Consider the following 128,530-nt stretch of genomic DNA (forward strand, 5'->3'; position numbering starts at 1 on the left):
GCTACGCTAACAACTAGATCTAGGCAGAACAGAAATCATGCATGAAAACTGGAAAACGAGACAATCACTAGATCTAAGAAACTATTTCTAAATTACCTAGACCTGGGAAATAAACTGACGGTGGGGACCATTGCTGAAAAGGTAAAGTACGGATGAAAAGCTGGAAAACAACTAACTAAAGTACTAACTAACAGCGACATCATCTTCTCCAATCGATTTGCAAAAAAATTCAGTAAAAACAGAGATGGAACGTGAATTGGCAACGAAGCAGACTAAATTTAATGAAGAACAATTAAAAACTAAGCAGATCTACGGCTACTAGACGGAGTAAATTGAAAAGAGAGCAAAAAAGTTCAAAATCCATGCACAACTTGATTCCCCTGTTCAGATCCAACCTCGGATGCTAAATCCACTCCGGATCCAAGCATCCCACACAAACTCCGACCAAAAGTATATCCATAGCTTCAGCAACAAACAACCACCGATCAACAACAACAATTCAGATCCACAACCTCTTTCCCAGATCAAGCACAGAATTATCCAAAACAGAGATTAACATCCAACTGCCAAAATAAAACTTCAAACAAAAAAACCAGAATCATAAATCAACACAAGATAACACCAACATAACAAAAACTAAATGCATAGATAACCGATAAGTAGCAACAACCAAATCGACTTCCAAAACAATGAAGTTCGACGGAATAAAAGTAAGAAAAACTGAATGAAAAGCAGATTGTTTCTTTGCCCTCCGAGAGGACGGTGTTACACTGACTTTCGCTGAAGATGAACCCCTTAGAAACCCTAAACTATCCCAGAATTTCCATTTACCAAGTGTGTGTGTGTGAGTGTGTGAGCTAAGAGCAAAAATCATAAAACGTGTGTGCTGCATGCTCCTTTATTTATAGGCGTTGAAGTGGGTCCAGCGAGTTATGAATAGTCTTTGTTGCCCTTAGCTATTGACTTCCTTCTTCTAGCCATTCTTTTCTCTTCAATTCTACTCACTTTCTTTCATTTTCCTTTGCTAGTCCATCGCCTCCAGTTGTTCCTGGATCTAGCATCTCTGATAAGGCTCGTTTCATGCATTGGTTTAGGGTTAAAATTCTGTGCATTTGGGGCGCTAATGTGTGTTATTGAGTTCAGGTGCAAAGTAAATCTTGCGGACCCAGGAGTTGCTGTTACCTGACCTGGCAGATGCAAAAGAGATGAAATTGAAGCAAAAATCAGAAGTCGTCATTCGGACTGGGAGAATCAAAAGTAGGCGACAGGAGCAGAATGGAGTGAGAGCAGATTATTTTAAAGAGTCTTACTCAAGGGCAACGAGCGTCAAATCACCAGAGGGATACCCTAGGGATCAGAGCCTCGCATATATAAGGAGCTCAACCTTGAAGAACAAGGCAGACCGTGAACAGCCACTCCTACGCTCTCCTAGCTCTAGTTCTAGTTCCATACTTCAAATTTTCATTCCGTGTTGCTGCGCACTTGGACATGGAGGATTCTGGTCACCGTGGTTCTCATCGTTATCATCATTATTTTGCTGTGTAACACCGCCTTGTGAAGGCGAAGAAACAATTTCATTTGCTTTCGTTTAGTACTTTGTGGTTTTTAAGTTTCGCAACTCTAGTTTCTTGCTTTGATCTGCTGGATTCAGACTTATTTCAAGTTATTATGGAAGTTAATGTTTGCTTTTGGTTGGATATCTCTGAGTTTATGATCATCTCTTGCTTTTAGCTTTCGATCTTTGTTTGTTGTTGGAGGTTGGGGATTTGCATATGGAGATGTTTGAAAATAAACAATTTCATCTCTTGCTTTTAGCTTTCGATCTTTTGGTTGGGGATTTGCATACGGAGATCTTGTGGGGATGGCTGCTAGAAAATAAATCAGTTTATGCATTTATGTGTTTATGTGTCAATATGTGGTTTTTATCTGTTTTCTTTGTCTAAGTCCTTTAGCGTCTAGGTCTAGTAGTTTGAGTCTTTTTTTTTTTTTTTTAGTAGAGTCGGTTAAGGGGAACCCATGCATTGAAACTTGCCTTATTTCTTTTTTTTCTTGTCTTCATACTTGAGGACAAGCATGGTTTAAGTGTGAGTAGTTTGATAAGGCTCGTTTCATGCATTGGTTTGGGGTTAAAATTATGTGCATTTGAGGCGCTAATGTGCGTTATTGAGTTCAGGTGCGTAGTAAATATGCCGGACCCAGGAGTTCCCCGTTACCCGACCAGCGAGATGCAAAAGAGATGAAATTGAAGCAAAAATCAGAAGTCGTCGTTCGGACTTGGGAGAATCAAAAGTTGGCGACAGAGAGCGGAATGGGAGCGAGAGCAGATTATTTTAAAGAGTCTTACTCAAAGGAAAGAGCGTCAAATCACCAGAGGATACCCTAGGGATCAGAGCCTCGCATATATAAGGAGCTCAACCTTGAAGAACAAGGCAGACCGTGAACAGCCACTCCTACGCTCTCCTAGCTCTAGTTCTAGTTCCATACTTCAAATTTTCATTTTCGTGTTGCTGCGCACTTGGACATGGAGGATTCTGGCCACCGTGGTTCTCATCGTTATCATCGTTATTTTGCTGTGTAACACCGCCTTGTGAAGGCGAAAAAACAATTTCATTTGCTTTCGTTTAGTACTTTGTGGTTTTTAAGTTTCGCAACTCTAGTTTCTTGCTTTGATCTGCTGGATTCAGACATTTCTAGTTATTATGGAAGTTTATGTTTCTCTGAGTTTATGATCATCTCTTGCTTTTAGCTTTCGATCTTTGTTTGTTGTTGGATGTTTGGAGCTGAGATCTGTTGGTTTGTTGTTGGAGGTTGGGGATTTGCATATGGAGATGTTTGGATTTGTTGAATCGTGGTGTTTTGGAGTTGAAGTTTCGCATATTTGGTGCTTGATGTTTACGTTGTGCATGATTATGGCTATTTACTTTCTGTTTCTGCATCCTTTAGGTCCAGTAGCGTAGATCTGTTAGTTTAGGCTTTAATTTCTCGTTTTAAGTCTAGATCTAAAGTTTGCTCTGTTTTCATGGTGTTTAAAACTCTGTTTTCTCTGCTATTCTCGTTTGATTCTCGAAGAAGATGAAGTTGTTGGTAATTAGAACCAGATCTGCTTTTATGTCAAGTACTTTTCAGCATGTACTTTGCTTTTTCTGCATGTCCCCTAGACCTGTCAGTACGATTCACTTTGTCTCTTTTACTTTTCTGCATGCTTTTCCAGACGCTGGTAGTTTAAGGAAACTTGTCTTGCTTTTTGCTTTATGCTTGTCTGTCCAAATTAGGAAAGTCTTTCTAGTTAAGTTTACTCCAAGTTGTTTTAGAACTTTAAAATATCTCAGTTTCTCTAAGTCATGTATGTTCCGTACGCTCTCAGTTCTTAGACCCAGTAGGTAGAGTAAAGTTCTTCTGATCTATTAGACCCAATAGGTAGAGTAAAGTTTTGCTTATCTCTCGGACCCAGTAGTTTTAAGTTCTCGACCCACAAAATTGCGTGGCAGCAGCCAACCCTTTTTTCCAAAACATCCTCAAATGCAGTTTCGTAACACCTTCGTCCTCGTGGGATCGATCCTTTACTTCCCTGTGCTAAGTTGTAGTATAGTGGGTTGAGGTTTTTGAAGGAATAGAGTGCACCCAACGACCCCTTTCTGATAGTTTCATGATCTTCTAGCCTCTGAAGTCTAGTCGAATCCTCTGAACCTGTTAGATCGAGTGACACATATCACACGCACCTGCACTGCACTCTAGGGTCCTGTCAGGTATACTCGTTTGAGAAGTTTCGACCATACTTGCTAGGGTCGAAGGTGATAGTTTACACTGATCACGCAGCCATCAAGTATCTCCTGGCCAAGAGAGAGTCTAAACCAAGGTTGATTATGTGGGTGCTATTATTGCAAGAATTTGACTGGGAAGTAAAGGATAAAAAGGGGACGGAGAACAAAGTTGCAGATCATTTAAGTCGAATATACCAAGGGGACATAGACGAAGCTATACCCGATGCCTTCCCCGATGAACATCTTTATTGTTTATGGAGATTTGCTAGACCTATTAACTGGGAAGCAGTGTTGGCAGTAACAGGTCCAGGAACATCAGACAAAGGGAAGCATCCGTTAAATGCAGAGCCATGGTTCGCTGACCTGGCTAATTACTTAGTCACGGGAGAAATGCCAGGATCCCAAGAAATTTCCCCGGCCCAGAGAATGAAGCTGAAGAGTGAAGCCAAATACTACTTCTGGGATGATCCCTACCTCTGGAAGATGTGCTCAGACCAGGTAATCCGACGATGCATCCCAGAGTGGGAACAAAAGGATATCCTAAACCACTGCCATGCCTTAGCTTGTGGAGGTCAATTTTGGACCTAGGAAAACTGTCAGAAAGGTTTTGGATAGTGGATTTTATTGGCCAACTCTGAAGAAGGATTCTTTTGAATTTTGTCAAGTCTGTGAAAGATGCCAACTGACCGGAGGGATTTCTAGGAGATATGAGATGCCGCAAAACCCGATAATAGTTTGCGAGATTTTCGATGTTTGGGGCATGGACTTCATGGGCCCCTTCTCATGTTCTTATGGGAACACGTACATCTTGGTTGCAGTGGACTATGTGTCCAAATGGATAGAGGCAAAGGCCACACCCACCTGTGAATCAAAGGAAGTGGCTAAATTCCTGAAGACCAACATTTTCAACAGGTATGGGGTACCCAGAGCTATTATCTCAGACCATGGAACACATTTCTGCAACCGCACCATAGAAGCTTTGATGAGGAAATACGGTGTGCATCATCGGTTGTCTACACCATATTACCCCCAGTCAAATGGTCAAGCTGAATTCTCGAATAGGGAAATCAAAAGCATCTTGGAAAAAACGGTGAACACCACGAGGAAAGATTGGAGCAAGCGCCTCAACGATGCTCTCTGGCATACAGGACTGCATACAGGATGTCACCTTATAGATTGGTATTCGGGAAAATGTGCCATCTGCCCGTGGAAGTGGAACATAAAGCTTATTGGGACGTTAAAGAGATGAATATGAGGGCGTCGGCCTGTGAAGAAGAACGGAAGCTGCAGCTACAAGAATTGGAGGAGCTAAGGCTGGAGGCATTTGACTCAGCCATGTGGTATAAAGAAAGAACTAAGCTCTGGCATGATAAGAACCTCCGAGTCAAGGAACTTCGAGTAGGGCAGAAAGTACTTCTTTTTCAATCTCGGCTGAAGCTAATGCCAAGGAAGTTGAAATCCAAGTGGATAGGACCATACACGATCGTTGGCCTTCGAGCAAATGGAGCAGTGGAGATTCAAGGAAGCAACCCAAATTCTGTTCCTTTCCTAGTCAATGGACACAGGGTGAAGGTATATAGAGATAATGCAGATCTGCATGTGGTGGAAGAAACGCCACTACATGAATCTGCTATTATTTCTTAACCGGTCAGGCAAATGGATATTCTCAATGAATTCCTAGGTCAGGTGTACACTGACCTAGGAAATCTTGAGGATACTCATTTGCAAGTGTAAATAGTCTAGTTGTTTTCTAATACAAGAAAATCCAAACAAATTTAAAAAAATTTAATCTTCCAAAAACATTTTTCGAAACACCAAACTCTCTGGGGAAATTGTTTTGTCACTCATAATCTCCGACCCAAGAATTTGGTGTTTCATTTTTAGGAATTGTGAGTTGCTAGGGGGAGGAAGAGTTTTCACAATGAGAAATTGGAGGGAAGGCGGTTGCTTTTTGAATTTCGGATTCCGCTTTTCGAGGGGATGTACGGTTGCTGACATCATCACGCAACCGTTCGCCTGCCACCCTGAAAAGCCAAGAGATCTCTTCAAATCAAAATAATCGATCTTTTCTCTCTCTACTCTCACAATTCTCTCTCTAAAAATTTCCCCAATTTTCTTCAAACCCTAACCATAATTTACCCTAGAACTGTGAGTTTTGCAGAAAAAAATCATGAAGAAAGCACAGGATACCATCGCCATGAAAGGAAACCCCGTTACCAAACCACCGACCGGCGGGTCGTCCAACCAAACGCCGGCTCAGGCGACTTTCTCGGCGCTCGATATATGCTCGGAGTGGCAACCGACTTCCGTCCCAGACTCCCCTGCCGTCAAAAATCCCGAGGAGGAGGTATTCTTAAAGGAGTTGGAGGAGAAGTTCGGTAGTAAAGAGGAGGCCGAGAGACTCTTTTCCCGATTTTCGGCGTTTCGCCAACAACCACAGACGATTCCTGAAGAATCGACGGCGCAGCCACCGAAATCACACTCAGAGATACCCCAAACCCTAGATCCGGCCAAGCCCAGACACCGAAAAACAGGGAAGATGTGGTGGCGGAACTGAAGAGGAGAGCGTCAGTGGTTTTGCGGACGAGATTGACAGGATGGCGGTGGATCACTCTATGGATGAAGCCGCAAGGGAAGGCAACACATCTGCATTACAGTCTATGGATGGGGAAACCCCTGTTTCAAAGAAGGTAGAATGGGGAACCCCAAGTTTGTATGTTGAGGGGGGAACCCCGTTTGAATCTGAGGGGGCAACCCCGACTTTGTTTGTGGAGGGAGAAATCCCTGGGAAGTTTGAGGGGGCAACCCCATGTCTGTTTTCTGAGGGGGAAACCCCATTTGTGTCTGAGGGAGAAATCCTTGAAAAACCTGAGGAGGAGACTCCGAAAAAATCTGAGGGGTAAGCCCCGACTTTATTTGCTGAGGGAGAAATCCCTAGGAAATCTGGAGGGGATGAGATCCCCATTACCGCTACAGGACAAGGGCCCAAGGAGGACGGGCCGTTGGAAGTTGTGGACTTGGACACTCTGCCAGAGAACTCGCCGATTAATTTTCGGGAGTCGAGGAGAATGGCAAGGAGTGTAAATTCAGATCTACTTACCAAATCTTGTGCAATAATAGAAATGGATTGGGTCCAAAATAAAGAAAGCCTTAGTTTAACAATATTTTGTTAATCTATAGTATGCTTTTTTAGCAGATGGTAATACGGAGTATTAGAATTATAAGAGAATAATTAGAGTATGATTTTGACAGTTTGCCAAATCCAAAACAAAAAGAGAGAGTAAAGGGGGGTTTGCAATCGAGCAGAGTGGATAACAAATTAGGGTTACAGAGCGAGAGCGAGAGCGAGAGAAAGGAGAAACGAAGAACAAACGATGCCGTGCTTGAACATTTCCACTAACGTGAGCCTCGAGGCCACCGATACTTCCGCCATACTCTCCGAAATCTCCTCCACCGTTGCCAAGCTCATCGGCAAACCCGAGGCTGTCTGTATTTCTCTCTCTCGGTTTCCCCCCACCCCCCTGCTAATTTCTGTTTTTGTGTTGACGCTGAGCCTATTTTTTTTATGTGGTTTCCGTCTATGTTGCGATTTGATACTCAATCTGTGTAGTTTTAAAGTTTCCTGCCAGATTAATAGTTACAGTGGAGTTTATTTGAATTTACTTTGTTGATTCTTGTGAGATGTGTGCTTAATTGTTTAGATGTTACAGTATGTGATAACTGATTCGCCATCTATGGATAAGAATCAGAGGTTATGCTCATCGCTAGATGAAAACCACCAAATATATACATGAAGCTAAGTTACTGAAATGCTCAAAAAGAAGAGTTCAAAGAGAGAGAAAACGTAGCTTCAATTTTATTGGTGCAGTCTGATTGATTTTTCGTTTGTAGCCGTACTTTACAATTGGAACAGCCTTCCAAGCTTAGGAAATAACAGCAGAAGTCTGATTGTCATTAAAGATTAATTTATCCAAATTTTAACACTTTTAACAGAAGGATGAGATTTTATGGGTCCTATGATGGACTTAACTTCAACGTGACAATTAGCTTAACGAGGCTTAATAACAAAGTGGGATTTTGCTATGATTTGGAAGTCATCATGAGATATGCTTCTTCAAGTGCCATCAGCCCTCTTCAATACGGAGATTGGGTGCGAATCAAAAAGCCTGTATTGTTTGTTGTTTACCCAATTTTGTCATGTATGTTGACCGAACTCCAGAAGAATTATGTGCTTTGTATTCCAAAATGGGCTTTGATTACACAGACTTTGAAAATATTGTTTAGCTGTTGTTGCGCTTGCTATTAGCTCAAGCTGTGATTAGAAATAATTTCGGAAGAACTGATTATATTTGCCTTTCTGTGTATTGCAGTATGTGATGGTTGTTTTGAAGGGATCTGTCCCCATATCATTTGGAGGGACAGAGCAGCCTGCTGCTTATGGGGAGCTTGTTTCAATTGGAGGCCTTAGTCCCGATGTCAACAAGAAAATCAGTGGTGCTATTGCCAACATACTCGAGACAAAGCTATCCGTGCCAAAAGGACGATACTTCCTCAAATTCTATGACACCAAGGCAAGAAAGCCCAACTTTAAACTTGTTAGAAATGGTGTTTCTGTGCTCTAGTATCTTATCATTGCAATCCTCCTGTGTGTTTAGGCCACTCAGAGCCAAGAATATGCACAATGTCTGCATGCTTTACACCAGTACTAGATCATGTAAATGCACTTCCACTATTTAGACCCATTCTCCACGAGCTGCTCTGCGCGTACTTATTAACGTAACATAATATTGTATGATCTTCATTTCTTTCGTGGTCCCTTCATGGCCTAAACCTTTTTTTATTTCAGGGTTCCAACTTTGGCTGGAATGGATCGACATTCTAGGTTCTTGCCTCTTTGAACTCCCTAAATATGTGCATGGAAGCAGCTTCGGTGATTGCATCTTATGTATTTCGATTATGATTGACTCACTCGAGCATCAAATGTATTGCTGATATTCCTCTATTATCTTGTAATTCAGCTTGTTAATGACTGAGTATTTTCAAGTATCTGATGTAAGAGTTCTAATTATCAGAGCTCTGTTCTTGAATTTGCTTCTACAGATATTGAAGGCAAGTTTTTAGCTCAAGAACTAAACTTGATATGCTAGCTAGTAGTGCATTCCAACTAATCCAGAACACACCATGTTAGTAACAACAGTTCTAAGCATTATAGTTGTTTGTTGCTGTACATAAATAAAAGAGGCTTTTGCTCCAATCCTAGAAAAAGGGAAACATACAGCAAACATTGAATATAGAGCCATTTATATTGCTATTATTAATGTATAATTGTATATAGATATGAATCAATCCTTTATTGCATAATCAAGATCAAATGTCAGCAATTCAATATGCATTTTGGATTAATGAGATCACGACGCATTCCTTATTGCATAATCAAAATCAGATCTCAGCAATTCAATACGCATTTTAGATTAATGAGATCATGGATTCATGATGTATGATTCTGGCAATGCAGATCAGCAGATTTAATTAAATTTGATAGTAAATCGTTATTCTCTCTTCTAAAACTTCCGAACACTTAATTTTCTATACAACTATCTCGATTGAAATAATTTTTTTCAGATGCTACTTATCAAATTATTGGCAATTTTTTGAAAATTCTAAAGAAATACAATAATTACACATATTTACATGAATGAAATCGATTGAAACTATTTTTTTCATATGCTACTTATCAAATTATTGGTATTTTTTTTTTGAAAATTCTAAAGAAATACAATAATTACACATATTTACATGAATGAAATTGCTTGAATAAAAACAAAAGTATGCATGTATCTCGGCGATTTAGAGTACTTTATATCATACTCTTCACCTCCACTATAGTATATATGATTCATTGATGCCTTAAATATGATTTATTGATGTAATGAAGTGATTAATGTGTGGGAGAACGATTCATTATTTTATGGACACATAATCAATCCATTGTTATGTTTTCGGTATACATCATAGACGCGTTTAGCCAACGATATAAACTAAAATAATACAATTAAAAATAAAAAGAGGAAAAACGTAGTAATAAATCGTAAAAAAAGGATTATCAAACCTTCCTCGCTAAGCTTAAACAATTTGAAACCACCTTTTCGAAACGCTCCCTATAAATACTCCTTCCACTTGGCTCCTTCAAATTTGCCGAATAATCCCCAAATTTTCCCCCAAAATCACCATGGCTGCAGGCGCGAAATACTCCCCCGCCGTCCTCCCCATCTCCACCGCCGCCGCGCAGCCGCACAACTCCGCCGGAAATCATCAATTGTCCTCCGCCAATTCCCCCGTCCGCGTCTTCCTCACCGCCCTCTCCGACAACATCCGATTCGGCCTCGCCAATCGCCGCCCCTGGTCGGAGGTCGTCGATCGCGCCGCCTTCTCCAAGCCGGAGTCGATCTCTGAGGCCACGCTCCGATTGAGGAAGAATTACAACTATTTCCGCACCAACTACCTCACCATTGTCACCGCCGTCCTCGCGATCTCGCTCCTCACCCATCCCTTCTCGCTCTTCCTCCTCTCCGGCCTCCTCGCCGCCTGGCTCTTCCTCTACGTCTTCCGCCAGGCCTCCGATCCGCCGATCGTCTGCTTCGGCCGCCAGTACTCCGATCGGGAGACGCTGCTCTTCCTCATCGTCTCCACCGTCGGCGTCATCTTCCTCACCAGCGTCGGATCCGTGATCATCTCGTCTCTAATGATGGGCGTCGGCGTTGTTAGCCTGCACGGCGCCTTCAGAGCGCCGGAAGATCTGTTTATCGATGAGCAGCAGCCGCAGGGAGGCGTTCCTGGATTCCTCACATTGTTGAACGGCGGTGCCGCGGCCGCTGCTTCTCAGCAACCACCCGCTATGCCTGCTAGGGTTTGAGTCCGTCGACGGTAGGGGCGAATAAACTATACTCCATTTTTTTTTTTTTGATTTCTAGATTTATTGAAATAATCTGTGGTATGACACATGATGAATTAACACAGTAATTTGGTATACAGTTAGCTAGATTTATATATGCACACACGTGAATTTTGTTCAGGAGATGTGTCTTTGTTCTTGATCTGTGAGATCCGCTGTTTTCTTTGGATGTGAATATCAGAATATTATTGTGTTTGTTTTGTGAATACATCAATTTTGCAATTTAAATGGAAAAGTAAGGTTAATCAAGAAAATTCTCCCCTCACTTTAACAATGCAGATTAGATTAAATAGGGGTTTCAAAGCTCAAATCTAATGAGTTTTCTGAATAAACATCAAAGTATGTATGTTTGCTTTGTTATTTTGGATCTACTTTATGTTGAAAATCATTTTATTTTTAACGTAGGCTTGTAGGAAGATTAGGAGGCAAGTCGATTTGCCATGTGAATTGTATCTAAACATATACTCTATATCATTCTTTACAACTATGCATAATGATAAATTAATATGACAATAAAATAGGACCGTGCATCACTGTCATGAAATAAAAGTGATCTTAAGTTCATAACTCATAATCTAATATGTTTCGATTCATCAAAGCAAGTGTTGCCTAATCTCAGTTTTTTAAAAATCTATATATGATTACTCACCCAAATAAAGTGTTTGACTAAGCTTATTTTAAAGGACGTATATCTCTATATGACCCCTCACCCGATGTAAATTGTTTGGCTAAACTTATTTTAATGGGCTTATTAGCTTCTGGAACTAATAAAATGTTTCACAAACATATACTAGCACCTTAAAAGTTATACTCTATCTTAGATAATTTAAAGTGACACATTTTTAATATGAAAACACTAAAAGAAATTACTCTTTTGTCTACAATTAAGTGACATAATTTGTCTCGGCTCAAATTATTAAGAAATACTCCATATAATGAAAGTGGATCGAAAAAGTTAGCGAAATGTGGATTTTATTTTTATACTCCATAAATAAAAGATAAGTGGTTAGAGTTGGTGGAATATAGAGTGCATTACCAAATATAATAGAATAAAAATAAATAAATAAATAAGACATTTAATCCTGGAGGTTTTTTTTTTAAGATTCTTAATCGTGGATGTAGTACAAGTATCAGCTAATGCTTGATACCTTGAATTCTTGATTGTAGCATTATATTAATAGTACTTTCCTCCGTCTTCCAAATTTTGTCACAGTTTGACTGGACACGAGTTTTAAGAAATGCAAAATAGAAAGTGAGTTGAAAAAGTGGATAGGAAGTGGATCCTATTTTTAAAGTATTACTAGTTTTATAATGAAATGCGAGTGAGAATAAATGGAATGTAGGGTCCACTACCAAAATTGGTAAAAAGTGAAATGTGACAAATTTTGTAGGACGGACGGAAATGGAAAAATGTGACAAAATTTTAGAGACAAAGGAGTAATAATTTAAACAAAAATTGAAGGAGTCGGGTATGGGTCATCGAATCGGGTCAGATCATGTGCGTGATTCGCACATAAATTAGATGCGAGTACCCGAATTTTCAAGTGCTGCCTGTGAATAAAATCATGAAATTGAGGTAGTAGTAATATTTGGGATGAAAGTAGACGTGTCTATATAGTATATATAATGACATCAGCAAGCATGGAGCTGACTAAAAAACAAAATAAAATGATTGTGAAAAAAACGATAGGAAATCTGGGACAAGAATCTGCAAATAAAATGTGAGCAACATTAGTAGAATTAGGTGAGGGAAATAATAAAGTTTTGGAGGTGGAATAAGTCAAGACTATTTAACGGTCGCACGTCAGCCAGAATATAGCCGTTATAGGTGGCCCGCGCCAAACACGTTCAGCCGTTCCGGATTCTTAAAATGTACACTACTCCTATCTTTTCCCTTTATTAATATTAGTACATTTATCTATTTATATTACTTTTTCTTCTTTAATAATAAAATTTGAGTGATAAATATTCCAATTTGAGTATGAGATCCATTTATAAAAATAAAAAAGTAAAATAAGATATTTAATGATTAATAAAAAGTAATACTATGAGAGAGAGACTTATTTAATTGGGGTAGAAAGACTAATATTAGTATTTGTTAACTCTGAAAATATCCTATAATAAATCTAGTATTATAATCACCGTGCGATGATAAGAAAAATGATTTAACTTGAAAAACTAATTAGTAGTAGTAGTATTGATTTTTTATAGTAGTCGACAAAAATAATGTCCATACTGTGCAGAATAAGCATATAGCCGTTGAGATTAAACTCTCCCTCACTCTTCTGTTACTATCCTCTCTCCCATAAATCATCTCAACTCAGCTGCAGTCAAACCAAAAAAAGCTGAGCCCCTGTGGCTTCAAACATCTCTCTCTCCCTTTCTCTCTTAAACTTGCCTAACCTCTCAATCATTCACATTGAATATTGATTGCTTCGCTTCGCTTCTCCTTCTTTGTTCATGGCCGATCACTTCAAAAATCTATTGGCGGGAAATTCTATATGGAAGTTGGTCTTCTTCCTCAGCCTCCTCCACGCCCTCTCATTTTCCGCTTCCGGCGTAAAATGGGACGGCGTGAAGGTCACCCGAGCCGACTCCCAAGCCCTCCGCGCCATCAAAAACGAATTGGTCGATTTTAAAGGCGTGCTCCGGAGCTGGAACGACACCGGCGCCGGGGCCTGCGCTGGCTGGATCGGGATCAAATGCGCCGACGGCGAAGTCATCTCCATCCAGCTCCCTTTCAAGGGACTTGGCGGCCGAATTTCCGACCGAATCGGCCAGCTTCAGTCCCTCCGCCGGATCAGCCTCCACGACAACGCCCTCGTCGGCGCCATTCCGGCCACGATTGGATTCCTACCAAATCTCAGAGGCTTGTATCTCTTCAACAACCGCCTCTCCGGCTCTCTGCCGCCCTCGATTTCAAACTGCCCGCTGCTTCAGACCGTTGATGTCAGCGGTAATCAGCTCGCCGGAGTCATCCCTCCGAATCTTGCTAACTCCACGCGGCTGTATCGGTTGAATCTGAGCTTCAATTCTTTCTCTGGGTCGATCCCAGTAAGCCTTTCTCGCTCGTCCTCTCTCGTCTTTCTCGCTCTTCAACACAATAATCTCACTTCCTCCCTCCCTGATTCTTGGAGCTCTGTTTCCAATCTCAAATATTTAACTCTAGATCACAATTCTTTATCTGGAAAAATCCCAACCTCTTTAACGAGATTGGTTTCTCTCGAGGAGTTGGATTTGAGTCACAACAAGCTTGAAGGAAGCATTGATGAAATAGGAAGCATGTTGGCTTTAAAGAAGATGAATCTTGAGAAGAACAATCTCGATGGCTCGATTCCGAATTCAATTCAAAAGCTTGTAAATCTCTCAGTTTTAAACCTGAGCAACAATAAATTCCGCGGCGGAATCCCACTGATCTTCGGCAACATCACCTCGTTAAACTCCCTTGATCTCTCCGAGAACAACCTCACCGGAGAAATCCCATCTTCTCTCTCCAATCTCCCAAACCTCACTTCACTCGGCCTCTCCTACAACAACCTCTCCGGCGCCGTTCCCTCTCTTCTATCCAAGAAATTCAACTCCACCTCCTTCGCCGGCAACATCAACCTCTGCGGCTACGGCCCCTCAGCGCCGCCGTGCCCGTCGCCTGAACTCACACCTCCGCCTCCGCCGCAGCCGAAGCCCCACCGCCGCCGCAAGCTCAGCACCAAGGATATCATTCTCATCGCATCCGGAGCCCTTCTCTTCGTTCTACTAATCCTCTGCTTCGTCCTGCTATGCTGCTTGTTGTGCAAAAAGACGAAATCCAGCAAGGGCGGAAGAGCTCCTCCGCCTTCAACCAGCAAGGCGGCCGCGGCTGCGGAAGGGGAGACGGGCGGCGACGGAGGAGGGAAATTAGTCCATTTTGATGGACCTTTTGTTTTCACAGCTAACGATTTGTTGTGTGCCACTGCAGAGATTATGGGAAAGAGCAGTTACGGAACGGCCTACAAAGCCACGCTCGAAGATGAGAATCAAGTCGCGGTGAAGAGATTGCGAGAGAAAATCACCAAACCTCAAAAGGAGTTCGAAGTCGAAGCCTCCAATCTTGGAAAGATTAGACACCCAAATATCTTGGCGTTGAGAGCTTACTATCTTGGCCCCAAAGGCGAGAAGCTTCTCGTCTACGATTACATGCCTAATGGAAGCCTCGCATCCTTCTTACACGGTTCGACTTTATTCTCTTTCCACTTAACACAAAATATTACTCTACTGTGTTACAGAGTCATCTTAGTTATGTTAAGTTATGTTTATAATACTATTGTTTAGCATAATGTGGTGACATTCGATACACGTGGCGTGCAGCTAGGGGACCCGAGACGACGGTGCCATGGCCCACAAGAATGAACATAGCAATTGGAATAACAAGAGGGCTATGCTACCTACATAGTGAAGTGAACCATGTTCATGGAAATCTGACGGCAACCAACGTTCTTCTCGACGAAAACAGGGATCCCAAGATCGCGGACGTGGGGATGTCGAGGCTGATGACGAGCGCGGCAACGGCGAACGTGGTGGGGACGGCGGGGTCGATGGGGTACAGGGCGCCGGAGCTGTCGAAGCTGAAGAACGCGAGCGAGAAGACGGACGTGTTCAGCCTCGGGGTGATCGTGCTGGAGCTGCTCACGGGGAAGTCTCCGAGCGAGGCGAAAGACGGGCTGGATCTGCCGCAGTGGGTGGCGTCGATTGTGAAGGAGGAGTGGACTAATGAGGTGTTTGATGTGGAGCTGATGAGGGATGCGTCTTCTTCGAGTGCTGGCGATGAGCTGCTCAATACGCTCAAGTTGGCGCTTCATTGTGTTGACCCGTCGCCCGCGGCAAGGCCGGAGGCGGTGGAGGTGCTGCAGAAGCTTGAGGAGATTAAGTCGGAGGCCGACGTTGCGGCGGCAGATGTTGGCAAGAGTGAGTGAAGAGAGCAAACATTTTTTTTAGTACTGTGTTTAAGTATTCGCTATTGATTTATTCGTTTGGAATTATCGAGGTTTTGTTGTTTGTTAGATTATTATTAAGTTTGTATATAATACTCCGGTACTATTTCTTTGATTTTTTTGGGGCGGAATTGCATTGAATCCTAATTTTTGGTCTATGGTCTTCATGTGTAATAGAACGGCTTGAGAAATATTTTTTGTTGTAATTATTAATTTATTATCTCTAAATAAATGGATTTTTATTCTTTCTTTAGTGCATTTTATGTTTGATCTATTTGTGAAACAAATGCTAACTCGAATCTGAATTCCAGAGGTGTATGGATCCTAAATTTTGAGTATAGAATATAGCCTTAAATCCCTGGATTAATCATTAAATGTTAAATCTGGTGCTGAAGAAAACAAATGAATTCAATATATACCCATATAGAGGTGTGTGAGAAAGAGATGCTGGGCTTTGAAGTTTAAATATTGGGCCACTTTTTCCATAGTAAGATTATGAGTTTATAATCTTTCTCATTCTTTCACTTTTTTTATGTCTCAAAAAATTGGTAACTCACAGTTTCAACAAAAAAGGAAATTATCATTAATATTATAAAATTTCTCTTAATTTAACGCATTAAACAATTCCTCCTAACATTAACTTGGAGTTGGGATTTTTGTAAGAATAGATTTTATGTTAAGGTGACTTAGTTGGTGAGATGGTAATAGGAGTTATAATACAACGTCGGACGTGTTTGATAAGTTAGTAATACCAAGATAGAGAATTATATATGGATACTTCTAATTGTTTGATATCATAGTTAAAGCTTAACTCAAAGTCCAATATAAGACAAGGGTCCTCCTGCCATCTTACCAAAATTATAACTTTAACCATATTTATGTAACTCACCTATTTGTTAAGTTAAACCATGTTATTTTAATATACTATATAAATTAAGATAATTTCTTTTCTATCAAACAATAACAAAAAAAAAATCATATATTTGCATATCTTGATATGAAGTTCATATTTCTTATCTTATTTTACCAATATTCCCATATTTCATCTATTTTATCAAACGAGTCGTAAGTATAACTCTATAGGCCTTAAATTTGAAGTTATCAATAGGTTTTTGGATAAAATTAAAAGACTAAGGTTTTTTAACGGATGATCTTGTATTCTATAATCAATTCGGTGATTGAATGAACCTACAATCCCGCATTATATGTATCAGTCATATCTAATTTCATATATCTCAATCATGTCACTTAGACTAATTAACTTTGACGATTAAGCCATTGATACGATAGATTGCGACCACCTCACAATTAGTTAGTTACCAATCATCATAATATCCATTGGAATCTTTTCCAAACAAAAAAATCTTTGATATAAAAGAGCCAAGTGAAGAACCTGGCCCATTTTACAATTATTATCACATGCCCACTTTTCCAAATTGAGATATGATGTAATTATAAAGTCCATTTATATAATCTAATATGGACAATTTTTAATATGTCTTGAACTATGACTGTCCTTTCCTTTATTTTAATCTCAACTAAAAAACGGATCACAGTAAGATTGACCCTCTCAACTTAATCTTATAATTAAACATGTATCATATTCGGTTCATAAGATTGACCCTCTCAATTTAATCCTAGATGGATAGTCTCATGATAATTAGTCATAGCCTCTCCCCTCCAACTAAAATAATCCTACAACTTAATCCTAGATGAATAGTCTCATGATAATAGTCATGGCAACCGAACGCCACCTTAGTAGAAATATTTGTTAGAGCATCTCCATCCGTGCTCTTTGGCAAGAGTACGGATGTGGGCCCGGAGCCACTTTTATTCATTTTTTACTCTCTGCTCTTAGGCAAGAGCACAACACCCACATCCATGCTTTTCCGCAAGAATAAGCTCAAGGGATCCCACCATTCCATTATTCAATTTAAATAAAAATATTTTCACAATATTAAAATGCATTAAAAACACACGAAAATTTGAAGTATAAATGAGAGATAATTTGATGTAAATAATGGATGATGAATGTGAGTACTTATAGATAATTTTGGGATAAATTTTTTTTAAAAAAAATAAAAAAAAATTTGAAAAAAATGGTAAAAAAGCAGCTATATTTTTTGGAATCCGAAAATATTTTTTTTTCTTTTTTCCGAATTATTTTCGATTTTTAATGAATTTTTAAAAAATAAATAAATTTATCGGAAATAAAACGAGCCAATCACGTAACGCCAAGTCGCCTTGCTCAGCGGCACGAACGTGGTCTTATTATCGAGCAGCGCCCTGCCGTCGGCACGGACGGACAGCTGCGCAGCGGACAGCATATGCCGCGACGTCGGCACATACGGCGTCCGTCTTACAGACAACCGCTGCGGATGCTCTTATCCACTCTTTTTCACACATACAATTTAATTAAGTGATGGAAAGATTAGTATTTTAACTTCTTTGTCATTACTTTTAAAGGCTTGTTTAGTAGACCATATACTCCAGCCGTTCACAAAAAGTAGCATTTTGTCAATTTTAGGATGTCCACAAAAAATAGTCTCATTTTTAAAAATAGAAAATTTTTCTTCTCTCTTTCCTACATTTCATTAAAATCCGTACAATACTTAAATGAGATTAGTTTTTGCGGACAAAAGGAGTATAAAAATACAAAGCTTGTTATGTGATTTTGATTCACTGATGCTCCATCGTTTGCAAAAATAACATAATTTACTTTGAACTTTCTATCGTACATATAGTTTTTACAAAGGAGTTCATATTTTAAAATCTTCTTAATTGGGTCTTAATACTTAGTTAATGTATAAGAGATTATGTATCTTTTATGTTAGATAGTTTGTTTTTGCAGTCGGACTCTGCCCACCTCATTTGACCAAAAAAAAGAGGGAGAAGAATGTTCATATTCATCATATACTAATCGCAATTAAGTCATTTAAGTGTAATCTCTTATTAGAAATTGATTAAAAATATTTTAAATACAATATAAAAATGAAATACTGCTATAATTGGTCGAATGTGCTAGAAAAGATTAGTGATTAACCACATTGGATTTTAGTACACTTTTTGAGCGGCCCCCCACAATACTAGTTGGATGCCTAGTACTTGCCCTAAAGAGTCAAAATCAATTTAATAATGGAACAATCAATCACAATGTTAGTATGAGTGTACAATATTCGATGTTACTGTATTACATTTATACTACCTCCAACCCCCAAATTTTAATACAGTTTACCATTTCGATTTGTCCCTAAAATTTAACACACTTCACTTTTACCAATTTTGTTAGTGGACCTCATATTTCACTAACTAATTCTTACTCATATTTTATTATAAAACTAATACTTTAAAAGTATGATCCACATCCCACCAACCTTTTCAACTCACTTTCCATTACATTTCTTAAAATCCGTGCCGAATCAAAGTGTGTCAAAATTTGAGAAACGGGGGTAGTAATATTATAGGTTTGAATATGTCCCTAATTACGCAAATAAAATTGAACGTATAAATAATTAAGAGAACTGCAGAGATAGTAAATAAAATTAATAAGCTAAATAAATTTACCATTTTCATCACAATTAAACTTAACCAAATTAGCAAGACTTGTGTTAGTATAGATTGTGTAACTTCAAATTTTTGCACTTGTATAACACCAAAACATAATATGCTGTGTTATTTTTAGAAAAAAATAGTACAAGCATATGTAATAAATCTATAGTCACACAAACAAAATACTAAATACACCAAACCATCGATTGTGAAAAGAAACATTACATAAAGAAGCAAATAAATGATGTTGGTCAGTCCTAAGCGCATGGCAGTCATCATAGATCAATTTAATAGAGATGTCCCAACTGACATGCAACACATGAAACGATTTAATATTTTCACAAACTCTAAAATAAATTAATTATAATAGTTTGGGATTGACCAAAATATGAAAATTAGTGAAAAAACATAAAATTAAATTCTAACTTGTCCAGCAATTCAACACCAACTAAAAAGGTAGATTTGGATGTGGCTATGTGAGTACTACAAATCTCTCAAAACCACTAAACTTAAGTATGGAATAAAAATTCATGACACTCAGAATGTATAGCTATGAAGATCCCTCTTGAGCTTCATTGATTTTCTGTACCCACTCTCACCTTAATAAAAACATCCTCACTAGTCACTACAATATTTATATAGAAACAAATGATATTGGCATCTTAACTCTTAATTGCATGGACACTTACTCACGATCAATTTAGTAGAGATGTCCCATCTGAAAAACAACACATTAAACTGTAAACTAATGACATGTTTGATAGGGATGATAACTCATCTAGGGATGAAAATCCATGAACAAAAATCCATTAAGTACACTACTAATAATTTCACCAACTAAAAAAAAAGAAAAAAAATTCATGTGTATAGTAATTATAGTATGAGAGTACCAGAACTTAAAAATCATTGGAAAAACTTAAAATCTGATCAGTCCCGCATCTAAAAAAAGTACCGTAGTGGATAAGTGTTTGCTGCTATAGCCCCTAAAAACGAATAAACTTGAGTATGAAACAAAATCCATGAAACTCAGGATGGATAGCGCTACAGAGACCATTCGATAAATACCCGGGCAGAATAATAGTACAATCAAAGACCTTCTATGGCGCTATCCCTCCTGAGCTTTACGGATTTTCCATACTTCTCCCTCACAGCTTAATGAAAACAAGCTCACTCATACATACATATAGGTAGAGAGGAGAGAGAGAAGTGATGATGATGATGAGAGGTGGATGGGATATGAATTGGCAAGTGGGATCCGATATATAAGAGGGGATAGTAACGTGGGGAATGGCAGTAAAATGTCATCGAATTTCTCATGTACACAGAGAGGCCCCCTTTAGTATCTTTGACTATATTTTTATGCATGTGTTCGAGGACGACTGCCCCTTTCCTGTTACTCTACCTTTTTTTTTTCCTTCTCAATTTCACCGCCATCACACATTTACATAAAACATCGATATCATACTCCTTTTTTAAGTGTAGAAAGTGTATAAATTAAGATGAGAAATCTACGCGGTTAAATGAACATTATAAGGTGAGAAATCTACGCGGTTATATGTGCATTATTAGAAGACTCCCAAATTGACACAGTGTGCATTATTTTGGGGGACAAATAAAGTATATTTTAAATAAATAGTACAAAGTTTAAATAGATCCTTTTGTAAATTATAGAGTGTTATAATAAAACATTGGGACTCTTCAAATTTTAAAAAATTCAATTGTCCATATAAAAATAATCTTGTTACGTAAATAGTGGATAACACAACCTTTAATGCAAATTTGATAAACTACTAAAAAATCAGAGAGTAAAAATTGATAAAAATATTATTAGTCAAAAATGAGACTCATTTCATTACTAACAAAAACATACAACTAGGGATCAATTATAGTGGACAAATTAAAATAAAAAACATAATTATTTTTCATGACTTAGGAATCTATGTTACTATAATTAAGTACGCTAGTCATGATACTGAAATAACTGAGGCACCATGCACCTAAAAATGTTTAACGACGTAAATAGATACTCCCTCCGTTTCTTCATAGTTGAGGCAGAACTTTTCGGCACGGAGTTTTAGAAATGAATGTTGGGTGTGTTAAATAAATAGATAAAAAAGTAAGAGAGAGAAAAAGTAAGAGAGAGAAAAAGGTAGAGAGAATAAAGTATAAAGTGAATAAAGTAGAGAGAATAAAGTAAGAGAGAGTAAAGTTAAAAAGAGGAAAAAGTTACTATATATGAAAATGACTCAATTATGGTGAAACGGAGAGAGTAGTAGATAATAGTAGTTCAATAATAATGACAAAAATAAGAATATAATTATTTTATAATCCTCCATGATATATGTGCGAAGTAAAATTTGAAGTGACAAGGCCTAGAACTTTAGATCCAATTTACAAGGCGCATGAAAAAGCCATGTTCCGTCATTAATAATTAAAATCAAGCCCAAAATTCAATATCCACAATCAAAAAGGCCCAAAGGTTGAATATCATCATGGGCTTTACGATCAACTTTATAAATCAATATGAAATTATGATTTCTCTTTCAGTCAAATAATATTACTTGGTTGAATTATTAATATGTTTAATACAGTTTTCTCTCCATCCGCCGTTATTTCATTGAGATCGACTCAAAATTTAATAAATACTACTCCCTCCGCCCTTAAAGAATATGCACTTTAAGAAAGAGAAACAGAAAAAAAAAAAAAAAAAATTAAAATATTGTTAGAAGAGAATGAGTCTCACCTTACTAGAGAGAAATAGTTTTCTAAAATTAGAAAGTACATATTCTTATGGGACGAACTAAAAAGGAAATAGTGTATATTATTATGGGACAGATGGAGTAGTATTAATGAAAAACCAGGGAATTGGTTCACAGTATTATATACTCCCTCCCTCCCATAATAAATGACATATTCGAGGAATGACACGGGATTTTAAGTGATGTTATTCTGCGTGTTAGGTGGAGAGAGAAAATAGTGTATTTATATTAATGTAAGACATAGTAACTTTTTTCAAAAAAGGAAACGTGACATATTTTGTGAGACAAACTAAAAAGGAAAGTGTGACATCTATTAAGAATGGAGGGAGTATTAAATACTTTCTCAGTCCCTAAAAATAGAAAATTTTGAAATATCACGAGTTAATGTTAAATTGATAAAATAAGGGTAGAAAGAAAAAGGTGTGTCAGTGGAAAATGGATCCCACCTCTTTCCTTAGATTGAAAGTTTCTATTTTTAGGAACGGACCAAAAAGAAAAGAATTTCATTTTTAAGTAATATAGAGAGTATTAATTAGTATAACAAAATATGAGTAAAATAAGTTACTTTATAATAATACCCGCCTACAAAGTAAAATGAGACATGTAAAACGACAATATGAGATATTTACAAATAAATGAAGTATCAGTACTCCTTTCATCCTATTAAAGACGACTGATTTTTCTCTTTAATTTGTTATAAGTTCCGACTAAAATGATCCAATATTAAAAATAGAAATAAAATTACATTATGTGCAGCCCGGGGTAAAGGTTTTCCTCAGGACAAAGAGACGAGAGTAGATAATATTCCTTTTAAAATTAAATGCCCCCTCAGTTCATAAAGAGTTGTGCGAATGAGAAGACATGAGTCTTACAAAAAATATTTGTAGATGTTTTAAAAGTGGAGAAAGGGTGGCACCGACTCCAGCATAAGCTACTCTTTTATGTACACATAAATAGATATTTACTGCGTTATGTTGAATTTGAGCTTGAGATTTTGTCGCAAATATTAATTATTTTGTAACACACTAGTTTTTTGATTTTTTAGTTAGTGGCTCTTGGTCAATTAAAATTAAAAAATAAGTGGTAGTAGTTTTTTTTAAAAAAAAAATTAAATGTGAATGAAATTAATAAGATATAGAGTTAATCTATGTCTTAAAATGGAAACAATGAATTGTTAGTGTATGGATGAAAATCAAGACCATATTTTCGTTGACCGGATTTATTTTTCAGACATACAGTAATATTTTCGAAAAAATGTAGCGTGGAAATTAAATCCGATACTGCGATACCTCAAGATGACAAATTTACAGTTAATTTCTAGAGAAAATTTATTGAGATAAAATAATTAGTAATACTATAACTATTAATTAGGAGTATTAGACATTGAATGGGTAAACTCTGTAAGACCATTCAAGATTATCATATTTTGCATTATTTTCATATAAGAGAAATAATACCTTATATCACATAATATTGTAATAGATCAAGAAATCACAAATATATAATACGGAGTAATAAAATTTCGTAGACCATGAATTTGAAATTTATAAGAGAAAACCTCCACACACACTATAAGAAATGAAGATGACATGACTTCCAAAGTTCTAGAATTATTCAAAGTGAAGTTAATGACTTTAGAAAAAAATAATACTAATAAAAGAAGTAGACTATAAGCCACGAGAAAATTAATTTAAGGCCGCTTGTCTTGCCCACTTGCAATCCAACTTGCGCCTTAAACCGTCCTATTCTATTCTATTATATGAACATTCTTTTAATATTTCCACACTTCCATTTATTACTTCCTATATTCCTAAATAATAATCTTATTTTGACATTATATACATTCATAAAAGTTAACATATTTTATTTACACGCATTGTCTTACAATATATCCCTCTTAATATTTCTAACTTATTTACATATTTTATCAAATGATCCAACACTTTCTCTACTTATATACATTCATTAATTATTACTAACACGTCACTTAAAATGAGGCAATTTCCCTATACTCAATATATAGTCAATTATTTTAATTGAAATTAAAACCCATATTAATTACATCCAAGTAGATCTATTATTTGGGGACCAAGAGTGTATTCTTTTTCTCGAGCACAAAAAACAAATCCATAAAAAAAAAGAGATATAAAAGGGAAAGGCCAAGTTGCATGCATAAAATACCACCCCTTTTTAGACCAAAAGATGGAATATAATTTTTCTCTCTTGCAACTTGTGTGACGTACTATCAGTTTTATTTTCTTTTATTAATTTTAAACCTCATCAAATTGGCCAACTTGCTGAGATATCTAGCTGTTTGATTCCATTCACCTAAATTCATAACTATTCAATTTTATTTTGTTTTGAATTTAAGTCTATGAGGTACATCCCCCCAGACGCATTCAAATTTTGAAATTTCTATGAGCAACTATAATTAACCCTATACATTTGTCTTATTAAATATCAACTATTACTACATACATGAGTTATTTTTAGCACATAGGGAGGGATTAATAAAAGATTTTCAATAGTGGTAATTAAGAATCAATCTTCAACGCTTTAAAGAAAAAAGTTATGACAAGATGTAGTATATATCTATTACTACAATGGGCAATTTATATAATTAAATTCCATCCGATGGGCAATGGGCAATTTGTATAGATAAAATACTCCGTAATTTTATTACAATGGGCAATTAATATAATTAAATTCCATCCGAGGACATCCATGTACTTCCATAAAGCATTGCTAAGTAGTACTACTAACTTATACTATGGTCTGAAGTTATTGTACGTACTTAATGTATTATTTCAATTAGTATAATTACAGTATTACTTCCATTGTCTTTGTTCGTGCAAGAGATATTTCTTGAGGTTAAGATGTTAAATAAGCTTAAACAAAATAAAATGGCATGCTTAAATAATTTAAATTATTTATTTTCTAACTTGTTTCAGCCCTTTTAGTACATACATTGTACGGAAATCATATCCCCTTACTAACCTTATTTTTTTATTGTCATCAGATTTATTCAAAATTTACATAAATTGTTATTTTAATGAAAATTGATCCGCAAAAACCTATAGCTAAATTACATAAAATTCAAAAATAGCCCTCTGATGATTTTTTTCATAAACTATTAGTAGTACTATATAGACATTGTTGATGAAGAAGATTGTTATATTACCAAGGGCCATTTATCGTACTTATCTCAACTCTTCATCCCCAAAAGGCCATTCTTGTGTAATTTATACTTAAAAAAATCAATCCACAATAAATTAAAACATTTTCCTTAAAACAATTCGGTAACAAACATCTATTTTACACGATCGATCGAACTCATGTCCCAAACTTTACAAGTTACAACAATCAAGATTTTTTCCCCCAAATATATTAGAAAAAAATTAAATTAAATTGAAGAAGATGAATTTCGTCTGCATAAATTCTCAGCAATCTGAGCTAACGACTGCAAATTGCACCTCACAATCGTGTCGACGAACACGCACGTCTCCTCCTCCGTGTTCCCCGGCGGCACGTCCACCACGTACGACTCCACCACCGCGGTGCCGGCGCCGCCCGCCGCCGCGTGCAGCGTGGTGACGGAGCGGTAGTTGGCGAGGCGGTGGTCCCCGCCGACGATCCTGAAGCTGATGACGTGGCGCTCGTCGTCGAGTATCTCTAGGCGCTCCGTGCTGCTGACCGCCGGCATTCCGGTGATGACGCGGACCTCCCGCAGCGTGCCGACGTCGCCGTCGCCGAGCACCACGTGGCAGCTCTTCACGAAGTGCTTGTACGCCTGCGGGTTGTCGAAGCGCCGCACCACCGACCACACGGTCGCCACGGGGGCCGAGATCAGCTGCGTCGTCGCCGAGCACGTCTGATCCGGCCCCACCGCGTGGGTGTGGTATCTCGCCACGTGCTCGGGGACCTGGGCCGCCGTCGCGTGGCGGTATGGCTGCTTGTAGGCCGCGGCCGGTGCATCGGGGAGTCTTTGGAGGAGGAGGGATGATTTTTGAAGATCGGTAGCCATTTTGTTTTGTTTAGGTTTTGGGACAAAAATGAAATGTGTTTTTGGGTTGTGGAGTTCCACTTATATTTTTTTTGAGAGAAGAGGCAAAGGGAGAGGAGGGTTTACTATTTTATAGAGAGAGAGAAGGGGATTTTTTTGAATTCTTTATGAGGAGTTTGTTGTGGAGAATGGAGAGGTAGTTGGATTTTCTAAAGAAGGATATGAGATTCATGTGAGGGATATAAAATATGACCAAGTTGCTATATGTTAAATTACCAATTTAGCCATGTATGCAACTGGCAAGACTTAATAGTCTCAAATTTGTTTGGAGAAGTTGATGATGTGAGAGTCACCAAGATATTGGGCATATGAGAGTTAGGAAGACACGGAAACGAAATTTGCTTCCGAGCAAGTTGCGGACGGTAGTGGGCCTCAGTGCCCACGCAGTCCGCACGATGTGTAACCATTCCCTTCCAGTACCCTCATCTCGGGCGTGTGAACTGCACACGCCTGATAATGCGGTTGGATGATTGAGTTGTTCATGTGAATTTGATTTTCATAATTTTAGTTTATAAGAGTACCTTTTCTTTTGTTGTTTGGGCATCTTTCCTTTTTCTGTTTTTGTCTGTCTTTTTCTTTCCCTTCCTTTTCTTTTTTGTTTACCCTTGTGTAAATTGTGGTACTATGTTTCCCATCTATTTTTATGATTATGTTTTTATGTTTTCTGAATTTTTCATTGATTTCCTATTTATTTGTGTATATTTATATCGTTTGTGTTGTAGCAATAATTTTTATTTTATTTATATTTGAATTGTGTAGAATTTTTTAGCATAATTATATAAATAATTTAATTTTATTTATTTTAAATACAAATACAAAATTGAATATACATAAATTATATGCTTGCAGTGTATATATAAATAGCTACTCCATCCGGTCCCCATTAAATGTCTAATACTACCTTATTTGGACGGTCCCAATAAATATTCCATTTCACTTTAATCATCTTTTGTAGTGGAATTTACATTCCATTAGCTCATTTTCACTCACATTTTATTATAAAATAAAACTAATACTTCCTCTGTCCACAAAAAATAGACAAAGTTGTAAACGTCACGAGTTTTAATGCGCAATTGGTAAAGTAAAAGGGAATGAGTAAAAATGTGGTCGAAGTAATGTTAGTGGATTGTGGGATCCACATTTAGAATGATGTGTAGAGTTATTATTGATTTAAAACTTTTCATTTTCAGACTTAGTCTAATTCTAGCGGACAATCCCAAATGGTAAAATTTGTCTATTTTTTTATAGACAGAGGGAGTATTTAAAAGTAGGACCTACACTCCATTAACTTTTTCTACCCACATTTACTAACAAAGTTCAACAATTTCTAAAAATACTGTCAACTTTGGAAAGTTTAATGGGGACCAGATGAAGTATGTTGTAAACTGAAATCGTCAAATTTCTAAAAATACCGTCAAATTTTAAGGTCCACTTCCTAAAATAGAAAATTAAAAAAGTTTATATTTTCAAGAGACAGAGCAAAAATGGAAACAATTTCTATTTTTAAGGGACGGAGGTAGTAGTACAAAACGGTAAAGAAAAAAAAAGTATTGATCTAATAGTATAAGAGCAATACAAAGTAAAAACAAAAGTAATTTGTTTATAAATATCTTAATTTTTGTCAAATTCTTATTTCACATGTTATTTTTAAAATCCGCATGTACTAAACTATTGATTGTTCTGATTTTCCAATGAAATTATTATTTTTTATTTTGTAACAGTTCATTTCGGTGCTAACATATAGTTTGATATTTTGCTTACATGACACTATCAGATGTCAACCAAAATGACATCAAGTTTTAGGTAGCGAAACAATATTATACTATTATACTAATTAAATAAAATATTTATTGAATTATGATTAATAGTATTATATTAGAGCCAAAATTATGATTGGTTGCAAATTTGGAACTGATCAATAACTTGATAATATATAGGTGAATTTTAAAGTTGTTATGCAAGACTAAAATATTGGCAAAGATTTTAGGAATTTATAGACAAATAGCCCGAAAACAAAAATGAAACATTAGCAATTAATACTCATCCACATCAACCAGTGAATATTTGTCCATTTTCATCATCTACAGAATTTTAGACACACACACACCATATCTCTAACTAGTCTTTGAACAACTAATTAATGAACCACCTATCGAAACAGAAAATGTGAAACATATATATTGAGCGTTACCAAACCATATACAATAACATAAACTATATTGAGTACAACCTATCTGAATATAAAAACGGTACTCTTATAACTATGTTTAAAAATTCAGCTGAATCTGAATTAAGAAGAAACAAAATACCCAAGACAACATTACAGTTTAGCCCAACAAACCATTGGTCAATTTTCCCCCCTTTTTTAGTTAGCATTAAAGTTTTAACATTTTAAATTATGTAGTACGTACTTACTGGAGTGTACTAATACCATTTAGCACAATTAAAGCTTAATGAAGTTCATTTAGTATTTTATTCTTACACGGATAAATTAATAATTTGATTTTGACAAATTAAAGGGAAATGACCAAACTGTCCTCAAATTCAACGTGCTTTAAATTCAGTCGACTATCAACTTGATCTGCACCCTGCAATGGGTTAAGAAGTTGGACAAATTCAATGCACAAGTTGTACATCTTCTGATATTTTCATTTATTTCACGTGTTTTTTGATAAATTTCACACTACAATAAAAACAACTAGTCCATGGTCTTAATTAAACTAATAATTATATGTATATTTTTTAAATTTTAATCCAGTCACTGAAATTAACTGTACATTATAAGGTTGTAGTGTTAACCAACGATCGAGATTATGCTGTCGTGGACTTTATAATTATGAGATTTGAATTCAACCATCCAAATCCCATCAATATTTTTGGGATTAAATCAAAGCAAAATATTGTTTCAGCTAGATCCGAAGAAAAAACATTTCCTACTAAGATTGTAGAAAAAAGCACAAAATCATGTGTATAGGTACCGCCTACCGGCATGTTGCAAGTTGCTCTTAGGATTCCTGATTCATTACTTTGAGTTTAATAAATGGTTTTACATTTGTTGCAAGTTGCGCAACACGAAATTCAGCCCTCATTTCCTCTCTCACTATCTTTAATTGCCTGATTTTGACATTTCAAAGGGCACGATTGGAATAGATAGTTGAAATTATATTTACAGTTGAAAACTCTAATCAATGATTTGAATCACTTAACATTTATAATCAGAAATAAATTTTAAAAAACACATCTCACTACAGCTCTAAAAAAGTGACCTTTATTGTAGTAAATATACTTATTCATAGAAATAATTATTGGGTAAGAGCGCACAATATGGGTGCATGTATTGAAGTCGTCATAAATAAATAAACAAATAAGTAAAATGTAGATCTCATAAATATTTTATAATTTCAATATCATAACACACACGCAAATAGTAAATGCTAGCAATGGGAAATATACGAGGTTAAAAATAAGTAACCTTGTCATCTGAGTCTCCGACGATTGGATTGGCAATAGTGTATTTGACTTATCATTTATCACAATTAATCAACATGTTATCACTATCACTTGACATACTAGATGCTGACCAACTAGTATCTATATATTTAATACACCCTCAACTCAAGTTTATTTATTCAAAAATGAGAGAGAAATCATTTTTGGAAAAAGAAATGACTAGACTTGCTATACTTGTGATTTAATGTTAGATTAAATATTTTTATTTGCAATTTATTCAACTGAGCGTCCGAAAGTAAATTCACTGGAATTATCATTAACAAGATAATAGTTCTACATACTACATGAGTTGGGTATTCGACCATATCAATTATTCATAACTTACTTATTTTTACTAAAGCAATGAAATATTGTGATACAAATGAGAGTAATAATTAATAAATGATTTAAATGGCTAAATAAGGAAAATTGGCTCTTCGCCATGGGTGTGCTAAATATAGGACTCTGGATCAGAATAATGTCTGCATGAGGCTGTAGCCAGCCTAAGACTCCATGTGATAGAGCTTTGAATTATTTGGGCCCCTAAAATTTAAACTATACTACTATAAATAATAGGTGCAAAAATATCAACTGATATAGTATATTTCTAGAGATTAATACTACTGGTACTACTATATATATATATATATATATCAATTAGTTTGAATATATTTCAATTGAATAAATTATTGTATACTCCATTTTGAATCGGTGTACCGCTTGTCGACAAAAATTATAGCAGACATTGGGATACGGATTTTAATTCTTCAATCCTTTGCTAAAAATATCTTTGGACTTTTTGTGATTTGATTGCTCCAGCGGCCAGCCCAAGACTTCTTATTTATTTATTTATTTTTTATCATTTTTTTGCATCAATTGATTTGAGATTTAATTAAAAATAGAAGATATCGATGGTTCGAAACCTCGATAGTAGTAGTACAACCACATCGCATTATACCCCTAAATTTTTTTTTCTGCATGATTATAAATCTAATTCGTTAAAACATGTAGTACTATCTTTTTCCTTTTCACAATACATATTTATATTTTCATATGAACACATTTTTTATGTGCATAAATGAACATCTTTATTTATGTAGGCATTGAGTTCCACGCAATTTTACCGGTACATTTTAGTGGATAATAGCAACGGATTATAATCATTATGACAAAGAGACCTTCATACAAGAGAGAAAAAGAAATGAACTTTTTTGCTTAAAAGTGAAAAAATTTGTAGTTTTTGTATGTATGAATGGATCAAGTTTTCAGCAAAGCTAGTTCGTTTTGGCTTAAACAAAAAGCCAGCAATGAGTTTGGCTCTGTCGGAAAGGATGGCAATGTAACATCCCCAATTCTCTATCAGAATTTCTCTATTTTGTAATTTTTCATGATCTTATGCAAACGATTAATGTTGTGTGATTGCATTTTCTGAGATTCATTTCGGAATTCGAAGAACAACATACGATGTATAATGAAATACATTAAATATCCCATTGGATTTATTGGATTGTGGCTTAATTTGAGGAATTTCTATAACAATCTCTTTGTTTCCTTTTGTCTCGTTAGTCATTGTCATCGAGCATTGAAGGAGGCACCAAGTGGTTGGTTAACACGATCAAAGGTTAGACATCTTTTCCCTTATGATTGACACCATATTGTGTTCTATTAAAATTAGCTTATTACCCGGCAAAATATTCGGTCTGTAGCTTCGATCGACGTTTTATAGGATCGGTCATTTGTTAGTAACATTTCCTACAAACGTTTCCCGTACAATAAGCTTTTCAGTTGTTGATCTGTCGGCAATTCGTCAATTCTCTATATTACGGATGGATTGTTTATGGTAACCAATGTAGACATTTTTACTTGTAGACATACTTTCTCGCAACACAGTAATCGTCGTTAATCAAGATTGTAGGATTTTCTAATGTTTAACGATATAAAAAATGTGACAGTAAATCCTCGGTTTTTTGTATTGAAAAGACCTCCACAATTCTTTTTTAGTCACGAAGTTGTCGGAATTTCTTAGATTACTAACATCCCTTTTCAGGAAAGGTCCAAAAACCATTACCGGAGCTCTTAAAAGAGTACGATCTCGCAATCGGAATATTCCCCCGTGATGCAACGAGCTACGATTTTGACGAGGAGACAAAGAAGCTAAAGGTTTACATTCCGAAAGTGTGTGAAGTTGGGTACAAGGATCAATCCGTGCTGCGTTTCGCAACGGAAGTGAGCGGTTGTATGGAGAAAGGGAAGTTGTCCGAAATAGTTGGGATTAAGACAAAGGTGATTGTTTGGATGAAGGTGAGTTGCATCACCTCCGACAAAACCAACCTCCATTTCCAAGCCACTGTGACAAGATCTAGGAGTAGAGCTGTTTATGAAGTTGAAAAAGATGGCACTGTATGTGGAAAGTTCTAGTTGTTCCCAAGATTTCCCCCAAAGAAGCCCTTCAAACTAGAAAATTCTTGTGAGTTCCTATAAGGATTGTTAGAATTCTGTCAAGTGAATGATGTTGGTCTGGTCTTATGTGAATAGTCAATAGTACAATTTGAATTTGCATACATTGTGTATTACTCCACTTGTGTGTGTATCATTATGCAAAATCCCATGTCATAGTAATAAGCGATTAATGTCCAAGAACAAAGATATTGGATTAAAAATTCTACAGTACTAGTATTTAATTATTTATTTATAAAAAACATATTGAAATGATTATCCTAGAATTTCAAACTCAAAATTTAGAATGTATAATTCCTACCAAAATAAATTTATGCTTTACCTCTCTGCATAGTGGAGTAGCATTAATATGGACATGTTCTGTTTCTTCATTGACCCTTTTTCTCCAGCTGAACAATATCTGTACAACATAATTACACAACAATAGGCAGGAGCAGGCAAAGCTATGAGTTATTAACTTATAGGAAGACAATAACTTGTCTCCAACCAAATTCATGAACTTTGTCCAAACACCAATATATATATCTGCCTCCATCAATGGAAAAAACTCTTGACTGATTCATAAGTAGACCAGCAGATAGCAGCAGCAGGTGCATGAAACAACATCCTAGGAATCCAACCTCTCATCAGCCCTCTATACCCATCTTTCTTCTTGATGATCCCAATCACATCCATAATCGAGCTACTCGAAAGCCGATCACACCCACACACGCCCTACCATCACCAAAAAAAAAACAATTAAGATCATCGACTGCACATTAGTAAACATAAAGTATTAGTTTGAGATTGTTCACTTTGTGAAAAAGCCCACTAAAAACACAATCCACAAACAAACAAACAAACCTGACACTGCAGCTGAGTCTTGACAACATCAAGAGGAGTGGTGACAACCGCAGCCAACGCCCCGGCAGCGCCACCAGCAGCCGCGTGCACCACCAAACTCTCGTCCTCTCCCTCCGCCATCAGGCCTCTCTTGGCAGCCTCGTACGTAGCAAAGTGGACGGCCGTAAAAGGCGCGTTCATCACAACGGTCGTCCGATAACTCGCGTAAAACGCCCCGAATCCCTCCTCCACCATAACCCTCTTCACACAGTCGCACACGCCCTTGTAAGGGCTTCCTTTAAGCTGGAGGCGCTGCTTCACCACGTCCATGGGCGTCAGCACCGCGTCGCTCGCCACGGTGGCGCACACACCGGAGGCGGCGTGAGCGACGGGGCTGTTGGGATTTCCTAAACTCTTGCAAGACTCGTAGACGGAGAAGTAGACGGCGTGAGCGGGGCCGGCGCCGAGGCCCATTGCTGCGATGCCGCGGTAGAGGGCGGCGAGGCCCTCGAGTTTTAAGATGGAGGCGAGGGAGTGGCGGAGGGTGAGGGAGGAGGCTGCTTTGGCGGTGGAGGTGATGGCCTGCATCCTGGTTTTGAGAGTGTCCACTGGGAACATGGCCATGTGCTCCACGGACCCGGCGATGGAGCCGGCAATCATGAACTGCCAGAATTCAAGGCCGTCGTGGACTGGTGCCGGCGCCGCGGTGGCTGCCATGGTGGAGGAAGATGGAGAAGATGGGGAAAATGATCATGGTTTTTAAAGGGTGAGAAGTAAGGATTAGTCATTGGAGATATATCGATCGCTTTCGAATTCTTGGGAGACAGAATCACGATTCAAGATATGTTTGCTTTACATTTCTTCATTTTAAGAAGAATAAGTGTAAGTTGTTTAATAGGAGTATAAACCAAAACAAACCATAGTGGCTTTACATGTCACATTTTGCTATTTTAGCTACTCTATAATTACATCTCTCATTTCACTCTTACTTTACATTTTCCACGCATTATAAGAACTCATATCCGACATTAACATGCGTTTAGTACACTTATTAATCTTAGTAAAAGACATGTGTTGTGAAGAGGACTCGAACTCGGCACCTCATACAATAATATCTAATTCGATATCTCAAACATTAATGTCTAAGCTCCTTGCCGCTAAGACAAATGCTGTAGGACATCTCATACACATATTTGTCCCACTTTATTTAACTCACTAAACACTTATTGTATTCATATTTCTGCACTAAATTATATTTATATTTATCTGTATTTTGTAATTTTTGCACTTAACTCACTAAACACTCACTCCCTCCGTCCTAACTTAAGAGTCCTGTTTTGTCATTTCTGTTCGTCCCAACTTAAAAGTTTTATTCTACTTTTACCACATTCCACCAACTTAATTTACTCACATTTTATTATAAAAGTAATGTATATAAGTGAGACTCATATTCCGCTAACTTATTCAACCCACTTTTATTTACATTTCTTAAAACTCGTGTCATAACTAATTAGGACTCTTAATTAAGTTGGGACTGAGGGAGTACATTTTTTAATCTTTGTGTCCAAATAAAACGTTTGGACTACTGTGAAACGAAATGAGTATATAAAAGTAGAATCCATAAACCTTTTCAAATCCACATAATTAAAATTCTAAGCCACCAAAAAGTAAGAGTACTATATTGGTGGAAGAAGAGGGTATATATTATAAATTTGAAGGGGAAAGCAGCGGAATCCGTTGATGTAGACAAGAAAAAAGGTTGATGCAAATAGAGACAAATAGAGATAGGGCATGGCATGTTCTATCCACACGCCTTTTCAATCAGCGGTAATCTCACTACCAACACCTCTCGATCGCCCCCTTTATATTCCCATTTATTTCAAAAGAAAAATGGAATAAGTTTGTTTAATTCAACATCGACGTGTGGAAAGGCATCTATGAATAGCTCGATTCATTTACTACGTTTTTTTCAAAAGAAAATAGGCATGCAGAATTTCATGTCCTCATTTCAAGATTAGATCCCCTTCCCTTTTCTCGGAAACTCGACAAAAAAATGGAGTCGAATTCATCGCTAGCTGCAGAAGTGATCTGATTCTTCACGTTATTCTTGGGAAAATTGCACTTGGATTGGCTTGTGGATCACTGGTATATTCAACTTTTTGAAAGAGCTGATTGAAAAGTGAAATAGAGAAGAAATTATATCTACGTAGATTCGTGATAAACTTGTAATTCTTCCGAGGAATAATGATGTTTACATAGTGGTTCCGTTTCTATTCTAAATTGTTTTGTATTACTACTATTTTGTTATTTGACATTTTTTTTGTTCTAAGCATTTTGCAAACAGTATATTATAAAAACTAAGACACTTTTAAATAATGGCTCAAGATTTTCCTAGTCAGATTATGTATTTATATTTTACTTATAATCAAACTCATTTAGGTTCGATGCCACGCATATTAAATGACATTATTCAAAAATATCAAAACTTTTGGAAATAATTTGGAGGGTGAAGTGAGTTTCACCAAAGATTTTCTCTATTATTCTTTGGGCCATCCCGGCCCATTAATCTAATTTTTCGGGCCATTTTATCGCATCATATCTGTCCAAATAAACACTTTGGGCCCCTCGGCTCTACCTACGATAACAAGCCCATTTCCACAAGGCCCACCACCCAAAAAAGAAACAACAAAAGATTACTAGGAGTAGTATTTAAGAAATGTTTTTCTCCTTCAATATTTTTTAAAATGGTAAAACGCTTTATACTGTAATTTTTCTCTATTTTATTCAGCTCCTCATTAATTTAAGAAATTGTTTACGATTCCATTGAAATACAAGCCACAAATTACAATCTCAAACTCTGGCATAAAAAAACATAAGGCAGAGTTTAATGTGGAAATGAAATACAAAAAAAAGCAGTCTAAAAATAGAAAAAACTAATCATGAACAATGGCATGAATTAAAATAGAAGCCTCCTCTGTAGCAGGAGCTGCATCATCTGCACCAGAAAAAGATACAGTTTGAAGCTGTAGTGTGTGTGTGAAAAAATGAAATGGGATAGGAAATAGGAGTAAGTAATTGAAGATAAAGTACCAGAAAGCGGCGCAGGCAAATGAGACACGATGTTATCCATCAAACTAGTCTCAGTCTCATCTGATTCTTGAGTCGGATGCAAAATACCTGCAATCAAACCACTCAACACCCCTCCATTTTTATCTGAATCATCACCACAATTCTTCTCTTCTTCTGTTTTTTCAATTTCTTTAGGATTACCAGCAATGCTCTCTTCTTCTACTTTTTCTTCTCTCTCCTTGTTTTGTTGGGAGAAAACTATGTCTGTGATATCTGTGGTGCCTTTCTCCATCTTTTCACACATTGAATTTTGTTGAGAAAGGAAAATCATGGTTTTATAGTTTGGAGTCTGGAGTTTGGAGAGAGTGACAAGTGTTTCTGATAAAAATAAGAGACCACTCCGTATCCATTGATGTTGGCGCACGTGACACTGTCTTGATTTCGTTGCCACCTTCTGATAGGTCGGTTACTCGTACTCCAAGAATGTTGTGCTCTTATTATTTTTTTATTTTATTTTTATTACTTCTACCTTTGTTTTGTTAACTCCCATTGTTAAAGTTGAGTGGTGGTTGTTTTTAACTCGTGATTAAAATACTACTATGGTTTACTTGGGGAAGGATCCCCTGCTGTGTACAGCAAGGGGTTGTGCTTAAAACACAGTACCTTGTGGGGGATGGATCCCCTATCGTGGTGGTAAACATAACATGGGCTGCTGTGGAGTCATACGCTGTCGTTTCCAGCCTCAACTTTGACAAGCCTTGGTATTTTCAAATGGATTCAACATAGAGCGCACTAACTAATCCACATTCTAAGGAGTAAATTTAAGTTGAACAATTAATAAATTTTATTTACATAACGACAAACTAAGGGTATTACTCATTTAATTTATGGATTATTTATTTTACTATTTAAAATTTTAGAATTTTGTATTGAATTGCATGGTCATTAGATTTTATTTAACTATTAACATTACGATAAATTAATATAATATAAATAAATAACTGTTTAAAATCATTGTAGTAAACAATAATTAGAGCTTACCGGCTGCCTTTGGAGTTATCAGGAGTATAAATTATACTGTATAATACTACATTTCAAGTAAAAGTTTATCAAATTTTGAAAGTCATTTTATATTTAAATATAGTAATATCAATTATAATATATTAATTTTACACTAAAAATTAATTTCAAAACGTAATTAAAACTCCCTTTGTATTATTCTTTAAACTATATTTAGTGTGGTATTAGTATATTATAATTGAGAATTAATATTGTAAGTGATTTAAACTAATATTTTATAAAAAAATCTGATCTTATAATTTTTAAAATGGAAATAAATTCATATCATATTTTTTTGACAATCATGAAACAGTTAAAAATATTAAAATGTTAGTCATGTTTTTAAGTTATGAAATTGGTCAAAATTCAACAAAAATATGTGATTGAATAGAAATTATCACGAAAATTATAAATAGAGTTTTCAAATTCGATAAATCTTTAGTCCAAAACAATTTAGAAAGAAATTAACAACTCCCTTATTGCTACCTATAAGCTCTAGTTAATTGTGGTTTAAAATAATCTACTGATATTACATTATCTTATAATAGCACTACTAGTTAAAATAATTTTAAACGATTAAACTTAAATTGCTAAAATATTATATTCAAGAAATTATTACTTATACTACTAAGGAATTACTACTACTACTTAACAAATTATTAAATATACTGATTTTATTAGTGGAGGTGTGGAGGTGTGCAAATATTAATTAAATCATTGATCAAATATATCATGAATACTATCCCATCAAGGGTTAGACTGCCAAGAAATAGATAAAGTAATTGAACCAATACGACAGCGTATGACTCCACAGCAGCCCCTGCTGTGTTTACCACCACAGCAGGGGATCCATCCCCGATTTACTTAAATTCACAAGTTGCTCGTAATAATCTATCAGTACTAGTGTGACCAAATTTATTCAATAAGAAAGCAATCATATTCATAAACTTGTTATTTTCTCAACATATCGTCAATTTTTTCCTAGTATCCATCAAAATGTAGAATGGGAATTCTCAATAGAAATGTAGATAAAAATATCAAACAAAATGAAATTAGAAATGAATTATGTGTGCATTTATAGATGTAATTTTTGGGAAAAGAATTACTAAAAAAATCGCATCCTACCCCCACCCAAACCATCTACCAGTTACAATCAAGAATGAAATAAAAGATGAAATAAAGGACGATATTGCAATATTAACCCATCGATGAACATGTATGCTGAAGAGCACAAAAGATGTGAGATATTCAAAAAATTCAAGACAAGTCAGTGCTATCTTTGCAAGTTCAAAACTTGTGCTCTATCAACAAGAATTTACAGTATTCCTCAACCTAAAATCTCTTCTACTTAGCTACTACATGATCAGTGTAGACCCACAATATCTCGACTCGCCGTTGCTAAGGAAGAAACAGAACTCCAGAGGGAGAAGGTAAGCACAGAGAATCATCGATGAGGGGAGAACTTAACTGAGAGCAAGAAAGCAATGGCAGTACATAGCTAGCTTTGTTATCGACTCTCCAGTTTTCTCCGCTCCTCCTTTTCTTTCTTCTCGGCAGCCCTCTTAGCTTTTCTTCTTTCAGCTTTCTGAGCAGCATCGGCTTGGACTTTTTCCATGATCTGGTCGAAACCTGGGATTGTCTTCTCCAGTTTTTGGTATGTTTGAACACTCAGATTGTGGAAAATCTCAAAAAGTCTCTGCATTGGTTTAGGGTTTAGGATTCCAGGTTTAGGTGCAAAATAAACGGGATGCTAGATAGATGGGTGGAACTTACCATGACGTCTTTGTTCCATTCAGCAATGTATGGTGGTCCAGTTGTGTACGATCCGAGAGGCACACGGTGCCATTTACCACCAAAAACAATATTTTCCATGGCCTGTTCGATGCTGAGAACCTCCCATGGCCTCAACCCGGGGATAATTTTAGCCAATTCCCGTCTGCCCAAAAAAGGAAATCAACTTACTAATGCTATTCCAAGAAATTAAATTCCCCATAAAATGCAAAATAACGGTACCTAAGATCTTTCGGAATATATTTATTAGGCATATGGTCTTCTTCAAGAAGAGTTGTCAATTCAGAGCCACTTGCCCATAAAAACAGAGCATGGCTTGGGATTCTGACACCAGGCCAAACACCATTATTAGCCTCTAGAACAGCCAAATCACGCCTTTTGCTCTCGTATGCTTCGTCTTGCAGCTGCTTGTAAGTTTTTTTTTCATGCCCCTTGAGAGGAACCCATGGAGGAATTCCTTTCTGTAACTTATGAATAGCAGCTGTAGCAGCAGCACCTAATCTAACTGGAAATCAAGCCACACATAGCCAATTAGAGAGTAAGTCTCTATAAACGAACTCTCATGACATTTTTATTCACATAGCCAATTGGTAACTTACTAGCTTTGGTAAAAAGTTTGAGACATTATGTTTTAACATATCACATGTCATTTTAGCCCCTTAATACATTACTATTTAACTATTAAACCATGTCTCTATGGTGAAAGAGCTAACTATGGAGTATTTTTATTTGAAGAATTTGAATAGCACTATGCACTAAAAGTAAATGATAGTGATATAGTACAACATAAAGATTAGCACTGCTCATCCAGAGTTCAGCAGATATTTAATAAACTCAACAATGGGAAACTAGAAATAATATTTAATAAACTAGGAATCACGAACCTTCCCAAGTAGCAATTGCACGCTCGAGACCATAGACCATGCTAATAGGCGCCCATTCATCCAGATCATCGCCCCAGATAAAAGTATCCTTGTCAATTATCCCCGCACCCCAAGCAGTTTTCAGCTGTATCAATTCCATTGGTCCCCTTGAACGACCCAATCGGTCCTTATAGTACCACCCACCAGTTTTCATGATAACTAAGATTAGAAAAATATAAACCCATTATTTTAGTGAACGATAGACTTGTAGCATGTAGCCCGATACCAATTTATCAAACAATCCTCTCAAATGAAAGAAAAGAATGCAAAAAAAGAATAAGAGAGAATACAGTTGTCAGAAGAAAACAAACAAATGATGAAAATTACATCCAATGTAAAAATACACTGACCACACTCATTTAGCTTGATAAAAGATGATATCCAAGTTCTAACATGGACTTACTTGCATTACCACTCAATATTTTTAATTCAGCTTTACAAATTTATACTATGATACATCAACAATTGGCTAAAGACATCATCTAATATTTAAAAATTTCCCAAAGAGGGCTAAAGAAATTACCTAAAATCCAACTAATTCTCAAACAGAACATACACACAGCTCACTGTCTCTTTTAGAAATTGCATACCCAACATCCACGAATTGCCACAATTGAGATACGAAAACAGCCAAAGTGAGTGCAATATAGATAACTTTCTACTTACAGTCATAGTAGCGCCTCTCCAGTGCTTTATAACCTATAGCCTGAGCAACATCAATTGGCCTACCCGGTGGGTATGGCCGTTGCCTGAACCCCCAAAGTCCAAAGAAGAACTGCCTAGCAAAATCCCAGAATTTATCATCCGATTCCTGCCTAGTTTTTATAGCTTTCCTTGGCATTGGCCTCCCATCCAGCCCAATCACATTGGGCACCGCCTTTACAATCACAATGAATTACAAATTACGACAGATACTATGTAAAACTCCAACAAGAAACAGCATTGTGTTACCTCAATACCTTTCAATTAAAATCCCCCTCCAACTTCAATGGAAACCATAACTCCACCAATAAACACACTAATTTTGATGACAGAGTAATACATATACAACCAATAGCATGTAAAGTGTAAAAAAAGTAGTATAATCTATGCTACACCTTCTATCATTACACCAAATTAGCAACTAAACCACCATTAAAAACAATCCACATTGAAAATTAACCAGCTAGCTTTTAGCAAAAGACAATTCTTCAAAATCTATCACTTTAACAATAACAAATCACCATTTCGAGAATGCACAATCCATGCTAGTACGTCTTACTATTAATTGAGTCCAATTTCATTCTTCCATTCGCACACAGCCACACACACACCATTACTAAACCAATCCCTAACAAGAACTACGGCTACTAGAAAGCCTACAAAAACACAAATAAAAATAATACAAAAAATTACCTGCCAATATTTCTTATCCTCTTTCTTGTAGGGAACTGAATTCTCCTGCAGCTCCAGCTCATTAATTTTATCAGCAATCTCCTCAGCTCGGGTCAAGAACTGCACAACCGGGCTGCTCTTGAACTCAGCCCACCATCGCTCATTCTCCTCAATCTCTTCCTGGGTCGGGTTCTCCTTCTTCTCAATAATCGGGTCTTCCTGCAAAATCTTCTCCACTTCAGGCCTATGTCGATAATCAGGTAAATTCTCACACTCCCAGTAGAACTGCTCCAGCATTTGCGTGTACTTCCCGGGCTTCTCATCCGCCTCGGGCTGCGCTTTCTTCGGAAAAGGATTCGAAATAGCGGCGAAGTTTGGGGTTCTCCCCTGCGGTTTGAAGAGCGAGGAAACGAGGTTGATTGACGGAATTGGGAACTTAGGTGGGGATTTGAACCAGTTGTCACCGAACGGATTGAAATTTATCGACGCCATTAACACCGTATTTCGAATGAAGAAAAAAGAGGAAATGCAGAGCTGCGAAATTGGATGAGGGGATTGAGGAAGGAGGCTATCTCTCCAGTTAGATTCCTACGGATATCTTCATTTTCACTTTGTTAAACTAAAACCCTCTCAAAAAAGGGTTTTTGTTCTGCACGATTCTAAACCGGCGGCATATCCAAGAGATTGTTGAGCTCAGTTCAATAAATGGGCTCCAGCCCAATTACATTTCTATTTTGGCCCAATTAATCAATAGGCTTAAAGTGGCCCACATCTTGACCATTCAATACAACAAGTCATAGGACAAATTGCCAAATAAATTATAGAAAATGATGAAATTGTGATCTATCTCATGCTTTCTAAATATGATAAATAAATCATAAAACATGAAAATTTATCAGTTATCCTATCCTTCCATTATTCGATGAATTACGTAGTGATGTGGTAGCTGATTTAAAATACGTAGACAAAACGTCTTTTCATACTTAATTAGACGTAGATGTTTTGCGCAGCGTTGTTTTATCCATGTGTTTTAAGGGCTTAATTTACCGGAAAATGGAAGGATGAGATATCTTTCTTGATTTATTTAACAATTTGCACAATAAGTTTAATCTGAATTTATATGTATAAATGGTTTTTCTAAAAAAGCAGCATATAAACCGATTGTATTCCAATTTTGAGTCTTATTTAGATGAAAATTATTTGGGACAATGATAATTCGGAATGCTCCGAAAATTAGGATTTACAATAGAGTGATGCTAAATGGCCACATTATGGCCAGCCACACAAGGTTAAATTAGTAAATTTAAGTATACATTAATCAATAAAATATTAGTTATAGTTAGTGGATGGCTTAAAATTACTTGTGTATCCTTTGCCTTATTTTTGGTTATTAATTCTCATCTCAAAATTTTAGACCGGGAGGAAATCTGTATACTATTTCAAAATTTGAAATAAAGTTGCATTAATAACAACTTCCTATTTAATAGCCTTTAATTGGAATTTGAATCAAAACAAACACTAATTAACTGAGTTCTTTTTAAATGCCCAATCGATTAATGTTATTTATCATATAGTCTGAATGTATTATACATTAATATTTTTAATGAAATTTGTTCCATGAAATTAGTAAGCTCCTGTGTACAACAACATCACTAAGAACAATAATCCTAAATTATTTGACAGAATATTCTCCTAAATTTTTGTAATATTAATAAATACCATGAAATTAAATTACAGAATTAAGAAATCTATTTATAAATTAAAAATATGTATATAATTATAATGCTTTAACTATGGTACAATAGTATATTAACATATACCAACAAAGAAAATCGTTCATAACTAAAATGATAAACTAAAGCAATCGAAAATACAGATAGTATTCTTAATTTACATTTGAGTAGTCTTATAAGTACAAATGTGGGATTCTTAATAGTACTCCTACTAATTAGGAATTTTTATGGCTATAATTCACAACTTGAAACACTCTCAAAGTCTCATATGTGCATTAATGAGTTTTTTACTATGCATTCACACCTACTAAAAGAAGGAATTGGTTTTAGATTCACGGAGATTAAAATTGGAGGTGTAGTCAATCTCATGAGATTTAATTGATGGACTTTGTCATGATTTAGAAGTTGGATATTTGATTTATAATTCGATTGAGAAATTATTAATTAATTTAGAACTTCGATTGTTATGAAATTAAATTGAATATTTGAGGATTTTAAAAATACTTTAAATTGACAATACCTGATTTTAGGCTTAAATTTTGGTTTTAATTGAATGACTTAATCTTATATCCAATTGACCGTTTGAGGATAATATGATATTTGATTCAATTTATCTTACATCTAGTTTGATCTTTGATTTAATTAATCAAACGAAATGATATTCTATAGACTTTATGTGAGCAATTTGTATGAGTATCACCCTCGTTTGATGCATCGCTAAAACTGTTTGCTTTATTTTATATAAATATTTAGTTTAATTTTAATATATTTTAAAGTGTTATAAGTATTTTTAGTTTTGATGTTTTATTCTTTTTTTGTAGTTATAGAGAAAACGGATAAATTGAACTTTGATTTTCATGAATTTTATAAAATTAAAATATCAATAATATTTTGAAACATATTAGAACCAAACTAAATATATATTACAAAACCTAACGCTAAAAATAATTTAGCTAAATATTAATATCCATTTTGACTAATTTGGATAGTTATATATTTGGTTTAATTTATCTTATCTCTAATGGATACAATAGGATGTCTAGTTTAATCATTGATTCAATTAACTAATCAATTTGAATGTTAAGATTAATGCAACGATTTAAATGACTTAATTGGATATTAGATAATTTTTTATATAATTAATAATTTAAATTGATCTTTGATCCTAGTGTAAAATCGGGATTTTAAATTTTAATGGAATAATTTAACTAAATAATATATTCAATTGACTAACTGAGTATAATTTACACTTGATTCAATTGGATATATATCATCGGATATCTAGTTTGATATTGAATTCAATTAGACTAATCAATTCAAATTTTAGATTTATCTTATGTTAGTGATGGTACGAGAAATGCCGTGTTAGTAAGATTTTTCTTTCTTATAAGTATTATAAAATTAAATTATAGATTATCAAATTTATTTATTAATATAAAATATATAATGATGCATGACAGCATGAATCTTAGTTATAATTTTTAAAGGGAATTTTAATTTTTTATAAATATCTGTATCAAAGAAAATCATCCTAATGGAAAATGATAATTGAACAATTAAGATAAATTTTAGATTCAAATGAACAATTCAATAGTGATTAGTGTATAACTTTAATCTAAAATTCATATCTAATAGTGAATTGAAACTAAACACTATTGAATTGTCCGATTTGATCTAAGATTTAATTGAATTGAGTAGTATCAATAAAAAAATCTCAATATTGTGTCAAATTAATCTATGTGCCTTTTTTATTCTATTTTTAGATGTAATTGAGCAATTAAGGTGAATTTAGATTCAAATAAATATTTCAAGTGAATCTAAGTACCATTGAATTGTTTAATTGATTATAAGTTCAATTAAATGTTTAATTACACCTTCTAATCTAGTAAATCTAAGCACTATTGAATTGTCCAATTGATTCTATGTTTAGTTAACTACAAATCCAGTTGAATTGTTTAGTTACATTTTACAATCGAGTGAATCTAAGGACTGTTGAATTGCTCAATTAATTTTATATTCAATTAATTATAAGTTCAATTGAATTATTTACGATTTTGGATTATCGGGTATCGGGTTGCCCGATATCCGATCGGGTATACCCAAATTATCCGATTTGTTTTCTAAAATTAATAAATTACTCCATGTTTTATTATAATTAAATGTAGTTTAATTTCTTAACTATATTTTAGTTAATACTGAATAGTTAGCGCATAAGATATATAATTTAAATTTTTAATTATACTTTAATTTCACTAACTTGTGATATTTTGCATTTTTGGTGATGTTATTGTTAGATCTTGATTCATATGAATTTTTTAATTGTGATGCTTATAAGGGATGGATGTTTGAACTTTTATAAATTTTGATGGTTATTGATTTATTGTGGATGGATGAAAGATGTTAATATAATTTATGAATTTTGTATTTTTCAATGTTTGTAGTTATTTTCTTTTCAATTCAAACTACTACAAGAATTTTGTATTCCTAAAAGTTTGTAGTTGTCTTCTCTTAAATTCGAACTACTACAAAAATTTTGTATTTCTAAAATTTCGTAGTTATTTTCTCCTGAATACTACTTCAACTTTGTATTAAATTCAAATTGAATAATATAAAATAAATTCTAAAAGTTTATAGTTAATTTCCAAAAATGAAAAAAAAATCAAAATCACAATCGGGACTGGATACCCGAAATTAAATTCAGGTCAGATATCGGGTATTGAATTTTAATCAAATAATAATTTGCTATAATTTCTCTATTCAGTCAAAAGGTTGAATGAAAATAATTCACTAGTTGAATTTCAAAATGAAATCCCAAGCACATTAACAAAACATTTTATCAAGTCACTAATTGATCTATCTATTTTGTAACATTAAATCTCAATCAAGACTAACGTCATGAGTATTGCTCTTAAGTATGTTTCTATTTTTTTTTATATACTATGTTTTATGTATATATTTAATAAATATCACATTAGATATCATGTGTATGTAAAAAATAAAATACTAGACAATAACATAAATATATAGTATAATAGTAGTATATTACATGATAATTAAAATTGATAAGCATTTTAACCTATGAATTTAACTAAACTTTAAAGTATTTGAAATTTTTAAATAATAAAAAAATATTACATAATATATATATATAAACTTATTAAACAAGAAAAATAAAAAATTTAATTGGATGTGCATATTAATCTAATATAAATAACATATAGATTTAAAATAAATTCTCTGTATATTATAAATACTAAAATACGTCAGATAATAAAACCATGCTTATAGAGATAGAATAAAAGGTAAGCTTAATTAAAGATTTGATAAGTAAACGTATCATATAAAAATATAAAAGGACACGCAATATTTAATTTAGTTGAATCCTAAAATATAGGTGGATATGGAAAGTTTTTGAGGTAATCAAGGAAATGGAGTAGCAAAATGGGAGGGAAAAACTGAAAAACAAGCGTAATTTTGGGTGGAGAACAAAATTAGGCGGCAGTTTTAATTAGGGATAAAAAAGTAAATATAGTTTCTATTGAACCGGAAATTTGAAGTAAACCGGTTTTTTTTACTATTAAACCAGTTTATGGCTGGCCATAATGTGGCCACATAGCATTATTGTTTACAATAATATAATGCCCTGCAATAATTTTAAAGACCAATACAGCATCTTTACTATGAATTTATGGATTAGTTAGGATCCAAAATACTAGGAGTAAAATACTGACATTTATATTTGGCATTAAAAGGCACTTGAGATAATCATAATTATCAGCAATGAATTCTTTGCCATTCTGATAGGTTCGATTTTGACCCACAGCCATTAATGTCCATTATATTACTTACCTACTCAACAGGCCCTCGTAATTATAGTAATCAAGAGAGAGAGAGAGAGGATCTGGAAAAGAAAAAAGTGACAAAGTAGAGTTCATAGGAACAAGCAATTCTTGTTTGATGCATTCTTGGTGATGAAGGAAGAATCATAACTGCATAATAACCCACTTCTCAGCAGCTCATTGTTTCAGTTACTGAGACGAAGGCAAAATGGGTTGTGAGAAACTATTAGTTCTCACATTTTTGGTAGCAGTAGCTCATGCAGCAGCAGACAGCATGCAAATGCAACCAGTAATGGCTTCTTCATCAGACAACAAAGTGAACTTGTCTGTCTACTACGAATCACTGTGCCCCTACTGTGCCAATTTCATGGTCAATCATCTCCTCAAGATTTTTCAGACAGATCTCATCAACATAGTCAATCTCAGACTCATCCCTTGGGGCAACACTCAGATTCAATCCAATGATACTTGGATTTGCCAGGTCCCTCTCTCTCTCTCTCTCTCTCTCTCTCTCTATGGAGAACTGGTTTTCTAACCTCGGTGTTATTGCTCTGCAGCATGGTGTAGACGAATGTCGGTTGGATGTGATAGAGGCTTGCGCCATCAATTCCTGGCCTAAAGTGGTACTATAACATTGACATTGACATTGATCTATGCACTGTAAATATTTATGTAGATTGTTGCTCTACAACGATTAATCTATTGCAGGAGAAGCATTTCAAGTTTATATACTGTGTGGAGCGACTGCATTTGATGGACAAACACACACAGTGGCAATCATGCTATGGTGCAAATAATTTGGATCAAACACCCGTAAACAATTGCTATAATAATGGCCTTGGTTTTCAGGTTAGTTTACATGCTTCACTATTGTGGGAAACTAAGTTATACAGTATTTTTTATCCCAACAACGGTAGCATAATGCTTCTTGTTTTCTACACTATCCAGCTTGAGATGGCATATGCTGATGAAACGACTAAGCTCAATCCTCGTCACAGATTCGTGCCATGGGTTGTTGTCAACAATATTCCTCTTCAAGAAGTAAGTCTCTCTCACTCTCTCTATACTTAGATATAAGTACAAGAATGAGCCATACCTTGTTTTCATGGATGCAGGATTTTGAGAACTTCATAGGATATGTTTGCAGAGCTTACAGAGGAAACAAGGTGCCCAAAGCTTGTGCTCGTTAACAGAAAGTTTAAAAGAATCTGAAGTAATCTGAAGATTCAAGAAAACTTTAAAATAACTTCAGTTTTCCATATGTAATAGTTTCTGTATCTCGACAGCTTCGCTGTAGAAACATGTTGTAATAATAGGTACCTGTTTTGAACCTCAAATGTACAAGTAAATTTTGCTGCTTAATTTTCAATAAGCAATCTCCAAGTCATCCTCAGTTAAGAACAAACAAGTTATCACCATAAATCGTTGCGATTCCTGCTTAGCAAAAGACTAAATAATTGCATATATGCACTACAAGCAACTACATTGCATACTCAGTATCATGCCAAGTTTATCATCTTCCAGATACTATTGCAAGTATCGAAGGTTGTGGCCGTTGATGGATCAAACTCGAACTTCTCAACCACTTTTCTGTCTCTCTCCACGATATCTACAATATTTGAGGTGAAGGAAAAATCCATGGAATGATAAGGGATGTTGAGCACATAAACAAATGTGTAAAATAAATCAAAATGCTTAAGAACTATCAATAGTGGTTATTCTAGAAATTGCACTACTCAAAGTAAGAAGGATACGGCCTGATATTCTGGAGGGATTGTCCAGGTATGGTATAGTATTTGTGACAGAAGCATACATTGAAAGCTTCATCCTGTATGATCAAAGGAAATTGTATAGGTTGTCAAATCAGAGCATCCATGATTAGCTCTTCCTCCAATATAAAACCAAGAAAGATTTGAAACCAACAGCACAAAACAAATAAATAGAAGAAATGCATTCACAAAATACGTAGTTGCTCAATTCATCAAGTTGCAGTAAAGTTCTCTATGAAGTTTTCAGAATATAAGCAACGGAAACAAGGTGCCCAAAGTTTGTTCAGGAGATGCGTCTGTTTTTGGATCTATGAGATCCGCTGTTTTCTTTGGATGTGAATATTATCGTGTTTCTTCGATGAATAAAACAATTTTGTAAGTTCAGAATATGAGCAATGAATACAAATGTCGATCAAAACGACCCACTGATCTCCAGCACCCAAACCAAGGTTAAACACACATCAATCTTAATAGCATGAGATAGACACCAATTATGGCACATATGCAAAATGCTCAGGTGTTTGTGACTTACTGATCTCTCACTTGATCTTGATCAAGCTTCTTTATGGTTTGTCTTTGTTCTTCCACAGTCTCCCTCTTATGCTCTAAATCATCAATTTCATTAACTATTTCTGTGTATATTGAATAGGAATTGTTAGCCAATGCAATATAAGAGTAAGTATAGATTTGAATGTATAAATTTATAAAATACATATCTAAGCTCCTCTCTGAGCTGGCGTTCTAGATCTTGCTCCTCTTCCAACTCTTTCTGGAGTGAGTCAAGTTCCGCATCAGCAATGCTCTCAGCTGCTGCTGCTGCTGCTTTCTGCTTGCAAGTATGAATCTTCTGTTCATAATCTAAAGAACAAGAACCAAATATCAGAGGCAGGCTTGACAAGTTCCAAAATAATTTTGACGGAAACACTATGCATTTGAAGCAAGGTCACATAATTTTGCATCTCAGGATCACATTGAGAGGCAAGCATAATGAAATTTAAAAGAGATTAGTGTACAAAATAACAGAGGCATCCGGTCTCAATCCAAAATAACAACCTTTAAAGTCATACACCAATGTTTCTAATTGTTAAAAAATAAAAACATCAATGATTTTTTTCACTTATGAAGCTAATCAACCGAAAATACTGCAAACATCCATATGGAAGAGCGACAGACTGAACAAAGTTCGTAATTATTAAATGAGACATTGCATATCCCAATAAAACCATCGATTAAAGGATTAAATCGAATGTAAAAATATGTGTATCATCGCGAGCGACAGAATTTAAACCTTCGATGGTTTTCTGAACTTCATTGAAGTCTTTGTCACATTGGGATTGAAGGGCACTGGCTTGGCGGAGAAATTGCCTGAGATTTGCAACGTCCTTCTCTTCTTTCAGCACTTCTATCAAGTTGTTGCTGTAGTTCATCAAGTCCTCCATTTTCATTGTTGTTGATACCTCCCCCATTGTCGGAGAACTAGGGTTCCAGATTATCAATTGTTGGTGACACCAGAACGTTTGATATAAATTGTTCGAATTTACTAAGATCTGGGCAAGTTATCGTGAAGTGAATCGAGATCTGGTTGGGGAAGTATTTGAGAATTAGATTGACAGAGGAGGAGCGGGAAAATTCTTCAAGGATTTCGAAATTAGGGCCAGACAGAAAATTTTCTAGATTTGTGATTTGAATTCCAGTGATTCATACGCTCCATATAATCATCAAATATGTATATATTTTTATATTTACATTGCAGTTATGAGCAGTCAGTCAATATGTCCGAGTGGTTAAGGAGACAGACTCGAAATCTGTTGGGCTTTGCCTGCGCAGGTTCGAATCCTGCTGTTGACGATTATTTTTTTTAATAAAACATTTAATACTTATAATGTTCATAAGTAATCTTTTTATTGCTAGTATATCGTAAAAAATTAAGACTATAATATTTGTCATGAATTAAGAGAAAATAGCTTATCCTTACAAGAAACTTTTTCCAAGAAAATGATTCACTATCATGTAAAATTAGAGTGGAAAGTAGTGAAAAAAATATATAGTATGCGTTTTTGTAATATACTACTATGCAAAACTTATTACTAGTGCCGAACTGTCAAACTAACAAATACTAGTTTATTATTAGATCGTTACGAGATCTCCATATAAATGAATTCAAATGGACTAAAAATATTCTGAAATGAACTAAAAATGAAGGGTTCGTAAATTAGTTTGACATTGATCATAAAATCATAAACCTTCCACACCGATTAACCATAAAATGCATTATTTTAAGACCATCGCCAAGGGTACACTAAAACTTAAAATGGGACAGGTATTTAGCTCCAATAGTCCTCAAAAACCAATCCCATTTTTAGTTTTTGAGAAAAAAATACTCCGTACCTATCTTTAGGTTTACATTAAACTCAAAACCATTTTTTTTTGAAATTTTGTGAGTATAATAGAGTAAATATTCTTTTAAGTTTGAGTTTAGTGTAAATGGTTGGAGTAAAATTATATTTGATGTGACATTTACGCTAAAATAGGTTTGAGTTTAGTGTAAATGGTCGGAGATGCTCTGAGGAGAAATATTCTAATAGGGTTACCATTTAATACAGGTTTGGGAGTAAGGTCGGAAATTTACTTTAGTCTAATTTTCATTTGCATTCTTTTATGATTGTTCATAAGTTCTAGATCCAAATAAAAACATTAGTTGAATCTTGAGAGAAATTAGACTCAGAAGAAATTAAATTATGCATTAAAATATCTCATAATTATAATTATCATCATATATACAAAACTAATGCTCTTAATAGAAGATAAAAGATGGATATATTAGCACACTTACCTGCAAAGTTTGGGAGCGAAGTCATGCAAATAAGTTCAACATAGACAACCAATGTGATGCTAGCAACCCTTTTCGACTCCATATTCTAAAATATTTTTATTTTGAACCTGATTGATAAAATTTGTCATTGGGTTTGCTTTTTATAGCACATTTTTTGGGTATAATTATAAATGTTGGAAATGATTATTGGCATAAATGCAATTTGTTGTTATATTCGTTTGGTATTTTGATAATATTTGCTGTTTAGTTTTGATGGGTTCAAGTAGTATGCCCGATCTATTCGATTGATTTGCACACCTAATATTAGCAACCAAACTTACAAAAGATTGCACTTTAAATGAGATATAAAGAAAATAGTTATAATTAATAGGCAAAAATTTCCATTGACGCGCGCTGCCATAACTAGTACTCCTTCCGTCCCAACTAAGTTGAATTGTATTCCCTTTTGAGATGTCCCAACAAAGTTGAGTCATTTCTTCTTTTTTTTTTGCCAAAAACCAAAACATCAATCACTTTTACTCCCTCCGTCCCAAGGAAGATGACCCCTTTCTTGGGCGGCACGAGATTTTGTACAAATTTATTTTTGTGTGTTGAGAGGAGAGAGTAAAGTAAGAGAGAGGAATAAAGTAGAAATAAATGTGTTTCCATTTTAAGTAATGAGTCATCTTAGTTGGGACAAACTAAAAAGGAAAGTGGGTCATCTTCAATGGGACGGAGGGAACACTTTATTTCATCATTTACTTTGCTCTCCCTTTATCTCTCCTACTTTTTATCTTGCCTACTTTATTATACTTTCATTTAATGTATTCAACAAAATTTCTTAATTTTCATACTCAAAAGTTTTGTATCAACTTAGTTGAGACGGGGGAAGTACTAGTATTAAACTTATGGATTAGTAAATGAATTATAATAATTAAGCTTTAATTAAGGTAAGTAAATGTTAATTAGTGTGATTAACAGTGTTAACTATAACAATATATATAAACTGGATAGAAACAACAAATGTCAATATGTCCGAGTGGTTAAGGAGACAGACTCGAAATCTGTTGGGCTTTGCCTGCGCAGGTTCGAATCCTGCTGTTGACGATAATATTTTTTAATAAATCCTCTTTTGCATTTCCTTGGTCTCTGTTTGATTATGAGCTGTTATTTTATTTTTCAACAGTTAGCAGTTGTATTGGGTGGGAAGGGATGGAAAGACAAAAAGTCAAAAACATAAATTTCCATTTATCCACTAAATAATCACGATAATTTTTATTAATAAATCCTCTTTTGCATTTCCTTGGTTGGTTTGATTTTGAGTGGTTATTTTATTTTTCAACAGTTAGCGGTTGTATTGGGTGGGAAGTGAAGGAAAGACAAAAAGTCAAAAACATAAATTTCCATTTATCCACTAAATAATCTAGAATATCAAACGATTCACTTATTTTTTCATCTTGTGCTATATTATGATCCTTATCGAATTAGACTAGTACATATTTCTCTCTTATACTGAAATAAATATTTACCGCATAGCTTGCAATAGTACTCTTTTATGTCCAACATCTACACCCTTTACATGATCAACCAACACAATTCTTCACCTCTTACTACAAAACGTCGATACTCTCACAAGCACTGTCTCCTTCCATCTCAACACCATCTCATTCTCTCTCAAACCCTCAATCCTCACACTATACCAACTCTCTCTCTCCCCCACCATCACCCGAGCTTCGCCCAAGCTCTCCCCGCTCGCCCTCCGCCCCTCCAAACCACACTCGAACTCGAGACCTCTGGCCTTCTCCTTCCACTCGTCAAACCACGCAAACGGGCACATAAAAGGCGCCAAAAATAGACACTCCACCGCCGCTCTCCCCTCTCCCAAATAAGGCAATTTACACTCCAACGCCTCGAACAGAGCCTCATAGTGCTCAACAAGTTTCCCATAATAACACTCAAAACTAACTTGATTTCCCAATTTTACCCCTGCCTCCCCATCTCCAACCGTCAGAATTCCATCAAATTTCGCCAACAACTCCTCCGCCGCCTTAACGAACTCCGCCACGCCGCTCCTCCGCCCCATATGCGGCAGGGCCGCCATGCAATTGAACACTAGCCAATCTCTACCGCCGCCGTCCTTCCTTCCCTTCATCTCATCCTTGAAATCTTGAATGGATTTTTCCTCAATCTGCAGCTCTACGCCAAACTGCCTCGCGTGATTAATCAACAGTTTCTTAGTCTCCTCGAACTCCCAGCATGAAGGCAAAGACATCATGTCTTCGCCTTCATGCTTTATGGCCGTGAGCCTCACCGGCTTCCGGCAACGGCTCAGGGCCTCGATCAATGCAGGCCACTGGATCCCTTCCCCGATGTCAAAATCGACGATGTGCAGCGTCTCCGCGTCAACGGGTATGGATTCGAGAATAGCCGCGTTGACCGCGTTGTGAGCGAACCTCCCGCTGATAAGGGTTTGGTACAACACATTGAACGCCGCTGCAAAGTTTTTGATTGATTCTTGCCTTAAATATTCGTCGTATTTGGATTCGAACATGTTGTACGCCACCCGTTCGACAGAAGTCCCCTGAGGGTTGCTCTTCTCATTTATGGACTCAATTATCACTTGAGCTAGTGATCCATTGTTTCCATCATGCATGGCTTCACCAAAAGCTTTAATGAGATGAGTTAGCCTCAACTCGTTTTCTAGCTTTGTATCCTCCATTGGCATGTTTAGAGGCACCTCTGGGACTGGGAGGATCTGTGCGTTCTGGCTCGACTCCAAGGAAGGGGCAGGACTCCATACGTCTGCTGCAAAGGCAGCAGACAGAGAAGTCATGTCTTCACTGTGACTGGATTCACTAGAATGAATCCAGTCACAGATGTCATCAATGTCGCTTCTCGAGATCTCCACAAGACTTTCGCCATGACCAAAAAGGTCATTGGGAAACGTATCTAGGAAGAATGAGTCTGAAGAAACCATAGAAGAATCTTCAGACGAGGCGAATGATGGAGAAAAGAACACTCCATCTATGATCATATCTTGATCATCATGAGAGGTGGGGAAGGTGGGAAAAAATAGCTCTGATTGCATCATTTTGAGGGGGGTGATTTGCAAAGAAGAGGGGAGTTTTGAACTTGGGAGATGGGTGCAATTTATACAAAAAAAAAATGTTGTGGATGTTGAAAGAAAATAAATTTAAAATGCTAGAGAAAGACCACACCATTGTCCATATACCAATAATTTTTTAATGTTGAATGTTCCCTTAAAATTCATCTTTCCTTCACTTGTATTTACTGAAGAAAAATTCTTGATCCAGCTAGCATATCATCAAAAGATTATTAAATAAATATAGGTAGGTATTAGCAGTCCAAATGTCTTCTTCATATTGAATGAGAATCATGGAATTTATATCATAAGCTTATTTCTTCTTTGTGAAAGATTATTTAAGAAGACAAACACATCAATTTAACTTTCAACTGTTTGTTTTTCATATAGGTCCCTTGGAATATGACACCATGAATAGGTACAATTTTGTTAGCAACTTTTGCAACTTTTGGTGCTTTTACAAATTTTATTGTACTTTAGGAAGTGGAATCTTTGGTGTAAAAGTTTTCTAAGTACATGGTTGGATATAGTTGCCGATACTCCATATTTCCTATGATACTTGAGTTATAGATATTCAATTTTGAATTATTTCATAGAGTAAAGGTCAAAACTGTTCATGAATATATGTCCATTTTATGATTTTGGTCATATACTTTATTTTTTGAATTTTTGCATCCTGAACATTTCAACTCGGATCACAATTAGTCCTACACTAACAATTACGTCAATTTTTAAACGGTTTAAACCCGATTTTGATGGTTTTAATAGTCCCATTCGAGTTATAACCGTTTAAAAATCGGTCAAAATCGGATTAAAACCGTTTAAAATTGACGGAATTGTTAGTGTAGGACCGATTGTGAACGAGTTGAAATGTTCAGGATGCAAAAATTAAAAAAAATAAAGTATAGGACCAAAATCATAAAATGGTCGTATGTTCAAGACCAGTTTTGGCCTTAACTCTATTTCATATTACTTGAATCTTATGAGAATATGTATGAATTGTGGATGATCTTATGGCAAAAAACAAATATTTAGATTCTCCTACTTATTTTTTTCATCCATTTAACTTATTAAATATAACTCGTAAATTTTGTGTTAAAAGAAATTATTTTAAGGAACATGGAATAGAGGGAGTATAATTATATGATAAAATTGTGTTATACCAAAACATTTCCGAAATTTATGTACACACGAGAAGAGACAAAGGAAGTAAATTAAGGGGGAAAAGTACTCCATTAGAGTCCAAACATTGATGCAACAAATGAAGGAAAATATAACAAAAGAAGTAAATTAAGGGGGAAAAGTACTCCATTAGAGTCCAAAAATAGATGTAACAAATGAAGGAAATCATAGTTTTGTTCCATCTCATCCACATCTGCAAATTGTCTTAGCTAGTAAATTCAAAAGAAGCGACAGTGTATGCTCTTTAATTATCTTTTAATTGATTGTTAATATTGTCTCTTCCTCACTGATTCCTTTCTTAAACGCCAGCACAGAGCATCTCCCTAATATCAGGTAATATTATTCAGCAATCAAGTAATATAATTACTGCAATAACAGTCTTCAAATCTTTCTTAGCCACTAGAGAAGAGTTCAATATGCTAAAAATTGACCGATTTATAATTTACGACGTTCAATATCCTAATATATTAGACATAATTATGTTCGTGGATGAGATTAATTTGGCTCTTAACCTAAAGTCAATTTCCTGATTAATTTGCTAACGAAAAATTATGCTTTTGAACACCTTTTACGTCAATCTTGTCCTAGATGCATGTGGTTTCAGTATAATTTGTGGCTTGTTCTATTTCGTTGTAAATTTATCATAAGAAAATGAGAGATAAAAAGATGGAAATAATTTCTATACTATTTTTTTTTTATCATGCGTTCTCTAGAATAGAAAATATAGGACAATATCACAAGAAAATGAGAGATAAAAAGACAGTAGAAATTTTTTTTATCGATACCACATGATGATATTTTAATAAATCGGAGTGACAAAGAGGCGAATGATGTTGTCCGAATTTTTTTCGATGTTGCATAGTGAGAATTATGAACCTTACAATACATGTGAAAAAGAAAAAAGATATATACTTCATCCGTCCCATAAGAGTATACACTTTTGATTGAGCACAAATTTAAATGCACAATTGGTAAACTAAGATAGATGTAGAAAACAAAAGTAATTAAAGTATTATTAGTGGAGAATGAGTCCTGTCCCATTAGAAATAAATGAGTTTCTAAAATTAAAAATTGCATATTCTTGTAAGACGGACTAAAAAGAAAGAGTGCATACTCTTGTGGGACGGATGGAGTACATTTTTTTCAATATTTTTTAACAAAAAGAGCAAACATTTGCTATTTACATTGCACAAGAAAGATTTTCTCATCACTAATTTATCCTTAACCAAAGGTCGAAGAATTGCATAAATAATTGGGTTAACTACTAATCTATGAGGTACGAAGTACTATAACTTTTCGATGGGAGGTGGATACTCTCTTCTTGAACTTAAAAATGTGAAGAATTGGACAGCTTGGTCAATTTCTAGTAAAAATGTTGTCAATTTTTTCAATTATCTCATTGCCAAAAAAATCCAGCATTCATTTTTTGATGAATGGTATTTAACAAAAATTTTTTACCTTGTAAGTCTACTTTTAGGTACTGTGGTAGAAAAATTATCCAAATACAGTATATCTCAAAAAATGAAGATATATAGGATCCTAGATTTTTGGCTATGAGATAATTGAGGAAACTATGAAAGTTATGGTATAATTGACTATTTTAAAATTACATAACTGACCAAAAATAGACTAAATTTAATGATTTTTCAGGGAACTTTGGAAAAAAAATAAATTACTACTACCAACGGACTTAGCTAGTATAGGGAGAGTCAATTTTGCTCTCTTTTCTTATGCAGTATTTATAGAGTCAAGCTGTCCAGGCACAAATTTTCAGCCCAGCCCATACCTAAACTTGCGTCACAAAAAGCCCATATTTTGGGGGTTGACTCAAAAGTCCTACTAAGAATTTTAATTTAAATCATTCCATTTGAAATTTCTACGTAATTAACTTAAACAGATCGCTAATATTCTATTTAGTTAAATCCCTATCAGTTAATCATTTCCTAGCTTTACGCTATATTTTAATAATTTTTTGAAACATCGCGTTGAAATAGCAATGATTGATATTTTGATGCATTCGAAGACTTCATTTCTTTAGCTATATAGGAGTAGTATTTTTTTCTTGAGTAAGAATACATTGTGGTTGTAATTGAGTAGGTCAAACGGGACCACTTATAGAAATTAAACTAATTCAGAAAACTTGTTCAACACAAAAACTGATATTCAACACGTATCTATCTCCATTATTTTGTCACGAAATTAAATTTCATTTGACTAATTATTCAATAGGAGTAATATTTTCTCAAACAAAAAAATTGCACGGGTGAAATCTATCCTAGTAATTAGATTTAGCTCATAAATTTCAACATTTTCACTTAATTCATGAATTTCACACATGACACATCAACTTGTACATTCACATGATGCTTGTGAATGGATGGTGGGTTACATCGGGCAAGTGGGTGCACGACAATTGTGGGCAATTTATGATCGCTCTAAATTAATAATTCCTCCGTCCGCCATTAAATATCCCAAATTTGAGCGGCACGTGTTTTAAGAAATTATTTGACTTATAAAATAAAGTGGGTAGAAAAGTCGGTGGAATATGGAATATACTTTTTATATATTGATTTTATAATAAAATGTGACTGAGTTAGTGAAATGTATGGTCCATTCACCTAATATGGTAAAGTGAAATGAGATATTTATTGACAGACGAACGAAAAAGGAAAAATGAAACATTTAATAGCGGACGGAGTAAGTATGATAACTAGAGTTTCGAGTTTATTTGTTGAGAATGCTAATTTAGTTTATTTGAGTTACTGTATGTTGTAATTTTAGTGGATTTTGGCAACTTCTTTGCAAGGTATAGTGCACAATCGATGTTTAGCAGTCTAGGATAATATTTATGGATGAGCGGTGAGCCTCTAATAAGGGAGTAAGAAGGGAGTTTTCAATCGCGTTTATTATTCTTTTTTTTTTTAATTGCGATTGGTCGAATCACCGCGCAATAGTTCCATTGTATTACTAATAATTTACTTCCAATGAATATCGTTTATATATTATTGTATAACCAACTAGAGGATACTTATGGCCGGATGTGCGAAGCTGAGTTTGAACCCAGAGGGCGTTACCAACTTTTCTTATATGTCAAAATAAAACACTATTGGTATATACTTATCATAATACAAAATAACACGTTGCAATTAATTAAAATTTCTTTTTCTCTAGAATCCCAAACTATTCAAACTTGAGGCATGAAATTGCACCTCACAAGTATTTTCTCGTTAGAAATTTGTGCACTAACGACTGTGACACAAACAAGTTCCCACTACTTATGTCCAAAAAATTGTCATCTTAAAATCACGACAACACCTTCATCAATCCCATTTCTCACTTTTCACTATCATCCCTCCAAAATGGCTCGTTCCAGCCTCTTCTCAATTCAAACAATCACCCTCCTCCTCTCCACATTTTTCTTCACACCAGAATCCATCAATTTCACCTTCCATGGATTCAACCAAGATGACCTTTACATCGATGAAGCAACCGTGATAAACCCTTCTAACAACAGCCCGGCAATGCTAACCGACAGCGATCCCAATGCCATCGGCCACGCATTCTTCCCCCATCCAATCCCCATCTTCAACTCCACCCTCACTCGCTTCAACTCATTCAGCACACAATTCGTCTTCCAGATCAACCCCTCCAACGAAGGCGGCTACGGCCTCGCCTTCACCCTCTCCGCCTCCCGGGGCTTCCCTGGCGCCCGCCCCGGCCACCTCATGGGAGTATTCAACGACTCCAACAGGAACACCTCCTCCACAAACCACATCTTCATGGTCGAATTCGACACCGTGAAAGGCTTCGACGAGGACATCGATTCCGACGGAAATCACGTCGGAATCAACCTCAACGGAATGAATTCCAGTTATTACAAAGTAACCGAGATTTATTTGCAGAAGGCTAAGCCTATTAGAGCGTGGATCGACTATGAAGCAATCAGCAAACAAATTAATGTCACCATTGCTCGTGTCAATGATCCCAAACCAGAGCCGTTGATGTCTGTAACTCATGATCTGTCAGATGTTTTGTCGGAGAATATGTATGCCGGATTCTCCGCTGCAACGGGTGGAGACAAATGGAGCTCTCATTACATCCTAGGATGGAGCTTCCGCCTCAACGGCCCCGCCGATCATCTCAATTCGTCTCTGCTCCCCACCGTCGCTGCAAATTCCGGCAGCAATAGTGAACTGAGAAACGCGCTCCTCGCTGCAATTTCTGCTGTTTTGATAATCTCTGTAGCGTCGTTGATCGGCATAGTAATGTACCGGAGATCGAGCCGGTTCGAGGATTTGGAGAAATGGGAGCTGGATTGCCCCCATAGATTCCGGTACCGGGAGCTCCACGCGGCGACGAAAGGGTTTAGAGAGAGTGAGATGATCGGAAGGGGAGGGTTTGGAGCAGTTTACAGAGGGGTTTTGGCGAGCAGCGGCGTTGAGGTTGCGGTGAAGAGGATCACAACCAATAATCCGCTGCAAGGGATGAGGGAATTTGCGGCGGAGATTGAGAGTTTGGGGAAGTTGAGGCACAAGAACTTAGTCCATCTTCAAGGTTGGTGCAAGCGCAAAAATGATCTACTTTTGGTATACGACTATCTCCCCAATGGAAGCCTCGATTCTCTGCTCTACAATCCTGACCCCGGTTTCCCGGTCGTGTTGAGCTGGGAGCAGAGGTTCAGCATCGTCAAAGGCATCGCGTCCGGCCTGCTATACCTACATGAGGACTGGGACCAGGTATGTTAGGAATTCATGTCTATCATCTAATGATACGAATGTATGTACATATCTAGATTCACGAACATGTCATGTCATTAGTTTCCTTGATTTGATTGAATACATGCATATGCACTACTTTTGGTATCCACTTGCAAATCCCCATACAGTTCAACAGTGCACCCTTCATTCCCAAAAAATATTCTTGTTTACTTATTTTGGACTGTTCATCAAATTTAGTCCACTTCTAATTAATTTTGAAAACATTTGCACTACTAGTGATGTGTCTTAGTATTCACTGACACTGCTTGAATTTTTTTTTTTTTTTTTTTTCTCTTTTTCTTTCATATAGTGTTTTATTTTATCAATCAAAACTCATATAGTACTATATACCAGCAGTATTAACGACATAGTAGGAACTTGTAACCTTTTGCATTGATTAATTAAAGCTGAATATCCTAATCTAATTATCCATGTATCTTTCAAGGTTGTCATACACCGCGACGTGAAGTCGAGCAACGTGTTGCTAGACGCCGACATGAGCCCCCGGCTCGGCGACTTCGGGCTCGCGAGGCTATACGACCACGGGAAGAATTCACACACGACGCACGTGGTGGGCACGATAGGCTACATTGCCCCCGAGCTGACCCACACGGGAAAGGCCTCAACAAGCACGGACGTCTTCGCGTACGGGATCCTCCTCCTCGAGATCGCCTGCGGCCGGGCAGCGGTGGCCTACGAGGCCCACCGCAACGCGATCTTGGTGGACTGGGTGGTGGAGTGCATGCAGATGGGGAACGTGTTCGACGCCGTGGACGCGAGGATGGAGTATGTGGTGGAGGAGATGGAGATGGTGCTGGGATTAGGGCTCCTGTGCTCGCACCCGAGGAAGGAGATGAGGCCGACGATGAGGCAGGTGGTGAGGTATTTGAATGGGGATGAGGTTATGCCGTTGCTTGAGAGCTTGAGCTTGGAAGGTTCTAGAAGAGTTGATGAGATTACGGCGAGGCTGCTGCAGTTGGGATTGGTGGATAGGGTTTTGAGGTATAGTTCGGATTCCGTTAATTTGGGGGTTTCTGTAGGGGTTATGTCTACTACTTCTTTTGATGGAGGGAGATGATATTTAGTTTTATTTTATTTTATTTTTTTTATGATAGATTCTTTACGATTCACACAACGTAACTATAATACTCAGTTAGGAGGAATTGATAGAGTGTAATTATATATAATAGAAAATTAAATACTAGAATGTTATTCTTGTCATAGTATGTATACTTCAATTTGAGTTTTGATGATTATCATCACGCAAATGATTCAAGATCATGAGTACTAATTAAATTAATGATTGTACTTAAGTTTTCCATAAATGAATCTAACTGATTGTAATTAAGTTTCCAATAATATATATAGTCTTTTCTTCAGCTAATTAATAAAATTTTCATTTTGTCATTTTATTATTTTCGCTCATCGAAATCTTATTTACTAATTTTACTTTAAGTGGTAAATAGGTCACACATTTCATTTATGCATTTCGCTCATATTTTACTAATTTTTTTAACTCATATTATTTCATACTCGTATTTCTTTACAATTTTCTTGCTAAATGGAGAAAATATTTATTATACATAGGAATATATTGTTCAATAACTCGTCGTAAGATGTGATTATATTGTTTTGGTCGACATCAATACGACAATACCCACTACTCGTAAAGCTTAGTTTGGATTTTTCAATATTGAATAACCTTTTTAATGATTATTCTTCCCTTTCTCGAAGGCAAAAATCAATAGGGTTTGACATACAATGAATAGGGACTATAATCAAATGTATATCTGGACTTTTGTAAAGTAATTTTGAAAGGGATATTTGCATGTAAATTCCTAAACTTTCATAAAATCCAATTTTTTAATATTAATTTCGAAATCTGCTTATAAATTAATGAACTATTGATTTGGTTTAATTTTTAAACTAATCAAGATTTTGCACATAAGATGGTTTAGTATAAATCATAATTTAATAAATAAAATTATTTAATTTACTAATGTTGTTTGCCTGCCTAAAACGTGACGTCATTTTAATTGACATGTGATAGTGTCATATAAGTCATCAAACTATGTTTCCATTGATCGTAAAATCAAAACAAATCAACAATTTAAAATTGATATGTACAATCAGAATTTGGCAAAAATTTAGAAACTTGCAGGTAAATTATCCATTTTTAAATTTAAAATTGATATATACAGTCACAATTTCACAAAAATTTAGAAACTTGCAGGTAAATTATCCCTTTTTTAAATTTAAAATTGATATGTACAGCCAGAATTTGACAAGAATTTAGAAACTTGGAGGTAGATTATCCATTTTCAAAATGCATGTTAGGAATCATTATGATATTTCATAATTAAAAGTACAACTTGCAATTAAAATAATCTATATATATTTTATCTATCCAAGTTCAAAGGCATAATATATGGATCAGAAATTTGATTTCAAATTATCTTTATTGTATATAATTAATTAGGTGATCCATAGTTTAATTATATATCTATAAAATCATGTGTGCACGTCAAGATTATTTATTTAGTTTTTCAAATTTAGCAAAATATGGAGAATTTAACTAGTGGAGTTTTTGGGTTGACTTGAACGCGTGGGCGCTCAATTTCGACTTTTCGACGCTTCAAATTATAAACACATATATAAGTCATAATCACATAAAAAGAAATTTAAGTTACATACATCAATTTACGCCACTAAATATTCTTATGTGGTCCATACTTAACGTGACCGACCCAATCTTCTATTCGTTTGAAGAAAAAAAATGCGGACTTATTATTAGTTTTGTATACTGAGATGAGAACTAATAAATTGTACTCCATGTGAACCAAGACACGTAAGTACTTCATAATATATAATACTCCTAGTAATCTTTTTTTAGCAAGTCAACGTTAGTTTGACTAAGCTTGATCATAACAGAAGTAATAAAAAGTCATAAATCAATTTGGATGGATATAAGTATTAAGTACTATTACTATATATGCCAATGAAGTAAGATTGCAAAAGCTCAATTGGGTGGCTAGTTTACTTGATTTAGATTAATCCTTAGATTGAGTTATTAATTAAGTTATTATATTCACAATTTTGTGTGAGTATTAATCCAGTTTATAGCATCATGTTCCAAATTGAGCCAAAAATATGGACCATATAGTCATTGAATTAAATATAATTATAACATAGTATAACAAAGTTTAAGAATTGAATTGAGTCAATTATTACTACATATTGTGAATTAACGTATGTACTAACATGGAAAATACAAAATCCAACATCATGGAAAATGTGTACATGCTTTTTGTGAGCTTCATTTATAGCACTATTCATGTTAAGTCCACATTAGCATTTTTTATTTTATATTGCTTTGATCCTATTACTTTCAGTAGTGACTATTAATTAATGTATTAAGTTTATCAATTTCATATAATAAAAGTTCAATTTTCTCTTTAATATATTCATTTATGTGATGATAGTAAAAACAAACCAATCGAGCTACAACGTACTTTTATGTAATTTGTAAAATCAGTAATGCCAATATTAAATTTTATGGTATAAATTTTTATCTTAAATAAAGATGTACAGTACAACATATTTACACTCATATATGCACCAACTGCATATATGCACTTCGGTAATTTTAAGTTGTACTCCCTCCGTTACATAATAATAGAGTCATTTTGCCATTTTGGTACGTTCCATAGTAATAGAGTCATTAATCTTTTTAGTAAAAGTCAACACATTTTTCCACACCTATTTTACTCTCTTTTACTTTTTTCTCTCTTCATCTCTCTAGCTTTTTCATTTTCTAATTTATTCTCTCTTTACTTAACTCACCTAACACAATTTTTCTTAATTTTCGTGTCGAAAAGAAACGCCTTCATTACTATGGAACGGAGAGAGTAGTATAGTATTAATGTTGTACAGGAGTAGTACTTATTTTCACATTACATTCACTTTGTAGTTTGTACACGTCTACATGTAAATACTCCTATATTTCATACGCGTTCTCACAATAAACATATTTTTTTTTATCATAATCAATGTACATATATACATACACTACAAATATAATTTTCTTACAATTGACTAGGTTATGGGGTGCATGGATGCAGAATGAATGATTGGATAGTGCACAGAAACTTCTTCATTGGGAAGTTGGGATCTCTTCTTGACCTAGAACTTTTGCCCTCAAAATTTCCGAATAAAGAAATAATCAAATAACACTTGAAAATAAGTTTCAAAGATACACGAAATTAAAATGGTTTTCATTTTTTTAATGAAGTTATGGAAAATGTCTATGGTTGACTTACTCGACCAAAATCAGACGATTTAGTCTTGTTCGTTTGTTTTTTCATTAAATAACGAATTCGTGAGTAATTAGACTACGCAGGCCAAGGAAATATTGGCGGCTGCTGGTTTTTCTAATTTATTGAACTATTAATTTGTTTAATTTTTTACTAGTAACATATTTTAATTTTGCAATCAATTATTGTTCATTCTAATTTTGCAATTAATAAAACTTAACGCTAATATAATTTGGTACGTACTTATGTGATACTATTGGACGTCAATGATAACAGGACACATTTTAGATAGCAAAACGTCGTTGTATTATACTCTCTCTTTCCCATAAAATAAAAATATTTTCCATTTTGGAATGTCCCATAAAAATATCCTCTTATATTTTTGATAACTTCCTTCTCTCTAATAAGGTGAGTCTCATTCTCTACTAACAATACTATAATTACTTTTTCTTTTTATCTCTCTAACTTTACTAATTATGCATTAATTATCGTGCCGTCCTAAATGTCCATATTTTTATGGGACGAAAAAAGTACTAAATTAATTTATTCAATAATTTGTTAAATTAAAGTTTATAGAAGAAAGAATGAAATGCTCGAGAGAAAATGATAAACGAAAAATGAGAAATGGGACGGAAAAGCAGCACACCAAATGAAATTATTAATTTACAATAGTAAAACGTGGTTACAGTACAGTGTATACAATGTAATGTCATTTTGATCGACGAACAACGGAATAGTTAATTAACTCCAACTATTAAATGTCCAATAGAGAATCTTAAAAATAAAATTTGTAAAATCAGTTATACTGAATGCTTTAAAACACTCCCTCCATCCCATAGAAATAGGTCAAATTTTCATTTTTCGTTTGTCTCATAGAAATAGTCTATATCCATTTATAGTAACTTTTTTCTCCTTTTCTTTTACTTTATCATTTATAAGCTCCACCATCCATTACACAAATTTCAATTACTTTTTCACATTCTCTCTTACTTTACCAATTATAGGAATATACACTAAAACTTGTGTCAAGCACAAATGACTTCTTTCCTTTCTGTGAGATCAAACGAAAGTGAAAAATGAACTCCAGTTTCAAAGAGTCGAGACAGAACTCCTGCATCGTGGGGTGGGGACGAGACAACTACCCCCAAATCACAACCTTACCCGAGTCTGCCCTTGGAGATGCCCTAATACTTGCGCTACTACCCGCGTTGACCTTCAACCTTGACTTTTCCACATTTGGTTTACATCCACTCATTACTCAACTCACCCACTTCTTAGGAAGAACCTTTATATATAGATATAGACATATACTAGTATTAAGTTTTGCAGCTCATTTTTATATTCATTCTCGTCGAAATGTCCACACTCAATTCTCTAATTCAAATCCTCATCTTCTCCAGCATCTTCCTCTTATCTCACTCCACAGGCCTCAACTTCACCTACCATGGATTCAACGACACCATTCTCAGTCGCGAAGGAGCCACCGTCACCAAACCAAACGGCGCATTACGTCTCACCAACACCTCAAAATCCGTCATAGGCCACGCCTTCTATCCATCTCCAATCCGCATCGCCAACTCCTCCTTCACCACGCATTTCGTCTTCCAAATCAACCCCGCCGCCGGCGCCGGCCGCGGCGGCTACGGCCTCGCCTTCACTCTCTCGCCGGCGCCGGCCTTCCCCGGCGCGGCGGCAGGGCACTACATGGGCGTTTTCAGCGATTCAAACAACGGAAAAGCCTCAAACCATGTTTTAATGGTCGAATTCGACACCGTCAACGGCTACAACGAGAAGACGGATGCCGAGGGGAATCACGTCTCAATCAACGTTAACGGGATGGATTCCGAACTCGAAGTTTCGAAACCCGCCGCCTTCCTCCCAGAAGGTTCTAGAGGGAAGGAGGAGGAGGTTTACTTGGAGAATCAGGGTCCTGTTCAAGCATGGATTGACTACGATGGAACTGGAATCAGCAAACGTTTTAATGTAACAGTAGCTCCTTTTGGAGTTAGCAAACCGATTCGGCCTTTGATGAATTTGGATTTGGATGAGAAAAATTCGGATGTTTTGTTGGAAGACATGTATATAGGATTCTCTGCTGCAACGGGGGAGAAATCGAGCTCTCATTACATCTTAGGATGGAGTTTTTGTCTCAATGGGATTGCTTCTCAGCTCAATCAATCTCTGCTTCCGGTAGTTGAGGTTGCGGAAGCATCATCTTCGAGTGGTGGTAGTAGAGTCAGGACTATACTTATTGCTACGTTTAGTGTGGCGTTGTTCGTGTTGGTAGTGTTCTTGATCGCCATGGTGTTCTACCGGAGAGTGATGAGGTTCGAGGTTTTGGAGGATTGGGAGGTCGATGCACCTCATAGGTTCCGGTATAGGGAGCTTTACGTCGCGACTAAAGGGTTTCGAGGGAGTGAGAAGATCGGAGAAGGGGGTTTTGGTGCTGTTTATAGAGGTGTTTTGCCAACTACGGGAGGTGAGGTTGCGGTGAAGAAGATCATGGCGAATAACTCGTTGCAAGGCATGAGAGAATTCGCAGCAGAAATCGAGAGTTTGGGGAAGTTGAGGCATAAGAACTTGGTCAATCTTCAAGGCTGGTGCAAGCACAAGAATGAGCTTGTTATAGTCTATGACTATGTACCAAATGGAAGCCTTGATTCTCTCCTTTACAATAGTAGCTCTGTTTTGAGCTGGGAGCAGAGGTTCAACATCATCAAAGGCGTCGCGTCCGGGCTGCTCTACCTGCACGAGGAGTGGGAGCAGGTCGTGATCCATCGTGATGTGAAGTCGAGCAACGTGTTGATAGACCGCGATATGAATCCAAGATTAGGTGACTTTGGGCTTGCGAGGCTGTATGATCATGGGAAGAACTCACACAGGACGACGAACGTTGTGGGCACCATAGGCTACATTGCTCCCGAGCTGACCAGGACGGGGCAGCCCTCGACGAGCACGGATGTGTTTGCTTATGGGATTCTGCTACTTGAGGTCGCGTGTGGGCGGGCTGCGGTCGTGTGTGAGGCTCACCGGAACGTGATCTTGGTGGACTGGGTGGTGGAGTGTATGCAGAAGGGGAACATGTTTGAGGCAGTTGATGGTAAGCTTAATTCAGCTTATGTGGTTCAGGAGATGGAGTTGGTGTTGGGGTTAGGGCTTCTCTGCTCACACCCGAAGGCAGAGTCGCGGCCGACGATGAGGCAGGTGGTGAAGTACTTGAATGGAGATGAGCTTCTGCCATTGTTTGAGAGATTGAGCTCAGCTGGTTCAAGAAGAGCCGATGAAGTTACAGCAAGATTGTTGGAATTAGGGTTGAGTGATAGGATTGGTTTTACTGGTACAACATCTTATTACTCCTATTATTCAAGTTCCATAGGGGCTATGTCTACCACTTCTTTTGGCTCTGGTAGATGAAGACACAATTTCTCAAGTATAGGTTGTCATATCTGATCATATTGGTGTATTTTTTCCAAGTGTAATTTATATTCTTGACCATTATAGAATGATGCATTGATTTGATTCGCTACTTTGTACTTCTTGCTTACTTCAGTGAGAAAGAAATTAATAACGGCAGAATTTGAATCCCACTCACCAATGAAGTCAACCACTCAACCCCAGAAAATATGTGCCAATCTGAGTTTTACTTGGGTTAATTTTTTAAAAAGAAAAAAAAAAAAAAAAAAAAAAAAAAAAACAAATACACCACACAAGATCTCAAAGACTTGAGGATATCAAGTTTGCTTTTACCCAAATATGAGGAATTTTAAAGATAAATTACCAAGAAAATACATGGGAAATACAGCTCCAATCTTCTGACTATAAGAAATCATTATCAATATCAATCTCTCCAATCTCACAGCATGTGAATGAACAATTTTATACGCATTATATAAAGTCATATTAGCAAAACTAGAAAATGAAATCTAGTCGCTCTTGGAAAATGTTGCAGCATGATTTCAAGCCACATGCACAGAGAGAGGGAGAGAGAGAGAGAGTTGTGATTTATATGGCACTAATCAAAGTCAAGACAAGAACATGAAAGATGCACAACACATTTCCTTGAAAGTTTATAAGGAAAACTTAAAATTACAAACTTATAATCCACTCCATGCACAGGATAGCAAAATACGAACTCTTAAAATGACCTTTGACCTTTCATAAAAATAGTAACTGGAATACAAAATGCATATCAGACTCAAAAATTTGTCATAACCAGCCGATGAATGTAAGTATTTCAATGTTTTAGTCCCTTCATCCACCATAGACAAGACTCGATTAAACATGACTCAATCTTATGAGGACACTGAAAATATGGCCTTGCCAAAACAGACAAAAAGAGAGCACATTTGCATGAGAAACAGTGCAGTGGAGGAAAAGGCTTAGCTACTATCTGAAAATGCTCGCCTTATCATCTCCTGGGCCCATATAGCTGTTGATTTCAGTTGTTCGTCATCTGTCTCGAGGCACTCAGATAACAGATTTGAGCAAAATTTGGTATCTTTGAACAGCATTTTTATGTTCGAACCAAGTGCATCTGCTAGATCACCCTGAACTGCCACTGCTGCCTTAGTCACATTTGTATCCCTGAGCAGAAGAGTCACAGAAGAACACATCATAAGAATATATAGAATGGGAGAATAAGCAGACAATTAACAAAGTGTATGTAAACTGATCAAAATACCTCTGTTCATCTTGTGCAACCAATTCAATAAACTGCAGGAGATGAGGGGCATGAGGGAGCATGAGTTCAGCTTTGGCATTTTTGAATCCTTGAAGAATTCCAGAATAAGCCTCGAAAATACTGCGCCTAAGCTGGTTGCCATAGTCTATCATCTCCTCATCGTTATAGTCCATCTGCGCACATACTTCTGATGCACTTTGCATCATGGGCAAAGCAAAATTGATATACTTCTCAAAGTGTTCACCAATTGCAAGAGCAATGTCACCAAAGCAGGAGAATATGGGAGGTTTAACCGAACGGTTGAGTTCAGCGCTAGACAAATCCTTGAGGAGGTGTGTCATGATCCCATCACAATATGGTAAGATCTTGTCATCCAAAGCACGACAAATGTCACCAACCACCCCAACTGAAATAGCACACACCTGATGCTCCTCAAAATTTTGTAAACCCATCTCTAGGTACTTGTAGAATTCTTTCATATACACTTCAAAACGTGGTCCAGTGGCATAGGCAAGAGCACCAATAGCCAACATTGCTTCTTCATGCACAGTAGTACTACGACAAGCAAAAACACTTAGGAAAAGTAACATGATCTGGTCAGCTGCCTGCATAATTATAGGCTTAGTCTCCTCAGCACTGCTTAGTGTTTGAATAATAACCTGAAGAACACCACAAAGAGAGGCTTGTAAATCTCCTTGCTGTTCTCTGTCATCAGATGACACAATCTGAAGACGTAAAGTTTGTTCCAACTTTGTCATGATAGCAGGGAGAAGTTTGACAATTATCTCAGATGTCTCTGAAAGGTTTGAACACCGAACAACCTCATTCAAGGTTTCATAAGCAGAAGATCTGAGTTTAGAGTCACTGCCATCTGTTCGCTCAGCAGTGGCAATTAAACTGCTCAAGATATCTGGAAGGAAAGGTGTGAGCATTGAAGAGCTTGGCCCTGCATCCTCGTATCCCTGAGCAAGGAAATAGAGAGCTCCACAAACCTTTTCTGAGACATGAGGAGCATCTTTTAAACTAGCCAATAAGACTGCCAAAATCTTCTGGAGGTTTGCCGGAGTAATGACAGAGAAACCAGTAGCTGGTGAATGTAGCAATTCAAAGATACGACCAAGGGTCCATGCAGTGGTATCTTTTACATGGCTATTCTCATCATTCATTGAATTGAGCAGAAAATCCAAACCAGCATTAACCATTGGAGATAGCTTCTCAATGCTTGGCCCTTCAAGGATTGAGCCAAATGCATATGTAGCTGCCTCACGGGACCGCCAATCAGGCTTGGATATGTTGGCCTCTACGAAAGGCATCACCAGAGTAACAACAGCATCCCCAACAGTCTTAGCAACAAGACCAAGACATGTGCCACCAGCCATAGCTAGATTCCAAGTTCCATCTTCCTGATCTTGGTCCTCATCCTGCTTAAGTAGGGTTTCAAGCAGCAGAGGAACTAAAGTCTGAAGAGCCTTTTCAATAAAGCGTGAGTGCTCCACACTTGAATCCCCAATTTCAGGGACCTCATAGTCTTGAAGCTCCATTTCTTCATCACAAATAGAGCTCCAAAACTCAACTGCTTGAAGGGCAATGGCCTCCTCATCTCCTTTGACTGCATTAGATGTAAGCTCAAAGATCCTTTGCATGTAAGGTTCAAGCACCTCGTAGTATGTAGACGCAATGGAAACAAGACACTCAAAAGCAGCCTGTCGGATCTCTGCCTCTTTAGCCAAGGCAGCATCACAGATAACCTTCATTATATAGTTCCTCTCCATTTCATTGTTAAAATTTGTGCGAGCAAATTCAAGGGCATTATACAGAGCTTTAGTGGCAGCCAGTCGAACTTCAGGGTTCGGCTCAGTTGTATTCATTCCTTGAACAACGGCTGTCAGAATAGCATTCACTTCATCTTGCACAAGATTTTCATCAGAAATAACCTCACATACATAACCAAGTGTTTCGAGAGTAGCTTGTCTCAAAGATGGGGATCCATCTTGTCTAGTCATGTTGGCAAGTAGTGAACCAACAAGTTCGGGCCACTCCTTTCGGGGTATTTCAATTGAAGCCACCTCAGCAACAACCTGCGCAGCAGTATGACTGGCCTCACGAAAAGTGGACCCGAGGGTGCTCAAGAGAGAGTTCTTTATCTGGGCTCTAAAAGAAATATCAATCTGAACCCATAGTTGCACAGGCTGTTCCTTTGTTGAAGAATCTTTAGCACCCAAGTCGTTCTTAAGGACAATACCAGCAAGTCTACGAGACTCGATAGGCTTTCCCTCATTAGAGAGCTCAACGGACAATGACAATAGATATTGTGGCAAGTTTTCCTCCCGAAACTTACAGAGTATAGCCTCTGCATCCTTCCGCACTTTGGCATCTGGTGATTGTGCAGCCAAGAGATACTGGGTAATATCAAATGACATTTTTCCTAGGAAAGAAAAGAAATATTCTGGGTAAACATTCAATAATTTTGTGAATAAATGTGAGAATCAATATCCTACAGTGTAGAAGACACAAGTATGCACATTTTAAATGAACAGATCATAACAAACAAAGTTAGAGATCATTAAGATGATATAGAGTAAAAAAAGGCCATCACTACACAATAAGCATATAATATTTCCAGACTCAACAGACCGCCTCAGCAACTCTATTTACCCAAAATCAAATTAATCAACGATTTTAACTATTTAACTACTAACATCACACACCAAAAATCACCAAACAACGATGTCTCATTCAATAATCAGAAAATACACTGTAGCTTTCTGAATTTTTGCTAACAATTCATATGTTCAACCACAGCTTAAAACCTTTCACCATAACTTCAAACACATCAACAAACAGATCCTAAGCCTAGATTCCACTGGAAAACCTCTAAAGCATAAAACCACAATTTAAATCGAAAAAAATAACAAAATGACAGAGAAACAAACTACGAAGATACATTCTTCAGATCCTACAGCCTATTACCTAAGCGACAAATCAACTCAACGGGAAAAATATAAATTAAAATAAAAGGAAACAAAGGAGAAGATAAATTACCTTAATTATAATATGAGTTGCAGTGGCAGCAGCTAGGTTTTTCCCTTCTGAACTGAAATCCGCGGAGTTTATCTCTATACTTCTTCCCTTACGCTTCCACAGTTGTATTGATGGAAACAAGTATACAGATTACAGTGAGGGAAACACCAAAGGTATGTAATTGAGTATGAGAGAGAAAGAGGGAGCTGATTTCGAATGGAATATATAAGCGGGAGCAAGGGTTAGGGAGGGGAATAGGAGTTGAATATAAGTGAGTTAACGGGCAGCAACTCGGAGCTGCCCGTGCTGCCCGCACGGCTCACATCCAAAACCCTAAAATCTTTTTTTTTTTCTTTCTACTTTTCTTTATCGATTTAAAATATCCCATTAGTTTTTTTTGGGGACTTTAATAAAGCTAATTGGTGTCAGGAAATGGCTTGCAGAGTCGCACATAGTTATTGTGTAAATAATTGAATCTATTTTTTTTATATGTGTATCCAAATTTATTATGTACAGTATAACAAATTTTACTGGTTGGGCCAATCTTAAATTATTAATAGAATAAAGGCGGGCGTATTTATTTGTTTGCTGGCCCATTGGGCCCATTAAATTTTATATTTTATATATGAGATCATCTTTTTATTAGATACAGTTGAGAAGAGATTGAGAATATTAGATAGAGTTTGAGAAGAGATTATTATAATTTTCTTAAGTATAATAGTCAATAAAGTATGAATTTGGTTTAAATTCGAGTCAGTTTCACGAATTTTGGAAATATAATACTATTAAATTATAGTAACCTTTTATATTTTTTATATTGTTCAATTCATGTACAAGACGACATATGTGGTGAGCATCATCAAAATACATTGTTGTGTATTATGATTGGACAATTGAAAATATCAAATTTCGTGATTTAATGTTCTATTTCCAAATTTATGAGATTTGACTAAATTTTGATTAAATTTCGTAATTCAATTAACTATATTTTCTATGTGCATTTTATCGAGTCTATTGACTATCATCCTTGTTTTCTAGTTGGTGTATTTTCTCCATCTAATATCTCACGTTACGAATTGACTGTGGAAAACATCATTTTTTGTTTCATGATGAGGCCTAGCTTGTAAATATCATTAGAATGCAAAGTTACAGTTCAAAAATAGATAGTAAAATAATAGAGTACTACGAAACAAATGATCTCTTATGCCAATTTACAAATCATCTTTCGACCTCATTGTACATACGAATTTATATACAACGTACTTCTTTTATACAAAAACAGTCTTCATAGCTAAAATAAACAAACAGAAGAGGAGTAATCTGATATGATCACGACCGTTTATGCTTCAAATTAGCGCCAATTATAGTGTCACAAACCGGACTTTTAATTTTGCAAGATTTTGGTTGCATTTTCCACGGCAAGAAACTAGCTAAGCCACACCCCTTCATCGACTGGTGCGATCTCCCTATGCTAACGGCTTGAGAAAACGACGAATCCGAGTACGGAGACCCCGAAACGGAAGTTTCTTGTCCATAACGGATTCCTCGGCTAGGGCTTGCGCGTCCGGCAAAAATCTCTCTATGATAAAATTCGGCGAACACCAATCGTCTCCTTCTGCCAACAGCAACGACGAGCTTCTGTCCTCGGTCGCTTTGCAGTACCCTTCCACGTCATCCACCGACTCCGCTAACGAAAATATGTCGATAGCATCGTTGTTTTCTTCACCATCACCACCGCCGCCACTCCCATCAAGATCGAGATCATCAACCCCAACCGAGGGCCGCCACCGGGCGGGCGGTGGTTTCGGGGGCGGCGGCACGTCATCGCCGCTCGAGTTCCCCCAGTCCTTGGGCTCGCCCGGGATCCGTTCCCACGAGAAGGGCACCATGTTGGCCGGGTCAAGCCTCGAACCGTAGATAGCGGTGGAATCGGAGACGCGCCTGGTCAGCAGAGGCGGCACGTTCAAGTTCAGCTTCCCGTGCACGATCTGATTCTTGGCTTCCTTCATGAATGCAGGAGAACCCAATTTGTGCACCAAATGCTTTAAAAGATGCTGTAAAAGCCATAAATACTTGGGCAGTTGGAGCTGCGGGTGTCTCGTGTGCATCTAATAAAAGTTTTCACTTTAGATAGAAACAAGGGGAGAAACGACAGCCATCGACGCCGTTTTGTTGGTGCTGTTAGAATCCCACAATTCATAAATGTACACAAATTTGACACTAGGCATGTAATATTAGAGATTCTATAAAGTAAACAACTTTTTTTTTCTTTCAGCCAATTTCATTGAGACAGAAACTTGGTAAGTAATAAAGTAGGAACAGTTCTGCTGAATCCTACAAAAAATGGATGAAAAGAAAACAGAAGAGGAAAAAGATGAAAACAACTTCTTTTTCTATTTCCTTCTCTTCTGTGGCTTTTTCTGCTTTTCAATATACAATTTGCTCCTATTTTTGGCAAGATTAAGTCATGACGATACAAGCATAATCACTCTACCGAAAAAAAGGCTCAAAGGAGAGAGAACAAACAGATTCCCCCAAGAGTTTAGAGTTGTGATATGGAAACCATATTGGCATAGTTGCTGTCTTTCCATCTTTTACTCTTTTTGCTCCTCAGCCCGTTTTTGTGCTTTCCGATACAGCTCAAGTGTGTCTGAATGGTTGGGGTCGAGACAGAGGGCGGCCTCACAGTCTCGGATTGTGGAGACATAATCGCCAATTGAGTCGAGGAATGCTGAACGGAGATGAAGCAGCTGAAGGTCGGGCTTAAAAGCTAGGGCTCTCGTGAGCTCGTTTATGGCCTCAGCTTCCTTGTGGTCATCCATCAAAACTGGAGGCATATAATTAAAAGATCGATAATATAAGTCCCTATGAAATCATTATAGTCAAAAGTTCAGCATAGAGAATTTCTATACTCCTATTTAGAGAGCCTCAATCAAGAAACTACATCACATTCCAGTTTCAATCTAAAAAGTTTTGCTTAATCATAATCCTCACGTGAGTCCTACAAACATAGGATCCGGCATCAAGTAGTGAAAACGAGTAACGTTCAAAATTAAACCACAGTACCACACCTTCGGAAATTGTTTGAAAAAAGTGGCAAAACGAACACCTTCTATTTAGAACAGTCAATTCTGTCAATCTAATCATGGTTGTTCAAATTTTCATGATCATAATAACAATAACATGATATCAACAGGACTATATAGTTTCCAATCAAAAACAGTTATTGCAGGAATAATAAAAGTTGATGGGAAGCTAAAACTCACCAGCAGCCCGATATCGATATGGATATGTCCTCAGAGGGTCCAGTCGGGTTGCCATGCTCAGATCACTTTTGGCCATTTCACGGTCACAGTATTCTGAGCGTTTCTCGTAAGCTGATGCATTATCTCTAGCCTTCTCAATCAACTTCGTCATCTCATCATATGCAGTTTTCCGAAGATTTTTTAGATGATATACGCGGGCCAGGCCCTGATGTGCTCTTGTATGCTTAATGGTCAGGGCATTCGTGTAGTTGTCAACTGCATGGTCTAGTTTATCCACGTCTACATAGATACTTGCTAGATTACTCAAGGCCTGCATAACAACAAGGTCAGACCTATTTTTCAGGATGCAAATGGGAAATAACATCTAGTAGAAGAATTGACTCACCTGTCCTTTCCTAAGGCCATCGGAAGGGCACCTGAGAGCTTCCTCAAGAAGCTTGATAACATAGAACGAAGATTCATGATCTGTTGTTGTTTCAGAAAGAACATAGGCTTTCAGAAAAAAGGCTTCGAATGATCTCTGAAGTGAAATGGATTTTTCAGCTTTGGCTATAGCAGCTTCACGATAGCCAGTATCATATAAAATCCAGCCCTCGTAGATAAGCCTTTCATGATCAGAGGCAGCATGGTTTCGAGCCATTCTCAGGCTTCTCATCGCAGCCTTGTGGCAATTTAATCTGCAATAATGAAAATAGTTGAGACTCCTGGAAAAGCATTAAATCCCAAATACAGAACACTAAGAGAACATATATAATACAAACAGCAAATTTCACATTCCCCTCGACCGAAAATATATAAAAAACATAAGAACATATTAGCATGATCATATACACTCTGCAAAATACGTGTCTATAGTCAGGGACATAGGTATTTGCCTACTTACCGCAGTAGGAGGAGAGACTGCCTAAACCGTAACAGGCTTTTCCCGGGATCAATAGCCAGCATATGGTGTACAACAGCTAGAGAGCCAATATCATCTACTGAGGACCACCTATCATAGAGTTGCATCCAGCAATCCGCTTGATCACGCTGTTCGACAAGATTACATAGAAGCTCTACCAACTGCTCCCCGGGCATCTGGCCATGAAACATCATATAATGAGGGTCTAAAGTTAGGAGTGCACGGACATCTGTTAGGGCTCCTTCATAGTCCCCCAGGGAAATCAAGAACCAAGCACGGAGCTCAAGACAGTCGGGGGAAACCTTGAAACCAATTATCTTGTTGACTTCAGATATGGCAACACCAATTTTGTCCTCCTCCATCATGGAGACAGCTCTGTACTTGTACGGATAGGAAAGAGTTGGGTCCATTTCAGTAGCTGTATTCAAATCCATCATTTTTTCTCTACCACTGCTATATAGAGCTCGTTCTTGATACATCCAACCACAGGGATTGTAGTCAGAAAAGAGGGAGTTTGTCAACTTGAATGCCTTATACTTGTGCCCACGCTTGTCTTTTCCTCTTGCAACACCAATTAAGGAATACACATGACCAGCTTCAAAAGCTGCCTCGAACCATTTCTGAGCATCCTTATATTCTCTTCTTTCAAGCATCACACAACCCAACTGGTGGAATGCTAGCTGCTTCTGCCAGCTCTTGGTAGCACAATCTCCCATTCTCTCCAAAAGCATTACTGTTGCATTTGATTTCATGTTTTGTTCCATGGCTATCAGGCTCAAAAAATTGTAAAGCAAAAAGGACGCATGCCCAACTGCTGCTAGCCGTTGCAAAGCTTCTGAAGTACAGAAGTGTCTCAACACGTTTGGCTGCACTGAACACGACGGTTCCCTCAGAATCACCTGCAAGCAAGCCGCCACCAGCAGGTGTGCAGTCTCCTCTAACCCATAATCAATGAGTTGAAGAGCCATTTCAATATCACCAACAAGAGATGCTAGAAATACATCGCAAGCAGATTTTAGTTCATCACAGCAGAACCTATTAGCAAATGACAAGAGTTCAAGAACAACATTTGGATCAAAAGAATCCACACTCTTTATCCTACTGAAAACCTCAGCAGCTTTGATTGCCTTGGCAGAGATCCCATTCTGAGCGAAATATATTCTCTCCTTCTTCGCCTCAACAAAGTTACCATACAACATTGATTTAAACGGTCTAGAGAGCGAAGCAATCTTAAACCTATTGCATCTGACCTCATCCCCCCCAACGCAAAACCACATATCATAATCATCGTCATCAACAACATCATCAACCTCACCACCATAGCTAAGTGAGGTGGAGCACTCCTCATCGGATTCCAGATCTCCCTCCTCATCTCCGCCACGAAAACACAAACAATTATCATTTACAGACTCAGGGTTGTACCCTGATACCAAAGAACCCTTTGGGCACTCCATACTCCGACCACTACAATCCATTGCAGAAACCCCCAACAGCTCATCCTCCCGCCTCTCGTATCTCAACCAAGCCGAGAGTACAACCTTCGAATGCACATCCACAGCATGCTGCCTAGCAGAACGAAGACTTCTCCTAAACAATTTTGGATCAGGCAAACCCCTGAAGATCGCACATTGCTCCATATACATCTCTGATCTCTCTAATTCAGGGCAATTCTCAAGTCTCCTATACACATCAGCTAAAACCCCCACAAAATCAACAAATTTGAGAAACGGATCGATTTGGGGCTCGATCAGATCCGCCTTCGGAAGCCCATAGGCTGCAAGAGCCTCGGCCACAGTAGTAGAATTCCCATTGCTACTCTGAGAAACGTTCTGACAACGCTGATGAGGTCTGGACCTCACTGAATTAACCCTCAGATGTTCTTGCAATTGCTGCAGGAAACCCTCTTTTCCGCCGCCGCCGGCCGCTCCACCGCCGGCCATCTGATTAAGGGAATAAACCTGGGCACTTTTGCACCCATCAATCATATTCAAACCACGCATTGCGTTGAATATGTGTTGCTGCATCTTCCCTCAATCAAATTACCATCCTATAAATTATTGAAAAATAAAAATGCAACGGGCTTCACCTATATTTTTTTTTTTGCAAGAAAAGGAGATCAAATCATTACCTGCAAACACCACCGTTGACCGAGAAAGCCGAAAACTTTCCGAATCAAGCAACGTTGCCGCCAGGAATCCCTCTCTTTCCCGGCGAAATAATTTAAGAATTAAAGCAATCAACAAGCCCCTTCCACAGTCTTGGCTTCGGAAAATCTTAAAATTTGGTTGAGGTAGGAAGTGAGAGGTGGTGGCCGTTAATCCGCACGGCCACTCTCTCTCTATATCTCTCTCTCTCTCTCTCTCTGTTTCTCTCTAAATATAGATTATATATCTACAATCTTCCATACGCAGATCAACCGATTCATTTCTGTAATTGCCTTTATTTTTTTATTTGGTATTTTTCTGACATACAAAATGTGCCCAGAATTTTTTTAATCAAAAATGGGGGAAAAAGGAAAAAACTGCAATACCCGTTAGAAATGGATAGCCGCAGAAATTAATAAAAATAAAAGAAAATTATGGAAATCGAGCTCTAGGTTCTGCAATTCCACGGAGAAGAGACTGAAGTCACGCGCTACAATATGCGCGTGCGCGTGATCCGCTTCATGGATAATGTTGATTGGTGACTATGTGGGGTTTTGTTTTATGAAAAAAGCAACCTCAAATGATGAAATGGATAACTACTTGTCAATGGGCTTCTTTTACTATTAGCATTATTAATTGTGGATCAGGCTTTAGTAATGGGCCTGAGCCCATTTTTGGTTTCTCCCAATTGTTGATATTTTAATAAGCAAAAGTAATCAAAACCAACAAAGAAATCGAAAATTTTAAACCAAATGTCGGTTGGAATGATTGTTCATAGAACTTCAAAATTAATAGAATGAGTAATGAATCAATTAATTTCAAACTTCTTTTTATCTAAGTGTAAAATTTACATTAAAAATGAGATAATTACCTTTTAAATTACTACATAATTTTTCGTTGATTTATGATCAATCCTATAGCTTTTAAAATTGGAATGCACACCTTTTAATTTTTAAAAATTTTCCACAATAATTAAATTATAATTTGTAGATAAATTGTAATTAAAAATATTAGAATTTGTATTACAAAACGACAGACATACTTATTCTAAAATGATGCTATAGAATCTAGATCCGGATTAATAGGCAGGCAGTGCACGTATAACTATGGATCCTTGATTGAATCACAGCTGACTAATTAATTCAGACGATGGTCGTTTATTTAATTCATCTTAAATTAAGACAAATATCATAACGGTGCATGGGCTCACTCTTATTGTTGTTTGTTCTTATTCATCATTATCGATTAACTTTAGGAAAAAAATAAAGTTAAAAAATTCTTCATAGTAATACTCTTAAATTTTTAATCAGACTAATCCGGTTTTATTTAAACCAATTTTATTACTTACTAAGTTACCCCTATTATATTTTAAATCCTAAACGAAAATTTAATCTTGATATATAAATATCTCATTAATAAATTTACACAACTTCAGTAGTATATATATGAATCAAATCACAGATTTACTAAATTGTGAAATCTATATATCGTGATTTAGTAAATCAGTAATTATAATCTTGTAAGAAAATCTTGAAGCAATGGAATTACAGTAAGGGACATATCCTCTAATTAATAAAATATAAAAATCTTTAGTTATGTATAGTGCATGTGCATTAAAAAAGACTCATCCTACATTTAGCAAAAAAAAGAAGTATAGCTAGAGTTTAAGGGATGAATGTAAATAATGGGATATGGAGGTACATATAGAGGGTTTAAAAATATTTTTGTAAAAAAAATTAAATATCCCGATAAGGCAGATGATGGGCCCTATCGCCGCAATGATGGGCCAATCATGGCCCATGAAGATCGACCATGGCCGTTGGAACGGCCATTTGGGGGAGGCGAAAGAGGGCCTTTCATAGGCTCATTCTCCACAGTGGTGGCCAATCGTGGCCCCGGGAGATCGGCCACCCATTGCTAATGCTCTAAAGACTATTTTTAGTAGAAGATCGGCCACCCATTGCTAATGCTCTAAAGACTATTTTTAGTAGAATGAGGTAGTAGGCAATTTAGCTACATTCATTCACATTTGAGCCATTTGACAGTCATCCGCATCCTAGATCCAACGCTCCAAATCTAGTTGATGTTAGTATATACTGTATACACGGAGACGGTTCAATAATGTCTTTTGATTGTATATGTATAGCAATTATGGCATGCATAATTTTTTAACAAATTTTATTATTAAAATATAGTACGTATCAAAATTATTACAAATCTATAAGTGGAATCATTATCGAAACATCTTAAAATTTCAGTTGGAATTGTAAACATGTGTCCAATACTTTTTCAATAGGTCCAGTTTTTTTTAACTGCTTCAATTCTTTCATTAGTGCCAGTGTATGCAATCCGAAAAAAGGACTAAACATATATAAATTAAAATAAAAATACGAACTTAAATCTTGATCATAGTTTCTGAAGTAAAAGAATCTCTCTCGGTATTGAAGGGATTCCATTTCATAAACTGTGCAAAATTTGGATGGTCCAAAAAAACTGGGCTAGTTCGAGTAACAAAGAGACAAGAACATATAGATTTCAAAAGTTTAACTTCAAACGCATTTCAACTTCGATTTCTGAGCTTAATTTGCCCTTATCTAATTCAAAACAAAACATTTCTGAATACATTTTGGAGTCTGTGAAAACTGCAAATTTGAAGGTATAATTTCCACACATATATTATTAAGAACAACCACGAGCCAGTGTCTTGTTAGGGGCCACATGCTGCATGAGAGGGTTCGATTTTTGTTTCAGTATAGATTGAAAATATTTGATTTCATGCACAATATACCTATAAAGTATAAACAATGAATTTTTATCCACCTAAATATTTTATGATATATCTCCACATAAGTTTACGGTGTAACAGTCAAGAATGACTATTATAAACATGTAAATGGAAGAAATTTTTTTGACCTTTTTGGCAAGTGGGACATTGTGATCTGGATTCACATGAGTGCTAGTCACAATTATAAATTTATAATTGTCAAAACTTGATTAATACATGCAATATATACATATATAATATTATGAGGCCTAATGATTTCCATTAAAATATGAGAGAGAGAATACTTCATCTCCCTCTTAGGGTTTCATTCTATGTAGAAACATACACAAAAATTTTCAACTCTAAGAGACCTACAACTTTTCACTCTTGTGCTTCTAGGGTTTGTTTGATGATCATCCCATCTTCCTTTGCAATTTTAATCAGGTGATTAACACTATGGAAGGAAGTGGTGTGACAGAATGTTCTAGAACAAGCCCTTCTTCCGAGGAAAACGCCGACGAAGAGGAGGTGGAGACTCATGAAGAGACAGAGAAGAAGCCGCCGATTATTAGGCCTTACAACCGATCAAAGACGCCACGGCTGCGCTGGACTCCCGATCTTCATCGCCGCTTTGTTCAAGCTGTTGAAAGACTTGGAGGACTAGAGAGTGAGATTCAGATTTTTTTTTTTCTTGCAAGAAATTAAATCCTCATTTTTAAAACTTTATTTTTAGATTTTGGAATAAATTAAAGATTTTGATAAGGGGGTTTGAGTTTTTTGAGACTTTATTTTTGCTTTATAAAATAATTAAATTAAAAAGGTTGTGTTTGCAGGAGCTACACCAAAATTAGTGCTTCAATTGATGAATATGAGAGGGCTAAATATTGCTCATGTCAAGAGCCATTTACAGGTTAGACAAAGATCAATATCAATCATATAATTATTTACTCTTTTATAAATTGGAGTTTTGTTTTCTGGTGGTTTCACAGATGTACAGAAGCAAGCAGATTGATGAGCACAATTATCAAGGTCGAGATATAATGATTTCTAACAATAAAAAAAATTTGACTATAAATTTATAGGGTTACGAATATGGTGATCAATTTTTATTTTTGTTAAAGTAATTATTTTCTCCATTACAGGGATGTCTGGTAATGGCTTCTTTATAGGAGCAGTGGAACACCAGAATCTGTTCAATCTAAGACAGCTCCCACTTCTTCCTAGTTTTCACCAAAGACATTCCCACTTTAGGTACTATATTGTTTCAAATCCAAATCTTTATAACTTGGATTGTTCATTTTGAACATCTTATGCATAAATCTATCTTCTTTCTTGGGATGCAGCCAAAACCAAAGGTCACCAATTAATCAAGTTTTTCGCCCTATGCGAAAAGAAGCCGATATGATGAAAAATGAATTTGGGTTATTGCATAAGCAAAACTATAGTAATTATGATGATCATGTTTATTTCATGACATCTTCAAAAGGAGAGGGTGGTGGGATCAAAAGGAAGGCCTCAATGGTGGAGCTAGATTTGAGTCTATCCCTTGGCCAAGAATCAAGAATTGATGTGAAGAAAAATAGTGTTTCATCTGTGTTGATTTATAAGAAGATGAATGCAAGAGGAGAGAGTACTCTTGATCTGACTCTATGAATTGGATTTTGGCAATTCTAAGTGAGATTTTGAGGTACTTATTTCTATGTATTCACAGTGTAATTTGTCATTGTCATGTACCACACTAAGATAAGGCAAATAAGAGTTTTTTGTGGCTTCATTAATTTGGATGGCCTTGTTGTACTCTTCTTTTTTTGGGATGCTGAAAAGATATAGATATGTCGTTGGCTTAATCGTGCTATGATTCATTTTAAATTTTCAATAGTATATGTCACATTTATTTACTGTGACACCGACAGCATTCGCTTGGTTAGCTAAATGTATATTTCTATATTTTGGAAAACATGAATACCCTACCTTCCTGCCCCTTGCTCTGAATCTTTTGTGTTTATAAGTACTCCATATTTTAGAGGAGTACCATTCAATTTTTATACTTTGTAGGATCTATGGACATTCACTACCATTTCAAAAAACGAGATTTACAGACAGATTTTTTCGTGGGTAAACCCCGAAAATCAGTCGGTAATTATGATTACAAACGGATCAACAGCGTTGGTAAAAAGCATGTCGGTAAAAAATATAGACAAAAATGTTCGTTGATAAATTTTACCAACAAATGACTTTCTTCAGAAAATTTACGACGTCCGGTGCATGAAAATTAATGACGGAATTTCCCGTCTTGGTAAACTTCATCCCTTTATTCAAGTTAGATCCAATTGCATAAATTAAAACTCAAAGTTGCAAAATATCCAATTCATCCCTGTATTCCATTTTTTTTCCTTCTTCTACTTTGACGATATTAATGAACAAATTTGGTTCGATAATTTATATATGAATGCTATCAGAAGTTCAGAACTCAGATTACTGCATGAAGATATATGATAAGCTCAATGGAAAAAAGAGAAAAAAGAAAGAACGAAAAAAAGAGTTAAATGTGTAATTTAACCTGCATATATAAGTTATTGAGATTTTAAGATTCGAGAAGGAGTTAATTGGTTAAAAAAATAATAACTGAAATCTTTGTAGGGAGTCAATTAGCTCTAAATTGTAAGTTACACTAATTACTATGTGCCATGTTAATAATGTTATAGTGATTTTTCAAAAAAATACAATAATTTTCGAAAACAATAATATCTGTCCCATAAAAATATGGGCATTTCCATTTATGGAATGTTAACCCAAATTTTTACTAATATATATCAAGTTATTTACAATTCTACTATCATTAAAAAACTAATAATAATGAGAGTCTCATTATCCATTAACACTACTTTACCAATTTTGTCTTAATTCTTGTGTAATATCATATGCTTGTATTTTTTATGGGTAGAGAGAGTAGTATTTACTTTCCGTAATATTGAAAACTTCATTTCGTTGGGTAGATCCAATACATCCTTTTCGTTGTTTGTTTTTTTTTATGTATAATAAATTCCCGTATAGTACAAATATAATAAAAATGGGCAGACAGAGAGTATTGACAGTTGTTGTCATATATCTTGGTAAAATATCAAATCAGCATAAGGTATTAATTCTAAATAAACCTGAACTTAATAATAACCACAATAAATCAAATAGTAATCAATATAGAAACGACGCAATATCGTCTCTAGATTATCTTAATCTTACCCAAAATACAGCAATTAATAAACGGGCACATTTTTTTCCCATTTCCTTCTTCTACTTCCAGCTTAGTTAATTTGTATACTATTTCGAAACAGCAAAAACCACTCTAAATAAAAAATAAGAAATTCGAATAATGAAGATTCTTTCACTGGTAAAACAACAGTTGTTATGAATATTGTACCAATTGTGAAATAAGGAATATTTAGCGACAAATGAACTAAACAAACATACGCTTCTCCGGCGGCGGCGCTTCTTGCTTGGGCGAGCAGAAACGACGGCGTATGCACTGAAAGAAGAGGGCGACGACGAGAAAGGCGGCCAAAAGCGTGATTAGCACAAACATCGTAATTTTACCACCCGCTGCAAAGTCGCTCCTTTCCTTTGCCGACAACAACGGTATTTCCGGCGACAGCGACGGCGCCTCCGACAACGAAACACTCATGCTAGTAAATTAACGGCAAGAGACCTCTCTCTCACTCTCCGTCGTATTTATGGGACATTTTTAACTATGCATATCAACTTGCACCGCATCGGTACAATAGTGTTTGTCTATATATATAAGTGTATAATTATTTGATTTAAATGCCCCACGAATCCTATTTTTACACGTGAAAATATGTATTCAATAGAAAATGATAAATACTCTCATTTTCTATAATACTTATTCAGGAAAAAGCTAAAATTTCATTAATATAATCTTGTTACATTAATCGAATTCTTTCGTTATAAAATTATATAATTTCCTTAATTATATTCGAAGTCCCCTATTATAAAAAGAATGATAGTGCTATATTGGATATAGTTGCACGCTGGTTCATGCCTTGGTTTTATTTTAAGTGAAGATTTATTAATCATTGTTTGTGAAGAAACAGAGCCACAAATACAAGACCAAGTGAACCCAATGAACACGGCACCTAACTTGGAGTAGGAGAGATACAGACGGGTTAAATTAGGTGAAGATAAAAATGGAATATTGGCCCATAAATATGTTGTTTGTATTCGTGTTTTGCTTTATCGAAATTAGGGACATCAAAAATTGATATCTAGCGTGTATGTCACAACAAAAATATTCTACTAGTACATTATATACTTCGGAAAAATGGTTTGAATTTTAATATATACGTACTATTTTTTTATAGCATATAACTGAAACATAATTATATGGAGTACGTAATTAGATCTAAGTTTATTTATTCATAGTTGTACAAACATTTTCTTGATTCAAATTTAAATACTCCTATATTTTAGCTGAGCTAGGCGATTTATGGGCCGGCCCATTTATATTGGGCACAGTGTTTGCGGTAACCTAATGAAGTCAATTTTCACTGTAATATCCAGCAATTATTGAAAATCGATCTCTTCATTTCTTTCTAAGTTCATGTTGTTTATAAAATTGAGACAAATTGGTTTTAAATACAACTTATTTCCGAATTTAATTATATTTCATCACGAGTTGATAGATTGATTAAAAAAATATTAAACTCACAAAATTAATATTACCTCCGTCCAAAAAAAAATGTTTTATTATTTTGGACCGTCCTCCAAAATTAGACCAATTTCTAAATATAGCAAGTTTTAAACATTTAAAATATGGAGTATTAATAATGTGGACCCAAAATCCACTAACACTATTTCTCTTTTAATTTATCAGTTACACATTAAAACTCATATTATAATACTATATAATTATGTCTATTTTTAATGGACAGTAGTAATATTATAAATAAATAGTTCAAGCAAAGTGGCTTGTTTGACTAAAAGAGATGGAATTAGAGAATTATTATTAACGACAAAAGAAGCTTCATAGTTGTCTTGAATGACTTAATTTAGACGTAGAAAGAAATTATGGGTGGCTATTTTGATAGTATAATAACCTAGTAACCTATTATTTTATAGATAAAATATATTATTTTTGCTAAAATATTATTTTATATAAGCTTAATCTCATTTATATTGATACATGTTCTACAAAATATTATTTTATAGAACATAATCATTTTATACAAACATAATATCATTTTATTGATTACAAACATAATTTTATTCTGAAAAAATATTACTTTATTGAATATAAACATCATTTGTAGCAAAAATAATATATTTCATCTATAAAATAATAAATTATTAGGTTATCATCAAAAATAGTAGTATGTGTTATCATATGATTACATCCTTTAATGGTGAATTATATTTAGAGACAGGATTGTCAAATAAACTGTATAGAAACTGTCATAACTCCTATATCAAAAATATTTAAGAAGTAAATAAATCACACATCTATATCTTATCGATATTTTCATTAGTACTACTAAGATTAATATTAATACCCTGCCGAAAATTACAGCATACCAAAAATTGAATATTTTTTCTTCTTGTCCATATTTATATTACCTTCTCAAAAAAATCATAGTACTAATTTGTAACTTGTGAATTTGATACAACAAGCGATAAAGGGCCGTATGCTTCTAGATGACATGTAGCAGTTGAATGAATAAAAAACGAAAAGGTTGTTATTACAACTAATATAAGAATTTACCTTTCTTCCTCGAACATTCCATATATTTTCGTCCGACATTATCTTAGCCTTTTTTAATTAATATCTAGTACACATCACATTATAGTACGAACAAAATTCTAAGAATAATTTTTCTAAGTTCTAATAATGTCTAGTAGTTGTTTTCAGTTACGTACATATCGAATTATCCACGGTTTTTTTTTATTTATACGTAATATTTTTTGTCTTTGTAGATTTCTAAGAATATTAATTGGTCAAGACAATAAATCATGACCAGCAGCCACAAATCATAAGATTCCACGCGAAGCTTCATCCAATGTTCGAAACATTACAAAAAGACTTTGACTCTTACTTCCTTACCAAACTTTCTTCAGAGTTGGAATAATTTTCTCAATTATAATTAAGAACTTCATGGGTTTTTTCGGTTTGGATTAAATTGGTCTTGATAGCAAAAAGTATCATGATAAAGTTAGCTGTAATTAATAGTAGTACTCATACCATCTAATTTCACTATTTCAGATTATGAATTGATCAATTCTAACAATAAAATCATTAATAGAGGACCCCAAGTGATTTTGAAGAGTTGATGACCTTCATAGTAAACTTATACTCATAGTCATATTATGATTTTAATATGTTAAAGCATTAATCATCACTATAAAAAAACAATAATTAATTATTAGATGCTAATCAAGATTTGCCACCTCATCTTTTAATGTTGAACTTCTATTAGTATTCAAACTCCACCATCATTATTATTACTAACACCTACACTTCGTTTATTTTTCTTACTCAGTCAAAATAACGACCTTCTTTTCTTCTCTCCACACATTTCCCCCTAGCTCAATAAATAAATAATCAAAAGCAATAGAGAGATCCGATCACAAAAAAAAAACCGCAATTTCATTCAATCCAACACGACAATAACCATGACCGAAGCCTACCGGACCGTCAGCACGGCCGTGCCGGATTGGCTGAACAAAGGCGACAACGCGTGGCAGATGACGGCCGCGACGCTGGTGGGCCTCCAGTCGATGCCGGGCCTCGTGGTCCTCTACGCCAGCATCGTGAAGAAGAAGTGGGCCGTCAACTCCGCGTTCATGGCCCTCTACGCCTTCGCCGCCGTCCTAATCTGCTGGGTCGTCGTGGCCTTCCGCCTCGCCTTCGGTAAAGAGCTCCTCCCCTTCTGGGGTAAAGGCGGCCCTGCCCTCGACCAACAGTAATTACTCCTCCAACATATATCTCTTAGCTCACCACTAAAAAAACACTTTTAATTCTCACACTTTTGATATCGGCGCAGGTTCCTAACCGGACGCGCTGCCGTGCGTGAGAGCGAGCACTACTACGCTGACGGAAGCGTGGAGACGGTGATGAACCAGCCCCTTTTCCCGATGGCGGCGCTGGTTTACTTCCAGTTCACGTTTGCGGCGATCACGACGATCTTGCTGGCCGGATCGGTGCTGGGGCGGATGAACATCAAGGCGTGGATGGCGTTCGTGCCGCTCTGGCTCGTCTTCTGCTACACCGTCGGCGCCTACAGCCTCTGGGGCGGCGGCTTCCTCTTCCACTGGGGCGTCATCGACTACTCCGGCGGCTACGTCATCCACCTCGCCTCCGGCATCTCCGGCTTCACCGCTGCTTATTGGGTACTCCATAAATATCTTAATATACAAATTCATTTTATCTTAAAATTAGTTGATGATAAAAGGAGTGGACCCATGATAATGAGACTTTAGTAATTCCAATGATAAATGTGAAATATTTGTTTAATTTTTATTTGTCAATAATATATAGGTAGGGCCGCGATTGAAGGCGGACCGGGAGAGGTACGTGCCGAATAACATACTGCTGATGATCGCCGGAGCAGGGCTGGTGTGGATGGGGTGGTCGGGGTTCAACGGCGGCGCTCCATACGCGGCTAATATAGTGTCGTCGGTGGCGATTTTGAATACGAATATATCGGCGGCAACGAGCCTCCTAGTATGGACATCCCTTGATGTTCTCTATTTCGGGAAACCTTCTGTCATCGGAGCTGTGCAGGGAATGATCACCGGCCTTGCCTGCATTACACCTGGTGCAGGTAATTTTTTCCCACCACTCATTTGTTTTCGTACATTAATATATTATGGAGTAATTATGTGTGGGAACTATTGGGTTGGGATTAGACTTCAGTTACATAGATATTATGGGAAATTTTTAATTCTGTAGTCTTTTGTTTTAGGGTTAATTGTCCAAAAAAATCATCAAGTTTAATTACTGGTTGTTAGATCAAGCGGGATTAGTTAGATCAAGCCAGATTAGTTAGATTCCACCAACTGCGGGTTCAGTACACCTGTAATCAAATAAAAAAAAAAAGTAATAAAACAAACTTGGTCAGATATATGCGCCCACTTAGCGTCACATTTCTTTATAATGTTATAAGCAATTGATCCTTTTTCTGTAATTCGTGTAACATGAGATGGTAAAATTATGTTCATTGGTGTGTAACGTTGAAAAGTAAGAAGAATTTTGTAATGAACAGGAGTTGTGCAATCGTGGGCGGCTATTGTTTATGGAATGCTTTCTGGTAGCATACCATGGTTTTCAATGATGATTCTTCACAAAAAGTCCACTTTGCTACAAAAGGTTCGATTTTTAAATGTATATGTCACTCAATTTTCAAAGCTACTTGGCCTCTGAGAATATTAATTTAAATAAATACCATGTGATACAGGTGGATGACACACTAGCCGTGTTCTACACCCATGCGGTGGCCGGAATCCTCGGTGGCCTGCTGACAGGGCTGTTTGCGCACCCGACCCTCTGCGGCATGATTTTGCCGGTGAAGGGCACGAAAGGCGCCTTCTACGGCGGTGGAGCCTTATTTGGGAAGCAATTGGTGGCAGCACTGTTTATCATAGGGTGGAACTTCGTGGCGACGACCGTGATTCTTCTACTGATCCGACTGGTGATTCCGCTGCGGATGCCGGAGGAGCATCTCATGATCGGAGATGATGCCGTGCACGGTGAGGAAGCCTATGCTCTGTGGGGCGATGGGGAGAAATACGACTCCGCAAAACACGGCTGGCACCACCCAGGCCATCCGGAGGAGATGGCTCAAACTGGGCACTTTAGTGGAGCCAGGGGAGTTACTATAGAGTTATGAGTGATTTTCATTCTTTTTTCTCAGCATACTTGTAGATATGATTTGCTTTGTACACATTAGATTTGTGTGGTACATACATATCTTGATTGTATCGATATCCTACAACTGCATACAAGTCATATTCATAGAAAGCAATTTTTATTGTTCTAAATGGCATTGATCAGGAAGCTAGATCAAGAATTTTGGTACAAGGATAAACCTATGGGGTTAATTCAAGAATGTAGCTCAAATATCACTACACCAAATGATGAATGCACATGATGTAATTAAAATCCAACCATGGCTTAGCCGAAGCGTTCCCAGTTCTCAGTTACCCTGGTAGAAGATGGCATGGAGAAAGGATTAGTAGGTGGCGCATTGGGCTGGGCATGATAGGGAGCAGGGGCAGCCGCAGACGGGGCAGAAGGGGGTAAATATGTCATTTGAGAAGGGTCATAATATTGGGAAGGATCATAATATTGGGAAGGGCCATAATGTTGGGAAGGGTCATAATGTTGATAAGGGTAAGGTTGAGGGTGAGGGTAAGGGTAATGATAAGGTGCAGCATATGGCATGGTGGAAGGGGCTGAATATTGCATTGGAGAAGGGACGGCATAAGGATTGCCCGAATAGTTGTGGGATGGAAAAGTAGAAGGGGTCAAATGTGGGCCGATGGCAAAGTTAGGAGACGCCATGTTGGAAGGTGTAGGATATGGCTCTGGGTACATGGAAGGACTTGGCATAGGGGAAGGGGGATATGGTTGCATGACGGGAAGGGCAGAAGACAGGGTGGGGGTGGGGGTGGGGGTAGGGGAAGTTGATGGCACAACGGATGGGGCCAGAGATGCTGAAGGAGTGGGGGACGAGGAAGTTGCCACAACAGGTGGAGCTGAAGGGGTGGGGGAAGAGGAAGTTGCCACAACAGGTGGGGCTGAAGATGACGAAGAATCAAAGGCTGTCCACTCAGTGGACACGGTCACATTTTCTTGAGTATGGTTAGAGGAATTCGAGTTTCTTGACTTCAAGGCATCTAGTGTCTCTACGATGTTCTGGACCCGACGTACCTGAAGATTAACACGTTCAAGTCAACAAAACAACAAAAACCTAGGGCTGAGAAATGAAAATTATAAATTATAAATTTAGTGAAAGCTACACTCTTTCTTAGGACTGTAGGAGTAAATAGGGAAGAACAACAAGAAACAATCATTGAGCGCATAAGGTCCCTAAGTTTTCAGTAGAGAGTGATGCTAGTTATAGTCATAATTAAATCTTCGAGAGAAGAGATATGCATGTGCAGAATAACACGAGCATGAGCAGCCAAGCCAGATAACTGGAGGTTTGTGCATTTTCATCATTTAAAATGCCAAGATTGAAGGTTGGGATCAATTATAACCTAACTTACTTTTTCGAAGTAAAACCTAACAAAGAAAACTGACCTCGGCCTTCCTCTGGACTCTTCCTTCCCCTTCAGCATCGATGCCATCCAGTTTAAGCAACTGCCTCATGAGCATCTCAGTCAAATACGTAATCTCCTTATCATCAACCTCCTTCCCACTGTCAATAACAGCTTGCAATGCAGAAACCTAGATTCAGACGATGAAAAGCCACTTCATATAGCCAAGGATGAATAAAAAGAATAAAGCAGACATGTGAAATAGTACAGAAGTAGATCAAATCAACCTGCTGCTCAAGATTGTTGATCTCTTTCCTGGCTTCGGCAACAGCTTCCTCCCCTTTTGAAGCCACCGGGGTCTCTTGAACTTCTTCGGAGACTGGCTGCGCACATACCGATTCCACAAGCAGCACTTCAGAGTTGTCCTTCAAACCAGCTTGTTGAAGACTCTCTCCATCTTGTTTTTCTATATCTCCAAAATATAGTTTGCAAGTCTCGGGATTCAAACCGAGGCTTTGAGAAATGACACTTTTGAGATAACCTGAATACCGAAAAAAAAAAAATCAACCAAAACAACCTTCAGTATGTACATTGAATTTTTAGAAAACACTGTATAGTCATCTCCACAAAATCAGATGATTCAACATCCCACGCCATTTCTATTTCACGACATGCAGATACTAGCAAACATCGCAATATTTCTTTCTGTAAACACGACAAAACCAAGATCAGGGGAAGTTTCATCAAGTTCAGTTTTTAGAACACATCACAATCAAATTCAACTGTTCAAAAAACTTAAAATCCTCAACGACTAATGGTAAACACATAATCACATCCAATAGTGAGAAATGCACGGACAAGATATACTAAGACAGTAAGGCTCATTTTTACTTTCATAGCATCAGTAAGCCTGGGCATACTAAACTAATCCCACTTGATCCAACATATATATGTAAAATGAGACTATCCTCAAAATTAGTAACCCAAAGTAATAAAATCTTCTAATCCTACTATAAAAAAGGACACGCATAGGGGGTGTTTGGTTTGCAAGATTGTATCTCGAGATTAAATGTGTGGTGGGTTACTATTTTATCTAGAAAACCGAACACTATATACAGTACATGATTTCACCAAATCTAAAAATATAGCAAAAAACAAACTTTATTCAATCAAATAAATTAGTCACGCAATACTGCAGCTTAGAACCATTTCCACCCAAATTTCCAATAGCTGAAAAATACTTTGAAGTCTGAACTCAACAAATTAAAAACAAAACTTCTAAATAACACAACAAAGAAAATAACAGCTCCACCGATAAAGCAATCAAAAACGGATTCACAAACAAAATTGAAACTAAATTGTTAGGCACAGCGTAAGAACTAAACAAATCCAATTGATCACAGAGTGCAAAATAAAAAATTGAGTACCAAAATTGGAGTTTGACGGCACGGCAACTTCATATTGGTTGTGCCCATGAGAGACCTTTAAGCTGGTAACAGCGGACCCATGCCCTGGGATCAAACCCAGCCCGATTACTCCACTCCTCCTGGAGTTTTCCGGGCTTGGATTCAAACTCTTCATCGGCGAAATCAGCGGAGAATTTCGCGACAAAATTGTTTCTGACTTTCTCCACCGGTTGCAAAATCTTCAGACAATAAGATCCCGACCAGCGCTCTCTCCCGTTACAATCACGCAATTTCCTACGGTTCTTGCGTAAAATCGTGGGGTCCCTCTTTGGTTTTTATGAAATCGACAGTCCGCCCGCTTTTCAACCCAAATTAAAAGGCTATTTGGGCCTTGTGCTGGGCTGAAGCCCAATGAAAATTTGAAGTTTAAAATGCGTAATTGCTTGAGCTGGATCCAGAGGACATACTAGATTTACCCTAAATCATAATTCGAGTATCATCAATAGTACCTCTGTTCATAATAAATCTCACGCTTTTCTTTTTAGCTATTCCAAAAAAATGTCACATTTTCTTTTTTAGAAAAAGTTTTATCTCACATTAATATAAATATATTTTCTCTTTCCACTTAATACACAAAACAACACCTCCTAAAATCTCATGTCATCCCCAAAGTGTGACAGCAATTATGGGACGAAGGTAGTACTTTATAAATCGAGTTGTGTACATGTTTACGAGTAGAGGATATGATTGGAGATCGTCTACTCTACTATAGCAAGTAGTTGCCTAAATACTCCCTCCGACCCATTTTAGGAGTTCCGGTTGATCATTTTTTTGATGTCCCACTTTAGAGTCCCGATTGAAATATTCCATAAATGGTAATAGACACATATTCTACTGATCTTTTTCCACTTACATTTTTATTATAAAACTACTCTGTAATATATAAAAGTAGGACTCACATTCCACTATTTTTTTCATCAATTTTCCTTTATATTTCTTAAAATTCGTGTCGAACTCAAACGAAACTTTCAAAGTGGGACAAAGGGGATAATATGCAAGAACAATAGTATTAGTAGTTGTTATTCGGAGGATTTGTAAGACATGAATATGTGATATGCTCGGATTTTGCACTATTTTAAGGCCATTATTTGGTCCGTTTTTTATGTCAAAGTCACTCTACACGTCCATTATTTGCATATTTTTTCTGTTTTGGTATTTTGACGTGTTTTGTGAGAAACGTGCATAATTGAGCCGAAAAAGGGAGCCAAAACGCAAAGTCTGGAAATCTGGAATCAGACGGCGACCGCCGGCGCCCGGCGGGCAGATCAATGCAGCGGTCCGCCTCGGAAATATACGCTTGGAAGAGAAGTCTCGTCCGGCGACCGCCGGAAGTCGTGCGGCGGTCCTCCGCCGAGGAAACAGACTCTTTGGACTCCAACGCGGCGACCGCCGGCCAAGGTGCAGCGGTCTGCCGAAGAAAGGCGGTGAATCCGAGATGCCCTAGATTTGCTCCAAGATTTACCATATTTTGGAGATCGTTTCCTTCTACAACAAGGATTGGCTTTCCCCTATAAATAAGACCTCAAGCTTCATCAAATTAGAGAGCTTCTACTTGCAAAATAATTCATAGAGATCAAGAGTTAGAGTACTTCATTTGTGCAAGGAGTTGGAGAAGGATTTCAAGAACATCAAGAACGACAAGGATTCAACCTACGGGTTTTATTTGCTTTAGTTTTATGTTCAAATTGTCTTCCCTTCAATCTATGTGTTTAGCTTATTTCATTATGTGTAACTAAACTCATAGGATTCTAGGGATGTGTTAGTAACGATTTTGGTTATACAATTCCAATTTTCTATTTAATATTCGTTTTGTTTTTACTTTGTTTCTTCCCTAAGTTAATCTTGATGCTGCATGATTGAGTGACACAATTGTGTATGATTTAATATAACTTGCTTCATAACTGTGACAGAGTTCTAGCGAGTTAGATCCACTTAGTAGACGCTACAGTTAGCTTCCCTTAAAACGGCATTGTTAATTGAGAGTGAGGATTTTTCAAGGGTCTTAGGAGCTTTTTGGAGTTACGTGTTAGGATTGACAACCCTAATTTTGTAATCAACGTTTGTATCGCATGAGCATAAGCTATGTGACTCGTTCTATCAAAGTAATAATTGTGCTAGGGTATTGTAGTTTGGAACTTGTATAACCATAACTGTGAACGCACATCCCTGGGATTCCCTTATCTCTATCGATTATCTTCGTGTTTTATTTGCATTTAGTTGTTATATGCTTTTTATTGTTTTTAGTTTTCAAAAGTTTTCCAAAACCTACTGCTTTTCCAGATAGTAATTGAGTCATAGTAGAGGATAGACACTTTGTGTTTACCTTCCCCGTGTTCGATATCTGGTACTGACCTTTGGCTATACTATATATACTTTGTATACTTGCAGGTTTATTTAGTGCTAAAAAATAATGCATCATTATGCATGAGTAAGTATTAAGATATGTACAAATTCAAATGATATTTAATTGCAAAAAATTAATATTTAAAATTCCCTCCGCTTCATAATAGATGTCACACTTTTCTTTTTAGTTTGTCCCAAAAAAGATGTCATATTTCTTTTTTGGAAAAAACTTTCTCACGTTAATATAAATATACTAGGAGAATTTTTTTCTCTCCACCTAACACACAAAACAACATCTCATAAAATCTCGTGTAATTTCCAAGTATGTCATCAATTATGGGACAGAGGGAGTACTCTATCTTTATATATTCTACATTTATGTGAATTCAAATTTCATACTCTATCAGTCCACGAAATAATGTTCACATTTGCCACTTTGGTTCGTTCTAGAAAATAATGTCCACATTTACTTTTCATATTTTTGGTAAGTAGACTCCACTTTTCACTAACTCATAACACTGACATTGTAATATAAAACAATATATAAAGTGAAACTTGCATTTCACTAATTTTTCAATCAATTTTTCTTTCACATTTATTAAAACTCGCATCAGATCGAAATCATACTTTAAATTATGGACGGAGGTAGTACTTTTTATGGAGTATACATGTGTTTATAGAGATTTTTACAATGTCTATAAGAATCTAAAGTCATAATATTTATTAAGTACTCCACCTTTTTTATTTTACCCCATATTAACCTTTGTTTTTCCAGAACAAACCATAGTCACGTTATATTTATACTGTTTTTTTCAAGTAGTTGAGTAATGGTCAATTTTTTAAGTATTTAAATGTTTCATTTAAATTCAACAAAAACAAACTAAATTAATACTCCTTCTGACTTTTTTTAGTAGAGACATTTCTGTTGGACATAAGATTTGAGAAAAATTGTTTTAAATGAGTTAAGTAAAAGAAGAATAAAGTTGAAAGGATTAAGGTACAAAAATAAAGAGAGAGTAAAAATACTTTTAGCCAAAAAAGGAAATGACTCAGGTATAATGAGACAATACAAAAAGAACATGATTCAACTATAAAGAGACGAAGGAAGGAGTATTCAATTAAGCGGGGTTTATGAGAAACTGAATAATCATAATCAAAATCAGGTCCATCAATGCCAACCAACTTCTTTCACCGTCAAGCAAAATGAAATGATTTATGTGAACGCAGATATCAAGAACTCTGTGAATCACTGTTTGTTTGTCATAGTTTTATCTTCTTTTGATATGTGTTTAATTAAACTGTCTAATCATACAAATTAATTCACACAAACATCATCATCATGTTTTTCCAACTATCCATCCAATCGCATGTTATAAATTTCACGTATTTACAGAATTACAGTCACAGGAGAACAACAACTCCATTCAAATAAGATAAAACAAAATTAAAAAAAAAAAACAGTTTTTGTTTCATTTATTAATTTTGCTGCCATAAGGGAATTATACCTTTTATTATAAAATAAATCGATTAATTTAATTAGCTCCTTTGATATTTTTCATGCATAAATTATGCAGTTCAAAAGAAAAGAATAATGAAAGACCTAGTGTGTGAATTGATTGGATGGTAATTTTCGGAGTTAGGATTGGTGATTGGACAGTTAAATTAAAGCAGGTAAAGAAATTGCATAGAACAAGTTACAATAATTAGGGTTTCACCAACTCCCTCAACTACTCATTATGCTGCTATTTCACTCCCACATCTTTTTTCCAATTTTTAATTCTCAAATTATGTTGAATTCTTTTGTTTTCTAATCGTGTATACAAATATTTGAATGCATTATGTGACATACTTTGTATATTTAGTGGAAAAATAGAATCACAAATACAAAAAATAGACCAATCACTCAACTCAATGAACTGGAAATAAACTAATTATAGTAAAGTGAGTATTATTTTTCGCACACGATGAGATTCAAGTTAAGAGATGCATCCATTTTTTTTTCATTGTATTGTTGTTATAGAGATTGATACACTCCAAAAATTGCTTTTCTGAAAGTAGGTTAGAAATTTATAATTCATGATGTAAAAACGATTTGACAGCCTAAGATGTCGAACTTTAAAAGGGGATATACTATTAAAATAAGTACTATAATGACTAAAATATTTTTACATTATTTGACTGCATCCACTGTTTCTGATGTTGTTTGATGCTGCGAATTTATAAATAAATTAATTTCATTTGGTAAGAGATCATTTAACAAGTCGAGATTTTTTACTATAAAGCTACTACGTACAATAGGCATCCATTGACGTGGGGTCGATATATTTTTATATATATAAGCAAGCATAGTCCCGTTATATGCAAATTCACTCCTTATTGTCGAACCACAGAATTAGACCATATTAGGGTTTTTAGATTTAATAATTTATGGATGAGATGTGCAAATGTATAAATTATTTTCCGCCTTCATCACGAGCCTCTTTTACTTCAGCCCAGGGCAAATAAGTCATAAAATATTATGAGGATTTAACTTCATTCCAGAATATATTAAATACTTCATTTCAGTAGGTTTTTACTTCATTAAAATATGATTATTACTTAATTCCAATACATACATGCTGTTTCGAGCGAAAAAACAACAAGACTCTCTCGTCGATGTTGTGATAATCCCGAAATTCCAGTTATGACAACAAAATGAAGTAATAGCCTAATTGAATGGTGTAATAAGCACATTGAATTATATAATAAACTATTTGAAGGAAGTGTGTGTAGAAACATTTGAAGTATGAAGTAAATACTTGTCCAATGAAGTAATAACGTTTTTGAATGAAATAATAAACCTATTGGAATGAATTGTATTTTTTAAAGTGAAAAAAAGTAAAAACTCAGTTCAATGAATTCGAATGAAGCATGCATTGAGTCATTTCAAAACCTACTGGAAGTAAGTAAAAACATACTGTAATTTTTAGGTATTACGTACCAGAATGAAGTAATAAACATGCTAGAATGAAGTAAATTGAGCTTGTAATGAAGACCGAAATAATTTTTACATCAGCGAATTTCATCAAAAAAAACAAAATCTAATGGCTCTAATTTGGTATCTAGTTCGATCTTCAAAATTAGTTCAACATTTATCACAACTCTAAGCGCTTATATACATTCATATAAATCCGAGTTAATTAATTACAGTAATTAATTTTAGTCGAGTAGTGTGATATAAAAATCACATTCGAGTTTTCACATGTATATAGTTAGTAAATAAAGTACTAATAATTTAAAATTTAAGTGACTACTGACTAGTAGATTTAATTTCTTCCATGACTATGCACAGATAGTATAGAAATGTAAGTATTTATTTACATAAATTTATATTTTCGTTGAAGTGGGACATTTCTACATTAATTACATAATAGAGATCTATCTGCGTCTGCAGATGCCGGGAGGCGGAGCTATAAATGCACAATAACAAACTCTAGATGAAACGACAAGATTTTTTTTTTTTGAAAATGAAAAAGAAAATACCGGGTCCAACAATAATCAAGATGGAAAAATGTTAAAAATTAATAGTAATTTTTTTAAAACTCTATTGATTTAGTATTTTAAAACTCGATGATTAAGTTGAACTTCATACTATGATCATATTCATATGATTCATAGTATTTTTTTAGTATATGAATTGAATTGGATCTTAGTTATTCGACTTTTATATAAGGGAAACAAATGAATAATTAATGAAGAAAACTATAGTTAATGCTAGTCCATAAATGAGCACATTTGTTTTACGAGAGAGTCATCGACTATGATGTAACGGTAACATGCATTGGACCCAAATTTCAACCTTATAAGTACAAAACACATGGGAGTGTTGGAAATTATTAACTATATCTATGTGAATATGTGTGTGTGTATAAGATGCTTGTTTGTTTGTTAATTAGATGACGCGTTATAGATTACATTTTCATAAATATTTTATGGTCCAATAAAAAATAGTGAATAACCAATTTGTGAGTTTATCACATTTTGGTTAAGTGTTTGTCTTATTACTTTAGCATTATATAGTGTGACAAGAGCCGTGTTAAAAATACAAAATACAGTGTTATAAATTTATATTTTCATTAACATTTGAGAGCAATAATTTTACATTGGCCTATTTATCTTTTACTTGATTCATTTTATTCTCTATGTCAAAATCGAAATGTTTCACTCTTTTTTGAGTGGTTTTATTTGAAGAGATCCATTTTATTTTAGAAAATTTTAAGAACTTCTAGTCATATAGTTAGTTTTGTAGTAATTCTCTTTATATAACTTCTTTTAAAAATATATACACATGAGTGATGAGTCCATACTCCTTATGCTCTGATCTCATTTTCCTTATAGTGTCTATCCAAAAGGAGAGATATTTCAAATGAAACGTAGAGAGTGTTTTATAATTTACTTATGTAGTTATATACTTGTCCAAAGCCTACAAGTACTTGTTTTTTTTGGCAAAACCGACAAGCTATTAAACTAATTTTTTGCTCAACTTTCTTTCCTATTATCCTTTGCTCAATAGCATCGAAAAATATAATTGAAGGCGATAATAAATCTTTGTTTCTACCTTTTACAAAAAACTGTAGTAAAAAAATTTACTAAAAGGACATAACCTAACCTAATACTACTATATAGTAGGTTTAAATTAACAAATAAAACAATACTTCTATAATTAGACACGACAACCTTGTATTAACATTAATTACAGCCGCAAAACCACTCAATTTAAGGATAAACAGTTCCAAGATATCGAAATCTCCCAAAAGTTTGAAAAGGAAAGACAAAAAATTTCAAAGTTCTTTAAAAGAAGCGATATTCGGGTTTCACTTTCCTCTTTAGTCTTTAGCGAGAAAGCAACTAATTATTTATTAAGTGAGAATGAAGAAAAAGGCTCTTAATCACTCCAATGTTACTATATGACTATTTCCTTAGAAACGCAATTGAAATTTTATACTTAGAAGAATCAAACCGATCAAATCTATCATTAAAATCAAAATGTTTTGTTGTTTTCGTTCTATTTAGCTTTTTGGCAATTTTCGAAAATTATAGTTTGATATTTAACCATTAATATTACCATGAACCATAACTATAGTGTATGTAGTTCATGACCAAATGCACCCATCGTCCCCTTTCGTCGTTACCATTTGATTTTGCTCAAAATTACATTCAAATTACGACAAATCAATCCAATCTCAAAAATTGATCCCTCAAAATGTGTACATTAAAATTTAAAAAGAGGAGAGAGAGGGACATGCTGGATCCTAGGGATCTAAAGACAAAGACGAAACAATATGGCGATCGTCAAATGTCCTATTTTGAAAGCACAAGATGTCTCAAGGCCCCCCTCTCTTTTCTCTTTGTGATCATTATAATTTCATTGGGATTTGATCCTTTTCTATTCTAATCAAACACTGAAGTAGTACACCAGCAATCCTCCTAATCTTTCCCTTCTGCTCAGCTACAATCTACTTGCAAATAAATATATAGACAAAGAGTGTACTTATAGATATAACTATAATCCAAATTGAAAAATAACATCATACATTTAATTTGACATTTCACTTGCATCAAGTACGTTTTGTCAAATAGCCACTCCCACACACACAACTTGACTTCAACAATGATTGCTAAAAAACCACTTGTACTCGTGTACCACTCACTACTAAAAAGTTTTTTTTTTTTTTTTTGTTTAAAATTAAACTGTGGAGTATATAACTCATAAGAAGTGAATTCTAGCTAGTTAATCAATAAAATTGTCAGCCGCATCACTTTTTTTAGCACAACAAACTATTAGAAATAACTTTTTATTTCCCTTTTAATTTTGTTTAGAATATTATTTGATAGTACTTCATTTAGAACAAAATGTGGAGCACTCTTGGTATAAAATATACATATATAGGGCTTTGACTACTTTTACTGTCTTAGGCCCTAGCTAGATATAGGTGATCACACAAATCCGAGCCACAGATTGGTTGCCTTTCAATGAAATGTGTCACTGTGCACATATATGAATATACAGTGCCACTTATTAATTAATTGTAATTTTTTTTTACTAATACTAAGTTTATTTTTTGTTATAAATATAATAGTTACAAAAAAATATAATTAAATATTTTAGTTATATATATCTATGTATTTATTCTGTTTGAAAATAAAAAATCTCTTATGGAGTAATAAATATTGCACTATTTTTGAATATGTCATGAGGTATAAAAAGATATTGTTGTGTTACTAAATCAACAACTAATGCAAACATGCCACAAAAATTAACGGACGGTAAAGATATCAGAAAAACTCTGGTTTCATGAAATTAAATATATAAACAATATTAAAAAAATGACTTCAGAACAATGAAGCACACTTTTCATAAGTACTCCCTCTGTCCACGAATAGGAGTCCCATTTCTATACGGCATGGATTTTAAGAAATGTTAAGAAAAGTGGGTGGAAGAAAGTTAGTGGAATAAAGGTCCCACTTGTATATATTAATTTTAAATGATATGCGAGTGGAATGAGTTAGTGGAATGTGTTGTTTCTTTACCATTTATGGTAATTATGACCGGGACTCCTATTCGTAGACGGACCAAAATGGAAAAACGAGACTCCTATTCGTGGACGGAAGGAGTAGTTTGGAAACTCTATGTAGTTACTGTAATTATAATAAAACCCTAAACACAATAATCTGATGCTTTCGCCATATTTTGCAAGAGCAGTGCAAATTTAAAGTTTTAAAGTAATTCCAACACCATTAACATTTTAGTGCATCAACCATAGTCGAGCACGTGAGGGTCATTCAATAGATATATATACCCTAAACCCTACTCTGCGGTGTATACTATATATATGATGACAATCACATTTTCAAACATTCACAACATCATAAATCCCAACTTTCCATCCATCAAACACTTTCGAAACACACATGGATCACTCCTCCTTTTCAAACCCTAGTTCGTGCGGCTCCACTTCCGCGGCGAAGAATAAGAAGAAGAGGGCCGCCCCCGCCGCCGCCGTGAAGCTCTCGACCGACCCCCAGAGCGTGGCAGCGAGGCAGCGGCGGCACCGCATCAGCGACAGGTTCAAGATTCTGCAGAGCCTGGTCCCGGGCGGGTCGAGGATGGACACGGTGTCGATGCTTGAGCAAGCGATCCAGTATGTCAAGTTTCTCAAGAATCAGATTTGGCTGCACCAGGCCATGATCGACTTGGTTGATGCTGCTCCCGCTGTTTCCGCCTTTCAACCGAATCATTCCGCGCTTAATTATGATGGTGGGGCGTGCGATGATTGCTACGCCGTGGATCGGATGCTTGCGGAGGGCGGGGAGTTGCCGGAGTCTTGGTTTTCCGGTGAACATATTTGGGGTTCTGATGCCTCTATGCAGAACTGATTTCCTCTCTATCTCTCTCTAGCTAGGTTAATTGGAAACAAGATTTGCTGAATATGTGCTTTTAAGTTGTATGCTAGCTATATGGATATGTGCTTGATTTTTGTAGTGTTTCCTATGCTTGTAAAAATTATGATGTGAAGGGAAATGCAATGATTATTATGATTGTGATTATAGTTCATTTATTAGTACTACTAGCTTAAATATAGTCATGATTAAAAAAAAAAAAGTAGAGATTGTTGAGCTTAATATAGTCAAAATGAAGTATTGGTTGTGGCATTGATCAAATTCATTGATAAAAAAAAGTGGGAGTAGTTGAAAGCCATAATTATATAAAGAAATTAAGATAAACTAGACCATGCATATTATATATATTCACAAATTACAACTCATGTATTTAGCTAGGTAGATGGATCGAACCATGACCAGCTCGTCATTAAATCATTAAGAAGTGTCTCTTTTTCCATTTTAATTAGGCTAGGCATCATCGACAAATTGAATAAATTAAGTCTCTGTGAAGTGATTAATGGGGTACATAACATCAGCAGGTGTGGAAATTAGTACAATTATTTCAAAAGTATACATCATTTTTTTATATAACATAAGCTCTTACATTATCTCCTTAATTAATTAATGCTACTTTCAGCACTCTCGGACCTCCCCCCCCTGAGCTTGTCAATCCCAATATAATCCTGCACTAGCAAAATATAACTAATTAATTAAACAAGTATAATCACACCAGTATAAAAGTAAAAATATAGGACCTCTTGTTGAAAGGGGAGGATTAATTAAAATCGAATAACTAAAGTTAACCTTTTAACATGCAATTAATGAGGTGCAACCGTGAAAGAACTTAATTATCAAATCAAGTCAATTTTCTCTTCAGTTGTTGAGCTATATTATAATCCTGTTGATGTATTCTCCATAAGGAACACGATTTTTGACGAATGTTTCTGAAAGGAATTGTTGATATCTAACTATTCTTTATAAAAATAAATAGATTTATCAAATTATCATCGGTCCCGTAGCTCAGTTGGTTAGAGCGTTGGTCTTATGAGCCGAAGGTCGCGGGTTCGAGCCCCGCCGGGACCAATTGTAAATAGTTGTTGTTTTTTGCTTAATTTGAAGTGTTTTCCAATAATTGTTCATTGTTTTATTAATAGTATTGTTTAAATTTTAAACGGCTTCGTTAAATATCATCTGGTCCAGAGTTTGAATATGACATATGAATGTTTTTTGATGTGTGGAAAAGAGAGTATTTATTTGTGGATACTGAGGGTGTAACTTTACACGATGATGACTTTATTTGATGTTGTATACTAAATCTAAACTATATAAAACGTTTCCTTAAACTTGACATATATCAACAACAAACTACATAAAATGCAAAAGTACTATGCCAAGTAGTAAAGTAGGATATCTAACACCCATATTTACACTCATCTTTACATAGATTTTCCACCTCCACTTTACACAACACACACACTACACTAGTTGATCTTGATGCATGGCTTCCCAAAACTTCGAGCCGATCCATTTCCCCGACTTCAAAGACAACAACAAGATCAACGCCAAAAACCCCCTCCTCGGCTCCCTCTGCCTCTTCTTCGTCTTCTTCACCACCTTCCTCTTCCTCTACTTCATCTACGCCTGCGCCCGCCGCCGCCACCACGCCGCCTCCACCGCGCTGCCGGAGGCGGGGCTCGACCCCGCCTCCATCAGCTCCCTCCCCGTCTCCTCCTTCGCCATGAAGCCCAGCCACGGCGGCGCCGAGTGCGCCATTTGCCTGAGCATTTTCCAGGAGGGGGAGAGGGTGAAGGTCCTGCCGCTCTGCCGCCACGGCTTCCACTCGGACTGCGTCGACGAGTGGCTCAGGACTCGCTCGAGTTGCCCGCTATGCAGAGGCTGCGTGCACCGGGTTGACTCGCTCGAGGCGGGGATGTGGGTGGTGCCTTTGCCTTGAATTGATGTGGCTGTTTGCGCCAGCGCGGAATAGCACTATTCTTCTTTTCATATAAAGCAATCAGGCTTTGCTGAATTTTAATTTTGGTGAATTATTATTAGTTTAGTCGCACAATTATTGGAGCTTTTGCATCCGTGTGAATTTTTAAGTGTGTGGTGTAAATCGATATCGAACACGTATTGATATAAATTATTTGGTTTTGGCAATTATTTAATCGATCGAATCATTCACTTCTAAAGTGTCTTCATTGATTTGATAATTTTAAAACTTTAAAGATCAATCTGGGGATTGCAATGAGTTTTGTAATAAGTGGTGATTCGACTAAATAGTAGTCCTAGTAAGCGCTACAAATGAGAATAAAACTGACATATGACATTCAAAATTTTCAAACATTTTAAGATCTAAGTAGCAAGCGCTATAATAACACATATAAAGCTGACATTCAAGATTATTATCGATCTATAAAAATTATTACTCATTTTACTAGAGAAAATACTTTGAATTTAGTTTATCTATGTTGACATTAATCAATCTTTTAGATTTGCATAATACACTCACCGACTCAGACACATACTTTTTAGGTGATTCAAATTATTGACTTCTAAATAAAAAAACATTACTAATCAAAATTTATATTAAAAAATTGTAATAGAAAGTGACCTAAAAAAATAGTAAATTATATAGTATTAATTTTATAATAAAATGTGAGTGATAATAGATTAGTAGAATATGGGTCCACTGAAAAAAAAAAAATGTAAAACTAAAAGATAACAATTTTTTCGGTCGGAGGAAAATGAAAATAGGCAACAAATTTTAGGGATGGGGGAATATATTTTTCGGTAATAATTTATATAGTAGTAGTAGTAGTATATTTATTGAAATAATGTACTCTATCACATTAAAGTAGGGGTGGGTAGGTAAGGTATACCTTACCGAAACTACCATACCGTATACTTTACCGTAAATACAGTATGCGAAAAAGTCATACCTTTATCTTACCAAAGTTTTCGGTATACCGAACTTCGGTATACCTTATTTTCGGTATGACAAATTTCCATACCGATACCGTACCTCATTTTCGGTATACCGTACCGAAGTTCGGTATATCTTACTTTTGCGGTATACCTGACTTTCAACATCAATTAAAATAGAAAATTAGAGTTTTTATAATATTATTTATAATTTATAATTTTAAAAATAAATTAAATATAATTTATTCATAATTATATTTATATTTCACAATAGATTTTATAATTTAAAAATATATAAAATATATTTTATATATAATTTTGTTTATATTTTTGTGGTATATACCTTAATTTACAGTACATACCTTAATTTACGATATATACCGAATTTCGGTATGCAGCGGTATACCGCGGTATTTGAAAATTCATACCGTTACCTTACCGGAATCTTTCGGTAAGGTATCATACCATACCGAAAGTCACGGTATACCGAAAATTCGATATTTTCGATGTTTTTTCGGTACAATAAGACCGGTATTTCGATATTTCAGTATTTTTCCCAAACCCTACATTAGAGAATACGGATTGGGGATGGTGGGCTGGAAAATGGACCGTAACAGACCCAATAAAAGAGCAAATTTATATGCCCAAAATTATATGCATATAATTTTGGTAAAATGGTGTAAGCCCCAAAGTAAATTGTGTTATGCATCTACGGATCACTCCCTCCTTTATTTGGACAGTTAAGAAATTTCCTGCTCATATAACGTTCGAAAACAAAATTCCACCTCGTGCGCTATCAATTCAGTTGTGCCTGCTGGATAATGTCTCCAACGAGGTTCACTTCTTCACTTTGTTCTGCCAAATTTATGTTTATGTTATGTTCATGTTTATATACTTCGAAATCTCAATATTTTTCTTTTGTAAATTGGGGTTAAGCACATAATATATTCGACGAAATTACTCTGTGATGTCAAATAAACTGACAAAAGGTTTCTTTTCTTCTGAATGACAGAGTGAGTAACAATTGCTTCATAAACAAATTCTCCAAAAATTGCTGAGAAAATGCACCTACCTATCTATGTATCTATACAGAATGAAGAACCAAGCAAAAAAAGGAAGAAGAGAAGATTCAAAAGCTTGAGCGATATATGACTAGTAAGCTAGATGATGATGATGATGTGGGTGTGGAAGAGATTCTGGGAGGCGAGAAATGACATGTACAATTGGGATTATGCATCACTATTTTGATCTGAGTGTCGAGTTTCGTGCAAAAAATGCAGAATCTTCCGCTTTGTATTATGCTTCCCGCGTCTTCATCATCTTCATCATCATCGTCTTCATCATCATCTGTCATCTCATGATCTTCATACTTTTTTATCACCTCAACCTTGTCATCATATCTGACGTAACTGAATCCATATCTCGGATAGAGCAGCTTCAAAAATTGATCCATTTGCTCTTCACACTTTTCCCTCCACTCCTTGGAGAATGCAAGAGGTGCAAGAATCAATGACACTCCAACTCCATATCCCAAGCCGATAAATATGAATTGCCAGTTGAAATCTATGTTTTTCCATCTCGGTGTTGGCAATGCTTTAACAGATGAACAACTTTTGTCCAAAGGAAATCCGCACAGCCCAGAATTTCCTTCGAAGTTTTCTGCTGAAAAGGTTTGAAATTGGCTACCTGTTGGGATCATTCCATACAAGTTATTGTAAGATAAGTTCAGGAACGAGAGAAAGTTCAGTTTTGCAAGCTCTTGTGGTATTTTCCCTGTCAGCTGATTGTCTGAAAGATCCAGTGATCCAAGCTGACTCAGATTTCCAATGGAGCTTGGAATTGCACCTGAGAATGAATTGTGTGATAAGTTGAGAACATAAAGTGAGCTGAGATCTCCAACTGTATGGGGTATGTCCCCGCTGAAATTATTGCAAGAGACATCGATAGCAGTGAAGACTGTCAAAATCTTGACAAGCTCCAGCTCTAGGCCTTTGATAGTAACTGTTACTGCATCCTGGTAGTACAAGTTAATCAGAAAATCAAAGCGTATGTGGCGTCCCCTCAACTCTGTGCCATTCTCTAGCATCATTCCTTTCCAACTTTTTATATACTTCGGATTTATTGGACCACTGAAGTTATTGGAAGCTATATCAATGATTTGAAGATTTGGCCAGCTCCCGTTGACCTCAGAACAACTGATATTCCCATAAAATTTGTTGTTGCGCAGAACAAGAACGCGCAAGCCAGAAGAATCTTTCAGCTTGCATGGGAATGTATCTTCAATCTTGTTGCTTCCAACATTCAAGACTTCTAAAGATGTGCAGTTGGCCATGGACAGTGGGAGTTTTCCTCCTAGGTTATTTCCACTGAGGTCCAATGTTTTTAAACCACAGGTGGAAGAAAACAAATCTGGTATCTCACCACTGATTTTATTTCTCCTCAGATTCAGCACTCCAAGAGTAGAACTCTTTACTAGGCAATTTGGTATATGACCCCTCAAGTTGTTGTCAGACAAATCTAGAACTTGAAGGTAAGATGCATTGCAAAGATATTCAGGAATTGTTCCACTAAGGCTATTGTTTGCTAGAGAGAAGAACAGTGCAAACAAAGTAAAGCCACTTATGTTAACGGGAATGGCCTGCTGAAAGTTATTGGTCGAGTAGTCTACATAGGTAGCTGATGCTGGCGGCAGTGGGAACTCACCTCTAAGTTTGTTTGTGTGTAAGTCTAGAACTGCAAGAAAAAGAGGGATTTCGAAAGGCCTTTGGAGATCTACCAGGAAATTACTAGAAAGATTCAAATGAATGAGAGATCCATTTCCAAGGTTCCAAATCCAACTAGGTACTTCTCCCTTGATATTATTCTTTGAGAGGTCCAGAAATATAAGTTTGGATTGATTTCTGAGATCAGGGAAGTTGGACAAGTTGCAGGAAGCTAGATTTAACCGGCTTAGCTGGGGATACTCGGATGAACTTGAATTGCTGCTGCTTGTATCAACAGACAAGTTGTTGTATCCAAGCTCCAGTCTTGTGAGGTTTGGAAACCTTTGAACCTTTTCCAGCTTTAAGGTGCCATTGAAGAGGTTTGAAGAAAGTGATAGTACACTCAACCCCTCAAGTTTGAAGAAGGAATCTGGAATGGACCCTTCAAGCTGGTTCCCACTTAAATCTACTGTATCCAGATTAGAGGGATTCGGAATTTGAAATTCCTCAATCTGGCCATTAAATGTGTTGTTGGAAAGAAGAAGCCTCTGAAGTGAAGGGAGACCAAACAGAGAAGAAGGAATGCTCCCATTCAAAGAATTGGAACCTAAGTTTATATACTCAAGACTTGAGAGGCCTTCAAAATGGTTGGAAGAAAGTGAACCGGTTAGAGAATTGCGACTGAGATCTAGGTATGCCAATTTACTGGACATCCTAAAAGGGGGTATTGAACCAATGAAAGAGTTGAGGGAAAAATCCACATTGACTAGCTCTGTTAGATTGGAGATGGCAGTCGGAATCGACCCAGTGAAGTTGCAACTAGAAATCTCTATCTTAGATAACATTTTCAGATTGCCAATGGAGTCCGGCAACCGACCTGACATATTAGTGTAGCTAAGCACCATAGTCCTTAAAGAACTGTTCGCTGGAAGATTCGAAATGGTTCCACTGATATTCTCATTGGTGGAAAAATCAAGAATCTGTAGAGTGGGTACCTGAAAGATGGCGTTTGGAAAGATACCTTGCAGAAAGCAATTTCCCAGAGTCAAGATTGTCAAATTTGAAAATTTTGCAATGAACTCCGGTACAGTTGTTGATAGATTGTTCCCATCAAGGCGTAGAACTGACAGAGAATGAAGCCCTGCAAGTGAAGGATCAAGAGGGCCTGATAGACCACAGCTGCGTAAGCTCAGCGTCATTAAGTTGGGTAGAGAAGAAGACAATGCTTGGCACCAGTCACTTTTCTGAGCAGAAATGTTGACATTGTCAAGATAAAGTTCTCTCAGCCTTGGAAGATTCTGAACAAGCCCCCGCAGATTTGGATTCTCAAGTACTAGAGCTCCTCCAAACAAGGTGGACAGATCAAGAGTAACAAGGCTTCTCATCTCTGCAAGTTCAATCGGAACCTGTCCGCCAAAACCAGCATTTGACAAATTAAGGTATGACAAATTGGTCAGATTTTGAAGCCCCTTTGGAATCTGCGCACGCTTGAACATGTTGAAAGCCAGATTTAGGCTTTCAAGAGATTGAAGACTGAAAAGAGCAGTCGAATTGTCGATCCCTCCAGAAATGGCCTCGTTCTCCAAGTTCAAGCTGATCACACGGCCTGCACGATCACAGCCTACTCCTCCCCATATGCAGCAGTCATCACTTTGGTTCCATGTCACCAACTTGGTGGAATAAGTGGAATTATACTCAAGGGTGCTCCTTAGCTGCAGCAACGTCGATCTTTGATCGTCGTTGCATTGGCCGGAAACAAGAAGTGGAATTAAGATTTGGAACAGGGATAAGAAAAGAAGGCATGGAAGAAAGTGTGGAGTTCTCATCATTGGTTTGAGTAGGAAGAAGCTCCCATAAACATGTCTAGTGATGGAGTTGTATGGATATAGTCCATCGGCTACACCTTTCAATGAAATCAAAGCAAATAACTTTCGGTTTTGGCGTGGCGAAGACTTGTTTGAGAGAGAAGCAAAGGAGAAAAGGGTTGGCAGAAATGTTTGAGGAAGGGATAGATTGATTGAATGGTCAGCGATGGAGTTTCCATTTTTTCAAGGTAAAAAATGGTTAACTACGTGTTTTCTGTTTTGTGTGTGTTTTGTGTTTGATTGTACATCTTTTATTCAACGCGTTTAATGTCGGCCCCTCCATTAGTTTATTGGTTTGGTCTGACTTTGGATCCTTCTTATTAAGTGAGGTTTTACCAAAACGAAGACTTAGCCATAGTCACAAGTGGAATATTATTTACGAGGAATGCTATTCTATACATTTAGGACTAGTAGTATTCTTATTATTTGCTCATGACTAGACGCAATGTTTATTTTTATATTTTGTTCTATTGCCCTTTCTATAAAAAACTTAGCCTGTTACGTGGCCCCCAAGCCTTGACAAAGTTTATTTTGGCTTATTTCATAGGGTTAATAGCCAAAAAATCATCGAACTCTTGGCCGATTCAGATTTTTATCACGAACTTTAAATGTGATTAAAATATACACATGTGAATAAAAGTTTGTGTTTTTATAAGTTCGTCCTACAAACTACGTCTTTTACAAAATCGGCGGTCCGATGACGTGAACATCCTGGTGCGCCACATAGGATTAAATTTGGGCGAAAGTGAATTTTATGGGAAATTTACTATACTACAAATTAAAAATTATGTATTTTTTCACTTTATTTCACTTTTTTGGAGTATATCTTAGTATTACCTCGTGTAAAATATCTATAGCCGTCTTGAGAAAACAAGTTCTTTTTTTGTTCGATAGTGCTAAGTGGGTTTGGCCCATTTTCTCTTACTCTTCAATCCCATCGACCAAACTGTCCATGGTTTCGTTTAAAAGATTAAAAGGAGACGAAAGTTCAACGTTTCCAATTGTGTTTTTTGAATTCATTTATTTGTCTTATTGATTGATATGATATGTTCTTTGTTTAAATAAAGGTAAGGTTTGTAGTGGTCAAGCTTTCCATGGAGATTCCAATTAAATCAAGAGAACACTTGTAGTGATTAATTAACTGATTAAAATAAACATGACAGCTCCGTCCGCATTGTATTGGGTGGCTAATAACTTAATACAATTATGTAGATTTGATAAAATTACCTAACATAGAGGTTGACTTCATGTATAAGCATTATTTAATCATAGCTCAGAGCAATTATATATGCAGTACTCACGTTTAGAAGCATAAGGAAACTTCATTTACTTTTAACTGAGACAAATTATTGTCTCGAATTATGACAAATTTAATTCGCGATTCATGTGTAATATATGCATTTTTATCGTATTTAATTCGCTTTGTTTTATTAGCTTCAGACTAAATACATAGGCTGAATTTGAAACAACTTTAGGTTCATAATCTTCTAAGTAATATACACTAACATAAAAATAGTTTGTGCTATTCATTTCTTGTACAATATATTCTATGTCAATAGTCATTTGTGGTGGTGGGATTTGAATTTAAATTTTTTAATGGCAAATAAAATAGTGAATACAAATAGAAAACAAATTACTTGAGTAGAAAGAAAGTGACGAGAGTGAATAAAAACGAGTTGGTAGCTCAACATTTTAGACTTTTAAGATTCTTTTTCTATTGACAGTGAATTTATACCCACCAGTCTTAATTTCCTACTTAACCTTTGCAAATTTCCCTTAGTTTTGTACTCCCTCCGTTCCCTCTATCTAATAGTAGATGTCACACTTTCTTTTTTAGTTTGTTCCATAAAAGATATCACATTTCCTCTTTTGAAAAAAGTTCTCTCTCATATCAATTATAAAATTTATATTTTCTCTCACTACTTAACCCACAAAATAATATCTCCTAAAATTTTGTATTGGCATATTGATGTTATCTTTGTTGAGTGATTTAATGAGGTGCAAAAGTAGGGGTTATTTAGTTGCTATAATTACTTGTGATTAAAGGATGTGTCTAGTTTTATTTATTGTTGTGTTGTTTTTTTGATGTATCTTAATCCATTCATAAAATATTAAGATTACATTGTATCTCGTGATTATCCATTTTACATTCATTCATATATATGACTAATTCAAGTTAGACATGTCTTATTTTGGATTATCCCATATCGGAGTATTTCATTATCTTGTCTAACGAACTGAACGACATCGTAATAGTATATTAATATATTAAATTTTACATATTAAGAAATTTTAATAATGATAAAAGAAGTTTATTAGTTAAATAATCAAATCACGGGGTATATATAACGTATTCTCAGTTTTATTTTGTAGTTCTATGTTTTCACACCAACATACTACACGAGGCAACAAATCCAAAAAAAATACTACATAGGCAATTTAACTAATTCCATTTGTACATAACTAGTGGAATTAGATTAGAGAAAATGCCAGAGTAATTAACTTAAATGTATAAATTCGACGAGGGTAAAAGAAGACAATTCAAATCATAAAAATCTACTTGCTCAGCAAATAATAGTAACCCAAAGTCGCATGCCCTGTTTTGTGACTTTTGACCTGACCGTACATTGATATTTTGTGGAAATTTACCAATTCTCACCAATCTTTTTCTCCTTTTTACCAGTTATTTCCATTCTAATTAAAGCGTTTTATCCCCTATGCATGAGGTGATTGGAGTTTGTTTTTTTAGCATGCTTTCTCCTTGGAGGCTTGGACACTGAGTTATCACATGACCATGAGCATCCGCAATGGTCGGCTAGCGACCGGCTAGCCGAACCATTGCAGTCGGCGAGAGAGAAATTGGTTAGCGCTTCGGCGTGGGTTGGCCGATCGCTCGTCGCTGGCCGATCGGCTAGCCGCCATTGTGGCGGCCCGATCGGCCAGCGCCGATTTTTGATTTTTTTTTTAAAAAACCTATATAAACGCGATTTTAGTTTCATTTTCATTTGCACCACTTGTTTTAACGAGTTTTCTCTCTCTCTAACTTTCTGTACAAGAGCATCATCGAGCGATGGATCACAACAACGAGTCCAGTCCAGCGACGAGTGGATCTCAGACTCCCACGGTACCCGTGGGATTTGGATGATGGCCGGTGCGCCGGTTGCTGAAGGATTCCGAGAAGTTCCGGGCGGGGTGCGACGCTGGGTGGCCGAAGAAGCAGCGACTGAACTATAGCGGCGACTACAGCGGCAGCAGCGGCGGATCCCACGACCTCCCCCCGGATGCTGAGGAGTTTCCATCCCCTCCTTCATTTACTGGTCGCCCCCGCCCGGTTGGACAAAAGCGGGCGCAGCGGGCTGCGAGGGGCGAATCCCCCTATCGCCCCGCGAGGTCCAGCCCTCCGCCCTCCCACCCGCCCCACTCGAGTACACTCTCCATTCGCAGTAACCATACGCGGGATCGATGTACAAGGTCTTCCAAGAGTGGAAGACCGCCAACACCCCACTTGAGAAGATGTTTCTTCACGAGATGCTCGAGAGCATGCGTGTTGATTTGGAGATCGCTAAATACAGAATAATTTTTTATCATCATTTTTCATGAAAGCTATACATAAGAGTAATCTTCTAAAAATGTTGTTTTACAAAATTTTGAATTTTTTGAATAATTATTGAATTGAGTGAAATGGTGTATTTATAGATCAATAATCCTATAAAAACATAGAGTTCTGAAAAAAATTATCACTTTTCGTCTTTACTCTATTATTTTAATTACCTGTTTTATATTTTTCTTTATTATATTTTATCAGTTCCATAGTATTATTTAAAATTCATGTCTTCCACAAGTAAGACTATATTTTCGTGAAGATGGTATACGAGTATTTATTATGAATTTAACTTGAAGATGTATAGGATTTTTATTGAAATTAATAATATTAAGTTGAAGATCTATAGTGAAAAGTTACAAATAAAACTAACTTATAGTATGAAAAAATATAGGATGCATATAGTACTATGAAATTGGGGGTTAGAATAAAATTTAGAGTATGCAATCTCAAATTCACTGCTCGGTATCACAAAATTGTTTGATCATTTCAATTTTATAATTTGAAGTTATAGCTAAAATAAATATTAAAAATTTCAAAATGTTGTAAAATTGATTACTCAACATACATAGAAAACATACATACTACACATATATAACACGCGCAAGTTCCAATAAACAAATACATACTTACACAGACCGTACACACACAACACATACACTTGTATAAACAACTCAAAATATATATAAAAAAAGAATAATGTCAAGTTACATCGTGTGTATAAATAAAAAAAATATTTAATTTAATATCATTGTTGAATTTGATTAATTATTTAACTTACTGAATAAGAATTCTAAATTATAAGTACTACAATTTTATATCATATTACTAGTTAATTCTATCACAGGAATTAACACAAAAAGTTTATAATTAAATTAAAATAAAATTTCTTTAAATTTAGGAAAAAGTTCTAAATTAGGAAAAAGTTTATAATTTCATTATACTACTAGTATAATTTTCTATTAAAAGAATATTAACCAATTTAACTTGTTGATGGCCCATTATCTTTATTTGGTCTATTAACATCAAGCCCAATACCAAAACGCCTAACATGATTCCAATTTTTATATATAAACCATTTTGCTTACCAAAACCAATTTTTAAATGATTATTAAGTTTTAACTGTTTTAACCAAACCATTCAATCTAAGTTTGGAGGTTCCATGCTTACTGGCTACCGCTGCTAAAGTCTTCATTCTGCTTGACAAAATGCCTAGCTGAAGTAATAAAACATTCTCACGATTATTTATTTATTTTTAATATCCAGAACCCAAATTTAACCGCTAAATATTAGTATGAATATTGAATAAAATGCTCCTGACCATGTTTCAGTGAATCCACATCTAGGACTAGGAAAGAAGCAGGATGAAGAAGAGCTTGCAACCATTCCTTGTAAATCATCTGATTTTAATGTTATCTTCTGTATTAGTGTATATCTCTAAGTCATCAGTGTGTGTTCTTCATAAATTTCAATCTCTATCTCTCACGTCTGCTGTCGTGGGAGAATCCCCGATTGGCATCTCTTCCGGAGACTGATCGGAGATGCTCTTGATCACGAGTTGCAGATACAAGAAGATGAGATTGATAGAACATTAAACTTCAGGCAAGAATCGTGCTCTCTTGAAAAAAAACTTCCCCCTCTTATCTCTTGTTAGTGTTCAGTTGCTTGGTTGATTTGACATGGATTGACATAGCTGTGTGTGATTTATTCTTCAGTTTTGTAAATTGCTTGTCTTTATAGTTATACTATGATATCATATTTGATTGTGTATTGAATTGATTATAGAATGAACAATTTGGCCTTTGTTATACACTTAAGTGATGATTTGTCTATAACGCACCCTCTATGTTGATTGAGATCGTTGCAAGAGATATGATGATGTTGTAAAGAAATTTTTGAATGGACTAAAATATCCTCAAGTCAAAAAAGTGTAGAAAGAGAGTCAAAATGTCTAAAAAGTCTTGTTTCTGGATTCTATCCAAGCTAATAATTTCAGTAATATGCCAACGCAATTGATCAATGACTATAGTTCACTCAAGATATGTCTGAGATACTCAAAGAATTTATAAATAGTAAATGTTTCAGGCATCTCCTCTGTATTTTGTCTCTGCATTTTTAGTTCCACTCGTGCTGCACTGCCAGTTTTAGTTCCTTAATTTGGGAATTAATCGAAAAAGGATTGCATAATGGAGAAAATGAAATAGTTTGTCTTGTTTTTTTAATTTGCACAATATTTATTACTAGTATTGTTACAACTTACAACGCCATATGGGTCCCTGATATTGATAACAAGTTCTAAGTCTTCGTCTGGCTGCTACTAATACAATCATATATTTCTTCATAGGTGCAGGAATTTTTGGCTTACATTCACGTTATATTTGAGTTTTGATTTGCGATGGATCAGGAGTATGAGGAACGTGAACGTGTGTTGTCGATCATAAGAGGAGGAGAGGAGTCGTTGGAATCGTATTCTTCAATAACAGATTTCAAGCAGAATTTGGGTGAAGAAGTTTTCGCACATGAGAAATTGGAAAAGGGATGGGTTTTGTATGAGGAATTATTAGGCCAACACAAAATCAAAGCGCTGCTCAAACGCACTGCATCACAAAGTTGGTTTCTCGTCCATTCTCTGATACAATTTTGGGGAGTGGTGAAGGTGGAGGGGAGCCGTCACTACCTCTCTTCCTCACACCACCCTTTTTGTGTTAGCAGTCTCCACAAGGGGTTATGTTGGTACAGGAAGCTATGCAGAGATCATGAGTATGTTGTTGTTGATGTCGGAGATGTCGAGCAGCAGCTTGGAGGCGTGGGAAGGGTGTACCGGAACAAGCTACCCGAATCCACACCTGATCTGAGACTATACTCCACCCATGAATTTCCGATGCGGGATGAAGCTGCTCGCTGCGGTTTCAGAGCTTACATGGCACTGCCTCTATTTGATTCGCATACCTATCAATGCTACGGTGTTTTGGAGCTCATTGAAAGCCTTTATTCTCATTATGCAAGGGAACAATTACTATATCTGCTGGATCCAGCACTACAGGTTCTCTTCTTTTTTTTTTATCCTGCAGAAAGGTTGAAAATTATAACTGATGTTAAGAGAGCTTGAACTCATTTCTTATTAAGCAATAACACGGTAGTTCATATCATTAGTCATTACATAGCATTTATGTTTGGATTGATTGATTGATTGGGGTGTAAAATGTAAATTGAACGATTATGATTAAATTTTAGAAAAAAAAAATGAATCCATGAATAATAATTTTAGTGATGGTATTTTAGAATTTTACATTATGGGTTGAATTATTGAAGTGTGGCTGAGTATATAATCATAGGACTCGTTATGCAAATAAAAAATTAGACTGAATTAAATTATTTTATTCAATCACACAATATTATTATATATTCTTATTCAGATGGCAGGGTTGAGGTCCAATCACAATCCCATTGCTATTAGAGGCCCGACAAATGAAAGGGTAAACCGTAAACATAACATTCCTTTAAAATAAACTATTTAGTGACTTCAGCTTCTTATTTTGTCCAATCAATATAAGCAGATGCAGCAACCTGAAGCTAACATAGCAGAGGTACTTGAATTGGCTATGGCGACAATCCCACGACTATATCTGGCACAGGTTTGGACCCCGTGTAATAACTAATGTGTTAACATCTCCACCAACTTATGCTTCATGGAGATGGTATCTTTCATTGATTCTCAAAGTAAGATATTCAATTCTTGGGACAATATCGATGGTGATATGCATGCCTATCTTCAAGCTTGTGAATTTCACAAGCTTCAAATAGATGTTCACAGTTACCATTCAAATTTATGTGATTTTACTATATCTGAGAATTCATTGGCCCACTATCTCCAGAGAGCTAGGATGTCCCATAGCATTACAGTTTCTCATCATAACATTGACAACCATTTGTACGTCATTCAATTTTTTCTTCGTCCGAAGTTTATAAAAGATGCTTATGGTGATCATTCTCTACACTTGCTCTTAAGGATACTGGAGATCAAACTCAAGAGTGTAAGTGTAATATTGGCATCTGGAAAACAACTTGTAGAAGAATATGTAATGCATGATGCAATAGAATGCAAGTTAATTGATAGTCTCAGCTTGATGGAGCCTTACAAGCAAAACCTTTCGGAGCTGAACATTACGACATACTTGAAAACAGTTGACTCGTGCCTAAAACCTTCTTCCATGGGTGAGTACAAAGGATGGGTTTTTTGCTTGCCAGCTACACAAAGTGCATGTGAAAAACAGGTTAAAAGTAACTCAACATTGATCAAGGAGAAGATGGAAGGTTTCATGAAGAATATAGCAGTGAAATCTTGGACAGACAATAAATGGATAGTTCAATTTTGGGTGCCCAAAATGACGGAGAATAGGTGTTATCTAGAAACTTCAAATCAACCTTATGTTGTTGGTTGTCTTGCAAAGGGTATAGCTTCCTTTAGGAAGCAATGTGAGGAAAATTACTATTTTGTTGATGGCCAAGCCAAACAAGATGAACTCGGACCCCCCGGACGTGTATACAGATTCTCACACCCTGAAATCAGCCCTGACCTCTCCTTCTACACTAGACAAGAATTTCCAATGAGAAACTTTGCTATGCTTTGTTGTAATCGTGGATACTTAGCGTTACCCATATTTGATGATAAAGGCATAGGCAGTCGCCAGCTTGTGGGTGTGCTAGAGTTCCTAGGATTTTATTATTGTGACCTTCCAATCATCGGAGAACTAATGGAGGTACCATCTCTTGCCAGTTTTGACTTGTTATTATATAAAATCATTTTGAAAACAAAGTACACTTAATTCCATGCAGGAAGCATTACTCTCCTCAACTCACATAGACTTTCACCGAAGATTCTCGGCAAATGAACCAATTAATGTATGCTTTAACACAATTTTAGATTGGTAATTATGTCACCAACATATTTGTATGTCTTTATTCGAATTAATTAGTACTATTTGAATCAGATTGTCAATAGCAGGAAAAAAGCTTTGACAGAAATCCGCAATACCCTTAGCATTATCGATAAGGATCTTCCCCAACTCCATATGACAAATGTTTGGGTCCCCATTGCAGAATGTGTTAGTAATACCTATGATAATAGGAGCTGCATCGAACTGGCATTCTCTACTAACGATATCTTGGAATTTATGCCTACAGATTCAGTTCACTTGATTCATGTCCAAGCCAGAAAAGGGATTGTTGGAATGGTATTGACATCTGAAAACAAATCATGTTTTTGTCCAAATTTAAGTGAATTTAGCATAGTCGACCAACCCCTGTCACACTATGACATGAGTGATCGACGTGATGTTTGTTTTGCAATTTGTTTGCAAAGTTCATATACCGGTAACCTTCTTTATGTCATGGAGTTCTTTCTCTACCAAGGTCCCACGACACGTAAGTATGTTGGGTCCTTCTTGAGCCTTCTATTGCCAATAATGAAGCATGAATTAAAATCATTTAAGATGGCGTGTGGGAAGCAACTAGGAGAGGAATTTGTGGTTGAAGTTATTGAATTTTCTGATGCAAACAAACTTGATTGCTCTGAATTAGAACCTGCATCTATGTATCCAGTCATATTTAAAAGTGTGCAGTACAATCAAAAGGAGTACTATCTGACTGAAGAACATCAACAAAATGAGTATCATCATATTGAAGAAGAACAACAAAATGAGTACCATCACGCCGAAGAAGAATATGCAGAAGAATGCATGGAAGAAGAATATGCAGAAGAATGCATTGAAGAAGAACAACAAAATGAGTACCATCATGCCCAAGAAGAACAACACGCAAAAAAATGCATTGTTGTTGCTTCACATTCCAATACACAAGATAGAGGTAAGAGAAAAAAGTCCCTCCATCTTAGTGCTGAGGTTCTAATATCACATTTTGGGATGGACCTAAATGATGCTGCGGAAAAGCTCTGTGGTGAGTATAAACTATGGTTCAATCTTCTCTGAAAGTAAATGTATAGTACGTACTGACATGAACATGAATTTACTTGTTTTTTACAGTTGCAAGATCAACATTAAAGCGTGCGTGCAGGAAACATGGCATTCTTAGGTGGCCAAACAGAAAACAACACAAGAAAAATCCATCCCTTTTCGAAGAAGAAAGTGCTGCGAATTCAGAGCAAGACTTGTTGCCATCAACCAACAACGTTCATCCATTGGAGAATGCGACACAAATAAACACAGTAGGCGCAGACAAGGTGATTGTAAAGGTGAAGTATAACGAGGATTTCATCAAATTTGATTTGTCTCACCCATTATTAGGATTGGCAAAGGTTACTGAAGAAGTGGCGACGAGTCTAAATCTGGAGATGGGCAGTTTCAAGTTGAAATACATGGATGAAGATGGTGATGAGATCTTATTAACCAGAGAAGCTGATCTGCAACTTTGTCCAAAGACTCGAACAGCAACAGGCGAGCCACTCATCCGACTGTTGGTTCGATGACAAGATTAGCTCCACTTTTTTCGTTCAGTCCATTTCTAAACAAACGCCTTTGCAATTGGTTGAAATTCTGGAATGAAAGTTGGCTTACTGCCCTTGATGGTGGCTCTGTCAAGACTTTGTCTGTATCTTTGTCTTCATCTTGGATTTTGGTGTGAAAGCTTCTGTATTTTGCTGGCGTAGCAAAAGAAGCTGTGTGTGGTCTGCTTTAATTTGTATATTGGAAACAACTTCTATTTGAGTTCATTTATAAATAGTCGTATCATTTTAATTAAGGAGCTGAGGTGAAATCTTCGAACAGAAACAGTTTCAGCTTTCAACAATATCATATAATAGCATTATCCAAATTTCTGAAATTGTATGGAGTATAAATACAGAGTATATGGTGTTAAAGAGCGCTATATAAGATTATAAGTGAAATAATCAATTATTAATATATTTGGAATTCTCGTTTGAATAAAAACATTAGCGTCAAATTTAGGAAACAATTTAATAGGGAGTAGGGAAATTTAATAGGGAGTAGGGATTGATTTTTTCAATTATTATTATATTCCTTGAAGTTTAAAAGGTTTTATTATTTCATCTTCTTCCTCATCCTAAATAACTTTATGCGGCGGCCATTGTTCCAATAAGTTTTCTCTGTAATTTTATATTTCAGCCCCTCCTTCCACTAAATCTATTTCCCATTAAACCCCAAAGATATTAATTTGGAAAGGGCTGAAGGATAGTTTTTAATAATTTCGAAAAATTTTATAATAGAAATTTATTAAAAAAAAAAGGTTTGGGAAGGGCTTAAGCCCTCACCTCCTCCACCTGTGTCCGTCACTGAATACATGTATTACTGTTATTTTGTGAAATGGTTATAGTGAGTAAAAGGATACTCCCTCCGTCCCAAGATATTAGACCAACTTTCTCTTTTGGGATGTCCCAACATATTAGACTCATTTCCTTTTTTTAGTAAAAAGCATCTATCTTATTTTATTCTCCACCTACTTTTATCTCTCTTCTCTCCCCTACTTTTTCCCTCTCTCATACTTTACTCTCTACACTTTAACTATTTAAATATCAATTCCTTAAATCATGTGCCCAAAAGAAGTGAGTCTAATACTCCGGGACGGAGGGAGTACTATGTTTAGAATTGCAATCTTCTTTATACTGATTACTCCCTCCGTCCCACATAATTTTACACATTTTGACCCGGCACGGATTTTAAGAAATGTAATGAAAAAGTGAGTTGAAATAGTTGGTGGGATGTGGGTCATACTTTTAAAGTATTAGTTTTATAATAAAATGTGAGTATGAATGAGTTAGTGGAATATGTGGTCCACTATCAAAAATGGTAAAAGTGAAATGAGTAAAATTATGTGGGACGACCCAAAATGAAATATTGGATAAAATTACGTGGGACGGAGGGAGTATATTTCAAAACCTAATATCAGATTGAGGTTGCTCTAATTAACCCAAAATGATAAAATTGAAACCTAAAAGTAAAACAGCATTAGTGTTCATTTGATCGAAATAGTATTTATAATTTGATCTTTTCAGAATATATATTAGTAGCAATATTGATCTTGTCTTTGTGATTTACATCACATGATTCCCGTATTAATTTATTTTTCATTCTAATTTAACTTGATTAATCCTTTCTTACGAATATTTTTATTACAAAATTAGTATTATATTGAAATATAAATAAATATAATAATTATAAATTTAATTTCATAAAATCACGATTACAACAAATTAAAATCTCAATTTCATTATACCTAGATAGTATTTTATAGAAAATACACCCTTAATAAGTAAGTAATTTTTTATGGTTTTGACCACAAAATGTACCGAACTCGCCTTTGGCACAATCCGACTAATCCTGCTCGACCGGATTTGCGGACTAATAAACTTTTAAAAAGTTGGATTTTTCGCACTAATTTTAAAATTGCAAATAATATCACGAACTTTATCCCGGGTTTATTTTTTTCCACGAATGAAAAATTCATGTTATTTTAATAGATTGAAGAACAATTTTGGAGAGTGTGCTTCAAGAAAAACTATCTTCAAAGATTGAAAAACTTGAAGCTCTCAAAATTGTTGTTGAGAAATTACGAAAAAAAAATTCGTATCATAATATAATTTGTGGGAATTTTTTCATTCGTGGGAAAAAACAAACTCGGGGTAAAGTTCGTGATATTATTTGTCAATTTTAAAGTTCGTGGGAGAAACCTAACTTTTTTAAAGTTTCGTAATATTAGATGTCAATATCATAACCCTCCCCCTTATAAGGCCTTTTAAGGGTGAGTGAAACATTTCTATGGTATTGTAACACCCCGAATTTTCGAACCCTAATTTTAGAGCCCTAAAATTTATTATTGATGACGTGGGAGATGTGAATTATTTGATAAATGAATTTATTGCATGAGTTTCTTTGACCGGGAAGTTTGAAAAGTCAAAATTGTTGACTATGTGATGTGGCATGTGACTTATTAAATTATGAGATTATGTGGTAAATTATTTGTTTAAGGGTGAGTGAGAATATTAGGGATAATTTCCATAAATATTATGACCTTATTTTTCCTTGTTCAAATTTTTGAACCTTTCAACCTTTGAAGAGGAAATTCTATCTTTTCGGATTTAATTTAGTCCTTGGGATATTTATCCAAATTAAATCCAAGACCCAATTATTCCTTATTTTAAGGAGGGAAAAATCGACACCCCCTTTGTTCCTAGTGATTTTCGATAATCACCAATATAAGGAAGAGAGTATTAGTTTTATTATTTAATTGATCCCTTATTTGATTTTCCTTCCATACATATGATTTGAATATTCTACCAAATCTTTCCATACTTCAAGAGATCTTGCCATACCCTATTTTAGTTAATAATCAAAAATCCATGCCTTATTTAAAAGGCATAGAGACGCCTCTTTCCTTGCTCCAATGGGAGGATCTTTATTTTTATTTTACTCCATGATATTTTATTCTACTCCAGAAAAATACCAAAACAAAATCTTGGCTAATTAAAAAGCCTAATTTTCTAAACCTACATGCCTTGGAACCCTAGAGCTTATTTTTGGTATTTCTTCTTCCCTACTCCATAATATTGATTATTTAATTGTGGAGAATAAAATCTTACGAAATATTCTAAAGATCTTTTTGAGCTCTATAAATAAGAGGAACTCCTAAACCTAGCCATCAAATTTTCGCCCCCCACCCCAAGTACACGCCCCTCCGTCTTCTCCTTACTCTCTCAATTTTCTTCTACTTTACTCCATTAATCCTTCATCCTTTGAGAAGAAATTGAAGTTTGATCCAAGCATTTTCGAAGAACCAAGTCTTTACTTACTTTCTACCGATCGTTTTTCTCAAAAAGGTATTCTTATATTAATCTTCTTCTTTCTACTTGATTCCTCTTCTTTCTAACCGATTAATCGGTATTCTTGAACCCTCATGCATATTATTTGAGTGAAAGTGGGATAAAAGGGATATGGAAAATATGTATGCATGTTGTGTGTGTGTGTGTGTGTGCGTTGTGTCTTGGCAAAATACTCATGTGCGATATATGTTGATGTTAGATCTAGAGTCGAGATGCGAATGAATTATATATTTAGTGAGCATGATCTTGATTGATTAGTAATGTTAAGTTAAGTCGATGAGAAAAGGGAAAGCGTCGAGACATGCATGTATTAGGAGTTGAGTTAAGAATCTGATTTGTGATATGTGCCTATGTGATTAAAAAGGTGAAACCTCGGTTGCGAAGACAGATAAAGGAAAGAGAAACTTACTTGAAACCTAAGCAGTCGAGGTGGGCTTTACTCTTGAACACTCTTTTATTTTATCAAAAATATTGATTGGTGTTATAAGGGTGGTTTAACTGTTATACCATGCCTATATCTGTTTTATTGTGATATTGTGCGTCTGATACCTAGTTTGTGAGTTCGCTCCATTGGGCTATTGGGCTGTGGATATGTCTATACGAATTCGGGTCTGAGTATGGGCCGCAAACCCTACCAGGCTGTGTACACGAGGGGATCGGGAGCCGTCCTTGCTAGTCGGCCGGTCTTGTGGGCGAAAAGTGTGGCACACTTTCGTCGCACCATGGAATGATTGTGATTGTTGATTTTGTTGAGGAAAATGGGGAGTTATTTTGACTGGCCAGTCTATGGAAACATACTTTTGTGATACTCGTGATATTTCTCTTTTAACTGCTTAAAACTCGAGTTCACCTGGTAAGGGTGACATAACTTATAAAATGTTTTGGCAATGAGCTCACTGAGTATTTCAAAATACTCAGCCCTGCATGTGTTTTCCTTATGTGCAGGTTGAATGATGACGAGCGGTGGCAGGTGTTGAGCATGATAATTAATTAAGATGGTTGTTTGAACTTCGAGCGTAGTCGTGTCTTCATACATAGTTGCGTTTTCTCTTGGTCGCTTTCCGCTGAGTTTTTGATACACTTATGTCTATTTTGAATATTTTGCACTCTCCTTTCGGGTTAGAGGCTTTGGACTATCTTGTGGTTTTTATCTTGGAAACTATGTCATACTCTTGAGATTTTTGAACGACATTTATGATACATTCCTTTTTCTTATTCGAGTTTCTAGGTTAAGTTGTTGCTTTAAATGCTCTGATAGTTCCTTCTAATCTTTTGGTCAACACTCTTTAAATGAAACCCTAGCCTTTGTTTATTTCTTCGAGTCTGTTTGGTAGCAGTTGCCGCATTTATTGTACCCTAGGAAAGCGGGCTGTTACAATAGCGGTTCCAAGTCGATGATAGATTTTATCTCTTTATCTCTTCTCTTGCCTACCCACGTGATGGAAGTCTGATGTGTCATTCCGGCCCACACGTGAGCGTGTTAAAACTCTTAAATCTTGTCCTACATCGATTTGATGATGATTCTAGTTTCTTTATATATGTGTTTTTAAGGGGTGGGTGGCTCATTTCTAATTGTGTATATAAATATTATTGAATTAAAATAAAATTCTACTACTTATAATTTTATTTCAATTACAATTGGCATCTCTAAATATATAAAGCTACAGTTTTTGCAACCCAATTTTGGCGCCCAACTTCATAAAATGTTGCCAAAAGTTTATTTCTACGTATTGTAAGCTAGGTTTTAATATCGTAACACTAACTTTTGTTTATGATATATATTGATATGCACCGAATAAGATAGATGAAACAACTACTCAGGGTGTCTCCACTGGCCGCCGTCCCGTTCGCCCGTCGGCGACGTCCGACCGGACGTCCGCCGTAGTGAGCGGGACGTCCGCCCACGCCCGCCCCGAGTGCCCCTGCCATGAGCACGCCCCTCGCGTCGATGTCCGATCGGACGTCCGCCACTGTGGCGAAGGTCGGACGTCCCGGTCGGACGTCCGACATTTTTAACTTTTTAATTTTATTTTTTTAATAAACTCTATAAATAGGGCTCCCTCAACTTCATTTCATTCACACCATGACAAGTTTCTCTCTCTAAATCTACAAATTTCATTTCTACTACAATAGAGTACAATAGAAACTCCCCCACCACGAGCGGAGGGAACACACCCTCGATTTCCATCGGATCAGAGGGAAATGGGCGGTATGTCGGCGATGACTCCCTAAATGTTCTACAATATGTACACCTGGATGAGTCAGATGATGCCAGGGGCAGCGGGTATGCCGGCAAATATGTCGGGGATGGGTGGGACTATGTCAGGGGTAGCGTGGATGGGCGGTATGCCGCCAAATATGGCAGGGGTGGGAGGGATGATGCCTGGGGCAGTGGGGATGGGCGGTACGCCACCAAATATGTCGGTGGGTGGGTCGATGCAGCACAGGAGCCCGAGGATGCCTAGGGAATCTGTCTTTCGGCCATATATAGATTTGTTGGCCAATGATTCCCCTATTTCTGTTCCGGAGACTCAGTACGCCGGCATCGAAACTTTCTCCTTTGAGCAGCTGGGAGCGGAATTGGGGCTATCGCCGATCCGTGAGACTCCCGATGAGGCGAGGCCTGCTGCAGGGGGCAGGAGCAAAGACAAGGCCAAGGCCAGGATCGGGGGTAGGGGCAAGGGCAAAGTCCCGAGCTCTTCCTCGCACATGGGGGCAGAGGAGGAGGAGGAGGGTGAGGATGAGACTAAGAGGAGGACGATCTGGTCCGTGTGGGAAAATGTCGCGCTTGCGAAGGCATGGATCGGTGTTGTAGAGGATCCCTACACCGAAGCGAACCAGTTTGTTGGCCGAATGTGGCATCGCATTAGTGCCGCCTACCGCGGCATCAAACCGTCTGGGGCGAAGCCTCGCACACCCGAGCAATGCCGGAAACAGTGGCTTCGGTTGAGGCCTAAGCTCAGTCGTTTTGCCGCCCTCTACCAAAACAACATGCGCATGGTAACCAGTGGCATGTCTGAGGATGATGTGAAGAAACAAACCTTGGCCCAGTACCCCAGCCGAGAGTTGAGGATCAAAGAGTTTGACCAGTGGGAGGCCTTTCTCGTGGTCAAGGATTCACAAAAGTTTGCGATTGGTGTCGAATCGGGCTGGAAGCGGACGAAGATCAACTCTTCCGGTGAGTACAACAGCAGTGCTGGTTCGCACGAGCTCCCCGAAGCCGAGGAAGTGGCCCCGCTACCACGAACAGACTCTCGCCGTCGTCGTCGCCCGATGGGGCAACAGGTTGCGCAGCGGATGGAGAGGGGAAGCGGCAGCGGGTCCTACGAGGTCGAATCGGAGGCCCCAGGAGGCCCAGAGGACGACATCCTCGCCCACGCGCAGCTAACGAAGACCCTGATGCAGAGCACTATGAAGTGGTATAACGCGCAGGATCTAGTGTTGAAAAGGTTGTGCAAGGAGGTGGTCGACCAATGTCGGCGCGATTTAAGGATGCCACCCATTGATGATTATGGCGTCGAGATCGGGGGGCGGGGACGTCGGAGGCGGCAGAGGCATGGGCGATGGGGGACGAGGACGAGGAGTGAGAGCCGAGGGTATTATGTAATTTTATTTTTAAACTATGTTTTTTTTTTAAATTATGTAATTTTTTTTAATTATGTAATTTTTTTAATGAAGTTTTCGAATTTTCCCGTATTCCGTTTCGACGTATTAATTCTGTAAATTTTTAGTCCGTAAATTGAATAATTGTGGGAAGGGCTAGTGGAAGTCCTAGTGGGAAGTCCTGGTGCATGGGAAGGGCTAGTAATGTGGCAGTGAAATGGGAAGGGCTAATGCTGACGTGGCAGACAGTTTTTATGAGAAGGGCTATTGGAGATTCTAGTGGGAGGGTATTTAATACTCCCTCCGTCCCACATTTGTAATAACATTTAGTTATGGCATGGGTTTTAAGGAATTGGTGGAGTGTGTAATTAATGAAGTGAGAGATGGAGTGTATAATAAGTGAAGTGAGTTGGTGGAGTGAGATGATGGAGTGTGTAATAAATGAAGTGAGATGATGGAGTGGGTAATAAATTAAGTGAGTTGGTGGGTCCCTTTTTGACTTTTTGGTTTGTTATTTTTGTTTTGATTTATTTTAATGTAGATAATGGCATTTGGGTGTAATTTTAGTGAATAATGGGGTAAAATTTTATGTGCAAATATGGTAAATTCTAAATGTTTATGTAGTAATTATAACTAACTACTTTCTCTATCCTCAAAATCATCTCAAATCTTTAAATTTACGTACTCAATTTAAATTATTTTTTCGCAAAAAATATATCAAATTAAAGATAATTTAATAAGGATTCCAGCGAGATCTCAATTGCATATGTTCCGACGATATTCGGGTGATGAAATTTGATAAATTATATTTCAATTTTCGTACATGTTGATAAGCAGCTTTTATCAACAAATGTAACAAAAAATCTCAATATATTGTAGGCAAAATGTCAATATTATGCATGTCCAATCTCAATAAAAATGTGTTGATATTTTCTTGTCCTTGTATTCATATTCTAATGTCATATCGTTGATATTTGTAATACACAATGTTGATATTAAAAAAACACTCACGAAAATTGTCATATGATAACATAATGACGATATTACCCTTTTGTTGATATTTTGTCTACTATTTATTGAGATTTGTGAGCTTTAATCTCATCCACTCATTTTAAAATCCAAGGGTGGAGATTTAGTCTTGATTTTGGATTAGGTGCTATAAGC

General features: G+C 36.2%; 22 protein-coding genes and 3 non-coding genes across 29 annotated transcripts; 15 read left to right on the top strand and 10 right to left on the bottom strand.

Moving 5' to 3' along the window:
• The first annotated feature begins 7,010 nt into the window (after positions 1-7,010).
• Positions 7,011-8,887, top strand: LOC125218344 (macrophage migration inhibitory factor homolog). Of its 2 annotated transcripts, XM_048119993.1 has the most exons (4): positions 7,011-7,246; positions 8,132-8,332; positions 8,417-8,475; positions 8,608-8,887. In XM_048119993.1, the coding sequence occupies exons 1-3, from the start codon at positions 7,136-7,138 to the stop codon at positions 8,468-8,470; spliced, it is 366 nt and encodes a 121-aa protein (XP_047975950.1). In that variant the 5' UTR covers positions 7,011-7,135; the 3' UTR covers positions 8,471-8,475; positions 8,608-8,887. The 2 variants fall into 2 exon arrangements, with proteins under 2 accessions (XP_047975950.1, XP_047975951.1); XM_048119994.1 differs by lacking the exon at positions 8,417-8,475 and having other exon boundaries at positions 7,017-7,246.
• Positions 8,888-9,936: 1,049 nt separating this feature from the next.
• On the top strand, positions 9,937-10,908 carry LOC125219957 (PRA1 family protein B4-like). Its single transcript, XM_048122060.1, has one exon. It carries the CDS (start codon positions 9,991-9,993, stop codon positions 10,672-10,674), a length of 684 nt encoding a protein of 227 aa, XP_047978017.1. The 5' UTR covers positions 9,937-9,990; the 3' UTR covers positions 10,675-10,908.
• A 2,130-nt stretch (positions 10,909-13,038) lies between these two features.
• On the top strand, positions 13,039-15,838 carry LOC125223606 (probably inactive leucine-rich repeat receptor-like protein kinase IMK2). The gene is made up of 2 exons (XM_048126819.1): positions 13,039-14,920; positions 15,058-15,838. Exons 1-2 carry the CDS (start codon positions 13,174-13,176, stop codon positions 15,660-15,662), a joined length of 2,352 nt encoding a protein of 783 aa, XP_047982776.1. The 5' UTR covers positions 13,039-13,173; the 3' UTR covers positions 15,663-15,838.
• Positions 15,839-25,256: 9,418 nt separating this feature from the next.
• LOC125222134 (abscisic acid receptor PYL4-like) lies at positions 25,257-26,206 on the bottom strand. The gene has a single exon (XM_048124602.1). It carries the CDS (start codon positions 26,010-26,012, stop codon positions 25,392-25,394), a length of 621 nt encoding a protein of 206 aa, XP_047980559.1. The 5' UTR covers positions 26,013-26,206; the 3' UTR covers positions 25,257-25,391.
• A 4,509-nt stretch (positions 26,207-30,715) lies between these two features.
• LOC125222135 (uncharacterized protein At5g01610-like) lies at positions 30,716-32,099 on the top strand. Of its 2 annotated transcripts, none has more exons than XM_048124603.1 (3): positions 30,716-30,879; positions 31,107-31,161; positions 31,588-32,099. In XM_048124603.1, exons 1-3 carry the CDS (start codon positions 30,793-30,795, stop codon positions 31,956-31,958), a joined length of 513 nt encoding a protein of 170 aa, XP_047980560.1. In that variant the 5' UTR covers positions 30,716-30,792; the 3' UTR covers positions 31,959-32,099. The 2 variants fall into 2 exon arrangements, with proteins under 2 accessions (XP_047980560.1, XP_047980561.1); XM_048124604.1 differs by having other exon boundaries at positions 30,854-30,879; positions 31,593-32,099.
• A 330-nt stretch (positions 32,100-32,429) lies between these two features.
• On the bottom strand, positions 32,430-33,705 carry LOC125222133 (mitoferrin-like). Its single transcript, XM_048124601.1, has 2 exons — positions 32,841-33,705; positions 32,430-32,711 (listed from the first exon to the last, which is right to left on the bottom strand). The coding sequence occupies exons 1-2, from the start codon at positions 33,534-33,536 to the stop codon at positions 32,532-32,534; spliced, it is 876 nt and encodes a 291-aa protein (XP_047980558.1). The 5' UTR covers positions 33,537-33,705; the 3' UTR covers positions 32,430-32,531.
• A 1,913-nt stretch (positions 33,706-35,618) lies between these two features.
• On the bottom strand, positions 35,619-36,237 carry LOC125185468. Its single transcript, XM_048081997.1, has 2 exons — positions 35,910-36,237; positions 35,619-35,814 (listed from the first exon to the last, which is right to left on the bottom strand). The coding sequence occupies exons 1-2, from the start codon at positions 36,217-36,219 to the stop codon at positions 35,753-35,755; spliced, it is 372 nt and encodes a 123-aa protein (XP_047937954.1). The 5' UTR covers positions 36,220-36,237; the 3' UTR covers positions 35,619-35,752.
• Positions 36,238-38,119: 1,882 nt separating this feature from the next.
• Positions 38,120-41,647, bottom strand: LOC125223207 (protein TIC 56, chloroplastic). Its single transcript, XM_048126230.1, has 6 exons — positions 41,057-41,647; positions 40,328-40,538; positions 39,623-39,820; positions 38,961-39,243; positions 38,721-38,883; positions 38,120-38,643 (listed from the first exon to the last, which is right to left on the bottom strand). The coding sequence occupies exons 1-6, from the start codon at positions 41,525-41,527 to the stop codon at positions 38,455-38,457; spliced, it is 1,515 nt and encodes a 504-aa protein (XP_047982187.1). The 5' UTR covers positions 41,528-41,647; the 3' UTR covers positions 38,120-38,454.
• A 4,991-nt stretch (positions 41,648-46,638) lies between these two features.
• On the top strand, positions 46,639-47,994 carry LOC125219015 (gamma-interferon-responsive lysosomal thiol protein). Its single transcript, XM_048120853.1, has 5 exons — positions 46,639-47,088; positions 47,165-47,230; positions 47,316-47,456; positions 47,556-47,648; positions 47,723-47,994. Exons 1-5 carry the CDS (start codon positions 46,816-46,818, stop codon positions 47,795-47,797), a joined length of 648 nt encoding a protein of 215 aa, XP_047976810.1. The 5' UTR covers positions 46,639-46,815; the 3' UTR covers positions 47,798-47,994.
• Positions 47,947-50,043, bottom strand: LOC125219016 (kinetochore protein SPC24 homolog). Its single transcript, XM_048120855.1, has 5 exons — positions 49,665-50,043; positions 49,093-49,234; positions 48,909-49,010; positions 48,362-48,435; positions 47,947-48,216 (listed from the first exon to the last, which is right to left on the bottom strand). Exons 1-5 carry the CDS (start codon positions 49,840-49,842, stop codon positions 48,107-48,109), a joined length of 606 nt encoding a protein of 201 aa, XP_047976812.1. The 5' UTR covers positions 49,843-50,043; the 3' UTR covers positions 47,947-48,106.
• A 99-nt stretch (positions 50,044-50,142) lies between these two features.
• On the top strand, positions 50,143-50,224 carry TRNAS-CGA. The gene has a single exon. It is a non-coding gene; the product is annotated as a tRNA-Ser (tRNA).
• A 1,989-nt stretch (positions 50,225-52,213) lies between these two features.
• Positions 52,214-52,295, top strand: TRNAS-CGA. Its single transcript has one exon. It is a non-coding gene; the product is annotated as a tRNA-Ser (tRNA).
• A 493-nt stretch (positions 52,296-52,788) lies between these two features.
• LOC125221374 (protein NODULATION SIGNALING PATHWAY 2-like) lies at positions 52,789-54,279 on the bottom strand. Its single transcript, XM_048123493.1, has one exon. The coding sequence runs from the start codon at positions 54,277-54,279 to the stop codon at positions 52,789-52,791; it is 1,491 nt and encodes a 496-aa protein (XP_047979450.1).
• A 4,455-nt stretch (positions 54,280-58,734) lies between these two features.
• LOC125219847 (probable L-type lectin-domain containing receptor kinase VI.1) lies at positions 58,735-61,559 on the top strand. Its single transcript, XM_048121924.1, has 2 exons — positions 58,735-60,209; positions 60,676-61,559. Exons 1-2 carry the CDS (start codon positions 58,833-58,835, stop codon positions 61,306-61,308), a joined length of 2,010 nt encoding a protein of 669 aa, XP_047977881.1. The 5' UTR covers positions 58,735-58,832; the 3' UTR covers positions 61,309-61,559.
• Positions 61,560-65,869: 4,310 nt separating this feature from the next.
• On the top strand, positions 65,870-68,069 carry LOC125219217 (lectin-domain containing receptor kinase VI.4-like). The gene has a single exon (XM_048121129.1). It carries the CDS (start codon positions 65,900-65,902, stop codon positions 67,955-67,957), a length of 2,058 nt encoding a protein of 685 aa, XP_047977086.1. The 5' UTR covers positions 65,870-65,899; the 3' UTR covers positions 67,958-68,069.
• Positions 68,070-68,579: 510 nt separating this feature from the next.
• Positions 68,580-72,472, bottom strand: LOC125219216 (importin subunit beta-1-like). Its single transcript, XM_048121128.1, has 3 exons — positions 72,267-72,472; positions 69,225-71,649; positions 68,580-69,127 (listed from the first exon to the last, which is right to left on the bottom strand). Exons 2-3 carry the CDS (start codon positions 71,642-71,644, stop codon positions 68,923-68,925), a joined length of 2,625 nt encoding a protein of 874 aa, XP_047977085.1. The 5' UTR covers positions 71,645-71,649; positions 72,267-72,472; the 3' UTR covers positions 68,580-68,922.
• Positions 72,473-74,620: 2,148 nt separating this feature from the next.
• Positions 74,621-78,944, bottom strand: LOC125221717 (ethylene-overproduction protein 1). Of its 2 annotated transcripts, none has more exons than XM_048123931.1 (5): positions 78,541-78,944; positions 76,395-78,430; positions 75,897-76,188; positions 75,512-75,821; positions 74,621-75,072 (listed from the first exon to the last, which is right to left on the bottom strand). In XM_048123931.1, exons 2-5 carry the CDS (start codon positions 78,410-78,412, stop codon positions 74,840-74,842), a joined length of 2,853 nt encoding a protein of 950 aa, XP_047979888.1. In that variant the 5' UTR covers positions 78,413-78,430; positions 78,541-78,944; the 3' UTR covers positions 74,621-74,839. The 2 variants fall into 2 exon arrangements, with proteins under 2 accessions (XP_047979888.1, XP_047979887.1); XM_048123930.1 differs by having other exon boundaries at positions 76,395-78,459.
• A 2,694-nt stretch (positions 78,945-81,638) lies between these two features.
• Positions 81,639-83,223, top strand: LOC125224476 (two-component response regulator ARR18-like). Its single transcript, XM_048127879.1, has 5 exons — positions 81,639-81,987; positions 82,154-82,230; positions 82,310-82,349; positions 82,463-82,571; positions 82,664-83,223. Exons 1-5 carry the CDS (start codon positions 81,777-81,779, stop codon positions 82,971-82,973), a joined length of 747 nt encoding a protein of 248 aa, XP_047983836.1. The 5' UTR covers positions 81,639-81,776; the 3' UTR covers positions 82,974-83,223.
• Positions 83,224-87,847: 4,624 nt separating this feature from the next.
• On the top strand, positions 87,848-90,368 carry LOC125221669 (ammonium transporter 2). The gene is made up of 5 exons (XM_048123862.1): positions 87,848-88,291; positions 88,373-88,718; positions 88,867-89,152; positions 89,594-89,697; positions 89,786-90,368. The coding sequence occupies exons 1-5, from the start codon at positions 88,002-88,004 to the stop codon at positions 90,215-90,217; spliced, it is 1,458 nt and encodes a 485-aa protein (XP_047979819.1). The 5' UTR covers positions 87,848-88,001; the 3' UTR covers positions 90,218-90,368.
• Positions 90,339-93,316, bottom strand: LOC125221670 (arp2/3 complex-activating protein rickA-like). Its single transcript, XM_048123863.1, has 4 exons — positions 93,017-93,316; positions 91,877-92,130; positions 91,633-91,779; positions 90,339-91,260 (listed from the first exon to the last, which is right to left on the bottom strand). The coding sequence occupies exons 1-4, from the start codon at positions 93,168-93,170 to the stop codon at positions 90,502-90,504; spliced, it is 1,314 nt and encodes a 437-aa protein (XP_047979820.1). The 5' UTR covers positions 93,171-93,316; the 3' UTR covers positions 90,339-90,501.
• A 9,019-nt stretch (positions 93,317-102,335) lies between these two features.
• On the top strand, positions 102,336-102,900 carry LOC125218445 (transcription factor LAX PANICLE 1). Its single transcript, XM_048120113.1, has one exon. It carries the CDS (start codon positions 102,350-102,352, stop codon positions 102,812-102,814), a length of 465 nt encoding a protein of 154 aa, XP_047976070.1. The 5' UTR covers positions 102,336-102,349; the 3' UTR covers positions 102,815-102,900.
• Positions 102,901-103,829: 929 nt separating this feature from the next.
• Positions 103,830-103,903, top strand: TRNAI-UAU. The gene has a single exon. It is a non-coding gene; the product is annotated as a tRNA-Ile (tRNA).
• A 292-nt stretch (positions 103,904-104,195) lies between these two features.
• Positions 104,196-104,972, top strand: LOC125185673 (RING-H2 finger protein ATL66-like). The gene has a single exon (XM_048082250.1). The coding sequence runs from the start codon at positions 104,319-104,321 to the stop codon at positions 104,772-104,774; it is 456 nt and encodes a 151-aa protein (XP_047938207.1). The 5' UTR covers positions 104,196-104,318; the 3' UTR covers positions 104,775-104,972.
• Positions 104,973-106,715: 1,743 nt separating this feature from the next.
• On the bottom strand, positions 106,716-110,536 carry LOC125223163 (receptor-like protein 19). 2 transcript variants are annotated; one of them, XM_048126175.1, is made up of 2 exons: positions 109,556-110,536; positions 106,716-109,468 (listed from the first exon to the last, which is right to left on the bottom strand). In XM_048126175.1, exons 1-2 carry the CDS (start codon positions 110,274-110,276, stop codon positions 106,875-106,877), a joined length of 3,315 nt encoding a protein of 1,104 aa, XP_047982132.1. In that variant the 5' UTR covers positions 110,277-110,536; the 3' UTR covers positions 106,716-106,874. The 2 variants fall into 2 exon arrangements, with proteins under 2 accessions (XP_047982132.1, XP_047982131.1); XM_048126174.1 differs by having other exon boundaries at positions 106,716-110,536.
• Positions 110,537-116,308: 5,772 nt separating this feature from the next.
• LOC125221375 (protein NLP7-like) lies at positions 116,309-117,646 on the top strand. The gene is made up of 3 exons (XM_048123495.1): positions 116,309-116,956; positions 117,330-117,389; positions 117,471-117,646. Exons 1-3 carry the CDS (start codon positions 116,309-116,311, stop codon positions 117,570-117,572), a joined length of 810 nt encoding a protein of 269 aa, XP_047979452.1. The 3' UTR covers positions 117,573-117,646.
• The last annotated feature ends 10,884 nt before the right edge of the window (positions 117,647-128,530 follow it).

The sequence above is a fragment of the Salvia hispanica genome, chromosome 4 (assembly GCF_023119035.1).
Source record: "Salvia hispanica cultivar TCC Black 2014 chromosome 4, UniMelb_Shisp_WGS_1.0, whole genome shotgun sequence".
Lineage (NCBI taxonomy): Eukaryota > Viridiplantae > Streptophyta > Magnoliopsida > Lamiales > Lamiaceae > Salvia > Salvia hispanica.

What these genes read in the sequence shown, in the direction of transcription:
- LOC125221374 (XM_048123493.1), bottom strand. Translation starts at nt 54,279, where the DNA reads ATGATGCAATCAGAGCTATTTTTTCCCACCTTCCCCACCTCTCATGAT.
- LOC125222133 (XM_048124601.1), bottom strand. Translation starts at nt 33,536, where the DNA reads ATGGCAGCCACCGCGGCGCCGGCACCAGTCCACGACGGCCTTGAATTC. An exon ending in AGACTCAGCTGCAGTGTCAG is followed by an intron (nt 32,712 to 32,840) that starts GTTTGTTTGTTT and finishes TGGTGATGGTAG; the next exon opens with GGCGTGTGTGGGTGTGATCG.
- LOC125185468 (XM_048081997.1), bottom strand. Translation starts at nt 36,219, where the DNA reads ATGATTTTCCTTTCTCAACAAAATTCAATGTGTGAAAAGATGGAGAAA. An exon ending in TTTGCCTGCGCCGCTTTCTG is followed by an intron (nt 35,815 to 35,909) that starts GTACTTTATCTT and finishes TTTCTGGTGCAG; the next exon opens with ATGATGCAGCTCCTGCTACA.
- LOC125221717 (XM_048123930.1), bottom strand. Translation starts at nt 78,436, where the DNA reads ATGCAGCAACACATATTCAACGCAATGCGTGGTTTGAATATGATTGAT. An exon ending in CAGTCTCTCCTCCTACTGCG is followed by an intron (nt 76,189 to 76,394) that starts GTAAGTAGGCAA and finishes TCATTATTGCAG; the next exon opens with ATTAAATTGCCACAAGGCTG. An exon ending in ATATCGATATCGGGCTGCTG is followed by an intron (nt 75,073 to 75,511) that starts GTGAGTTTTAGC and finishes ATATGCCTCCAG; the next exon opens with TTTTGATGGATGACCACAAG.
- LOC125219016 (XM_048120855.1), bottom strand. Translation starts at nt 49,842, where the DNA reads ATGGGGGAGGTATCAACAACAATGAAAATGGAGGACTTGATGAACTAC. An exon ending in CAGCTCAGAGAGGAGCTTAG is followed by an intron (nt 49,011 to 49,092) that starts ATATGTATTTTA and finishes TTCAATATACAC; the next exon opens with AGAAATAGTTAATGAAATTG. An exon ending in TCCCTCCAGAATATCAGGCC is followed by an intron (nt 48,217 to 48,361) that starts GTATCCTTCTTA and finishes CAAATATTGTAG; the next exon opens with ATATCGTGGAGAGAGACAGA.
- LOC125223163 (XM_048126174.1), bottom strand. Translation starts at nt 110,276, where the DNA reads ATGATGAGAACTCCACACTTTCTTCCATGCCTTCTTTTCTTATCCCTG.
- LOC125221669 (XM_048123862.1), top strand. Translation starts at nt 88,002, where the DNA reads ATGACCGAAGCCTACCGGACCGTCAGCACGGCCGTGCCGGATTGGCTG. An exon ending in GGCCCTGCCCTCGACCAACA is followed by an intron (nt 88,292 to 88,372) that starts GTAATTACTCCT and finishes ATATCGGCGCAG; the next exon opens with GTTCCTAACCGGACGCGCTG. An exon ending in CTGCATTACACCTGGTGCAG is followed by an intron (nt 89,153 to 89,593) that starts GTAATTTTTTCC and finishes TGTAATGAACAG; the next exon opens with GAGTTGTGCAATCGTGGGCG.
- LOC125221670 (XM_048123863.1), bottom strand. Translation starts at nt 93,170, where the DNA reads ATGAAGAGTTTGAATCCAAGCCCGGAAAACTCCAGGAGGAGTGGAGTA. An exon ending in TCAACAATCTTGAGCAGCAG is followed by an intron (nt 91,780 to 91,876) that starts GTTGATTTGATC and finishes GTCTGAATCTAG; the next exon opens with GTTTCTGCATTGCAAGCTGT. An exon ending in GAGTCCAGAGGAAGGCCGAG is followed by an intron (nt 91,261 to 91,632) that starts GTCAGTTTTCTT and finishes GTTAATCTTCAG; the next exon opens with GTACGTCGGGTCCAGAACAT.
- LOC125219015 (XM_048120853.1), top strand. Translation starts at nt 46,816, where the DNA reads ATGGGTTGTGAGAAACTATTAGTTCTCACATTTTTGGTAGCAGTAGCT. An exon ending in ATGATACTTGGATTTGCCAG is followed by an intron (nt 47,089 to 47,164) that starts GTCCCTCTCTCT and finishes ATTGCTCTGCAG; the next exon opens with CATGGTGTAGACGAATGTCG. An exon ending in ACAATATTCCTCTTCAAGAA is followed by an intron (nt 47,649 to 47,722) that starts GTAAGTCTCTCT and finishes TCATGGATGCAG; the next exon opens with GATTTTGAGAACTTCATAGG.
- LOC125223606 (XM_048126819.1), top strand. Translation starts at nt 13,174, where the DNA reads ATGGCCGATCACTTCAAAAATCTATTGGCGGGAAATTCTATATGGAAG. An exon ending in CCTCGCATCCTTCTTACACG is followed by an intron (nt 14,921 to 15,057) that starts GTTCGACTTTAT and finishes CGTGGCGTGCAG; the next exon opens with CTAGGGGACCCGAGACGACG.
- LOC125222134 (XM_048124602.1), bottom strand. Translation starts at nt 26,012, where the DNA reads ATGGCTACCGATCTTCAAAAATCATCCCTCCTCCTCCAAAGACTCCCC.
- LOC125219217 (XM_048121129.1), top strand. Translation starts at nt 65,900, where the DNA reads ATGTCCACACTCAATTCTCTAATTCAAATCCTCATCTTCTCCAGCATC.
- LOC125219216 (XM_048121128.1), bottom strand. Translation starts at nt 71,644, where the DNA reads ATGTCATTTGATATTACCCAGTATCTCTTGGCTGCACAATCACCAGAT. An exon ending in GTTGCACAAGATGAACAGAG is followed by an intron (nt 69,128 to 69,224) that starts GTATTTTGATCA and finishes TCTTCTGCTCAG; the next exon opens with GGATACAAATGTGACTAAGG.
- LOC125224476 (XM_048127879.1), top strand. Translation starts at nt 81,777, where the DNA reads ATGGAAGGAAGTGGTGTGACAGAATGTTCTAGAACAAGCCCTTCTTCC. An exon ending in AAGACTTGGAGGACTAGAGA is followed by an intron (nt 81,988 to 82,153) that starts GTGAGATTCAGA and finishes TTGTGTTTGCAG; the next exon opens with GAGCTACACCAAAATTAGTG. An exon ending in ATGTCAAGAGCCATTTACAG is followed by an intron (nt 82,231 to 82,309) that starts GTTAGACAAAGA and finishes GTGGTTTCACAG; the next exon opens with ATGTACAGAAGCAAGCAGAT.
- LOC125218344 (XM_048119993.1), top strand. Translation starts at nt 7,136, where the DNA reads ATGCCGTGCTTGAACATTTCCACTAACGTGAGCCTCGAGGCCACCGAT. An exon ending in TCATCGGCAAACCCGAGGCT is followed by an intron (nt 7,247 to 8,131) that starts GTCTGTATTTCT and finishes TGTGTATTGCAG; the next exon opens with TATGTGATGGTTGTTTTGAA. An exon ending in TCAAATTCTATGACACCAAG is followed by an intron (nt 8,333 to 8,416) that starts GCAAGAAAGCCC and finishes CTGTGTGTTTAG; the next exon opens with GCCACTCAGAGCCAAGAATA.
- LOC125222135 (XM_048124603.1), top strand. Translation starts at nt 30,793, where the DNA reads ATGGATCAAGTTTTCAGCAAAGCTAGTTCGTTTTGGCTTAAACAAAAA. An exon ending in CTGTCGGAAAGGATGGCAAT is followed by an intron (nt 30,880 to 31,106) that starts GTAACATCCCCA and finishes TTGTCTCGTTAG; the next exon opens with TCATTGTCATCGAGCATTGA. An exon ending in GTTGGTTAACACGATCAAAG is followed by an intron (nt 31,162 to 31,587) that starts GTTAGACATCTT and finishes ATCCCTTTTCAG; the next exon opens with GAAAGGTCCAAAAACCATTA.
- LOC125223207 (XM_048126230.1), bottom strand. Translation starts at nt 41,527, where the DNA reads ATGGCGTCGATAAATTTCAATCCGTTCGGTGACAACTGGTTCAAATCC. An exon ending in AGGATAAGAAATATTGGCAG is followed by an intron (nt 40,539 to 41,056) that starts GTAATTTTTTGT and finishes GTGATTGTAAAG; the next exon opens with GCGGTGCCCAATGTGATTGG. An exon ending in AATGGAACAAAGACGTCATG is followed by an intron (nt 38,644 to 38,720) that starts GTAAGTTCCACC and finishes AAACCAATGCAG; the next exon opens with AGACTTTTTGAGATTTTCCA.
- LOC125221375 (XM_048123495.1), top strand. Translation starts at nt 116,309, where the DNA reads ATGGATCAGGAGTATGAGGAACGTGAACGTGTGTTGTCGATCATAAGA. An exon ending in TGCTGGATCCAGCACTACAG is followed by an intron (nt 116,957 to 117,329) that starts GTTCTCTTCTTT and finishes ATTCTTATTCAG; the next exon opens with ATGGCAGGGTTGAGGTCCAA. An exon ending in GAGGCCCGACAAATGAAAGG is followed by an intron (nt 117,390 to 117,470) that starts GTAAACCGTAAA and finishes CAATATAAGCAG; the next exon opens with ATGCAGCAACCTGAAGCTAA.
- LOC125219847 (XM_048121924.1), top strand. Translation starts at nt 58,833, where the DNA reads ATGGCTCGTTCCAGCCTCTTCTCAATTCAAACAATCACCCTCCTCCTC. An exon ending in TACATGAGGACTGGGACCAG is followed by an intron (nt 60,210 to 60,675) that starts GTATGTTAGGAA and finishes GTATCTTTCAAG; the next exon opens with GTTGTCATACACCGCGACGT.
- LOC125185673 (XM_048082250.1), top strand. Translation starts at nt 104,319, where the DNA reads ATGGCTTCCCAAAACTTCGAGCCGATCCATTTCCCCGACTTCAAAGAC.
- LOC125219957 (XM_048122060.1), top strand. Translation starts at nt 9,991, where the DNA reads ATGGCTGCAGGCGCGAAATACTCCCCCGCCGTCCTCCCCATCTCCACC.
- LOC125218445 (XM_048120113.1), top strand. Translation starts at nt 102,350, where the DNA reads ATGGATCACTCCTCCTTTTCAAACCCTAGTTCGTGCGGCTCCACTTCC.